Source organism: Platalea leucorodia (assembly GCF_965183815.1).
Source record: "Platalea leucorodia genome assembly, chromosome: 7".
In the NCBI taxonomy this organism is placed as follows: domain Eukaryota; kingdom Metazoa; phylum Chordata; class Aves; order Pelecaniformes; family Threskiornithidae; genus Platalea; species Platalea leucorodia.
This window is the reverse complement of record NC_138829.1, coordinates 39,554,331-39,669,864: the sequence shown is the minus strand read 5'-3', so window position 1 is coordinate 39,669,864 and position 115,534 is coordinate 39,554,331. Positions and strand designations below refer to the sequence as shown.

Here is a 115,534-nt window from a genome sequence, read left to right as displayed (position 1 = left end):
GTTGGAGGCCTGCCGGAACGCTGCGGGCCCTCGCCGCGCGGCGCGGCGCGCTCCTGCGCGGACACGTGGCGCTCGCTGTCGGCCCAGCGCCTGGGAACAGCGGCCGCGAAGGGAGCTGGAGCCCTCTCCCGCCTTCTGCTGCTCTTCCCCCGGAGCAGGAACAGCTCTGCGGCAGCAGGGGAGAACGCTGCTGCAAAATCCAAGCCGTTTCCTTGCGTTTTCCCCCCTTCATTCCCAGGCGGAGGGGTTTCTCTCACAGTGGGATGCCCATGGCCTTTGCTGTGGCTGTGAATCGTACCAGAACTCGGGCAGGGAAGGGGCTCTGCCGTTGGCATGTCGCTGTGAGTGTACCACAGCAGTGGCACAGAAGCCGTCCTGACGCCCCTCAGCAGCTGCTATTGCAGAAGGCGTCCATCTGTCAGCCTGTCCCTTGCCCGGTCTCCTCCGCATACCTGCTGGCAGCCCCTTCGGCTCCCCTCCCAGCCGGGCCCCGCTGGTGGCAGGCCTGTGGAAACACAAGCCACACCTGGCTGCGTCCTGCTGTGCGGCACCAGCAGGGACGGGTTGTTGGCTGGAAGGTCCGAGGCCGAGCCGTTGCTGGAGGAGGAGAGCGCGCCCACGGGGGTTTGGTGCATGCAGGTGTAGGGGGGAGTTCTACACCTTCTTGCCGCCTCTTCCCTCTTCAGCTCCTATTTACGGCCTCTCCCAAGACAACGCTTCTGTATCCAACAGTGCACACAGGGAATCAAAAAGGATCTCTTTCTTTGGTTTCCTTTCTCTTCCTTGAATTAACACTTACCTTCTATAGATCTGTTACATTATTCGTATTTTGCTATGGAGAGTAAGCTGTTCTCCCTCTTATATGGGGGGGCGAAGCATACGTAGCTCTACTGGAAAGGTGGAGGGAAGTTTACTTTTCCTATTTTTCTGCAATAGCACAGTGATCGTTCATAGTAAAAGCCCATAATAGGCTATAGAAATGGCTTACCATCACTTGATCGGATGTAGATGAATACAGTACATGACAAAACATTCCCTATAAATACTCCCCCTGTAAGCACTTCAAAACCAAAAAGCAGGAAAAAACTACATGGTCATCCGGAACACGTGCCTGAAGGCAGGAAGGAAGAGAGCGGGAGCTAGAGCTGCACACAAACCTGCCGATTCACACAGCTGCTCTTTTTGTGAAATCTTGGACGTGGGCCAGTATTTTCACTCTGTCCCTTCCACCTTTGCATTTGCTCTGGTTTGACCTGTTGGTGCAGCTCTCCTGGACCTGGAGGAAGAGTTCAGAAACCCACACACCTCTGAAAAAAAAGCGGTGAGGAGGCTGCCACGCTGCTCCCTCTGCTCAGGGCATTAGCGCACACAGAAAGGTGCAATTCCTGGCAAATCCACACTAAAATGGCCTCTCACTGGAGGCTGGTTCACATTTTCAGGTTCAACCAGTTAACATTTTTAAATATTTAGAGGTACTTTTTCATTTCTGTGCTAGACTTTGTTTCCTTAATTCTCATTCATACCTATTTCTCTTTATAACTGTATCAAGCCATAATAAAAAACACTACACTCTTCCTTTGGGGCCTCAGATACACTATTGGGACTGTACTTGGTTTTTTGTTTATCATGGAACCACAGAAGTCAGCATTTACAGACTATCTTATATGTCCAAAGTATTGCACAGACATTAACTAATGCCTTTTACATTGGATTTGCCATACTGCATCAGACCACTGATCTATCTAATCCAATACCCTGTTTCCAGCATTAGCCAACAGCCGATGCTTCAGAGGAAGTAAACGCCACCAGCTGCCCCCGAAACAGGTACTTCCCTCTTCACAGCCCAGTGCCTGTGACCTACTGGTTCCATTCTTTTCAGGCTCCAGGTTCTGAACAGGGAGGTGAAATATTTTCCCTTTATTACACATGTGTCAATAAAGGAAGATCGGGAGCTGCCACCACCAGAGCGCCTCTCCCACAGGCAAAAAGCTTATGGTCTCAACCCAGGTATTTTGGCACAATTTTCCTGATGTTCAAAGGCTTTCAGGTGGCTTGAATAGAAATGAAAAGAAATAATTCATTGAAACATTTAATTTTGTGTAGCAGAAATTTTAAAGCATGAAAGCTGCCAAACTTCACCGTAAGGTCGAAGCACGCTTATTTTGTGCAGCCCCATCTGACTGAGCAATTAATTTCTTATCCGGTGGTTATGGATGTTGCTTTTATTCCACAGAAGGAGCATTACTATCACACAAGTCTTAGCCCATCAATACGCTCCTTCCTGGCAGAGGCACCGGCAGGCATTTGGTCAGGCTGCAACTTGCTGGCAGGGGACCAGGAGAAGAGGGCTGCCCAAACATGGGGGCAGCAGGGCACCCCATGCCGCGCTTTGCCCCGGTCCCCTTGGCAAACCCACAGCAGGTGGGAGGGGCGGGAAGCCGGGCTGGAGAAGCCCCGTGTTACAGCAATACAAAGCATCTCTCCTAGTGCAGCGAGCGCATGCTGTTCTGCACACCTTGATATCCCCCCGCCCCCAGGGACAGTTGCTGCTCTCCAGATCCAGACCTGCTGCTGGAGTACTCAGATAAAAGAAACATCTTTTTAATCCCAGCCATGAAATTCTTATCCTCTCTTTCAAACTGCTGAAAGCCCTTCACATCCTCGTGATAACAAATGGTACCTTTCACCCTCATGCCCATCCCTTCCATCCCATGATGGACTTCACAGGTTATCGATGTCTGTCCAGGCACCACATATCTAACATGACCCCAATTTCAAGTTCATTTCCCTTCTGAGAGAGAAGCCACAGATAAAATACGATTCCTGATGGTGGTGCTTAGTTGGAAAAGGTCTCATGACAGTCTAAGCACTATCAGAGGAGAAAAAATAGCCTAAGAGATAACATTACCTCAGGCTGTGATACAACCTATCCTTGCTTATGAGCCCCTGGCAATGTTACCATCCGATGTCCAAATCCCCAGCGCTACGTGCTCCTGCAGACAAGGAGGGAGTGCTGTACCTGATCCGTGCTATTTGCTCTCTCCTCCACAGAGCTGCCCAGCCAGCAAGCTGAAAGACTGAGACAGTTTCACTCCAAGAGCAAGCTGCCACAGAGACCCTTCAGCACCCAGCTCAGTCACCAAAGACCTTTTGGCTTCAAGGGCTCCCTCACAAACCTTTTCTCCTTAGTGAGACAGCTCCAAAACTCTTTCTTAGTAGTAAGATGCAGGAGAGCTACTCACCTTTGGTTGCTTCCATCAATCCACCGTGTCCAGATTCCAGTGGGAAAGCAGGTAGCTGTCATCACACCAGAGGTGCCTTTTTTTTCCTTGGAGCCGGCAGCATGCCAGGCATGATTCTAGCAAACAGCATCTCCCACTTGGGCATACATGACAGCCACACATGCTCTCGCTCCTTTGCCTTCTTGCTGATAACACCTATGTGACCTATTCATTGGCAACTTTTTTGAAGTGGGATTTGTGCAGCAGTAAATCAGTTTTTAAGTGCTCCTGAAATCCCCACAGCCCATTAGCTTCCTGTACAGTTTACCTCTCCTGTTTTGCTTTGTTTTCTCCCACCTCCTTCTGCACACATCTCCTGTTCTGCCAGCCCTTGGTTACACTTCCAGGATCCTACGCTGGAACCCACGCACATTTTTCATGTTTAGCAGGGCATTGCTCATTTATTAATATTCAGAGTAGATGTAAATAGAGAAACTCATCTCCAAAAGGCTACTGAAGCAACACGGGAAAAACAAGAGTAAAGCAGAAATCTTGGCACATCGTCCACCTTCCTACCTTGCTGAAGCACTCCAGAAGCAGAGGGGATGATGCTGAGCCCCTCATCTCCAAACCTCTTTAGCCCTCTCTCTTTAGCCCTCATAGCCTGCTGATAAAAGCCAGGTGAAGCTAAACCAGGCTACGAGCATCATCCCTGCCACGACGTTTTCCTTCTCGGAATACCACCAATATTGACGGCACTGAGATAATTTCCCTTCCTGTGACTTGAAATGCAGGGCGCAGTTGTGGAGCAGCCGCTGGGGCTGTCACGCTGTCGCGGGAGCCAGAAGGCCCAGCTCGCAGCCTGGGAGCTTACAGGGATTTGGGGTTTGAGGCTGAACAACATTTGTTCTGTACATGTAGGCCCGTACCAAAGGAGCTCAGGAGAAAAAAAAAAAAAAAATCATCTCCTGGAAATTACCCAGAGCTTTTCTCTCTGAGGGAAACAAACAAGGCCTTAATTAATTTTCTTTCAAATACAGCAAATTGACTTCTGCTCCAGTTGTGCTAGATTGAAGCCACACAGCACAATGGTATTAATTCCATTTCACTTAAGGGCTAAATGTTCAGAGCAAGGAAAAGGGAGTTTCCTGTAGGTCTTGCTCATGTTGAAGTCAACAACTAAACCACCTTGGTTTTCACAGGAGCGGCTTCTTCAGAGCCTGCATTTCTGAGGTTGACTGTGACATGCCTCTGGTTTAGGACAGCAAAATGCAGGATACATTGAAGGCACCGGCTGAGCAAGTTGTCTGGTCCCTTGCAAATTTTAAAGGTCTGCCACATCCTGCCTCAAATTTCATTTTACAGGCTCAAAGATCAAAGCTCTTTTAGTCTCCTGTCCTAAGGCTAGCTTACTGGTTCACTGATCGTCCTGACTAGCTCCACTGCCTCAAACTTCATTTAATCTTTCTTAACAGCAAAGTCCTGCCTGCAGGATTTCCTAACACTGGAATAACACGCAGCAATCTGGACAGCGGCTCCTCAGTACCTCGCAAACCAGTGGTGTACTCCCTCATCTCTACCAGAGACACTTTGCCCAATAAACCAGAAGATCACATTGGCCTTCTTAGCATTTGCTTCATATGGGTAGCTCAGAGCCACCCTGCAACTGGCACCTAACCCTTGCGATGCACCCAAATCCCAGCAGAATGGTTCGCCTGGGCACAGAGCCGCTGTACAGCAGCCACCCTGCACAGACATCGCGGTGTGGTGGTCTACAGTGCTGTGGACCTGTACCAGCTTGTCCAGCACCATCTCATGAATCCCATCCCTACGCCGTGCTAAAAAGCCTGAGAGATGGAGGGAAAAAAGGTACAACAAAACCCAAATTACTGAGGCCAGTGAAACTGCTGGTGTAAGCAGAGAAACTGCAGAATCTGACTTATATACACATATATATGAAACAGCAATTCTACAAAACTGTTACAGGAAAATATCCATCCTGCCCCCTTTAGTATCTGTTCAATGATACAGCAGCTGTGTCATTGCTCGTGTGCTGCAGTAAAGTGGTACAGGGGACCCCCTCTTGCTTGTCTGAGGGATTATGTTTAAAAGAGGCCGAAGGACAAGATCTCCTTCACAGTAAAATCCTGTGATTAATTTAAATTACCTTCCAACCATCTTGAGATCCTCACGCTGCCAAAGTTATCTAATATATTTAATATACGGCTTCATTATCACATTGGCTATGCACTGCTTAGGGAAGGTGCTATTATTCCTCTTCACAGATGGAAAAGGGAGGCCCAGATCCCCCAAGATACCCAGTCATAGCGTTTATTTAGGTAAAAAAACCGACAAAGCAAAGAACTGAACCTGTTCCTATATAACACCCATTGTCCTCAACCCTTCTTTCTTTCCAATGAGAACTTTATGTTCCCTGTTCTCCTGTGAAAAGCAGCCCGATTTACTCTCAGCTTCTCCTTTCAATGTCAATTTTGAAAATGAAATTAAGAAAGTCAGGCATATCTTGACTTATTCTTCAAAATGAAGGGTAGCTGTAAAAATCTTTCTATTACACAGTGGGTTTTTGTTACGGGACATTTATTAACTTCTTGGCTTCCCATCTGTTCTTTCCACATGATGCTGCATTGTTTGGCTACGTATAGTGACACTGTACACCTCAAGGAAGCAGTAAATCTTCATTTTATTTCCTTTCTATCAAAACACAGCCCTTTTCAAGTTGCAGAGCTGCATATTAAAACTACTGTCTGCTGACTTTCATATTTTCTGAAGCAACATCTGGCATAAAAACTGATTGCAAATATGATCAGAGTTAGGAAGATTTCCTTCCAGCAGCCTTCCAGCTGGCTTTATTCCCAGATATCAGCCCAATGGAAAAGAAAAATCTATTTGGCACTGTCTCCAGCTGCAGTCTCTCACTCTTCAGGTAGAACTGTTTCCCTTCCCGGGGAGGTTTTGATGACATGGGATTCAGATGATGGGGTCTGAACTGCACTGGAACTGGTATGGCCTCCGGGGTTCAGGATGGATGCTCTCTGATGCCTAAGGAATTAGGAATCCCAGCTCTTGCTGTGGAAGAATAATAGAGTGTATCTCCTCACAATTGTAAACATACAGATATAGATATAATTTTGAGGAATTTAAATGCAATCCTATCATTACGAGTAGTAAGCTTCAGCTGCAGACATTTGCCTGTAATTAAGCAGAATTATTCATAAGGGGGTTTGGCTGTAGTCAAGGCAGCCTCGGTAGCTCAGGTTATTGTTAAACAGTGTTAAAACAGCATGGGCAACACAGCCCTGGGCGACCGCCTCGCTGGCCTCATGTGGGTGCGTGATGCGACTCTGCCCGTGTGTGAGTGCTCTGCCTCCGCCAGTGTGATATTTGTCTTTCAGTTCTCCTGAATTCTGGAGGCAGGCATCATGGGCTTATGCTTCTTTGCCTTTCTCCTCAGGTGGTAACGTACATCAATGCAGGCTGAGTGCAAAGCCCCCATATACCTCTTTGACACTCCATACACATGGCTATACAGCTAACGAAGCAAGGAAGGGTCCAGCTCCCAGCTCCTGACCCCTCTGTCACACTCCCTGCTGCACTTCCCTCCCAGATGACAGCAGAAACAAACAGCGAATCTCTTCCTTCTGTCTACGAGCTCCTTGGCAGTGTAACATGAGGCAAGAGCAAGTACAATCTAGGAATCCAAAAGCTGCTCATATTTAGATGGGAACATTAAATACTATACCCTGGAAAATTATGTCTTGGTGCGGCTTCTGATAGGGGAAGGAGGAGTGATGTGAGAATTCTGCAGTTCCCCTAAAAATAGCTAACTGATAAAATCCATGTCATGGTCAAGGTAGAAATCATACAGGAAGAGATAGAATCTCTTACTATTCAGCTAATAAACACCTCAGATTAGTTAAAACTAAAATAATTTAAAATCTTCAGTCTTAATCTAACAGTTTATTCCGTTTGATTACACTTTGCATTTTACTCCCCCTGAAGAGCATCACCAGCAATGTCATATTTCCCACTGTTCTTCAATAGCTTCACATTGTGATTTCCAGGCTGCGCTAGAATAAATAGCGCAGCTTGGAAACTGAAGCGGCATGCAAGACTGATCGTTTGCTCAAAACCAACAGTTTTCAAGTAAATGAATGCAAAGTAATTGCTTCTCAGCTTCAGCTTGAAAATGTAACTAGTGTTAGCATGGAATCTTCCTGTTGAGTTTACACTCAGTGGCACTTGGTTATTAGAGATGATTCTGGGTCAATGCTTACTACTAATCTTAGTAATAATGGGGTGATGGTTGGGGGTCCTGATCAGGGATCAGAACCCCCTTGTGCTAGGTGCTGTACACAGCTATCACAAAGGCACTCCCTGTCCAAAACAAACTGCCGGGCTATGGCCTGGTCTAGATCAAGGATATTTCTGCACACAGGACAATGAGATCTGTCCAAGCTGGATTTTGGTGAATGCTGAAAATAGTAAAACGCAATGGAAAAGTTTGCTTTTTCTTTGATGAAAAAAGCAAGCCACGGTATTTCTAGATGGATAGTAGCTCATGGAGATGTAGTTTGTAGTCCTGCACAGACCATTCCACTGGTTTATTCTGACCTCTCATGTAAAAAAGACTTCCTCATACCAATTTCTGAGTGATTGGTGTATTTGTTTACTCCATCTTAAGCATGCTCTATGACCCTGGGGCCAAATCTATCCTCCATAATTCCCCATGTGCAAGGGCTCCACAATGCCCTCACGACCCATGAGCTCTCTATTAGAAGCAAGGCCTGACCAGGAGGACTGAGTGAATGGGGTTCAGCAGCAGCATCTTGGATTTGGTTTGGGCCAAAATATGCCAGTATTCTAATTTCTCCAAAAATAACCACTGACAATGGAATATCCCCAAAAGCAAATAAAATCTACTCTCACGTCTGTCCTTGTTTCCATGGAAATAGGCAGTGACAAGGTTTTTTTCCTTATTTTCAAAATTTTCTCTGCCAGCCTACCGTATTTTTTCAGACAGCCCTGGTAACAGGTTTTACCTACTGCAGGTGTGCCAAACTTGCACAAAGCGAAGGAGAGAGCTGTTCATCGTGACCTGAAGAAGGCATCAGTGCAGCAACACTGCTACCAGTCCTTAATACATAGAGAGCCAACTGTATGGACATCCGTCAGCCAGGGACCAACGTAACCTTTCATTATGGAGGACCAAGTGTTGGTGAGGCACCAAACAGCACGCACCATAGTGTTACCCAGCAAGCTGAACACTAATAACTCACTGGTAGCATAGTTCATGTGCTGGCCTTAGACTCCAGCTTTATATTAGGCTGAAGGACATCATATTTGTAGTGCAAGTCTGTCCCCAGCGGCTGCCAAACATTTTGCTTCTGGCAGTGGCAGCCCTTTGCATTGTCCCTCGCCATATGTCGCCATCTCCAGCTACCTCCTCACGCCCCATCTCTTCTCTGCTTCCCCGCTCTGAGCATCTGCCCCAGCAAGAAGCTCCATTTCTCTAGAGACTCATCTGAAGTGGCTGAGGCCCAGCCACAGATGACAGCATTAAGCAGAGCCTCTGGGCTGTGAGCGGTGGGGACGGATCCTCGGCTTTGGGCAGGGACTGGAGCAGCCTGGCAGGGGGCTGCAGAACAGCGCCTGCGGCCCAGGGGAGGAGGGAGGCTTTGCCTGCATCTCCCGGGCAGGCAGCTTGTGGCAGCAGGAGGAGGAAAGCAAACACCCATCCTGCTGCCTGCAGAGGGAAGAAAGGAAAGGCAGGCTGTGGCAGGGCTGCGGGCAGAGCAGAAGCAGGGACTGACAAAAGCCAAAGGCAAAGCACAGGAGTGGATAAAAGGAGCCAAGACTGAAATCTCCCCGTGGAGGACTTTGGCTTTTATCAGGTTGCTACGCTGACATTGTGGCGTGCTGGGTTTCAGTCCTTGGCTACCAGGCAATCCCAGCCTGTAAAGTCTCACGGGACTTCATGTTCAGCATTAGCTCAGAGCGGGCTGCAAAATCAGTCGGGTGGAGGGGCTGCAGGACTGTAAACAAAGGATTACGGCATGTGGCAAGGGGCTGTTTAGAGGGAAGGGACCAAGGGTATCATGGGGATGGGGATCAGGAAGACCTTGGACTGAGTGCCTCATTAAAGTTTTAAACTAGTACTTAAACTGTCCAGCTGACAGAGGAAGGGTGTGCGGGAGAGGCTCTGGTGTGTCTGGGAGGGGTGCGGGAGCTGCCTCCAGGCAGGGGAGGGACACACTCACCCCCCTGCCCCTCAGGAAGGCACTGGGTGCCTGTGCTCCATCTCCAGCTAGAAAGAGAAGGACACTGTTCCTAGGAGAATCCAGCAGCCTGTAGCCTAGAAACTGTGTCAGAGGGCTCCTTACTCTCCTCTCCCCAAGGCTGTCACCTTCCCCCTATCCCCAGGGCTCAGGAAGGAGCAGGAGTATTCTGGTGCAAAACCAGGAGGAGTCTAAACAGCAGTGAGTAGGCTGAGAGCTGGAGTAGCTACACAATAGCTATGTCAGGGTCCTCCCAACAACGGTGTAAACACAGCCTGAGAAAGAGAGAGTAGAAACTGCAGACTAGATGGAGACAGGATTTAACATGGAAAACAAAAGCTATTTAGCAAGGAGGAAATAATTCACCAACTAACATTCCCCATAGCAGAGGGGGGAACAGTCCTGGAAAGTCAAACTGTGTTGCGCAAACCTTAGGAGACCTAGCAAATTAGAGTAGGGGACATGAGATGTTAGAGAGGAGGCAACGCGCGAGCACCAGGACTGTGCACACAGCTACCCTGTGCCAGGCAGCACGGAGGTAAGTGCTGGGCAGGAGCCCACTGCTCAGTTCAGGCAGCAGCTACTGGGAGAGCCTGACACACTGGGAGGAGGTCAGAAGAAAGGCGACAGCTCATTGTGCAACTACAGGGGATTGATTTGCAATGACAGTAAGTTTTCCTTCGCTCTGGGGGGATATGGAAACAGTTTGCAAACATTTGTAAGGCACAGACCCAAGCAGGCGGGAGGGCAAATTACTTACTAGAGAAGATAAAACAGAGAAAGGAAAAACAGAAGCTGAAAGTAACTAATATTTTACCAATGAGCTCTAGCAGGTTGTGAAATAGCTCTCATGAGGAGAGCAGAGAAAAACCCAGGTATGGGCAGTTTTAAATTTGATGGGAAGAAAGTAATTAATACATGCGCAGTGAAGAGCATACAGAAAAATTTGTTGAAGCAATACAAATATTTCCACCCCCACAATCAGCAGTCCCAATTTTCCACTGCCCTGCATCTCTTGCTATCATTAACAGCAATGCAAAGAAGGACATCGTTTATTAAACCAGGAGCGTAACCTTATAGCACAGCTCCACCTAAGCGTGTAGATTTCTAGACATTTCTAGCCAACAATTACTGTTTACAATTGTGTGTGGGAAAATGACTCACTAGCAGTGATCCTCTTCAGCTCCTCCAGAGACCTCCTCCTGCCCCATCCCAAATCTCCTTTAGTCTCGATGAGGTAGGGATATGACTCCATGTTTGGACAGTGTGTGTTAATGTCTCCTAAAGTCATATCCAGCTGCTTCTAAAATCTCCCGATAAATCCCCTTCCAGTTGCATTTGGGAGACCGCTTATGGGACTCCTAAAGATCCACAAGGAAACCTGAAAGATCAAGGCCCAAATACAGCCCCACTGCAGGCTGAAACAGCAACCTGCCAAGAGCCCCGAGAAGCCCACACCTTACCTGGCATATACACTTACCAGCTTTATATTTTCCACAAGGAGGGAACACAGCCATGGCTTGACAGCTACGTTGCTGCAGCTAGTATTAATGTTTAGCCCCATCGGCCAGTGAGCTGGGCTCTTTAGACAGCAGAGAGCTGTTCCCTGGCCTGAGGAATTTTCACATAACTAATTACCAAGTTTTATAACCGCCCCCGGCAGACTATGCTGACGATGAATGAATGAGATCAGATTAGTCAATATGGTTTATTGGTGGAGTTTGCCCACTCACTGTGGATGCATCATTACTGTGTGCATTCATCAGCACAGGGATGAGCACAATTCGAAGTCTCTGCCCGTACAATTTGAAACCACAACCAACTTGCAGCTCTTCAGCTTTCTCCCAAGGACTCCCTAGGCCTTTCTGGGGTCCCTCTGTTGCTCTGTATCCTTGTCCTGGGCCATCCTGGAAGTCCTTTGGTGAGTGCCATGTCCTTCCTTATTAAAGCAGATTAAGCTGCGCCTGTAGAGGTTAAACAAGAAATTGCTGAAAAGCACTGAAGTTGTAACGCAGTGGCTAATGGTGGATTTGCTGCTACTGTCCTCTGCCTGACAAGATCAGAGTTGCTCCGCTGTGTGGCACAGATGCTCTGCAGCTCCACAGCCAGCAACAGTCCCCTTTTTGCTGAAAAGTATTTCTAGAGCAGGGCATTCCTCAACCACACTGGGGCTGTTGAGCCCAGGATCCCTGTAGAAACAGGGGAATCTATCAAAGTCACTGCAACCAGCATGTTCAAAGTGGGTACCTGCAAAGGCGTTCTGTGTTACCTACAACATCGCTCTAGTTCCCCCCTTGTCAGTCCTGACACATCCCTGCAGCAAGCAATAGCTTGCATTAGCACTAAAGGGAATAAGGTTTCATGGCTGGAAACTGCTTTGCACTGAAATTTGAGAGCTGTGCCTTTCCTTTCCATCTCTGGCACGAACTCCCTAGGCGGCCCAAGGCAGGCACCTTCATCTCCCTGTGGCTCAGTCTGCCATCTGTAAAACTGGGTTAGCATCCCCTCCTCCCTCTTACACCCCTTTTATCCTTGCGTATATTAACGGTAAATACGGATGGGCTGGTTTGCGTGCAGGCACAGTGCAAAACAGGGGGCACGACCCTGGAAGCGTGGGGAAGGTCTGCAGGGAAGGATGCGTGCACGGAGGGGCAGGTGCACGGAGGCGGCCGGGATGCAGGGATGCGCAGGCAGGGAGGGAGGATGCCCGCAGGGAAGGGCACACCCGGCGGGCCGGCCGTTTGCCCACCGCCCGAGCCGCCCCCGCCGCAGCAGCGCCCGGCCCGGCCCCTGGCGGTGGGGGGGAGAGGGGGCGGGCCCCCGCCCGGCAGCGGCGCTGCCCCGGCCCGGCCCGGCCCGGCCCCGCCGCGGGGCCGCGGGGCGGGATCCCCCCGCGCCCGCCCCCGCCCGCCCCCCGCGCGGGGCCTGCAGCGGGCAGCGCGGGGCTCCGCAGCGCCCGCCGCCCCGGGCCCGGGCTGCCATGGAGGAGCCGCCGCCGCCCGCCTGATCCCCGAGGCTGCCAGCACCGAGACAAAGCGCGGGGCTGCCCGCCGCGCCCGCCCGGTGAGTGCCGCGGGGGCGGGCGGGGGGGCTCCGTCCTGCGCCGGGGGCACCGGCCCCGGGGGTGGGGGGCAGGTCCCGGTCCCGGTCCCGCACCCAGCCCTGCCTGACACCCCCGCGCATCCCCATCCTCATTCACAGCCCAGACGGCCCCGTCCGCCGCTCTCCCGGGCCCGGTGCACCGCGAGCATCCTCCTTCACAGCCCGGCCACCCCCCACCTGCGGCCCAGACCCTCGCCGTGCGCCCCCGGCGCCCCCATTCATTGCCGAACAAGCCTGCGCCCACCGCCCAAACACGCCGCAGGGGCTCTGAACGCACCCGCCGTCACCCCAAACGCCCCCGTCACCCCAAACGCCCCCACGCACAACCCACGCGCCCTGAAGACTCCCCCATCGCCCCCCGGGGCCCGAGCACGCGCTCCCAACACCCCCGCTGACCGCGCAGACACACCTCCGCGCCCCAACACCACCCGCCCCAGGCACCCCCTCCACCCAACGCCGCCCCCCCAGCGCCCCCCGCAGCCCGCCCCCCTCCCTCTGCAAACCCGCCCCGGCGGCTCTCCCCCGCCGCCCCTCTCCAGCTCCGCCTGCCCGCCCTGCCCCTGCGCCTTCCCGGGGAAGGGGAACAGGCGGGGGCCGTGCGCGCCCCGCGCCCGCCGTCCCGCTCACCCGCCGCCGCTCTCTCCCTTGCAGGCTGAGCCATGGTGGAGCCGCCGGCTGAGCCCCCCCCGCAGCCCTGCCCGGCGGCGCCCGGGGGGGCAGCGGCGGCGGCGGGGGGAGAGCCGGCCCGGCCCGGGGAGCAGTCGCCGCTGCTGCACCTGGACCTGTACAACTTCGACTGCGCGGCGGCGGAGGGCAGCCGGTACGTGCTGACCAGCCCGCGCTCGCTGGAGGCCTGCGCCCGCTGCGCCGTGCGGCCGGTCGAGCTGCTGCCGCGGGCGCTGGGGGAGCTGCTGCGGGAGGCCCCCGGGCGCTCCATGCGGGTGGCCGCCGGCCTCTACGAGGCCTACGAGCGGGAGCGCCGCCGCAAGCTGCAGCAGTGCCGGGAGGAGCGGGAGAGGATTATCCGGGAGGAGAAGAGGCGGATCCTCGCCCCCCTCGGCAGCCTGCCGCCCTCGCCCGCCTCCCGCGTCGCGCCCCGGGCCGCCGCCGCCGCTGCCGCCGCTGCCGCCGCCGCCGGCCCGCCCCAGCCCCGCGGCGGGGGGAAGGCCGGGGCGCCGGGGGGCGGCAAGGCCAAGAGCCACTCCCTGGACTCGCTGCAGAAGCGCCGTGAGGGCAGCTGGGGCAAGACCTCCTCCGAGTCGGGGGCCTCCTCCTCCTACAGCGGGGAGAGCCTGCGGGAGCGCGGGGGCAAGAGGGGCGGCCGGGGCCGGGGGGCAGCCGCCGCCGCCAGCGGCTCCCTGCTGGGGCGCAGCTTCAGCCTGGGCGACCTCAGCCACTCGCCGCAGACCGCCCAGAGGGTGGAGAGGATCGTCAGGGAGGTGAAGAAGAAGAAGGGGCTGTCGGAGGTGCCCGAGAGGGACAAGAAGATCGCGGCGCTGATGATCGCCAAGCACCAGGAGGCCAGCCTCCTGCGGGAGCAGCGGCAGGCGGCCCACCTGCAGTGGGACAGCCAGCGGCGCCTGGCGGAGCAGCGGAAGGAGCAGGAGGAGAAGGAGAAGCAGAGGGCCCTCCTGCAGGGCCAGCGGATGTGGGAGAGCCAGGTGGAGAAGCGGCGGGGGAGGCTGAGCCAGGAGCAGGAGGAGGCCGCCCTGCTGAAGCGGAGGCAGCGCCTGGTGTGCGAGGAGAGGTGGCGGGAGCAAGCGGAGAAGCAGGAGCGGCTGCGGAGGGAGAGGCTGGAGAGGGCCGTCCAGGAGGACAAGCAGAAGAAGCTTCATCAAGAGCAGAACCTGAAGGCGAAGGAGGAGGGCAAGAAGGAGCACCGGGAGCGAGAGGAGCAGCTCCTGCAGGAGAAGCTGTCCACGGCCGCGCAGAAGAGGCTGAAGAAGGAGGTGCAGCTGCAGAAGGAGAAGAAACTGCTCAACCAAGCAGAGAAGCTGAAGCACGAGGCCTTGCTCAAGGAACTGGCCAAGCAAGAGGCAGAAGAGAAGGAAATGCTGAAGGCCTCCCTGGAGATGAGCTTGACCAAGGCTCAGGAGAACTATGAGCAGCTAGTGGAGAAGAGGAACCAGGAGCTGAGGGAGAAGGCCAGGCGAGAGGACATGCAGATCCAGAGAGCCAAACTGGCAGCAGAGAAGAAGGAAAGAGAGCAGAAGGAGCACTTGGAGGCCCTGGCTCGCGAGACAGAGAGAAGGCTCCAGCATGCTGCCCAGGTGGCTGAAGAGGTCGTCCAAGAAAAAGCCCGCAAGGTGGTCTTGAGCCGTCTGGAGAAAGAGAAAGTGCAGAAGATGAACAAGCAAAAGGTGGAACAGTACGAGGACTTACGGCGCAGGGAGATCCTCCTCTCTATCGAGAGGAAGCTGGAGAGGAGCGAGCAGATCTTCAAGGAGAAGAAGACTGTCTTAGAAAATGCCAGGTCTGTCGCTCGGGCGTCCTTCCACGTCCGGGAAAGGGTACGGGAGGAGACGAACACGCGCACCTTTGACAAGATGGCCTTGGAAGCAGAACTGCATGCCCACCTGAATAAGAAGTGACAGATCTTGTCATGGATGAGTGGGGCTACATCACCGGTTGTCCATCATAATGCATCAGAAAGCTCCTCCGCGTTAACATTTAACATTTGAAAAGCAACAACAACCAACAACCACCCTAATTTATTATTTTGGGGGAGCAGGGTACCGCACAAAAACGTGGCAGCTATTTCACATCCTTTTTAAAATATGTTTTTGTTCTGGGTGTGTTTTAAGGACTGACCTCAGTCATCTTTACAGAGGGGAAGTGAGTTTTTGTGTCCTCCACCCCACGAGCACACGCATTTTCTCAGAGAGGGCTGCAGAAGAAGTCTGCTTGAAGCCTGGGAGTTACTGGTTGATACTGGTTGATTATTTACACCGGAGCTGGCTATAGCTGCGCTCTTTTCAGTTGGAAATGCAGACAACAGAGACTACTGACTACTAGAGCCTGCTGACTAAGAACCAAAACCACCCCAGCTGATTCTGGCTTGGGTGACGGGCAGCTTGGTTTAAGTTACGGGACTGCACTTTCAAAGCTGCTGCAGTCCCACGCCGAAGGTGGGGAGGGCTGGAGTACAGAATGCCGTACGCCGCTGGGTGCCCCCCGCCCGCTGCTGGTACCGAGCAAGAGAAAGCACAGATCAAGACTTCATAACACCATGTAAGTAGACGTTATGATCAGAGCTGGGCAGAAGCTGTTAGAAGCGCTCACAAACACAGTTTCACTTTTGCTGTTTGCAAGTGTTGTCCCTCCCAGGTATCCTCACCTCTCCTTCTCTTTCCAAAGTTTCTCTTACAAACATCTGTACAATTTCTTCTTTCCTTTCAGAGGAGAGGGAGAGAAGTTTGTGGGAATCCACAAGCTGATGGGCACCCACACAACCCACTTGTTCATTAAGATATAAAAATGAATGAACCTGTGGCACCTGGCCTTTGTGGCAAACGTGGATCACTTGTAAATGGAAATCTGCCAACAGATTGCATAGAGAAATCACCACCCTGGGGAATTCTCAAGACTCGAGGAGACCCTCAGCAACCTTATCCAACTTGGCCTGCCTTGAGCAGGAGGTTGGACCAGGCGTCCTCCAGAGGTCCCTTCCAACCTAATGGTTTTATGAGCTGCATACAATGAGATGTTCACCCAGCTCTTATCATCGTCTACTGACCAGGGCAGCATTTATCTGTCCACTGGTGCTAACTGTTGTATTCTTACATAGGGCACAAGAAAGAGTAGATGCACAAAATAAGGTACATTACAGATTCTCTTAAATGAGGATCATGGCTTTTTTGTAACACTAACTCAATACTGTTTAGAGGGAACTGAGTCCTGCAGTTAATGCACTCAAAATGTGAAAAGCCTACCTACGCCCCATGCACAGCGTTCAAGTAAGACAGTGTTCTACTCCAGGTTTCCACATTTACTCTCTGCTGGGTTGCAGTTAGGAGCACACATCCAAACCAAGCACTGTTTTTTTCTGGTTCCGGGCAGCACCAGCTCTCTGTGCCGACACCGTGCTGGGTTGCTGTGGTGATGGCATCGGACCTGGAGCATGGGGGAGAAGCAGCAAGAACAGCCAGGATCTTGTTTCCTTGCAGATGTCTCTGGCATACAACACAGTAGAAGAGAAAACCAGAAGAGCGTTGACATATGGCGCGGACATGCAGTCCTGCATGCATAGATTGCTTACCAGAATTTCCCAGGAGGTGACAGCAGGTCAAAAACCTATTGGAAGGCTTTAAGGAAGGTGTTAAATGAACAGCAACAACAGTAGGCCAAGCACACCCTGGTGCCCCGCAAGGCTGGAGACATTATACAAACAGTGTTGAAAATGAAGCAAGTAGGGATTTGCTTTTATTCTGATGGAACTTGCTCTTCTTTGAATCACGCTACAATTGGTGCTGTTGAGGGCAGGCAGCATGAAAGTAGGAATTAGGGCACCTGAGTGATGTTTGCTCCATCAGTCATTGGCTCGCTGTGTAACACCAGGCGAGTCCGCAGGGGCTGGGCTTGCTGCTACTGATATAAATGGAAGCAGAGTCAGGCTTTTGGGACTCGCAGGAAATAGTAACACTTGGCTTGGCAAAATGCTTCAAAGACTTTGGACAAATGATGCTAACAAAGCACAAAGTACTATTTATTTATTTGTTTGTTTATTTATTTATTTATTTGAGTGGTCTGTTGATGAAAAGCACTAATTAACACCAAAATCTAAAAATATCGGTAGCTGTGGGAAGGACAGCTGTGTTACTGTTTCCATCTAGGAGTCTTGTCTCCTCACCCTCGTCCTCAAAACAGCAATTGGTTTGAACAGTGAAACCAATCCTGCTGTAACACCGGACAAGGTCCTTGGTAAAAAACAGTCGTCTTCATGTGTTGTTCATACTGCAGTGGTCCATGTGTGCCCTTGTAGCTGCAAAGACCTAGGAAAGAGATGCCCAGTGGCCCTAATCCAGCCTGCACAAAACTTCCCTTGCTCCCTTGGCAGCACTGGAGTTGGGATAAAACCTGCAGTGACTCCAGCATGGCCAACATTTCATCTTGTTTGTAGCCTTTGGGGCTGCAGACAAAGCCTGCCAGCACGGATGTGAGGGCTCTTGCTCCCCGCAGCATCGCACTGTGGTTGAAGTTCACTGCTTGGTCCATTTAGCAGAGGGCAAATGGGGAGAGCTGGGAAACAGCGGAAAGAAGGCAAAATGTGGTGAGCAAATGAGCAGACACAGTCTCTAACTGGAACAGCAGTTTTTCCTTCAACGTCTACTGCAATCTACCTGAAGGCTTTGTCCAAACCTCCCTCTGATGGGACATTTCCAGTGTAGACTGAGAACATTTTACAGCCCAGGACACGTCTTGACCACTGACTGTAATTACACCTGGGGTCCATCTCCTGGTGCTGACTGAGTTTGACACCTTGGGGCTACAGCTGAACTAATCAAAACACACCTGCATGGTGGCAATTGGATTGGCAAACTACTGTTCCTATACTGTGCAGTGTGCAGCTCAAGTTTTGAATGTGCAATCTAAGAAAAAAATATTTTTTTTCAAAAGACATTAATCTGTGTATGGATATTTTTTATTTCTGTAGTGGTTCTAGTCCAAAGGCTGTGAAAGTCAATGGAGTTTATAAGTAAGTTGTGTAAAATTGCGGCATGGAAAACTAAGTCAGCGAGTTGGGTGGAGGCATGAGAGGTATTTCCTGGGTCTGCTTATGCTTCTGTTTATTTGAGAAGGAGTTTTACTGCTGGATTTCTGTGGGAACAGAAATTAAACCCTGGGACACATGTAAAAAATATGGCCTTTTTAGATGAGGCTTATTTGGTGTTTTTGATACTGAACTGCAGGCCAGGGAGAACGAAAAATCAAAGCAAGCAACATGTTACTTCAGAGCTCAGAAGTAGATCACGGCTTATTTAGAGCAGAGGAGCAGCTGATGACGTTTGGTTAGGCCCTGCAGAAAGATAACTTAGGTTGGTCCTCTCCTGGGATTAGAAAACACATTTTAGGCTATTGCTGTATTATAATCATAAGGTTATAATAAAGACTTTGCTTCTAGGCCATTTGCATGCATGCTGCAGAATGACCACTACACCTTGAAATACCTGCACTTTAAAAGCGACGGCAACAAAAGGACAATTACCAGGAAACTTATGTGACTGATAACACATCTTGGATCCAGCTAGCATCAAATTCCCAGGTTTCAATTCCTAAACACTTGGAGTTTAGCTCCAGGTTTCACATTGGGTCCTATAGATCTAATGGGACAACCCAAAATCTGGATCCAATGCCACGAAACATTCAGATCTAAAGCCAAACACTGACATGTGGACACACCTCTAATCCCACTTGAAAACCACTGCATTGCTTACCACTGCCCATTGACTAGGACTACTGCTAGAAGTTGACCTGCTAGAAATGACTCTGAATGTTTACAGGGTTTCTGAAGTTGAGATATTGAAAGATTAGGGAGAAAGACTCCAATATCATTTAAAGGTTCTAAAAAGAATCACAGGACCAAGTCCTGGGATTAATTTTCAGGTAAAACTCCCATCATTATCTACTAATGTTTTGCATAGTGAGACAACATGATCAAGCACACAGTATGGGAAAAGAAGAGTCTGTCACACTGTTGGCTATGGCAGGGTAAGACAAGTAATTTCAGAGGCCCCAGAACTGTGCAGCCTGGTTTCCTTGGGCGGCTGCCCTGTGATTCTCACTGCAGTGAAACCAAGGCTGCAGGATGAGTTCATCTTGTATTAGGCATCAGAGAACTCACCTGGGGGAGAACCATTGATTAAAGAGCAGTTTCTTTTGCCTGAGCTCTGGATGAATCTTTCACACATTTTCAGTGTTCACAGACTATCTTGTTCATGTAGATTGTCTAGTTTTTAACTAGACGTCTGGGCTAAAGCTGGAGCCCTTCAGTGCCAGTGAAAGTGCCAACAATCTCTTCTGCATGCTGCCTCTTCACACAAAATTTGTCACTAAAACATGATCCCTCTGTCAAGGTTGAATTTGGCAGACATGTTCAAAAGCTATTAGGAGAAGCAGCTGCACCACCACTAGTTAATATTTTACAAGGTATTTTTTAACCCAATTTATCATAAATTCTTTCACCACATGGATAAGAGAGATGTGAGGATTGGATTTCTCGCCTTGGTTACCTACTGCGTTTCTCTTGTGATGCTTATGGGGCTTCAGGCTCATTCTGTGCTAAAACTTGTCCTGATGCCAGGGGAATTCTGTTCACTAAACAAATGCTGTATATGCAGTGCACACAGGTCTGAGAGGCGGCTTATTTTGGTGTGCATGTCTTTACTAAGTCGAGCCTGGGCAGGGAGACATGGGAAACACAATTTGCAATACAAAGTCCATCAACCACTAGTTTTCCAGCAGTTCTGCTGAGAACAGCCCCAGAGCCACCTCTGCTAGCTGTCATCAGGGAAGTGACTGCTTCAGGGGAGTGACGTTTTCGGCTCCCTTGCTGTCCTCAGAGAGAGGCAGGCTGATCACAACCTACCTGAGGACGGCTTCTCATCGCCACCACTTGTTACACCAAAACAAGAGATTTTCTTTCAGCTGCGGGTGTTCTTCCTCTGGTGGTGAAGACAAAAATGTAGTAAGAATGACATTTTGCAAGTCTTTTGGGTTTTTTGTATCTTTTTTTTTGTTTTTCTTCTTAAATCAGATGCAGGGAGGTATAAGGATGAGACACAAACCTTACTTAGATGCAGCACACTACGGGCAATGGCTGTGGCTGTCTTCACACACAGTTCTGCTTTGCAGACCTGAGACTGTGCTGTTGTCTAGTAGAGCAGCCACCACATCCAGGGGAGCGGAGTTGCTCTGGGAGGGATCTGCCTGCTCTCAGATCACACAGGCTCCCTTCAACGCGTGCAAGTTTAAGCTCATTTAATGCTTTGCTGAGTCAAGGTCCTAGGGAATTAAGTTTGTTAGAATTGGACTTAGCTGTCATAGTTGTAAAAGAAGGCTGTCATAGGCAAAGAAGAGGAAGACACTGGCTTAGCCCAGTCCCTCTGGAAATGAGCCCCGTGACTTTTACTTTGCAGCACAGTACAGGCATGTTCTAACGTGAGCTGATGGAGCCCCAATACAACTCCTTGTGGGCGTGCAGCCCCACAAGCCCTTGGCAAGCAAGTAGCACCCACTGTAAAGAGCCAGTCCTGAGACACGGTAAGAAAATCATAATGCTTCTGTTTCTAGGCATGAGGCAGCTCTGCCCTTCTTTTTGGTAAAATGTTACTAGATGGTACTTTGAAGGGAAAACACTAGGAAGAGGAAAAAAAGCAAAACACTTCTGTACAAGATACCTGGAAACACGTTCTCCATTTATGCAGAGCAACCAGCACTCTGGGGAAGACCAGTGTTCAGAGCCTTCCTAATGGGATATGCCCCACATCCTGTATGCCTCTCAATGCTAGGGCATAAAAAATTCAGTTCTAGGTCTGACTTCTTTGTCCTTAGCCCATTCTTTGAGCACGGCTCTTTGCTGTGAAACACAACCTTGTTATTGTAAGATTCTAGTCTAAAAAGACCCAAATAATTCTCTGGCAAGTTTGCACTCATCTCCTACATCCCTGCCATTTAGCAAGAAATCCCCTGCATTACAAAACCACTCTGGCAGTAAGAAATATCCTGTATTACAAAACCAAACTGCCAGTGCTATTTTGTTCTTACGTGCTTTACACAGCTCCCTGCATCCAATCTCAGGGCCTGGCTGTGAGGTAAACGAGTTATCGCCCCCAGCCTAAGTACAGGAAAACTGAAGCAGAAAGAACTGATGTGACTTGCCCCAGGCCATGCTGGCACTCTGTGATCTAGCTGGAGCTCTCACTCGTGTCCTCCCTGTTCCCCAAGCAGCCCTCTAATGAACCGCTCCTGGTTGCGCCGGAAGGATGTCCCTGTGCCCCTGCTGTGGCAGCTCCTCAGGTCCCTGCTCTGCAGCTGGCGCTTCATGGAGGATGAAGGTTTTAAGGTGCCAGCCTCCATTTCTGGGCATTGCCCCCAAACCCTGAAGCACTTGAAGGGTCCGTGAAATTTCTCTTTAGGCTTTCAAATGGAGGGCCTGAAGGTGAGTGGCACAGATAAGGCTCTGCTGGGAGCCCAGGACAGAGGCAGGGCAGGAGGAAGGTGCATTATCAGAAATGGGCAGGAGCTACAGATACAAACGTTAAATGAAAGAGCAGGCATGGACTGAGAAGCCTTATACCATCCTGGCTGGCTAGAATCACTTCAATCTATGTGTATGACAGCATACAATAACACTTTCTTTCAGCACATTAAAGCTACAGGGCCCAGTTCATCCCATTAGTTACCTCCCTAGAGCCAGCAGAGTTACTCCAGGAATGAATACAGCCTAGATATATTAACCTTTTTATTATTTATGTAAATCACAGTGCCTTGGGACAGGTTATGCTTCCAAGAGCCTGGTGGAAATTTCCCCCTGCCTGCACTGTACCCTGGCAACGGGATGGGAGGGTCACATATCGGTTGGTATTTTTAGGCACGGCGACGAGTTTGTCAATACCCCGTACCGCACGCTGTGTTCCCGGGTGTTTGCAAAGCAATGTCTGCTTAAACAGCACAGCGCAGCCGAGGGGAAGAGCAGCTGGCACAGAGGCACCTTGTCAGACAGCAAGCTAAACAGTGGGGAGTAAGAGACTTGGCTCTGTGTCTGTCAGATGCTATTGGGAATGTTTTGGTTTGTAAGAGGGTGATGGGATAATTTCTTCTCATTTTTAATCACCTCCAAAGTAAGCTGTGCTATTTTTGACAATTATTTAATGATTTATAAGAGATGGGAAAATAAATGAGGAAGGGAGCTCAAAACACAGATGTGTAGGTAAAGCAGAAAGACGCTTTCCTTTCCCTCCTGAAAGAGGCCCTGAGCATTATGCCAGCAGTTGAGAGTTTTGTTAAGTGCCAAGTTGCATGCATTTTGTTAGACCCTAGGAGGGGGCCCGCTCGGTTCACAAGCTTTGCAACCTGTGCACCTGTCTCTGGTCCACACCGAACGAGACAGGCTTCACATTTACCTCCCCATGACAGCTATTTCCTCAGACTTGAAGGAAAAAGTGAAATCAAAGAAACACAAGGTGAGATCCGTGAACAGAAAGGCAGTATTTTCACTGTAGAGGGACCACTACACAGCCATCCTGCGTGGACTCAGCCCACGTCTGACACGAAGCCCGACAGAGGAGCAACACTTTGCTCTCATCAGAGGATTTCTGCAGCCCTCACCCAGACACTAAGACCCTCTGCACCATTTTCTGCTCCCACCAGATTCAAGTTGTCCTTATTTCCTAGCCAGTTTGTCCCTGAGGCTGCTGCTCCCATTGCCTACACCCGCAGCTTGGTACCTGGTGAACCAGTCACAGGCTGCAGCCAAGTCTCCACTTGTCTGTAGAGGCTTCAAGCTAACTAATTTGCCCTGCTCTTCCTTAAACTGAGGCATGCCTGTGCACGAGCAACTACAGGAACTGTCTGAATCCAAGCTTTCTGCCTTTGGGTAGTGTAGATTGAAGGCCTACAGATGAACTAGGAAGTTGCGGCATAGCAAAGGGATGCTACTGTTTGATTTTTAAATAGCAGCACCACTGCTGATTTTCTTCCCTTGCATTGCTCTCCCAGACAGTGTAACATGAATGAGGTGAGCACTAGCAGCACCAGAAGTGATTAGGTGTTTGCCCTCCATGCTTAGACCAGTGCTTGGCGTGGGAAGTGGTGCCCCTTCTTGCATGAGAGGGAAGCTTTCCTTTCTGCAGTCATCATCGCCTGTGCTTTGGGGTGGGGTTGGCAGCCTGTCTAAGATACGTCCACACTACCACCACTGCGATGACCACCAGCGAGGTGTAGATAACCAAGTCAGCGTTAAAATGACTAGCTCAGTCACCGCTACCAGTTTAACAGTGCAGTGCCTAGGATGGGCTAACTGGTCCAGTATTCTCCAGCTTCTCCTTATGGGCTTTTCAACCCATCCTGAGCTCTACCAGTAAATTCATAATTAGCTTATCTAGGCCTGCAGGATCTGTCATGACAGGAATTTTAGAGATATCTTAACAGCTCCGAGTCACGGCATTGCTTTTTCTGCTAGCAGTTTCACCTACTGCCGCACAGGAGGAAGCAAAGCCAGGGAGGATTGTGTCAGTAAACCAGAGCTGACCTGCCTGCTCTCAGAAAACTCTAGGCAGGTAGGCAGGCTGAGGGATCCTTCAGGGCTTTATGCAACACTAGTTAGAGCACCTGACATCTTAGGTTTGCTGTGGATACACTCCATATCACTTTGCATGGTAGCTGTCACTCCAACTCACATCTCTTGGGTACTGCAAGTCCTAATATTTTCCAGGCAGAAGGCACTCTGTCTTATAACAGAAGTTTTCTGCGATTCCTACATTTCAAAGAACCTGCACATACCCCTTTGCACAGTCAGGTATTTCAATGCATTTTATTTACGGTTCCATCAAAAAATTGTGGAAGTAGAGATTCCTGAAGGCAGTGATGTTCACACCCAGAGCTACTGTGCTCTCTAAGTGTCTCTGATCAGACTACACTGGGCTACTCTATAGATTCTTGCAGCTCCTGCAGTCTCTGGGAACATGCACATCCATCCCTGCAAAGACACTCTACTATAATGCAGATGCCACGTGATTCAGTCACAGCCTGTGAGTCCCCAGATGCACAGAAAATTTACTGTAAGCTACCAGGGGAATTTCTGCAGAGTCTCCTGGAATCCGCAGGGGCCCTTTCGGTCCGTCCTGATGCCAGCGCTGTATAAACTCGCATGCTGTATGGTACCCGCTGACCTAGCAATACTGTCTGAACGCTCTCCATGACAACACACTGCAACGTCCTCAGGTACAGGGAGGCATCCTGCAAGCAGGCAAGGCTGGCCAAGGAGTCAGTGTATCAGATGTATAGAGTATAATTTTAGCAGAAGTCCTTTCTGTGTGGAAGTTGGAGGCACAAATGCAAAGGGACAAAGTGTCTCCCCACTGGAAAGGAAAGAGTTGCTGAATGTGAGAGAGAAGAAAGAAATAGCAAAATGGGAGATTTAAATAACCTTCAAATCATAGGAGACACAGTTTATAGGTCTCTTGCAACAGATGTGCATGGCCAAACAGCTCCTTTCACATAATATTTTGGGTATCCTCAGGGAATGAAGACTGGTGGAAGGTACTTAGGACCACAGGTAAGAAAGGAGAGGTGTTTTCCAGCAAGGGTTGGGGGTGGCTGGAAAGCTGAGTGAGTGAGTGGAGAAATGTAGAAAAGAAGTTCTAGACATCTCCAACAACAATGGCTCTCATACCAGTACAGCAAAGAAACATGTCCTGAATGCATGGTGGAAGTAAGGAGGGAAAAGAGAAGCCACCTTCATGGAGCTGGCTGGGATAAGCACATCGAGGACTTAAACCAGTGGACAATATAATGAAAATAGAACTGGAACCCTACATGAAAGTCATGATGAATTGTTTATTTTCTAAGGTCTCCTTCTTGTTGAAGGCTCCTCCCTTGCAGTAGCAGAGGAATGCCTTCTGGAGCACCCCAGCCCGGTGGCTTCCTCCACCTCAGGCTTGCACAGGTGCTGCTCCGGGGGGCTGGCAGGCAGCACCCCATGATGTTAGGAGGGAGCCTGAGCTAACCCACCACCCTTTGGGCTCTGGGGCAGCAGCCAAGTGTGCCCAGGGTGCTCCTGCAAAGCAGAGTGATGAGGAGCATTTCTCTTAGTGTTTGAATGTGAGCTGGCACTAAAAGGATTTTACTGTGTGTCAGTGCTAGGATCAGGAGGATGAGCTGCAGGAGAGGTGTCTAGCTCAAGAGCACAGGATGAGGAAGCACATTTTTGCTGAAGCTTGTTTTAATTCTGCTTTTGCTTTTTTTTTTTTTTTTTTTTTTTTGGTTTTCTTAAAGACCAACTTCAATGTCAAACTGCCAGGGGTTGGTAGAGACCCACAGGATGCCCATAGCCCAGTTCTCATTAGGAAAGTGGGGAGCTGGCTAGCAGTTTCGCACAAAGGCCAGATCCATGCACGGCTTTGTTTGTGAGCAACCATTTCGATTCAGTCACCAGACCACGGGGCTGGGTTCGTGCCCAGTAAGGTCAATTGCCCAAAGGCAAGCACATGGTGACAACTAGCACATTCCTGTGCCGGAGTGGAAGTGACACCACAGCCAAATGAAACCTGAGGCTGGGGTTGTTTCCAAGGAGGGCAGGAACCTTCTGAAAGGGAAAAGCCAGATTAAAGGGGAATCATGATCCTCAAATACGCAGTGACAGCACAGGAAGAGAGGATTGCTCAGAAAAATGAGTCTCCCTCAAGAAACATAGTGTCTCGCTGCTGGCGGGCTGGATGTGGGCTCATGTCCCCACATCTTCTCCTTCTCTGGCAGGGGCAAGAAGCAGACTCTCAGCAGAAAGGGGGGACAGACAGCTGGCTGGGAGGATGAAACCTCCTTGGTCAGACCTTGTCAGTCAAAGCTTTTACTCTGATTTCACTTGCAGGCAGGACCCTAAATATCACCAGGGGGACTGGGCTTCAACCCTTGATGACTTGTACAACCCTGAAACCTGGTCATGCATCCATGCTCTGGTGCATTTGCTGCACTTGCTTGGACATTAAGGCAGGCTTCTGGGGCTTTCCAGCCTGCCAGCCAGATGCTTCACAGCCATATCCCAGCCACAACTTTGAAGCAGCAGCAAAGGCTGTATCTCATCCTTCCCCAGCTCGAGTCAGCAGGATTAATTGGTTGTTCAGGAGTCCCTTCCCCCATCGACAGAGTGGAGGAAAAATAATTATAAACCTTCTTTTTATATGTGCCAGCTAGCAGACAGGACCAATACACAAAGGGACTCCCTGATTTCTGACACACCTAAGCCCTCAGATGACTGTGGGGTTTTGCACCATATGGCTCTATCACTTGATAAAATAGTGCCCTAGATATGCTGGTTGTTCCAGTCTGCCACCAAATTAACTTAGGAGGATGGGCTTATACAGCCACAGTTTCTGCAATGTTGCCACCGTTTCTGAGGTCTCCAGACCTACTGCAAGCCGCTGTATTTTTGCAGCACCTCCTGCCCCGCCTCCCCAGGACCAGCTACCAAAGGGATTAAACATGGCATGTTATCTACTGCAGTGGCTTAATCACTAAGCAGAGCACTCATCCCCTGACCACAAGGTCAAGGAATTATCTTCCTGACAGATAACACAGCCAAGGCTTGGAACGAAATGAGGAGCTGAACTGTGATTGCAAGCCCACAGACCACGGCTTTAGTGCTGTTTCTAGGAGACTAATGCCACTAAGATGCTATGAAAGTGCAGTGTGACTTTTCCCACCTGCCCTGAGATGCCTCTTGGTGGCAGGGGAAGATAAACACAGAAAAAATGGTATTCAGCTTTGTGCACACATGTCCCCCTCCCATAAACACCCCCCTATGCCAAGCCTGTCCCTCTGAGAGCAAAAGATTTTGGTGGTTGGATATATTTGGCACCATGTACTAAAGAGAGAACATTATGCAGGAAGAGCTTTTAATAGACTGTGAAGAACTAACCAAGCACTGAGTCTCGGTCAGAAAAGAAGTGACCTCGGGGGAAACACGTATATCTAGAAATATGTTTTCAGAGGGCATAGGTCCTATGCATTAGTTTCAGCGTAAGGTGGGAAGTCCCATTCCACATAAACTAGCCTGTCAGGGCAGAGCTGCAGGGCCTGCCAGCCCCACGGCTCAGCGCGCACAGGGGCAGCCCCACTGGCCTGTGAGAGGGCAACTGAAGGTATCGGTGATAAAGCTCTTCATTCAAGATTTAAATATAAAGAATCCAGATTCTGCTGCCACTAGAAAAGAGGAAGGAGTACTCCTACGAACCAGGTTCTTACAGGGGACTAACACAGGCCATCAGCCCCCGCAGCTTTGCTGTGAGCGCCTTGGGACCTTCTCTGCACATCCAGGCAGGATGAGCCACGGTCCCCTGCCTGGTGGCTGCCTGAGATCGACCCATTTCATAGGTGGGGAAGGCGTAAGCTGAGAGTACAGAAAAAGGCTGAGAAGATGAGGTTCTCTACCCAAAGCTGGGTGATACAAATAGCTCTCAGCTCCCCAAGTGACTCCTTCAAGGTCATGTGTATGACAGTAACTGCAGAGGAGGAACCCCTATCTCTCCGCTTTAGCCAAGAGTTCCAGCCCCTAAGACTCTTGGTTGAGATTACACACGGGCTAAATCTTCCTTGTTGCCCCTTTCAAAAGCAGATACGCACTCAAAGGGTGTTTTCCCACCTCCCTCAGTACGTCTCACCTTTGGCAGTCCAGCTGCTCCCTAAAGACCATGGTTATTATCATTTGTCTGTGAAATACCCACACCCTGCAAAGTCCATGTGCCTCACCTGTGAAGAGCAAGGGCCACCCTGCAGCCAGAGGCACTGCTCTCCTCCATCTTCCCACCAAGAGATGCTTCCTGCAGCACTGGCATGGGACACGAGAGAAGCAGCTGTCCACCTCAAGGCACAGGATTAGCCCATAGCCTGCTTGGCAAACTCCACTGTTCTTCAGCTATAAGTAAAAACAAAAATGTTTTTATTACTTTCAGCTCTGAAACATGAAGGGTCAGATCATCTTTGAGATCTCTGTGTCTCTATTAAGCTTGGTGGACAGAGATCACAACTTGCGGGGAGGTGGGAGAGACAGAGCAACTGCCACCACTTCATTTTCTTAGGAAAGCAAGCTAGATGGGCAGGTTGGTAAGCTGAAGCCTTTTGAGCTTAATGCATTGCGTCCAAAGAGCGCGTGTCCCCCAAAGAGGAGCTCACTGAGGTTACATGCGTGCTGTTCATCCTCTTGGGGCAGGGCACAGACATCGCTGCCCTTTCCACATACGCACCTCCAACAGCACAGCAGAGACACAGAGATATTTAAACAAACTACAAGCAGGATTAGCAAGTGCAATAAGTAACCTGCCTGCCCTGCAAGGGGCCTGGATGAGATAGCTGCAAATAAAGGTCCTTTTTCCCATCTCTTATCTTGGGCAAAGATGACAAAACCCCACGGTGCTCCATGTGGCAAATGGAGTGCTAATAAAGCCGCGGATTTTCCACTCATCTGCTGCTCCTTGGCTCCCCTCCCTTTCCCACCTGCATTTCTCTGTGGCTTTGTGGAAATCTGACATTACATGTATTTCTATATTGTTCTTAATTAGGAAAAAAAATCCCCCTGTCCATTAAGTGTATCTCAAGAGCAGAGACAGGGGGCACTTGGGTTTTGAGAGCTGTCTGGCTTGCAGCCTGCCAGGAGCCCAGTCTCCTCAGCATCCCTCCCACAGCCGCTGTTCCTGCAGCCCCAGGATCTGCAGCCATCACAACCCAAGCCTCAAAGTCACATTAGGCATAGCAAAAAGCTGGACAACCCCTTCACAAAACCACATCTCAGCTCTGGAGCACAGATGTGCAAGGGACCCTTTTAACCACATGGAAATCAAGCGCTGCTTTACCAGTCCTTTGTGTGCTTCTCTCCACAGGGATGCTGCTGCAGGCTGTGGCTGGGTACGTACCCCAGAACTGGTTCTGTCCAAGTTAAAAACTGCTCCCCAGGAAGGACAATAACTACACAAGTTTACCAGGTCAGCTGGGGGATGGCACGAGCTGCCTTCTCCTCCCACAAAACTCCAGCCTGGCACCTCTGCTTGGACTATTTTTCCCATTTCATTGAGCTTCACCTCTTCCCTACAAGTAGACTTTACTCATGACTTCTCTACATCTCCAGCATGCCCCAGCTGACAGCATGGCCACCAAGAACAGGATCATCTCTTCCACTGGATTTACTGGCCCCCAGCCTCCGAAGGCTACACCAACTAGCCTGGATAACAATACATCCTCCCCCAAAAAATGGTCGGTATATGTTTAGATACAAACAGCCCTTGGCAAATGTACGTAGTTAAATACAACCCCTCCAGCAGTGAGTGTGAGGAGCCTGGGCCAGTCACTGCTTTCCTTCTTTTCCCTATTAGTGGTGCCAGCTCCATGAAAAATGGTGTGGCCTGAAGATCCTTCCTGCTGTGTGAGATGGGCTCCCCCACCAAGCACCTTGGTTCCTCTCCTGCCACTTGCTCTGGCACTGCCAGTTGGGTTTGCCAGGTTTCCCCTGCGGACCCCTCTGCCTTCCAGCTCTCTGTGCACAGCCAAGCCGCGGAGGCCTGCCAGCCCACGCGCTCCCCAGCTGGCCGCTGCTCCCAAACACCTCCTGGAGGGTCCGTGCTGGGGCATGTTTAGGTGTGTGTTGGTCCAGGAAGCATTAACGCAGGTGGGGAAATCCCCAGTAAGTGCCGGAGACAGTGTGCCACAGATCTCCTTCCCAAGCCTTTCTTGCCATAGGTTAGAATAAGAGTAAAATTCACCCAGTGGTAAGTAGGTGAAATGTACTCATCTGTAGCAGACAGGAGAAGAGATTAGAGACTGTAGTGGTCTTTCCTAACCTTAAGCTTTTCAATAAATCTCTGAAGATTAAGGAGAGAGGAGATTCCATAAAATAAAATCTGATTTGTCTTTGGTGCAGCTGTCCATCCAAAGATGAGTACCCACATGCCGCTTCTGTATAATTCACATTTCTCTACACACAGCCTCCAGAACCTGAGCTGAAGTCATGGCCTTACTACTGTATTAGCATCCATAACATGGCAGGCTGTGGTATCAGGGCTGTAGGGATGGCAAATACCAATTCATTTCTCCTTAGAAAGGAGACAGGATTCATTTCATGTTACCTTGGGAACTCACACCCTACCACAGCAAACATCACCTGGACAGGCAGAGAAAAAGCAGAATATAGTCCTGTCTGTGCTACTGTCTGCTGACCTTATACAGCACGTCCTCCTTCCTCCATAATTGATGTCTCCTGCTGCAGAAGCAGCCACGGCTTCTGCTTCTCTGGCTATTCCATTACAGCAGTAATAAGTGCAAGCCAATTATTCTGCAAAACAATTCAAATGTATTCAGTGCCTTAAATCAGGAAATCTTTATAACACCACCTCTTCCTTGCTGCACTGCAGCTACAGAAACTCAGCAGCTCCCTCCCTTCACCTTCCCCACGAGCCCCCTGTCTGGGACACACACACCACCCTCCTCCAAGGGCAAACAGTTACTTGTCTCCTTTTCCGTGACATTCGGAGATATTTAAAACATCCCTGATGCATGTAAGAGTGATTGCGTTTCCAGGGCTCTTAGGATATAGGTATATTTTGTTAAATCATGTGGATAGCAAAATGTTGAGGAAATTTCTGGCATGCCAGCTGTCTGACCTGGCTTATTTACATGATGCTAGCGCTAGGAAATGTGCTAGTTTTATAGCCCTCGTGATTTGAGCCTATTTATTCAGAGAAAGGCAGCAGCAAGGAAAAGGTCACATCAGGCTTCCTATACATTAACTTCAAAACCCACGTTAGCCCCGAACCTCACGCCTCAGCCCCTGCCCTGGAACAGCCTGCTTGCCCCCTTCACTGGCACCGCTCCGCACACAGGAGCTGCGCGCCCGGCCGTGCTGGCAGGGAGCTGCCACCACCGACCCTCGTCCAGGGGAGCGGGAAGGATGCTCGGCTGCATGTCTTGAGCAGGTCACTGAAAGACTCAGAAAAACTGAGGCCATGGTTAACCTGGCTGCTGTATGGTGGAGGAGCAGATATGTCCCTACATGCAGGATTACCATGCTGTTGTCCTTGCCAGGGCTATTTGCCCGCATGCTGCTTTCTCTGTGGGTCTGGCAATGGCAGCTACAGTAGAGACACGGCCTCCAGGGTGACCTTCAGTTATAGAGCGCATCACATTTCACCTGAAGGTAAAACTTTCCACTCTGCTTTCTGCCCATGAGGAAAGAAAATCAGAGGAAAAATCAGAAATTCTTTTGGGTAAATTATTTTCAAGCAAAACAAGAAAAATAAAAAAAGACCTCACTATGAAATATTTCTTTTGATAGATGACATATATTTGAGATATGCATGTCATCTTTTTATGTATATGTGTGTGTATATATATATGCATGTGTGTGCACATATGTATGTATATATGTGTGAATACGTGGTGGAGAAAAGGTGAGTCGGATTCAGCGCTCGTTAGCAGCTTGCAAGGGACACATGACGCTGGCCGACTCGCTAAAGCACTGGCCCCCTGAGCCTCCCAGCGAAGGCTCAGACTGGTTTGGCGGAGGCACCGGTTCCTCAGCCTGCCCCCACCCCTGTGAAACACACTGGGACAGGACCTGGCACGCAGACCCCGAAAGGGCCCACGCTGCAGGGTGCGAGGTGAGGGGGGACCAGGCACCTCCCTGTCCACCTCTGCACCTGCAGGGCTTGGCCCAAAGCCGTGTGTGAGGTGGGCTGTGAAACAGGGAAGGAAGGTGCCTGGTTAACAGCCCGGGGTGCTCACTGCCCATCTCTACGCATTTTCTGCATGAAGCACTCAAGTCTGAAAGACTTTGTGAGTAGGATGAATAATATTTTCTAGACAGAAAGCCAGCATTATGAAAAAGGCATGAGCAGCTACTATCGTCTGCAGGCCACGTGTCACCTCCTTTGCACTCTCCAAGCGGAGCGGCTCCCCAGCTCCACCATGGCAGGGTGGGCTCCCCCTCTGCCCGGGACAGCGGTGGGGTGGGCTTCCCCTCTGCCTGGGGCAGTACCATCCTCCCACGGCTCCCGCCAAGCGTGCCGGGGGTGATGCTAATTTCCACCTCGGAAAGATAGCCACAATTAGCCAAAGAGCAAACGGAAAGCTGAGGGAGAGGGCTGGAGGGGAAGGTGGGAAGAAGTTGGCTTGCCCATCGTGCTCGGAGCTGGGGAGAGCAGGGAGGGAGAGGGAGAGGATATTCCTCATGTAAAGCAATTTGTTTGCTAACTTTGCAACCCTCTTCAAGTACAGACAGGACCAAAATGCCTGGTACAGGGAACACACCAGAACCAAGGCCCAGAAACATCTTTCAAGCCTCCTCCCTCCTGCCTGGACAAAAGATTATCAGGACACTTTATTCCTTTGCAGGGCACTATCCACGACAGCTATTCTTTGCTTCCCTGTGAAGTCTGCTCATTCCTTCCAATTCACCTGGAAAGCAACTGTTCTCCCTTCCCCTTCTCCCCTGTCCTGGTCTGGGAATGAAGCAGAGGCCACGTGCAGCTCCTCTGACAGCCAGCCTCTGGATCCTCCCTGCGCTGCACTTAGGAGCTCAACAGGGTGCCTGCAGCAGAGCGCTGCCGGGGCAGGGACAGGGAGATGCTCTTCTCCCTTCAGGAAGGGAATGGGATGGCTCCCACGCCTGCTTCCAATGCCCTTTCCTAAGGCTGGCTCATTAAATCCCCTCCTTCCACACTGCCGCTGCTGGATGAAAGCTTAATGGCAGAAGTCTGCCCTGGCATGCTGGAATCCAACAGTTCAGAGGCAGTGGGGAGGCTGGGCTGCAGGAGCAGCTCAAGAAGTGGGCGTGGGGCTCTCCACTCCTGGGTGCCAGCATGGAGCTGCAAGCTGGGCTTATGCCTGCTTGCAAGGGGAAGCCAAAGGCTCCCGTGACATTGGGCCCCTGTGAGTTTAGGTGGGAGGGGTGTCATGCTTATCCTTTGCTGCTTACAGGTCCCTGGAGCTACAACCACCACCACTGCTTTTGAAGGAGGCTGTTACTCAGCAGCAGTCGGTCACAGCTGGAAGGATTTTCGGTGTAGTGAGCAGTCACTAAACCCAGCCCCTTGCCAGCACCAGGAGCCAGTCACAAGCTAAAAGGAGAACATGGGCTTAGTGGACATGTTCTCTCCTAGCTCCTTCAGCATCAGCCAAAGCAGGGGGCTAAAACATCTCCCTCGCCAAACAAACTCGTTCTTCCCTTACTGCAGGCTGGCTTCAAACTCTGAATACAGTGTGTCCTGCTACTCCTCCTCATCCAAGCTTGGCACATATGATAAGCACACTTATTTTACCCATCCAAGACACCTTTGAATGGCTGGGAATTTTCTGTCCTCATTTTGGAGCCCACATTCCCCCTACACAAGGAAGAAAGCCAGCTCTGCCTGCACAGGAAGCCTGCCTTGTTTCTCTTACTCTAAAATAAGTTCCACATTAAACCACAGCTGCTCTGTGTTTGTGTTCAGGGAGAAACTACAACATGAGAAATTTAGGAGCAGGAGCAGAACCAGAAAGAGAGTCACTGGCTTCCTTGCTATTCCCCTCATCCCTTCATGGGTCGGAGCATCTGTCTGAAGTACTGTGCACTTGACCAGAGAGGGATCTAGAGGGCTGCTGCTCCAGGCTAGAGGAATTTCTGAACATCCAAGTCCATTAAGAGTTGCAGGGATTTCCAACCTCTTCCAGTCAACGTTTAGATACCCAAAACCTTTCCAGCACCCAAAGGCTGACTTCTGACCCCCTGAGCAGCCGCTGCATACACACAGCTACCCACAAAGGAGAACAACTGTAAGCCATGTCCATGCAACCCAGCTGGGCCATGCCAGTGCAAGCTTGGCTGTGTTTTCTCACAGTGTCTTGCTCAGCAGCAGCTGGGGAGAGGAAAAGAGGGCCTTGGCTGCAGACCCCTTTTCTCTGAGCACCTGGGACTGGACTCCAGTTGGGACTCAAGGTGGTTTTCGCTTACTGAGAAATAGGACAGCTTCTGCTGCTTGTTGAGATGCACTTGCCACAGCACACATTTTTGTTTGGTTGGTTTTTAAACACACCAACCCACTATCAGCAGTGCTCTAGTTTTTAGTCACATCTGCTGCACTCTTACCTTTCAACCTCATTCCTGGTGAAGCCTCCTCACCTTCTCGCCTGCAGCAAGCACGAGTGTTGTGCCTCTGGCAGAATCAGGAAAGGAAAGGAGAAATTAAAGCAGTGGTTATTCCCAAGTGAGTTACAATCCCTCCTCTCTGGCAATCTTTCCAGTAAGGCTGCTCCTCTGTATTGCTACAAAAGCCACAGCATTCCCACCTTCTTACCATGTGGTTTTAATTCTTCTTACAGCCTCGCATGCCACTGAGATGACTGCACCTAAGAGCACAGCCTTCTTCTGACACCCAGGGTCCTTAAGCGCTTGTCAGCCCTCCCAAAGACAGAACTGCTGTACGTGCTGTTGCCCTGTTCGCGGCCGTGCTTTCAGCAGTGACTCTAACACAAGCCTCCAGCCACACTTCCGTCAGGGCTGACAGAGCCAGCACCTTTTCTGAACAGGGCCTAATCCCATTGCAGCAAGTCAATTTTCTCACACCCACCATAAACAGCTCGTTTCCAAGACCCCTTATTAAAATGGAGATGCTAAAAATATTTACTCCTATTTTGCAGAGCTTAGAACAAAAAAAAAAACCAACAAAAACCAGAACCTGTTTTCCTGATGCCAGAGGAGCAAGGGCTGGCATCGCCTGCAGGTAGCCGCTGACATATGGAGGAAAATGGAGATCTCTATGGAGCTCTCTCCTGCCCTCAGAATTAACGATGAAGAAACTGATGGGAGCAGCAGTTCTAAGAGAAGACCTGTTCCTCTGCTATTGGGTGGTTTCCACAGAGAGGTTCGAAGCAGGGGTGCAGTCAAGAAGAACTCAAGAGTAAGCGAGTTCACTTATTATTTTAAGCAATGCAAAGTTTGCACTTTTTATAATACAGCAAAATGAGAGCACATGGCCCTGCTGAGTTATTTATTGCAACACCTCTGAGTTCGCAAAAGGTGCCTTTGCTACTCCCACAAAATGGCCTTATAATTTTTCCTTTTGCTGAAGTGCCAGATCTGCCGACACTGAAAAAAAGAGATGGCATGTCCTGCACTTAGTACTGGTGACAAAAAGGAGCAGAAAGGACCCACAGACCTGACTAAGCACTCAGTTGGATCTTTCTCCATTTCAGATTTAGAGTTAAGCCTGCACTAAGAAGTAAACGAGTGAATATAGAAGAAGGGATGTTATCTCAGTGGGAAGAAAGGCACTGCAGGTTGTTCAACAAACCACACGTGGTTGCCGAGCTCGTGGTCCCACCTGGCCCCGGTCATGGTGACTGTCACCCTGACAGGCCACCTCAGACCCAGCTCTCAGGTGACTGACTACAGCCGATTCCTCTGGCTCAGTCATTTCTCCCATTCATGGCCACACTCAGACTAGATGGATAACAAATTTTGTGTGGACTAGGTGAAAAACTGCAGAATTATCCTTGTGCTAAGTGTATTAGGTGGATGATGCTGAAAATAATAGCATCCTTTGCAGTCACACCAGCACAATGAAGCACTGAGTCTCCAGGCAAGACCCAGGACCTGCCTGAAGCTAAGCCTTGGACAAAACTTTCAGAGCATGGCCACCTTCTTGAGAGCAAACTTCTTACTAGACACAACATGAGCCATCCTCTGTCCTTCCACTAACCACAGAAAGTGACTGCATGAAAAAGCATTCAAAACAGACTATTTCTGTGAAAAACTATCATCTTATCTCCAACGAAGTACACTAATGTCACACTAATGTCCTAAACAGAAAGCCTGCCTACCATCTTGAGCTAAAAAAAAAAAAAGCCATGCTCTGTAGCTGAAAATTGCTACCAGCCTGTGTCCCTTGTATGCCGTGCACAGCAATGCCTAACACGCACCAGCAACTGTTTATCCTTTATTAATGACTTCTGACCCCGAGGGCAGTTTCCATTTCTTGTCCACTTTCTCTGCTTTAGAAGCAGCACATGTTGGAGGCAGCGGGGCTGGCGCTGCCTTCCTTTCTCTGCCGTTTACTTCTGTGCAAGTGCAAAGCCTTGGGCAGCAAGCACCAGGGGAGCCACCAAAGCCCTGTCCTTCAGCAGGAACCACTCTTCTACAGCAGGGAGTGAAACAGCCTGGAGGCTTCGTGCATCTTATGTAGAGGATGAAATTAACCCTTAAATTGACCTTAGCGGGAGCCACCATTCACACTGTGAAAAGCAGGCAATATGACGCAGAAGAGGATCAGCAGGCTTTATGTTTGGCAGTATCTGCAAGTGAAACCATATTTTTAAAGTGTCTCTGAAGGGGACAACAAGAAAAGTCTTCAGAGGGAAGAGAAGTTCCCAGATGACAGCCAGAAGGTGGAGGTGGTGGAAGAATGGCCACAGGCTTCTGAGACCCAGTCTAGCTGTTCTGCAACTTCTGAAGAGAAATCTTAGAGGTGCAAACAATCCTATATCTTCTCCTATCCTCGGACACAAGGGGACAGTTTAGGGAACTCTCCTCAGTGGAGGGAGTTCTCATCTCGTTCCCAGTTTTCCCAGTAAGAGAAAGCACTCTGACCCAGGATTACTAGTGAAGGTTATTTGAACAGAGGTGGGCTGCTCCCTAAGCCATCTTCCTGTTACTCCGTTGCATTAAAAATACACAGACAACATTGAAATCAGTAATTCTGTGTCCTTTCAAACAGAATAAGGAGATGGTCACTTAATCAAGATGCTGTGGTGCATAGACCCAGCTCCATGCTGACTCTGCCAGGGAGCTTACAGGGTAGTAGATCCCTCTGCAGGACTAGTATCTGCAGCAAGGAAGGACTGATGGCAAGCACCTTGCCGCAGGTGGCTTAGGGCATGCCTTGCTGGTCACACAGAGTGCTGCTCATTGGCTTCAGGTAAGCAAGTGGGTGATTTCCTCTTTAGATTTGATACACTGGCTTTAACTTTATACACATTTTAAAAGTGGAAGGGGGTAGCAAGGGTGAAAGCATTTTACATACAGCCAGTCCTTTTGAGAGGTGATGTTAAGTACGTAACACAACAACTCAGTGAAGCAGAGGAAGTGCACTGGCAGTAAATGAGCTTGTCACAACGATTCGTCTCAATTCCTGCAGAGGCAATTTAACATCATTTCAGTGACAGTGTATCAAGAACACACAGGAATTCACTCTAGTGTCAGCATAACTTTTATTTATTTATTGCTGTCAATATGCACAGTAAAGGAAGACCCGATGTGGCTACCTCCTGAGTACAATACTTCTGTAAAGTCTGATATTGTGGCTTTTGATGGTAGATAGATCAAAGGTGCTGCATTCACAAGCCACAGGGTGATTTTCCTAACTGCCTGAATTACAGATACGCTCCCTGGCTGTCCTTTTTTCTGTCCCTTCCAGCATCACATAATATAGACCTTGTAACTGGAAAATAGCCAGAGATGATGTGAGGACAGTGTAAAGGGGAAAACCAACTCTGTATTGCTTTCTCACAGCCCTTCAGCCTTGTAGGAGCAAGAATTCATTTGTGGCTTTCTAGCACACAAGCACAAGTAGAAAAAAAACACAGAAGGATCAGGTATGCTAAGAAAGAATGCAAATACTCTTTTCCTATCACATCACCTGTCATCACAAAAATGTCAGCCTTCAGTGCCGGACCCTCTGATTGTATAAAACCTCCCCTTGCCTGGCAGAAAGATACTGGTCAGTGCCATCAATGCTTTTCCTCTGGTCACACCAGAGTGACTCCCTCCAGGAGCATCACACTCTCCCAGTACGCTCCTCCACCCAGCATCAATGCCTCTCCTCTGGCTGGAAAGCCAGGGCACCCTTCCCAGCCTCATCCCTGATTTCTCCCTAGAAACAGCACTGAATTGGTAGGGAACGACTTAGGTGGCCAGAAGCCAAAGCCTGGGACTGGGCAGTGTCACAGTCTGCATGGGACAGGTAAGCAGCTACCCCAGTGTCACTGGACCGATGTAATACGCAGGGGTACAGCCCTGAAAACCTCAGTAAACCTGCACTTCAGCCCTGACTACCTCTGCTGCTAACTTCATTCCCCTTTGTATTGTTTATTCCTTTGTTTCCCCATTTGTACCAGGGGGATAACAGCGTCACTCTGAGCGCGCTTGCCGTGTGCTCTGTGAGCACCAGGCAGTGCTGATACTGTAGCACGGGTAACAATTAGCCACCTGCTTGCTTAAAATAGGCTGCAAGGTTTCCGCAACAGAGTCATTCCTCTCCCCTAACATACAAGATGACAACATGCAGGGCAAATCCTCCCCTGCAATAACCACAGGGTGAGCACTTGGGAGGGGACAGAGGCCAGCCAGAAGCCCACCTCGAAATAGGCTGTCCACAGCGCCTCTCCCAATCCAGCCTTGACTTGCCAGAGGTCCCAGTTTGGCCAAGATAGCCTGGATTGCAATTAAGACTGATAGAGAGCAGTACAAAGCCTTGGACACAGGCTGTTCACTGTAGCACATACAGAAATGACTTTCCCCACCTCCACAGCCCTGACAGCTTGTTGCTGGCAATGTTTAATTCTCCACGTGGTAGTGGGTTTTGTTGCCGGACACTCCTCACTCCCCTGTCCTCCAGCTTGTTTTACAGAGGTGATGAGGAAGCCATCAGAGCTGAGTCAAAGGCTCCTCCACACTGAATCTGACTATAGATAACACCTCCTGCAGCACATAGCTCTGCTCCTCCTTCTGGCAGTGACACAGCCAGATGTCCCAAAGCAAAAAAAGTGCAAAGGTGGCCCCAGGATGTTCTGCCCACAGTCAACGCAATGCAACCCTCCCTCCAGCTTGCGTCAATGGTTACCTATAAGCTCTTGGCTGCACACGCCAAGGAGCCAAATCCACACCATCCTCAGGTTGTCTTCACCTTGTGTTGCTACTGCTTGCTTGAAATGATGTAGCAACAAGAGGTTGCCCTGTGTTTGATATTACTACCTGTGCTTGGGAGGCTGGGACTGCTGCGGTCTTCAGGAAATGTGCCCCACTGAAGTGCTGATTGACTGGGGGTGTGCAGCGAGCCAGTTCCTAGAGGGGATCAGGCAGAGCAGGGTGAGTGGTGTCCGATGGGGGAGGTTACGCTAGCTGGAGCATGGGCTGATAAAGGGCTTTCTCAGAAGCACTTGTGTTTGGCAGACAGACTAGACAGGAAAGGAAAGAAGAGGCACTTCCTAAGCTACATCTGTGGTTCACTTTAACACCGACTGTGGTATCTTGGCAAAACGTGGCTTAACGTAAGCAGCTGAAGCAAACACATCTGGAGTGATCAGCAGAGAAGTTCTGCCAGGCTACAGGGAGCATTCAAACTAAAGCAAAGCCACTAACTGAGGGAATTGCCTACACGCAACTTTCCTCCACTTTCCCCACCAAAGGGCAAATCTCCCTTCTGACTCTAGCACCTGATGGCGTAACTTTTGCAGAGCTGAATGGCAAGTTGAGATCAGAAGCCCCCTCCCAACAAGAGTCACTTTTGGTCCCCTGAAGCAGAATCCTTTTGGGACCTCATGATTTGATAGACAGTTTCCCTGAAGTGCTGGTTCCGGCTCAGTCTTTTGGCTGCTTCTTTCAGCTCCTCAATGCTTTCAGCTTCTGCATGAGAGAAGATGAAGGACTGGGACTGCTTCACTGAAACAAGAGTAGCACAGAAAGGTCAGCACTCTCCGTCAGGGACACAAACTGAAGACAAAGCTTCACTAGAGCACAAGAGCCATGCGATCAACATGACTGAGAGCCTGGCAAGGGATGAGCTAACCATTGCACTCTAACAGCTTCACCATACTGTTTTCAGAGGATGAAAATGCAGACAGCACGGAAACACTTTTCTTCTTTACAGCTGCCTCTGATCTAGGGTTCTACGTAGAACCTGATCTAACCTTGCAGGTAGCCACTCTGAGCACTCAATGGGATTGGACAATGTCCAGGTGTCCCTTCCAACCTAACTCAGTCTATGATTAAGCATTCAGATTAAGTCAACTTTGAGCATGTTTTTTTAGGGGCCCAGAACCATCTCAGCCATTACCTTTCAACACATGTGAAGGGACAGGCAACCAGTACGCAGACTCAGTACCTGCTCTCTGGGTAAGGAAGCTCCAAGTTTCTCTGCAGCTCCATTCTACTACTAGGGAATATGAAATATGAACCACATTTGCAGACTGCACTGCTGTCCTGGTTTCAGCTGGGATAGAGTTAATTTTCGTCTTGGTAGCCGGTATGGGGCTGTGTTTTGGGTTTAGGATGAGAACAATGTCGATGATACACTGATGCTTTGGTTCTTGCTAAGTAGTGCTAAGCTGTCTCTAAATAGGTGCTAAGTGGCGCTCACACTGGTCAAGGACTTTTCAACTGCCCATGCTCTGCCGGGTGCACAAGAAGCTGGGAGGGGGCACAGCCAGGACAGCTGGCCCAGACTGGCCCAAGGGCTATTCCATACCATATGACATCATGCTCAGTATATAAGCTGGGGGAAGAAGGAGGAAGGAGGGGGACATTAGGCGCGATGGCGTTTGTCTTCCCAAGTAACCATTACGCGTGATGGAGCCCTGCTTTCCTGGAGATGGCTGAACACCTGCCTGCCGATGGGAAGTAGTGAATGAATTCCTTGTTTTGTTTTGTTTGCGTGCACGGTTTTTGCTTTGCCTATTTAACTGTTCTAATTTATTTTACTTCAATTATTAAACTGTTCTTATCTCAACCCACGAGTTTTCTCCCTTTTGCCCTTCTGATTCTCTCCCCCATCCCACTGGGGGGGAGTGAGCGAGCGGCTGCGTGGTGCTTAGTTGCTGGCTGGGGTTAAACCACGACAACTGCTCTGTCAGCTGCATCTGCATACATCTGCTCCTGCAGAATATGGAGTAAGAAGCTGCCCAATACCTACAGTCATTCCATGAAGCACTGGCTCTCCGTCGGTGGAAGCGGCAGCTCTTTATGCGACGAGTGGCAGCCTTGTGGATGTATACAGAGTTCTTCATGATCACAGGCATCTTGGCCTCCAGCTCAGCATTGCGGATGCACTCTTCAAAGAACTCTGAGGAGAAGACACCACTGTGAGCAGTGACGGGAGAGACACTCCAAGCAGTGAACCAGTTGCAAGGGACTGCACTCCCTGATGGGCTGAGCCAGGTAACAACGTTCAACACCTCCCTAGATCTTCACGAACAACAATCCATGAAGCTCCAGAATACCATCAGAATGAACAAGTTCAAGGTGCCAAAAACCTCCAGTCCCCAACAAATGCATACTCTAATTATAGAAAGAACTGCAACCATCCATTCCCCATCAATCATTCCCACAACTGCTCATGATTCAGCTGCCAAAAGCCTCTGATATTATGATAAAACTTCTCAACTCTCTTGCAACGGAGAGGTCCGAAGCCTTGCTTGTCACACTTTCTTTGAAGGACTTCTAAAACCAATCAAGTGTAACTGCAGAAAGGGAGGTGTTGGCAACACCAGCATGGGCACACACACCCAGGCCATACATGGCCAGAGATTTCTTAATAAGCATAGCAAATACTACAACATACACATATACATAACAGGCTCCATGCAAAGCCCCATGTCCAAACTCTGACAATGTTATTTTGTCCCAATCTGCCACACAAACTGCTTTTCCTGGCCCATTTCACCTCTTATGGTCTGGCATATCTTCTGCCATTCAGTCTTGCTGTCCTCCTGCCTGTCACTGGTCCCTTGCTGTTAAGAGGGCTCACATGCTAATGCACCCCAACTCTTACATGAAAGGGCAGGGCAGAGCTGCAGGAATCGCTTGGAAGGACTGAGGCAATCTGTGCTGGGACTGACATTAAAGAAAACATTCCTGGTCCCTCACTTTCTCTAGCGTTTTACTCATCAGTACATTTTTACTCTTTTGAAGAAAATATCGCCCAAAATCTAAGATTGGAAATGAGTGTCAGGAGACATTCAGTGCCAGAGGTTACTTAGGCCCTGTGCAGATAGCTCAGCTCTAGTTGAATGCTGAGCTCAACACATCCACTTTAGCTCTGTTTTCTTACTATGGCTCTGAGCCAGTGGGATTAAGTTCAAACTCATGCCCTTTTGTTTCAGTTTAGAAATCTCATGTAGAAACTACTGAGTAATACTTATTTTATTTACATATATTTTTATATATAAATTATAAATATGTGTGTGTATATATATATAAACTATTTATACACGTATTTATACTTATATACGTAAGAGTGCTCAGAATGCCACAGGAGTGTTTGACTTTTCTGTATTGGCCCAATGTATTCACCTTTCACTGAAAGGAAGCCTTAACTGTACAGATACAGCATCTTCATAACAGCTTCCCCCTGCACTATACCTGAGGATGGAAAACAAGGAAGACTTCACCTAAAATTGAAGCTGCTAATGTCAATTCCCAAACCTGACTCAAGCCAGATGCTAGGGTAATGCCCCATCTTACACACACACACACACAAAAAAAAAAAAAAAAAAAAAAAAACACAAAAAAAAACCAAAAAACAAAAAACAAAAAACAAAAAAAAAGTAAGGCTGTGAGGAACCTGAGTCTTACACCTGACCTGTGGACTGCAATCATCTCAGCACAGCAGTGCTGGGCTGATGCAGTGATTCAGCTCTGAGTAAGGATCCAAACTTCACCTGCTGGGTCACCTACCAGCATGTTGCTACAGCAACCACGGTCCTCCTTAAACTGCTGATGTTCTCGTAACCAAGGCTGGAAAAAGATTATCTTGAGAGAAATCAGAGGAAACTCTATAACCCAGACCTAGTCAGTCTTTACAGCTCTGCCACAGCTTCCCTGTTTGACATTTTGGAAAGCATTTGCTCATTGCTGCCCCTAGGTTTGTCTTCCACCCAACAGCGAAGGCTGGGATAATTTTGCCCTCCTTTGAGGGCAAAACACTAAGTGCCCGCATAGCATGTTCTGGCTCCTCAAAAGGGAGGTGTGGTTGAGGTACAAGGAGTTGGGAGAGCACATTATGTGCAGCTGTGCTAATTTGGGAACTTCTTTTTCCATCTAGGAAGATGGGTAGAAATATTTCCTCTCTCAGAGCTTGCTGATTAGTAAGAGGATGGATGACTGACTGACTTCTTAAGTTACTGACATCTGCTTTCATCTTCTCCTCCTTCTCCTTGTTGCAATCCAGAGAATTTAAGCCTTGCTCCAAGCTCTGCAACGCTTCCTCGGCTTCTCTCAGTCTCTTCTCCAGATCCATGCGCACCTTCACCTCAGCCTAAGGAAGAGAATAAGCATTGCTGAAAAACAGCTTGCATCTCAGTAACCATCCTGCTAACTCACAAGGTCTGTGAGGGATCCACAAAGCAGATGAAAATGAAAAGACAACAGTAAGGAAAACCAATAGAAATATTGTAAGACAACATAAAAGTTGTTCCTCATGTCTTCAGACAGAACTGAATTTGAAGTCCAGATTATTTTAGTAATTCTCCTTTACTCTGACTTTCATTTTCACCGCTTCCCTCTCATTGTACGAACCACGTGGAATCAGAGATGGTATTTCAGCACGTAAATTTGTGCTTATGCAAGTACTTGCAGGTGAGCAGGAATGGAAGGACTTCTTTCCAGCTAAGACAGACTTGAGATAAAGGCAGTCAGTTCCCACAAAGGGGTGTACAGTACTTAGTTTCAGAAACAAAACACAGGAAAAGTTAGAAATAAAAGATAATATCAGTAGTAGCTTAGGAAATGAGAATAACTAATACAGCTTAGTTCAACTTATCTTTAGTTTGGCCAGGTGGAAGGTTACAGAATAAGAAAATCTTGGAGGTGCAGGAAAAAGAAGAATTGGGGGTTTTTTGGACAAAATACTTGTAGAAGGAGGTTGAGTGTCAAACAGCCAATAATAAGCATAAACTTTACATTATTTAGATTAAAATAAAATATCACACTTTGTCCAATTACCTTTGTGTAGATTAAGGTATCTTCCATTACTGGGATGATGAAGGAGGGCTGGTACCTCACCTGCATTCCTCTGCTTTTGAACCCAAGTTCATGCAGAGGTTCCTGAAGATTTACAAATCTTAAGATTGATTCTCTGAGCACAAGTGAGGAGGGGAGATTTCTGCTCAGTTCTGCAATGTCCATATTAGCATTTCTTTGATATAACCTTTATTCTTGATTGTGTCTACTTTCCTCTTTTACTTTTTTTCCTCCCTGCGTCTTTAGATGATGCTTCCACAGTAGCAAATGAAAAGACTTTTACTGAATGGGTTAATCTGGCCTCAGAATGAGAAAATAAATACTAGTGCTACATAGATAAAACATGGCAACTTCAGGTGTTACCATGATATGAAGCATAGCAAATGAAGATTTGCAACCACAAAATGAAAACAAAATAAAATCAAGGCTCCCACTTGATAGGGGATGAACTGAAAGGGAAAATGAGAGAACTCTGGCCCAGGGACAGCAATATGCAACACGTGCAGGGGATACCTTGAGGTCTCTCTCCGTCTGCTGCTTCTCCGCGGTCAGCTCCGAGAGCGAGTTCTGCAGCGCTTGCGACTGGGAAGAGTAGAACTCCCGCTCCTCCTCCAGCGCTCGGGACCGCTCCTCATTCTCCTTCATCCTGGCGCACGGCACAGCAAAGGAAGACGACCATTCCCACCCCACCACAACTCAGAGGAAGGAAGGGGCTCAGGATCGTGGTGGGGCATGCTTAACTACCTGGCTGCCCTGAGCAAAGAGGTGCTAACAGGAGCGCTGTCTGTGTTTCAGTTCAATAACACAGGCCTCGCTGGAGAAAGCCAGGTGGACAGTTCTTGAATGGAACATTTTCAACCCCCAGACGAGGTCCAGGAGCACCAAACACTTCTTATGGACAAGTCCATAAACACCAAATGGATTCATGTGCCTAAGTCCTGATTGGAAAGGAGCAGGCCCAAGCAGCAGGAAGGAGTTCAGCTGCCCTGCCTCACTCTGTCCCCTCTGAAGCATTTATAACCTGAACTCCTGCCATGGGAACTAGACAAGCTTCCAGACTTGTGTTGGCAAACAAAAAGCAAGTCAGCAGATAGTCAATGTCATTTGGCACCACTAAGCCTGAGCAGGGCAGAAGCGTCCTCTTCCCTTTACCGCACCCAAGAATGGAAACTATAAAGGATCTTGCATCTCTGCAGGTCTCAGGATAAACAGGGGAACAGTTTTAAAGTGATCCTAATTTTAAACCTGGAAATATTTAGCCATACCCTTTCTGATTGCCTCCCACCTGCAAGGGGGAAAGCTACCTCTTTTCCCACCACCCTCTTCACACTGGATTGCATCTTGTCCCACATCCCTGTCTCTGGCACCACTGTAAGAGCCCCTGCCCCCACTTCACCTCTTCTCTGCCAGGAGTTTCTCCTCCAGAAGTTGCTGCATCTTCTCTTCAATCTGTCGCAGGCTGCAGTGCAGTCCCCAGATGGGGCTTTGCTCCTTGCTGGGGCTGGTTGGAGGTGGGAGTTGGCTCTCATTTTCTTCCAGCATCTCCAGCATTTGCTGCTTTTCCAGGGAGAGCTCCTTGAAGAAAGGCAGAGATTGTGAGTATCAGCCAAGTCTAACATTTCTGCTCCTGTTCCTGCCTGGTTCCTCCCTATTGAGTCCCTCCATCCTTACATCCACATGCCTCATTCAGGTTAAAAACAGGAATAACAAAATCTGATTTTCATGTCGTACCTGCCTCATGAGGAGCAAGCCTCCACCAGAGCCTTCGGTATGCAAGGGGGCAAGAACCTGCAGGCTCCTTTGACATGATATGCTAGTAAGGACCCAGCTCAGGGGCTGGAGCCTCGTGCTTCCCTAGTGCATCACTGATGCAGGCAGCTTCCATGCCTTCCCTCCTCACCTTGCTCCTCAGTGTGAACTAGAGGCATCCCTTCTGTGGTACTTCTAACTGCGGGCTAATAGGATGTATCATGCTGTTTTCCTGTGAAATGTTTGACCAGTGTGCAACTAGGGCATGAACGGTCCTTCCCTAGCTTTCTAGCTTTTTTCATACCCATAACTGTGGGGAAGAAGAGCTCAAAGGAACATCAGCAACAGATTTTTGGACGAACTTGCAGGATCTGACTCGAACATTAAGGATGACATTGAGGCTTCAGAAGGCCAGCTGTGTGGAAATTTCACAAACAATATACATTTAGAAAAGCCACTTTCCACCAATCCACCAGAGTGATACCAAGTAAGGAAAGGGTTTAATACATCAGCACTCCATTTCCTAAATTCTCATGTGGTACATGATTCCCTGGGAACCATGCTCCCTTCTGTGAACAAGGAATGCTTCTCTGCTCCAATTTCCACCAGGACTTATGGAGTTGCAGTTAAAAAAAAAAAACATCAGAAAGTTATCACAGACTTATAGCCATGTTGGCTGGAAGGGACCCTCTGGTAGGCTCTAGTCCAGCCTCCTGTTCAGAGCTGGTCTGTCAGCACAGCAAGATATGGTCAGCTGTGGCTTTCTACAGTCGAGTTGTGAAAACCTTCCGAGATGGAGGTTCCTCAGCCGCTCCCACTGCCTGCCTACCTGTCTGGTGAAAAGTCTCTCCCTAGTGTTCAACCTGAGCTTCCCAAACTGCAACTTATGGTTATTGTCCTACATCACATCACCTGGTATTGCTGAGAAGAAGTTTGGTTCTGCTGGGCTCCGTGTCACTTCTAGTTCTTTTCTGCAGGGGATTTTGGCAGTCATATCAGCTACCGAATGAACCTGTTCATCCGCACAGGACTTAACTCCGGCACTAGTGGATGTTAGATTCATTCCACGGGACAGCATTGGTTTCAGCCCTGGTCAGTTCTCATGGGTTGTTCCCAAAACGCTGTCACTCAGAGGGGAGAAGTGGTCACTCACCTCTAGGGTTTTCTGTAAGGACTGTGTCAGGCTTCGCAACTCTTTCTTTTCTTCCTCCACTCCTTTAAGGGAGCGGGCTGTGAGCTCTAGCTCCCTAAAGAAGCAAAAAGGGTGATAGCTATTGCAGGGGAACACTAGCCCCACAGACCGCGCTCAGGCTGCGCAGGCTGTGGATCTCTTAGTGCAGGACCTGCGACCGGTGGTTGGTACAGGCAGCCCTGGAGAGTCAGGAGCTTGCCAGGAAGCATCACGCCTCAGACACACTATGGGGGCCAGGAATTTTACTGTGCCTCCTGATTGTCAAACCAAAACCAACTGTTAGTGTGCTTCTCTAGCAAGGGCAGGGCCACGGTTGCAACTGGAAGAGCTCAGACAGGGCAGTCATGTCTAAGCAGATGTAGATCTATGAAAACAAAAATGGTTTGCAAAATCACACTGGCTTTTCTGAGATGTTATTTAGGGAGAGAAAAGGAAAAAAAAAAAAGAGGGCAATGGCAAAACATGCCCTTTCAACACTCAGGGCAAAGCACTTGGATCCTTCCCTTTCTAAATAGATTTGCTGTTCATATTTTGCATAGTGTAACTCTTAAAATGACAAAATTATTCTCAGTGAGGCAACTTCATCATCCACCCATGTCATTCAGCTAATGGTGGAAAACCAGATTCAGATGTCTGGAACCCACATGGCTGGTCAGTCAATCAAACTAATTGCCTCTCTGAAATCCTCTAGCACTTTCCGTTGCCATGCTACCCCAACTAATCTGAGGTTTGCTCATGTCACAGCCATTTGAAAATGAAGTTGCTGAAGCCCTGAACGCAAAATGAAACTAAGCTGTATTCTATTGGTTACACAAGTGGTAGCAAGTGCAGGTAAACAGATCTCAACTGTTCCTGTTTCGGTCCATATAGCATTTATCTCTTTCCTACATGCACAAAATAGGTGGATTTTATGAACTGTTCTGATTCACCACCACAGCAGCACTTCTGCCCAGTGCAGGAATTCGTGTCCTTTTCCTGCCCTGCGCAGTTTGCCGCCTTACCGTCTGATCTGTTCCTGCTCCAGCCGCAGCTCCCGTACCACCTCTTCAAACCGGTGCTTCTCTGCTTCCAGGACCTGGTTCAGACGCTCGAGTTCCTGGACCGAAAGAGAAGACAAGAATGTACTCTGCTGACACACTGACAGTTAGGAAAAGCTTCCATGTTAGCAATGCCTGGGACTTTTAACCTGAGCTATGTAGAGCCACGGAGCATCCGATTCCACCACACTTTTGTCCAGGGGCAATTAGAAGGGATTGAAGGTTGGCTGAGGATTTCCAGACATCCAGAAGTCCCAGCCAGGTTACCAGGCACCTGGAAATCCCAGACATGCTCCCTGCACAGATCAGCTCTGCTGCACGTATAGAGAAGGTCCAAAGCTCCCTGGGAAAGCTGGACTCAACATGCATGTACCACTTCCAGGCACCCACATGTGCAGGTACAGAAAGCCCAGACAAGAACGTGACAGCCCAAGCACCGCTACGCCTGAAGTGTGATATTTCTGCTAGCTCAGCCCTGCTTCCCATCCCCACTGGGACAGGAAAACACGAACTGCACAGTTACAGCTTTGCACAGTTTAATCAGCCTGTCACTATCTTTGTACTAATAAAACCATGCTTAAAGAGCACTGAATACCACAAGCTATCCTCGAGCAGTGAAACAGTCTCTTCCCCTAGTCTAGAGGAAGCAGTTGTACCGAGACCTACTGCAGATGGAGACAGGGACAAAGTACAGCGAGGGTCCTGCTGCCGGTCAGGTAGCAGCCTTAACTGCTAGGCAGAACTCCTGCTGCAGGCCCAGGCAGGTCACAGAACAGCACTGACACCAGATAAATTCGTAGTAAGACTCTTGCTCCATGGTGCAGGTACATGGTTCAAGCTGCTTTCCCAACATATTGCTCTGAAGCCTTCAGGCTCACAGCAGGTCAGACCGCCACAGCTCAGTGAGCTATATTCCTTCATCAGTAACAAACTCCTTCAAACTAACCTGGCCCCATCTGCTCTTTGTGGACAATGGAGATACTGCGCATGGCTCTGTAAGAGCAGAGATTTGTTCCAGAGTCTTTAGACAAGGGCGTTTCCCTCCCTATGGCTGTGGGTTGTGCAGCAGGCTACCGCACCAGAAAGGGATGTCTCCCTGCAAAGGCCGAAGTGGCTTAGCCCTAAAGGAGTGTCCAAGCCACCTTTGGACTTCAGCTCTGCAGAAACGTACACAGGAAAAACACAGGCCTGAGAAGCCTAGGTCAGCATTGCTGTCTTTTGCTAAAGAGGAGCGACAGTCATTTTGGATTAACTGGAAAAGAGAGCATGCGGCAGTTTGCAAGATTGCAATGTGGTGGTCTACATCCATGCAGGATTTCCTACCGTGTAGTAGGACAACCCATTTGCAAAGCTATCTTGCAATAACTTTATGATGGTGCTATAAAAAATGGTATAGATTTGGTGTAAATATGAGAATGAGCTACTTTTATTATATTAAGCAAATGTAATTCAGGAATAGTTTGGAAAACAATAATAAACTTGATAAATTAAGGTATAATAGTCACATCTAAGGGAGTGGTCTCTTGGGCTTTTCCTAGTGCAACATTTATTATTTTCCCCATCTCTGGTGTGTCCAAAGAATAAACCACGTTGCTTTTTGCTGCTCCTTGTTTCTTACAATGGTATCTCTACACTAGAACAATGTCAGGTCTGTTTATTTGCTTTCTAACCGGGGAGACAGACAAGTTGATTGCCAGAGTCCTCTTGAATGTACCAAATAACAAGTGTTTAATTCAACCCAGTGAATATGAATTTAATCTGATCTTCCTCCCTGATCCTCCTGGAGACACAATGAAAAGCACGCTGCATGGAAAGGGCCTGGGAAGGGGAGCAGGGATACACCTCCAGGACCCATCCCATGGCACGGCTCTTATTCCTCTCTTCATGCACAGGGCCCAGAGGTTGGCTGGAGACTCTTGTGGCTCCGCAGCCTCCCTTCCTGAAACCTGGTGTGCTCTCAAACCAACAACTCCCGACTTCTCAGTCCTGCCACACGGAAGATGAAGAGAATTGGCTTGTGGTGAACACTCACCTCTTTTTGCTCCCTCTGCAGGCACAGCTCTTCCGTTTCTTCCATTAGCTTATCTGCAAACAAGACCATATACAAAGGCCAAATGCAGAGAAAAACAATTTATATCCTGGGGATATTTATGAGTATGAAACACTGACTGTTTGGAGCTTGAAAACGCAGTGCTCCTTATTGCTCTGTGTGTATCTGTCTGGGAGGCTCCAAAGGCTGAGATGATACTGATGGGATGTTCTGTAATTTCCCTCCTGCCAAATAGCTTAATAAAACTAACAACCATATTGCTGTGTACTCCTTCTAAAGTTTCCTCTCAATGTTCTTAAAGAGCATTAATGAACTAACCTTCCCCATTCTCTAGCTGAATCAGGAAAATACCCTTATCTCTGCTTCACACATAAGGAAGCAAAGGCACAGAAAGGTTAAGTGGTGCCCAGGGTCGCACACTGCGTAGCAGCAGTCAGTTCTCCTCCGGCAGTTCAGTGCCCCATCCCTACCCACCCAGCACATCACCCTCTCCTTCAACCACCTGGGTGTCACTGCCAGCTTCCTACTGTCACCTTGGGTTGTCCCAGCCAAGCCCACAAATCAGTCCCTGAACTTAGCCACAAAACTTCTTGCTGTTAAGAATAGCTCCCCTCAACATCAGTTGCTCTTGTCCTACTGAGAAGGACACATGCCCACCAGAGACCCTGCTCCGATCTTACACTGTGACCTGAGGTAGCTATGTTGTGCTACGCTCTAACCTTAAACAGAGGCTCTGCCTTAGGCAGCTCTTAGTCATACTTACAGGAAACTAGACAGAAACACATTCCTCATAGTTAAGCCTAGGGTTTAGCTCTCAGCTTTGCCACCCGGCTGCCATGTGAGCAGGGGCAGATTCACTGTAGCACCTTATGATTAAATCTTCCCCATATCAGGTGAGGAGGATGCTACCGGTTTCCTTTGTACTGGGCATCTGAAGAGATTACTCCTGCTGGCAGAATTACTAATGCTAGAAGTAATGCAGATCTCTACTACCTCCTGCCCGCAGCAGGGCTCCTGTTATGTTCGTAAAGCTCTGCTGACCACCACTGCTGCCCTTCCTTCCCTGTCTCACCCGCTTCCTCCTTGCCAGGACCCAGCACAGCGGCACTGTAATTACACAGAGGCTCTCCCACCTTCCCTCTTCTGCCCCTCCCGGCGACGGCAAGCCCAGGGCTTGAGAGGCTTCTGCAAAGTCCCACCCTGAGAGAGAAACCTGGAGCCCGGATGGGTGGGGGACAGGTGGAAGGTAACTCTGGGGAGATTCAGGGAATTCCCCAGAGCAGTGTTTGCTTCCTCCAGAGAGCCTTGACCTGCTGCCAGAAGCAGTGCCCGACCTCAAAACTTAACTACAGGATGGACACAGATCATTGAAGGTAAGGCTAATGAGGTAGAAGCCTCAGCAGTTATGGAGGAATAAATAGACAATCACTGTTCAAAGAAAGTAACCAACTGTGACAATTGACCAGCTCTGAATGTTCTTGTCATGGACTAAAGAACCCACTGGAATGTATATTTTATATTCCAAATATCTCCTGTTTGCCACAGAACGCATATTTCTCTATTCCTCCGTCACCTTGTCTTCTATCGTACTGTGGCCATCTTTAGTCTCTTACGCTCTTTAGTCTGCTCTGGTGTTTGCAAAAATAATGTTTTGACAAAACTTTCCTGTTTCTAACTTTCCTGCTGTCTCTGCAGGTCCTCCTCTCAGCACTCCCTGTTACCCCTTTGTCAGGTGTGGAACCACTCCTCCCTGCCTGCCTCACATACGAGCCCTTCCACCAGCTCACATGTGTGAATGGCTCCTAGATGGCCTGAACGAACATGCCTTGATACTTGAATTATGATCACTGTTACATCTGAGACCATATACCGAGATCACCGTTGATCAGCATGGATGCAAAAATGCAAAAGGCTCTTCAAGATTCCTCCAGTGGCTTGATGCTTAGGAGTAGAGACCAGGAGCCCCTGCCCAAGGCGTCACCAACCTGAAAGCACACAAAGGTGCCACTAGCTTGTTTAGAGTAGATGACTGTCCAGGCAAATCGCTGGGCTCACACACGTGGCCAGCAGCTCCCAGGCCAGAAGGGCTGTTACTCCTGTCTTGGGGAATGCTCCGACTTAGGAGGCATCTGGGTTAAAGACGCTGCTCTCCCTTGGCTCTTGCTATAGGCAATGTGGGGAGAGACAGCTGGACCCCCGAGGCAGTCAGGAGCGTACTGCCATCCAGAGGCTGTTTTCTGAGTAGGTGATGGGACTAGCTAACCTCCAGAAGTCTCTTCCAGCCTTCTATGTTCGTCTGGAGCAACTGCTCTCTCTCCATTGCCCACAGAGAGAAAAATGACAAATTAGCCACTGCTATTAGACACCTTAAACAAGCCCATGTAAATGCTCCCACTTTCAACATGAACAGTGTGGGCAAATGCAGACAAAGACCAAGTAGAATAAGGCCAAAAAAGCCAGCTAGAGGAGGAAAACTCATGCATGAAAAGCAGTGATCAGCCTGAGAAATGCCAGTCCTGTGTGATTCAAGGGAGACAAGGGTGTTGGCCGTTTGCCTGGTGAGCAGCTGAAATCAGCACATCCCAACTTCTCAGGGGCAGCAAACATTTGTACAGTCCAGCCATCCAGAGCTGCAGGACCACAGCGTGCTGGCCAAGGCACGTTCTTCCTTTCACACTCCACACAGATATCCAGATCCTACCTTAACATTTTCATGTTTTGACTCCCTTCAAAATGTGAATTTCAGCTGCTGCCTACTGAAAGGCTTCATCCAGTAAAAGTCAACAGTAAAAACCTGTAGCTGCTTGGCTTGACCACAGTGACAACTCCAGGAAAGCAAAGTGGCTATTTTGGGGTTTATGGCTTTTGGAAGTAAGAGTTTCCTACCTAAATACTCCTGTTTCTCCTTGGCCAGCTGCAGTCCTTGGGCTTCCAGGCTCTCGATCATGGCTTCTCCCAGCTGGGCATTCTTCCAGGTCCTAGGGAGAGCAGACACAAAGCAGACATGTAAGAGAGCTAAGGGTCCCACAGATTGAGGCAGGGGACTCAGCCTAGCAATCTACCAAGCAATTCAAACACACATACTCTCATCAGCTGGGACAGTGATTCTCTAAATTTTTTTCCACAAATGAACTGGAGAAATTTCCCTGACATTCAGTATGGTTGTTTTTTTTTTTTTTTAATACAGGAGCTGTACGTCAACACCACACAGCTATTCAAATGTTTTTTCCAGTGTTTTGGAGATTTCTACACTGAGCTTAGTCTTCAGGGCTCTCCAGACCAAGGCAGCACATGCACAGCCTCCAACTGCAACAGGATGTACCTGGAACCCATTAAATGGATACCAACAGACTTTAGAACCAGATTTTAGCTTTTAACCCAACTAACTTCCCATCTGCCAGTGACATTGTCTTCTGCAGCCTTTCCGGTATTTTGCTGCTATTGCCACTCTTCCCCTTCAAACATTAACCATTTATTGACTCCTTCCCATAGCCTTCTATCTTCAGCCTTTCTGGTATCCATCCTCCATCCATCCATCCTGGAACCAATCAATCCCTCCTCTGCTAGACTTGTAAGCCACTAGGATTTGGTGTCTGGCCCTACACTGTGAGTTAAGTGCCTCTCCCTGTAAAAACAACAAAGAACCAGAGAGAAAAGCCAGACAAGATGCCGGCAAGTGGGGAGAATTAAAGGAAGCAGGCATATTCAAAGAGTACCTTGTGTTGTTGTAGGACCATTGGCCAGAGGAGCTCAAGGTCTCTTGAACACATTATGAAACTAAGCTGTAAAAAAGGCCTGTGGAGCATATGCCCATTACTGATTGAGTTGATGGACAGAGTAGGCTTTAACACAGATATTAAATACCAAGGACAAGGGCATACAAACCAAAAACAGAACCAGAAATGGAGTTTGCTGCTCACTTCTATTCATGTTCCATTAGAAAAAATTATCTACATGCAGAAAATACATAAAATGCATACATAAAATTCATCCCAATCTATTTATATAGATGCACATACAGGAACAGCAATTGCTGCCCAGAAATTCTTCCATCTTTGTTAAATCTTAAGGGAGCTTATTAATATTAAATATCCGTAAGCTTTCCTGTATCAGGTGTCTTTGTGAGCCATTTGAAATTGTAGCTTTTCGGAAACCGTTAAGTTGGCAACCTCTTATAAAACAATTTCAAGGCAACCTGTACTTTGTCTCTTACAAAAGCCAGACAAATATATTAAACACACATCACCCCAGGGACCAGGCAGCTCACAGCTCCAGCAGCCCAAGCACTGCCTTGTGCTCTTTGCAGACAGCTGGGTTTCTTTTCAGCTACCAAGCATCTAGGATATTTCTAAAGTGCAGAGGAAATTAGAATGCTAATTAAAAAGGTGGTGTTTTGCCCACAGGTAGACATCTTCATCTTGAGTGAGAACATGTGGGTGTGAATGTGTTTTTCCACTAACGTTCTCTGATACAGGATGAATCTGATCCCAGAGAAAGCAACAGCAAACAGCTCAAGGGAGCATGGGGGACGGGGGCAACGACAGAGTTTATCATATGATTACTTGGAGGGTTTCAAAACGGCTGTAGCCTTTAAGGTGTCTGTTTATTAGATTCACTTTTTCAGCGCTGCCTCCCTTCCCCAGCCTAACAAGATGTTTCCCTGTCTGTAACTCAAAGGTTACTACACCCACTGCTGTATAACTTAGAAGATGCATCCATGTCACTGGGTAGTATTTAAGCTTTTATTCCTTTTATCTGCTGGAACCAGTGCCAGTGTGTAACCGCAGCAGCGGGGAGGTACAGGCTATGACTTCAGCTGAGGGGCCAGCAAGTGCTTTTTTTATTTTGGACTTCTTACCAAGTGAGCTTTCATCAGAAAAACCCACATTGCTTAAAGTACTGGAAAGCACAGGGTCAGGAAGGCTCTTGGGACAAGTAGAAAGCACCCTTATAATATACTTCTGGGGAAAAAAAAAAACAACAAAAAAACCCCAACCAAAACCAAAACAACAAAGCTGTATAGTATCTCCATTTGCTATACAGCTCAAACATAGGCTATTCCAGTCCTTTTGCAGCATTCTAGCTTTGCCCGCATTTTACCTTTCTCGGGAGCATCCACAACCAATTTTTGGAGACACTTAGCACTTCATGGCCCACCAGACATATGTACTATGTTACCTAGTTCTCTATAGGTAACAGCCCAGGATGGATAATCATCTGTGTATTTATGGGGATGAGGAAAGAGGGGACACAAAGGTATGGCCACGCAAGGAGACAGGCTATATGAAGGTAGGGCTGCCTAAGTAGAGGGTGTGAGGGTTGGGTAAGGAAGGAGCATAGTTTTGCCAAGGGCCTGAAGGAGTAGAGATAGAGAATTGGTTCTTATCCAGCAGCAGCCACAAATACCTTCCAGAAAACAAGAGAGAACCAGGACAACCCAATTTTTTCTCCTTCCCCAAATGCCAGGTTATTTTTTTATGCCAATCACCAAATGGCCCCAGCGGAGTGTCACAGGTACGCACACGGCATGGCGGCTGTTAGCACGTTCCTCAAAACAAGCACTCAGCGTTATTCTCAGCTGGGTTCAACCATGTCCTAGTTCATGCCTTTCTCCTGACAAAAGAGTTGGTGATCTGTTTTGTTTTGGTTTTTTTTTTCCCATTGCCCACCAAGTCTACTTTTAACCAGTACAGGGAAAGCCACTATGGACACAGAGAGTGTATGTGTGCCCCTCTCCCCCACTAGCAGCAGCAAAAGCCTCTCTGTGTGGGAAGAGAGCCTGGGCGGCTGGGAATCAGGGCTTTGTGCATTTCTGAAAAGCTTTCAAGATCTGGCAAGTGTGAGAAGTCCAAGCCACAGCACTTTAGAAGCATGGAGAGACCATCAGCTCCCCTCCACACTGAATAAGTGGTTTCCCTATCAAACCAGGAGGCTTGGAAAGAAGTGAAGAGCTGAAGGCATCACTGAGCACACTCTGATGGTGGAGGTAATAAGCAGTTGTGCAGGCACCCCCCATGCCCCCCGCCCAGTCCCAGGTGTAAAGAGGCAGTAGACAAAATTGAAACAGAGGAGAGGATAGAGGACACTTCCCATCCAGGGTTCATTTTTTTCTCTTTCCCCTATTTAACAAAATCTCAGTCTATGAAGTTGGGTTTTTTTGAGTTTTGGTTTTTTTTTTCCTTTGGTTGATTCTAAATAATGAGGGATAATATAGAATGATCACAATAAACTGTAAGTGCTGCAGTGCCATCAGCAGTACAATCTCCATCTAGGAATAACAGGGCACTAAAGCAGGTTGCCTAGAAGATTTCAGCTGTGTCCTTTTAGCTTTCCCATTCATTGGAGATCAATTTACTGGCCCACGCTGTGCCTTTCTGGCTGCTGCTTGGCACCCAACCTGACCCCACTAACATAAATCACATAATCTGTGCTTTTCCTCACATGCAGGCTATCATCAGCACTGATTAAGCCGGCGCTGGAGCTGCATCGCTTCTGCTCCTCTGATGCAAGAACAGAAGCAGAGAGGGGAGGGAAAGGGGTGTCACAGGCAGATTTTTAGCTAGGTGCAGGTTGTCTGCTGTATGATAGCAGCCACCTCTCTAGCTCCTGTTTTAAACACTAGTGCTGGAATATTGGAGCAAGGACTAGAGAAAAGGCAGGCTCTGTGAAATGAGCAGCCGCACAGGGCTTGCCTGAGAGAACCCCTCCCGAGCTGTGCAGCCACACTCCTCCCCTCCCATACATGCCTGAAAGATTAATTTGGCCCCCAAATTATTGCCCTTGGCAATAGTTAACTCTAACATTGGTGAAGGCAGGTGCAGACCTGTGCTATCAAAGGAAAACCTCTGAGTTACTCCAGGGCTGATTCGGGGTCCCTGCTCCTCTGCAGTGGCCAAGTCTGCTCATGCTGAGTGGGTGACAGACCTCTGCCTTGGGTCTTGTGTCCCATGGGCTCATGCTCCCATGAAGCTCTAATGGGCAGCTTTGTGTTGCAGTTCGTACAGTACTATGGAGGTAACCGAGCTTGCTCCAGCACCAAAACCAGGCTCACTGCAGCAGCGCAGATCTTGGCTTGGGCTGATCCACTGTAACACTGTGTTCCCCATTAATTACAAATGAACATTTTCAGCCTCATAGTGTTGGAATTGACTGAGATACCTCCTTTACCATGCATACCTGTATGCACACACTGGTATTACAAATTAAACTTCCCTGAAAGAGCAGCTTTTGTCCCTACAGTCATGAGAGATCACATATACGCATTGTAATGCAGCCAGGGAGGGCAGAGCAAAGTGCTTGTTGCTTTAAGTCTCATAGCTGAATAGTAGGCTCTGCTCTACAGCTCTGGAAGTTTATACCTGTCTTAGGAAAGTCAAATCCCTTTTTAAGCGTTACATTTTACTGCGTCTGCTGAGATTTAGAAAGCGTGCTCTAGCAGGCAAGTAAAGCTCTCACTAGCCTTGGGGAGCTTCTCTGCCTCCCCATAGTCCTCCTAGTCAGGCTTTTTCCACTTTGTCCTTTACACATCTACAGAGCAGATCAAAGAGAATAAGGAATAGAAAGAAGCTTACACTTTTCCAGACTCCTGTAGCATCTCCAGCCACTGAGCCTGCTCAAACTCTGATTCGGCTGCTAGAACAATGTTACCCTAGAAGAGGGGAGGGGAGGGGGAAAAAACACCCGGATTAGAGAGGCTGGTGCCTTATGCACCTCTGTGCATGAACTGGACACAACTAGCACAGCTGTGGCAGGAGGAGAGCCCACCGCAGGCTTCCACCTCTGCAGGAGACATTACATGGGAGCAATTATGACGCAGGCCTGCCACACGTTCTTGCTTGGAAAGAGGTGCACACAGCAAGCGGTCATGGTAGGAATAAAATGATAGAGTGACATGAGCTCTAGGGCTCCTGAATATCTGTCTACTGGTCTGCTGGTATTGTAAGACCTGTCGTCAGAAAGAGCAAATTTCCTTGTTGGTTATCAAAGCAGGAGCAGCAGCAAAGCCTTGAGGGGACTTAGGATGCTAACCCACCCTCTTTCTCAGGACAGTCTGCCCAGAGAGGGTAGGCACACATTGGTGGGGTGGGAAGGATTGCCAGTCTAGCTCCGCTCATCAGCAATAAAGTGTTTTGTGGTGTTTGGGTTGGTTGGTGTTTTTTGGGGTTTTTTTTTTGAGAAGAAAATAATTCTACTTACATGGAAGTCTTCATGAGAGATCTTTATGGCATAAGGCATGTTGGACTCCTCTTTGGGCTCCACGATGCAGCCTCCCAGGGGTATGACACCCTGGAGATGAACCAGAGCACTCCAATCAGTCAGCAAAACCAAGTGTAACTATTAACTAACCAGGAGCTGAACTTTCACCCTTGGTCACTTGTGGGCCCCTGCCCTGCCTTGGCTATCCTAGGAGGGGCAATACACGCAGTTCCTGAAAAGCAGAGGGACTCCGCCACCACCAGGAGACCTCCAAGTGGTATCTGAAAGGGGGTAAAGATGGCTCCCCTGCATTCAGCTTGGAGGGAAGGCTGCTAGCTAGAACATGGAAGTGGGAGCCTTTTTATCAAGCAGGAGGTGATCTTCCAACAGGGGCAGATGTTGCAGAGTCACAGTGTGGTAGCATGAGAGAGGCTGTACATCCATTACAGTCACCGCTAGTAGGTCAACAACCCACACGTGCTGTGTGGGCACAGATGGGTGGCCTGCTGCCCCTAACCAGGCTGGATGAAATCAGCACCTTTGGAAGCACATGTGCTCCATCAGCCTCCAGTCTTGCTTTTTTTGAGGCTTCCCTGGATCTATGAGAAGTTTGTGACTTACCTCTTCTTCCCTTGCTGGGAGGGATGGGGCAGGGGAGGGAAGCTAGAAAGAGCATAACCCCCTCTCCCATGCAAACACCACTCACCTTGGGGTGGATGTTGAAGTATTTATTACTTTCAAAGCTTTTCTTCTCACTCTCAGCATAGTAGAGCAGGAAGCTTTCTTTAATGATGAAGAACCTTTAAGACAGAGAAAGGAAATAAATTCTGCTAGAACAGAGGTTGTGATTCACAGCACAATAACATCTCCACCTAAGTAAAGCTGCTTTCTGAGCAGAAGAGTTTACTAGTCCCATCCAAGCCTAAGGTGAGGTGCCTCACTCCTGTTCATAGCCAAGTGCTAGTGCTTAACATTAAGCGCTGAGTTCAAGTGCGTTGTGCTTGTGGTTTACCACAGCATGCACACATCAGTGTTGAAGGCAAACCGTAGCATCATTTACTCACAGGGGAATGGGACGGTGGTCTGCGTCCAAGACAGAAGCACGGCCAAAGCCTTTTGGCACCTTGACCTCTGCGGGCTTTGTCTAGCCCACGTGTTGGATTCAAACTATTGGAAGAGAGCGGCTCCTTTTTTTAAGGATCTCTCTCACATGGGCTAGGAGCAACTAAAAACTTATTTTTGCAATTTAGTCCCTAACGCCCTCTTTTCTGTCATCTTGGCATAAGCCAGAAGTGTTCCCACCATAACAGTAAGTCATATGTCAGGGAGTCACAGGCTAGCATCCCCAAGCAACTCTCAAGGCAAAAGATTGGCCATGAGAGCACTCAGGAGCAGAAATAAATTTTAGAGATATTTTTAAGCAGAGCTTCTGGCAAAGCTTCCTGTCATTGACCTTTGTAAATGCAAAGGAAATTGAATTTTTTCTCATATGCATCACATTAAAATGTGCCTTGTTCTGCTCAGTTAGCCTTAGGTATGCTCTGATGAACGCCGTATAGTAGCCACAAAATATCACAGTTTCTGTAAACCAAGCCTCTAATTTACTGGAACATGTCCTCAAAGTTGTGATTAAAGGAGTGCCACTTTTAGCTTATTTGGATGTTCAAAATGCCTCGAGGAGAATCCCTCTTCTCTTCAAAAACTGAGGTTGCATTCATCCTGCAGGCAGTGGTACAGGGGAAAGATATCTAACTTATCTTAAATTCGGTCTAAATCTCTGCAGCACTCAAAAATGCTGAAGAGCAGCTGAAAAGATGGGGACTAGTTTAGTAGGAAGGTTTCAAAAGAGTAAATGACAAAGGAAATGTGTTGCACTGTTCTGTACATATTTTCTGATATGAGAATAGAGGGATTTAGAAAGAAAGTGAAAGGCAATAAGCTCCAAATTAATAAAGAATGCCTTTTTTACACTGTACAAAACACTGCTGTGTAAATCACTTTCATGTGGCCCCAAGGACAAGAGCTCATGAGGAGTCTGGAAAGGATAAGGCATTTCTGTGAATAATGAGAACATCCCCAGGAAAGCCTCCTGCTTCTGGGCAGAAAGCCTCCACTGAGAGGGATCAGGAAGGGACTTCTCCGGGCAGAGCTTTCCAGGTGTGCAGCCCGGGGATTCCTGCACCTTCCTCTGAAGCCAGCGTTAGAGATAGGCCCCGGGACGAGAGGTCTGATCCATAAGAGCAATTCTAATACCTCCATGTGCCCATCCCACCCTAGTCCTCTCCTAAAGTAGAGGGCCCGTCAGATGGATGCTGCCTCCAGTACAGATGAGCACAGCAATTTGTTACCAGTTTAGTTCCTAAAGCTAAAGAAAGAAGCTGAAGCTGGCACAGTTATCATTATAAGATATTATGATAATATAATACATTATTAATAAGCATCATCATCATTATTATACTCGGGAGAAAACTTTAGCACTTCCACCACCTCTTGATGGTCTGCCATGGCTCTGGCAACATAGATGAAATGGCCACATGCTGTGAAAACATGAGCCGTGGGCTCACAGAGGGACCAAAAAACACAGAACAAAGCTAAACTGCTGAATGCCTGCAGCAAGCTCAAGCTCTGGACCTACTGTGTGACTGCTCCAAAATGTTTAAAAGTGACAGTCATTGAACATGTGCATATTTACACCCAGAAATCTTCAGAACGTACAAACACCGGCAGCAATTATTGTGCCCCAAATTTTTTCTTCTCCTTGCCCACTCATCTATACCTGTTTGTGTTGACATCAGAGGTGAGAAGCAGCAGCCAGCTTGCTTCCTCAGCAGGACACTGTCTTCTCATTTGATACTCCAGGAACATCATGGTTCACTGCCTAACCTCACCCCTTGTTCCTGACCACAGCCTGGCAAAATCTGTCTAAGCAGAACAGCATGACTCAGTGCAAAAATCACTCTTCTGCACTGAGCTCATTTAGTCAGGAGAGGACTGAAAAGGTGCTCATTCACAGTACAGCCTGTCCAGCAAGTTATCTGAGTAGGAGCAATTACTATTCGCCTTCCAGCCCGAGCTCGTGTCCCAGTGCACCTCCCAGAGGAGCTGCAGCTAACATCCCTTCAGCTGGGAAAGCAATGTGTGACCCCACCTGTGGCGGCTGTCCATACTCTCTCTGTATGATTGTAAGAGATGCCTAAGATGGACACAGAGATGGACTGTCCATGTGGCACAACTTGCTTTCCCTGTGATGGGAATCTCCATCCTAAATCTCTTGCCAGCATCACAAATCAGGGACCAGAATGGATTCCTCATGTCAGTAGGCAGGGATGGGAAGGAGCATCCCAGAGAAGGTGAGGGGCTGGACTGCTCACAGAACTTTGAGACACCAGTCCATTTAGCAGATGCATTAGGCACATCTCTATGGGACACGTTACTGATACAGCGGATTCATGAAGGTCTCACCTCTGTGCTCAGTGTGAAACAAGGATTGGTATTTTCAGATACATTTGCATTAATGGCAAAGGCAGCCACGACCCCTGCAGCAGGCTCAGAGCTGACCCTGGCCAAGGCAGATACCAGAGAGACCTCCACAGAGCAGACAGGGCTTGTTTCTGGTTCCTCCTGTCCACATCACTTCTGTGAGCAGCAGCCGTGTACCTTCCTCTTTCATTTTTCCTCCCATCTCTTGTCATTAACTCTATAAGAAAGTTTTTGTATGAGTAGCTGCATCTTCACTTCATGTCTCTAATGCTTAGTTCAATGAGGACTTGATTTTTTAGAGGGACATGTTACCTCATCTGCTCAAGAAATACAGAAATAACATCTTTAAAGAACAATCCTCCTGGCCAATGGCCTGTGCTTGGTCCAGTGGGTCAGAGCAAACCAGATACTATGCACACAAATAGGAAACTAAGGAATGAAAAACAATACACCACACGAAATGGAGAAAGTCTATTCATCACTTTCAACAGTCTTTTCAGTCTGAACAACCTTGAGAAGCATTTGCAAGACAGGTAAAGATACTAATCTTTAACTATGTGTGATTTTTTAATCTAAATATTAACCCCCAGTTAAAGACAGGCTTTAGTTAGTTACATAGTTTTTTTCTGCTCAGTGCTCCTCATAATCCCCATAATATAGATTATGCTCCAGTGGAAAACAAAACCAAACCAAAAACAAGAACAAAGGATAGCACAGATCTCTGAGAACTGATGTGCCTCTGGCAGATTAATGAACTTTTAAATCCCTGACCTCACAGATGTGGAGAGAATCAGTGGGGATTTGGAATAAAAATGTACAAAATAGGAGTTTAAAAAATAATAACAACAAAACCCCACAGCAAATAATAAAGGAAAAACATTGAAAATCTGGTTAGTTGATGGACATAATGTATTTATGCTCAGATCATATTTCCTCATCTATCCTTACCAGGGAGGCAACACCTAAGCAGGCAAGCTCACCACTTCAACTTTGACCTTCAGGACAAAGTCTCCATACAACAATACAAGGATAATTGATGCAGCCAATGGAAAGAGGGATGAAGTGAAGTAGTAGAGGAGAAAGAGTTACAAGACTTAAGAGCAAGTTGAAGACTGAAGCGGCAGCCAGGTGAGTAAGAGCAGAAGGGGAAAAGATGGCCAAGGGAGAATGGGAGAGACACCCAGTTAGGGCTGGGGGGCTGGAGACACTGAATTAGGCACAGATGTGCCAGCAGAAGAAAAGGGAGTGCTGGAAAGACAGGGGAAGATTTTGAATACAAACAAGAAACAGAAAAGACGAGATTTAAAAACAGAGCGGCATTCAAAAAGCCTGGAGAGCAGCAGCAAAGGTGAGAAGACCTGGTACAACCATGCACACTCCACATGCAGCACAAGCAATACAAGAGCCATTCATGCATGGTCAACTGCTTTGGGTCACCCATCCCCTGCCGCTAGATCCTGCACCAAGAAACCACTGAAACCGCAGTGTAATTAAACTGGAATAGCAGAGGAAGAGTAACAATCCAAGTGACTTGGATGTAAAGCCAGAGACGTGATCTGTGAGGATTAGACACAGCAACTCTATACTGGAAGAGTAGAGATACCTGATCTCTGGGATAGTGCTTTCTTTGTGTCAGAGGGCTAACAAGATTAATTCACTACTCTTTGTAAAAGTTTTTGAAGTGACAATGGCCCATGTTAAATATTTACATTATAAAACTGCAGCAGCCTCACTGGTCCTTCCTTCCAATGCTGGTATTCTGGGCACCAGTCCAGGAGCACAGGCAGCGAATCCCAGTTACTAGATCAGCCTAGTTCTCTCTCCATGGGGACAGCTCAGGAAAACGACAGGCAAATGATTTTTACCAGCACGTCAGTTCAGAGACCACCGTACCGGTCCCTCACTCTTCCTCTCCTGACAGCTCCAGGCTTTCCTGCCTGCCTCCTGCCCTGATGCCTGGAGCTGGAACGGCGCCCAGCCGGGCAGGGAGCGGGAAGAGGTGGATGCTTCCTGACAGCAACCAGCCAAGTGGGAAGTTTACAAGGATGAGAGGGAAGCAGACGGTCTGCTTGACTCACAGCCCCACTGCCTCGGCAGCTCCTGCTGCCCCTGTGCTGCACGCACACACACTGCTCTGCAGCCACGTGCTTCCTAGGTTTTTAGAGCAGAAAAGAGTCCCAAACAATTATCCTTTCCATCTGTCCTGTGACCACAGCCAGTGACTGTTGGTAGCCATTCTGCTGGAAAACAAGGTTACGTGCATGCTTTGCAGTGCCACAGCCAGGACTGGTCCAAGAGAGGAGAAAATTTCTCTCTTACCTGTGCTGTGTTTCCCTCCTTCCAGCAGCAACCTGGCATCTCTGATGGATTTACTCAGAGGTATAAGCATAGTTTGTGTTTTGTTCTCTACTCTTTTCAATTCCTCATGTTCCACCTTGCTTTTCTGACTCTGGTCGACCACCTGGAACTGTCCCTGTTAGCCCAAACTCTCACACCTGAATGGTGGCAGTCAGTTTAGAGCCTGACATTTCTATATGGGGCTGGGATTATTCACAGTAGAGAAGGATGCGTCATTTCCTACCTGCAAAGCTACAGCGCCCCATTCATGCCACATCCAGGGCAGGTACGTACCTTGTGCATTTCATTCCAGACTCTGCGCCAGGCTGATGCCGTTACCAGCACAACTTTTGTAGTAGGGAAGAGACTAAACTGCTTGTTGTTAATTGGAAGGAAGAATGGGGTGCAGTTTGATGGGAAGAGGAGGACCATAAGTCAAGGGCGGGCTGAGAATATGACTTTCCAAAGCCACACCAGCAGTGACCCAAGCTTAGACTGGTCAAAAGCACCAGTAAACTCAGAAGATGGTTGCGGCTCTCTTGGAAGGGTATTACTTTACAAGGAAAGAAAATTCACATTAGGAATAGAACTGCTTCTTTTGGAGAGATAGGAGCTAGGATGCTGCTCATGGCATTTCAAAATACAGCTCTGAAAGGCAGCATGCTCAGACATCAGCCCTGGCAGATAAACACAGCCACGTTGGTCCGGTGCCAGAAGCACCCAGCCCCTCTCGGTCAGTACTCGAGGCAGCGCACACATGCTTAGGCTGCAGGACAGACCATTGTGTGGGCAAGGGAAAGGACTGAAAGTGCTCCAGAAAACTGCCTCATGTCAAGCCTTGCTGCCCTCCCAGGTGCCATCAGATGCCAGCCCTGACTAAAACAAGGCTCTGCTATCCCTCCCTGCTCCCTGCATAACCTCTACTGCTGTGAAATCCCCAAACCTGGGATTTCAATCGCCAAAGCACTGGACACCATGCCTTGACTTTTTTCCTTGATCCATTATCCAGTGAGCCTCCATCCTTCCCTTAAATACTTGCTTTTCTTCCCAGTGTCTCCAGCAGCACTGTTGCTCCAGCCAAATGAAGGGGATCAAGCCAGTAGGTATCACGCATCTCTTAACAGCCACACAGACCCATCTGCACGGCTGATGGCCTGCTGCGATCAATCCTCCTGTTACATCCTGGTTTATCTCCCGTAGCTTGGAAAAACTTTCCTCGAGACAGGGAGTAGTACTATTGTCCAGTGCAAAATTACTTCATAGCAAAGGTACTACCTGTAAGTACCAAATAGATAAAAAGTAGTAATCCAAGACTTCAGGACAAAATCTACATTGCTTAGAGATCAGATCCTCAACTGTATCTAGCAATAGTCAATTTTTTTCTTTTAATTTAACTGGAGTGGGAAACATCTCTTCTCCTTTTCATAAAATAATGCACTTGACCAGCTCTGCCTTGCTGGGCATGGGAGGTAGGTAGGGAGAATGGATTAATTGCTCCTTATCTCCCCCATATTGACTGACTTAAAAAATCTTGCATGTTATTGCAAATCTCTGCTATGATAAAAAAAAAACTTATTGTTCCTCCTGTTCCAGTCTTTTTACTCCAGAAACCCCTTCCTTCCAAACCCTATGGATTCCCTGTGTTCATCTCCCACTGACCTGTCTCTAGTCATTAGGACCCTCAGCTGCCGTGCTCGCAGCTAACCTTCCACTTCACCCCTGCCCCACAGTCACCTCCCCATCTCTTCCCACCTGCTATCACTAAAATATTTACCACTTGCTAAAGATGGGGATGACTTCTAGGAGTAGAACAGCACTAAATAAATAATGACAGAGAGAGCAGAGATAAGCCATTTGCCTGCAAGAAATTTTGATTAGGAAGAAGAAAGCCTTTTAAGAATGTCTCCTCCATGGCAAATTACCCTCCCCTCCGTTATTCTGTCCACTTCTTTTCCGTAACACAGTCACATTAGTTTCCAGACATCATAATTCATTTAAATATCAATGTTTGGGAGCTGAGTAGGGAGCATCAGCACAAATTCTCTCCTGGGTGAAAAAAGGGCATTGCTTTCAGGGGTGGGGGGTGGAGTAGAGAATAAAACCTGCACGCAGGTCAAAGATGGCTACAAACACAAAACTGCTTCCCAAGCAACATTTAGCTATTTTTTGGGCCACGCCATCTTCACAGGTTTAGACTGGACAGCACTGTGGTTACTACACAAAGCAAAACCAGGAAAGCTGGGGTTAGAAATGGATTTGATGTGTTGTGTCTACACTGCGGACTGCAGAAAAAGGCACCCACAAAAGGTAAGTACCAGAGGTAGCCGACAGACATCGCTCATATGCAAGTTAATTTATTCTTCTGAAAACCCTTAGGACACACTGCTACAAAGGCTACGCAATGGCCTTTCTGCTCCAGAGGCAGCTCAGGCTTCCTGTGCTGCCTTTTGTTAATGACTCATTTGTGCCTTTCCTCAGTGGAAAGGTGAGGGGGGCGAAGAAAACAACATTACTTTGCTTTTCTGGCAGACTTTTTCATCTGCAGATATAAAGCTACTAAAGGCAGGCAAGTACTACTATCCTGCTTCAATAGATCATGACAACAAATCCTGGGTCACAAAACGTATCTCTGGCAGCGACAGGGTGAAAACGCAAGTTTCTCGGCTGCTAGTCTTCTAACTGAATCATTTGCCAATGACGTCTATCAGCAGTGACATTAATCTGCCATCCAGGAATGCTGGAAGGCTTAATCCATTGGATCATGTACCCCCAGTGAGCAATGAGAAAGAGCTGTACCATGTTTCTGTGCAAGTACCCATCCATACACAGTTGTGTCTCATCATTTGACAACCAGCGGAAAACTCCTGTGAGATTCAGCGATTCGCATAGAGAATCTACACCAACTTTAAACCTCAAACTGACCCATCACATCAGTATTATAGAACATACTTCCATCCTTGGGAAAAGGTTATAGCAAATGCTTTCCAGCTCCAAACTTCCTGGCTGCTGATACACAACACAGAGCAGCTTCCAACTCCCTAGCACCAGATGGGAGAGAATTCAGAGCCACCTTCCCCCCCAGGGAAGAGAGTCTGCATTTGCTGTTCCAAGCATGCCATCACCATCACGCGGCACAGCGGTACTGATGCTGGTCCACAAACCCCTGCAGACCATACACACACACACACGGTCCCACATGCACAGTCAGTTCAGCCTAGCCATCTCACACCCAAAGGACTCAAAGAGCTTTAACAAGTGCTAATGAACAAAGTCAAGCAGTTTGGGGGCAAAAATATGTGAGCTGACTCTTCCTCTTTCATGAAATGGTCATCGGATATTAATCCAGAGGAGGCAGCTAGTCCCTACTCCCACCCTGAAGTGCACATAGCACAGGGTCTGGGCAGATAAAGAAGAAAGCACAACGGGGTGCCACATGTGTAAGGCAGACTCAGAAGAGCAGGGAAGCTATGCCCAAAGTTTCACCCCTAGTCTCTGCCTGGCTAGGTGCTCTTGAAGAGCCAAGTGTGCAGGCTCTAACTTACCCCAGCACCCTTAGGCTTTGTATTTCACCTGAGCATCCCCCAGCGCCTGTGGCTTACCTCCTGGACCATTTGGCCGACTGCCTCCCGAAGGGTCTCTTCCAGAGCACGCCGTACAGCTGCACTTTAGTGCTGATGTCCAGAGCATCTGAATCTGCCTGCTCCATGGACGGAGAAGGGGATACGGAACTGGATTTTGAAGCAAACATTATAGATGGATCTGGTTCTAACTCTCCCCCTCTGCGCGGCGGCTCGGGGAATCTGATTAAATGCAATGAACCAGAAGGACGTAACCAGCCACTCCAAGCGGCAGACAGAGAGACTGGGCTATGGTTTGAATCAATAACTTGACTGCTCAGCACTCAGTCAATAATTCTCTCCCTGAGGCACAGATGATGAGAGTTTCCTCATTGCATATTACTTCCTGATGCATTACAGACAGCACACATCCCAGCCCAAGGAAAAAAAAGAGTGACGAGAGCCAGAGATCAGGAACACAGAGAGGCAGAAAGAGCTCATCAGAGAGAAAGCTCCCAGCAATAACATAAGCCAAAATACCTCTGCACCAGAGCCAGCTTGGAAGGTTATTTCACTCGGCATTGCAGCACTCCAGGCTGAAATCAGGGCGAGACAGATATTTTACTGTCAGGCATCTCTTACTCTGACACATACCCCCAAAATCTTGCGCTTGGAGACAGGTTCTTCTCATTTGTCCTGAGGAAAAGGGGAGCAGAGTGGGTGGGAGCCAGCAAGTTCAATCAGATTCCCTCTGTCATCGGGAGGCTTTTTCTGTGCCAGCCTGGCGCTGCCCACCCGGGTACAGTTCACGTGGCTGCGGGTCTGGACTGGGCAGTGTCCACGCTGCACGCCTTGCTCAGCCTTAAAGGGCCATTGCTGATCAAAGTTAGAGGATCAAAATTCTGCCTGCCTCCGTGCCTTGCTACTTCTTGATATGGCAAGCACAGCCTCCACCCTGCCTCTTAGGTACCAGCTCCTTCTTGGCCACAGCACAGAGACAGAGGAATAGTCACACAGCTCAGGTGAGTCTCCATTTATCTCCTATTTAGTACTCCTGAAACAAGCTTTTTATTCTAGTTCCCTAAATCCTTGTTCCTCTCTGGAAACCCTTCCTCCCTGCACAGATACAAACAGTCCTCCGAAAGATCCCGTCTTTTGTAACAGCCACAGGAAAGCACATTAGCATCATATTGTTTTTTCCTGTATCCTGCCTTCCCTCTAGGATTAGGATTCAGGGAAGAACTGCCTGCATTGTGCCTGTTAAAGCATCTGGAGTTCTGGGGTATCATATAACCAATGCAGACATATACATGCTGTGAGGCATCTGCTCCTGTTTTGACCTATGCCATCCTATGCGTATTGATGTTGATGCTATAATTGCCAAATGTCAGCCCTTCCCAATGCAGTTATTCAGAAGTGACACACTGCAGACACACAGAACTTTCTCCTTCCCAGAGATTAGAAAACGGGGATGTGCCATAGGCTAGATCACAGCTCTGGACGCAGGCCCACTGAGCTTTATATGGTCACAGGCGCTTGCAAAGCATCTTAAGTAGAGGAAACGCAGACTGCTTGCCTTAAGCTCACAGGCTGCGTTTGGTACTAGGAAAATTAGAGATGCAGGTCCCTGATAAAAGCCACTATTGATCACTAAATAGAGGGAGTCAGCAACCTCAATGCTTTGTTACTTTCTCTCACCCTGGCTTTGACTGGCCTTTTGGTCCCAGACAAGACGTGTCCCAAGGAGCAGCAAATCCCATCTTAGAGTGACATTAAGGGAGAGGGTGGGGAACAGGGGAGAGCAGCAGAGATGCCTCCATCTCACCTGAGCCCCAGCTCTTGAATACAACCCTGCATTGCAGAAGAGAAGTATTAATGCTGTAGTGACCATTCCACACACTGCACTGAAAAGAAAATACTACTCATAACCAGGGTTGCAGGAGAGGAAAAAGTTTCCCTGGAATTATGTTGCACAAAGGGCCCAGCAACATCACCTTAATTTATAAATACATAATGAAAAGCCACAGAGCTCCCATGTAAGGACAACCCAGTGCCCCTGCCATCGCACTGCATCAGCGATGCAAGGATCTGATAGCAGTGACCTGCAGCGAGGAAAAGCAGGTTTTCATCCTTTGCTTCTTTAATTTTATCTCACAGAGACCAAAAGAGAGAAGAGGTCTCCAGCTTCAAACATAAAATATGCAGATATTCTCTCCTCTAGAAACTTGTAGGACAAGCAAGGGAATGAGTAATCACAGCAAATTCTTTAGAGTGGGAAGGTCCAGGGGGGGGAGAAAGCAACTTGCTTTTGTAAAGTCACCAAGAGTTAAACATGGGCAGGAGCCAGCAATGCTAGGGCAGTAAACAGCAGTGGGGTGAGTTCTCTAACTGCTGGTGTCAGGACAAAGTAATTTATAACAGTGGTTATGTTAACATTTCCTTTATATGTGTGCTAATCTAAATAAATCAGGGGCCTGTGTGAAGGAAAGAGCAAGAGAGCAACACAACAGCCTAAGCAACTTGCCTCTCACAAACAGAAGGTAACGGTGTGAGGGCTGGCTTAAAGGTTCTTCAGTGTTATTTCTGTCAGATGCAAAACTTACTTCAACTGGCCAGGAACTTCAGGATCAAAACAACAGTGTCATAAAGCCCAGCCAAAAGAAAAGGGTCAACCACAGGGTAAGCAGGGAGAGTTGGGTCCTGCAGAAGTGCCTTCTCCAAATTCCAGGGGACAGAAATCCTTAGGGAAGCACAAGCAGACTTGGTTTTGCTCCAAGATCTTGGTGAAACTGAACAGCCCAAAAGCACATAGACATTCATACAGAGATAATCCATTTGTATTTAATCTGGGAGCTCATCATTTACTAAGAGCAGAGGACGGAGACCCAAGTACATGAGACCTTAGCAGGACAATTGTGTGACACCAGTGCAAAAAGAAAAATGCAGTCATGGTCTGCATTACAAGGGAAGGCAGACATAAGCCCTGGTACCAGACCCACACGAGATCCCTTCTGTACAGCTCTGGCCAAACAGACTCCCCAGCCCTGAAGAGATCCAGAAAAGGACTTGAGGGATGATCACAGGTATAGTTAACCCATAGTATGACAGGAAACTAAAAGGACTTCACTTCTTTAAATGAGAACAAAGGGGAAAATTTGACTGCTGTCTAGTTTCAGGCATTCTTTCCCCTCTTAATGTATTAATAAAGGTTGATGCTTACAATAACTAATCATAGAATCACAGAATGGTTTGGGTTGGAAGGGACCTTAAAGATTATCCAGTTCCAACCCCCCTGCCATCGGCACGGACACCTTCCACTAGACCTTCCTTCAAAGCCCCATCCAACCTGGCCTTGAAAACTTCCAGGGAAAGGACATCCACAACTTCTCTGGGCAGCCTGTTCCAGTGCCTCACCACCCTCATAGTGAAGACTTTCTTCCTTATATCGAATCTAAATCTGCCCTCTTCCACTTTAAAGCCTTTACCCCTTGTTCTATCACTACACGCCCTTGCAAAAAGTCCCTCTCCATCTTTCTTGTAGACCCCCTTTAAGCACTGGAAGGCTGCTCTAAGGTCTCCCTGGAGCCTTCTCTTCTCCAGGCTGAACAACCCCAACTCTCTCAGCCTGTCCTCATAGGAGAGGAGCTCCAGCCCTCTGATCATCTTCGTGGCCCTCCTCTGGGCTCACTGCAAGAAGTCCATGTCCTTCTTATGTTGGGGGCCCAGACCTGGACGCAATACTCCATGTCGGGTCTCACGAGAGTGCAGTAGAGGGGGAGCATCACCTCCCTTGACCTGCTGGTCACGCTTCTTCTGATGCAGCCTGGGGTACGGTTGGCTTTCTGGGCTGCAGGCGCACATTGCCAGGTCACGTTGAGTTTCTCATCAACCAGCACCCCCAAGTCCTTCTCTTCAGGGCTGCTCTCAATCCATTCTCCGCGCAGCCTGTATTTGTGCTTGGGATTGCCCTGACCCATGTGCAGGACCTTGCACTTGGCCTTGTTGAACTTCATGAGGTTCGCATGGGCCCACCTCTTAAGCCTGTCAAGGTCCCAAATGGGCCTAAATTGGCCATTAATAAATGAGGTGTGTACCCATCACAGCAAGGGAGTTGTGGAATTGCCTTGCAAGGAGAGCAGCAGAGGTGAAAAGCCATTACTTGGCTGGATCCGTTACATGCACAGCAACCTGCGGTGGCCGTACCTTCCAGGGATACAGATTAGGCTCACCCTCTTTCTCCGAAACATTTTTGTTCCAGAATAATAATTTAAAGATTTTAGATGGATGTTTCATTCTTGATGGCTCGTAGGGGAAACACAGCTGTACATCCTGGAGAGAAAGCACCCGAGCTTTACTCAGAAAACCTTCCTGTGGAGAGACAGGTTGTACTGATACAGGAATTGTTTTGTTAATATGTTGCCCCTATTTTTCCTACACATCAAGCCAATAAAATTTTGCTCAAAAAAAACCTTTGAAGCAGACAGCAGTGCAAGCTAGCACAGAAGTAACACTCCATCATCACAGGCCACCCTCCAGCTGGAAGATGCTCCCTTTCAGTTTAAGGATACACATACTGGCTAACTGCAGCCGATAAGGAGGCTTGTATTTTTTTTTTTATTTTTTTTTTTTTAAGTAAAAAGTTATACCTTTATGTTCTGGGCACCCTTACAATAGTACTTTATGCAGAAAAGAACAAACTATTCCTTGGGCTGGGGGCAGGAAATTGAGATTTGGATCAGAGCTGCTGCAGAGTTGGAAAGATTCAGATTTTGCCTTCCAGTATGGATTCCCTTTCTTCTCACAGCTTCTGATAGGTTCTGTAGCTGTTTTCAACCCAGAGAACTGTTAGCAATTATGGGAGGTATCAGCAGGCACCTGGAACAATGCGGAGAAATAAAAAGAAAGTCCAGCTCAAGCTTAATTTATGATATAACATTCTTGCAAAGATAAAACGTCACATGTATCTATCAAAATGAGGCTTCAGCAGCTTCCCAGACATACAGTTGTGCACAGAGGCTATTTTAAATAGAACAAAAGCAACCACCATCAATCCATTTCTTTAGTGTGAGGCATTGACACTTTATGTTTCTTTTGCACGTGATCAATTTTTAGTGTCCCATGGGGAGTCAGAGCTGTCCTGCAGAGCTCAAAGAAAAGTTATTCCAGCAAATGGGCATTAAAGTGAAGAGCCTTTGTAGATGTACAACGCCATCTGACATCATCCTTGTAGATGTATAACCCCATCTGACATCATCCCTTGGTAAGAATCACGTGGTCTCAGTGACCTGCTCCAGACAAAGCCCTCCATCAGTCCCAGCCCTTCAAACCCACCCAGACCCATGTTGGATGGCCCATGAATCATATTAATCAAACTGTTAACTGTGGATATAGCACCACTTCAGGAGACTTACAGGAAGACAGAAAACAAGATGCCAGTTTACTGAAGCAAAGAGATTTGATAGCAAGCAGCCAGCCCAATAGCCCTGTGGACAGTAAGCACTCACAGCCTGGCTTTTGGGGGACTTGCTCAGGGACTGACACCACAGTCAATGACTATTTCTCTCAGCATCTAAAGAAGATAATTTCTTCTTTTTTTTTTTTTTAATCCTGCTAAGAGATCTCTTCTAGAAGACGACTCATTCACTCTGGTGCTCTAAAAAAGAAAAAAAAAAAAAGAGGTTTCTGCTAAACAGGCATTTTTTTTAGGGACTTTAGAATACATAAGAATGGTCAGCTACATTTGAAAAATCTTCCTCCAGAAGATAGCCTGTAGGCTTCCTGCAATATACCAGTTTTTCCCCCATCAAGCCTGAACACCACAACGTGATCACATGGCTTACATAAACAGAAAATGCTTAGTACTGGAATAGTTAAACAGGCTGCTTCCAGGCAGCAGCTTGTTCAACAGCATTAAACAAATATAGCTTTGCTTTCTTTCTTTTCTCATATTATGAGCCCACCAGCACACTCTCCCTTCCCTTGCGCCCCGGGGAAGGGCCATGCTGCCTGTCCGCGGTGACGGCTGCCTAGCCAGCCGCAGTGCTCGGGCCGCCCCAGCTGGCCAAATCCCCGTCCCATTGCCCAAGCTGTGGGAGGGCGCAGCGGCCATGGGAGCGGTCCTCCTCACGGGGGGCGGCTGAACCTCCACGCACATGGAGAGGCAACAACAAACCTTTCCCCAAGAGGGTTTTATAACAATGTTCAGAGCTGGAAAGCTTGCAGCTTAGCATGCATGCCACCTGCACGTCTATTTACCTTTCCTAGAGCATTTTGCTTTATCCATGTCTTACCTGCTTGCAATCAACATTATTCAACCCAGTCCCAAACATGACAGTAGCAACAGTAGAGAGTTACCCAGGACATGGTTTGACCAGGTGACACAGCTTTTCTGCACAGAAAACATCCAAGTCAAGTCGAGGACTACCTATGACATGCACGTACATGCCACGGGAGTAGCACAGACTGCATAAAGGCCAGCTCAGCAATTTTAAAAGACTTTCTTGCCCTTTGCACCCTGTGGTGCCAGGACACTCAGAGATCTAACAAACAGATCAGAGGCAAGGTTTAGAGCAGTTTTTCTGGGAGCCAGCAGAGAATTTCAAAGGTGCAATTGCTCACTCAGTCCTGCTTTGGAGCACAGAGAAAGCGTTGCCTTGGTAGCGAGGGCACCAAAGCAGGGTTCAGTACACCGGGGCTTAGCTTCCAGCCCTGGCAATGTCCCTACCTGACTTGACCATGTACCTTGACTTCTCTCAGGCACAGTTCCTCACCTATGACACTGGTACTAAATCCAGAACATCACAAGAATACATATACCCATGCAGTAGTTTGGATATAATGGCCAGCCAAAAGAATTCTGGAAAAGAGAAGGATTTGGTAGAGTTTCCTTGGAAGAAAAATGGAGGGAAAAAATGTAATACCTTGACATAGTAACACAGGCAAACAACTGGAGCACCGTCAACATTTTTAAGATCTGAGAAAACAGCCCAGCAAGAAGTAGGACAGTAAATGAGATCCAGGGCTGATGGCTGCCCACTGTGGAGAAGCCCACTCCTTAGCTGTTTCAACACCAGTCAGCAGATCTGAACTCTCCAAGTTTCTAAAGTAGGGTTAGGTGCAGGACTACTTTCTACAAGGTGTTTCTCAACTGCAACAGTTTAGATATTGATTGCAGTCCACTAATTTCTACCCACTTTGTTCCCTCTGGTCAAAAGAGGAAAAGAAGTCATAGGCTTAACTTCTAAACAATAAATACATATCCAGAAAACAGGATTGGCTAAACCATGTTTTTATTTAATCTGAAGTCCATAAAATGCCCAGCACGTGCACACAGAGACCATAATTGCTCTTGCGTACACATTCAGTGTTCCCTTTACCCCCACCACTATTACGACCATTGAAGGCAATGCCTTAAAAAGCTAAGGACGCTACAATTAGGACTTCATTCAGGAGCGGAAACTGCAGGGACCACACCACCGATGTTCTTCACACCCTTCACCTATATATTCTGCTATACCCCTCCGCTGTCATCTGCAGCAGCCTCCACTCCAAGTTTCTCTCTTTCCTGGTCCTGCTCGCAGCCAGGCACTGCAAGGTCAGGGCTCATGCTGTGTGCATAAGCAGGACAGGAACAGGACATACTTCTTGCCTCCTTCCTACCCGCATTCTCAAGTGGTTATCTACATAGAGAGGCACAAAGATCTACTGGTGCCATCTATCACAGCAGGAGACCATGACAGCTCTACTGCAAACCCTGTATGTTGAGGAGAGCCATCAGCCAAATGAAAGATAAACAGCCTGCCAAGGAAGTACACCAAAAACATTGCTTTCCACAAAATACAGCAGGCTAAGGGGGCCATCTCCTCCCTCACCCATCTCCGTTTACCCTCCTGTGAGCCATGCTGCCACACAGCTTTTGTAGATGAGGCCTCTTTCATACTGCTGAAGTCCAGGCTGCAGGGATAAGCACGGAAAAACTCGCAGACAGACCCATGGCTTAGCCCTTCACGTGCACCAAAGCACATTCACGCGAAGCACCCGCACAGAGCAGTACCAGGAGCACAAAGTTTTGTTCAAGACCAGCCATCCCTCAGTTCCTCTGTCAAAGAGAGGAAACAGAACATGGGAAATCCGTTGCAGTCCTAAAACGCGACTCATTCTCCTTATAGCTTCGCTCTCTGGAGGCAAGCAAGGAGAGCTTGACTAAGAGGTGTTAGAGCAAGAGTCATTCAGATTAGTACTGAGGCTTGTGAGCAGGGTTTTTAGCAAACCTCTCAGCCCAGTGCAACAACGAGTATCTCGGTTAAAGTGTTTCTTCAGACAGCAGAAGCCCATTAACTTCCGCAGACCCCAACATAACTATGATCATATATCATAAAGTAATTACCACTTCAGACACTGCATGGGCTTACAGATACAGAACAAGCATTTTCCCCCTTTCTAATAATTTCACCTTGCCTTTTAGATTTTCTAACTACTATATAGGTTTGGTGTCAGTCATCACGATACAGCTTACTTTTAATTACTGCTACAAGTTTTCTGCATGAGGCATTTTCCTTAACCCCCTTCCACCATAAGGGTTTGTTAATCTTTAGACATCTCAGACAAGAGGGAGAAGTGCTGTGATAAGGAGGGTGGAATGTTGTGCAATTCCGCCTGCAGGGATATTTGGATAAGGCTTGCACGTATCAGTAGAAGAATGGCTTAATTTGTAAGCTGGAACAATAGATGACAGCTCATCTTCTTGCTGCTGTGCTCATCCCTAATGAGTTTCTGATAAAAATGCTGATGAAAAATTTTTTTTCCTTAACAAATGAAGGAACACTCTACAGCCATCATCAGGAAGCCTACAACACCACAGCTCCTCAATATTTAAGTTTTTAGTGGTAGCTCTTGTAACATAAATGCACCCAAAGCACTTCCTCACATCTCCAAAAGGATTTACAACAGACTGCAGTGGTTAAGTCCAAAAAACCAAGAGCCTCTCTGGCAAAGTACTGGCTTCCCATCCTCACTGCCTTGCACCTGCCTGTACTAGCTACAACAGCAACACTGCCATTTGTTTCAGTTCTCCTACTGACTTTACATTAATCAGTCTTTTGTGATTAAGCCAATATAGAGATTACACTTTTTCCTAAACGCACAAGTCCTATGAGCTACCAGAAAAATCAAAAGTAAGCAATTAGCTGAGAAGATTGCTTATTGCTTGAGTGCAATAGCTAAAACGCTAACTGCTAAAGTGACAGAATCCTAGATAAGTCTGCAGATAGCAACTGCAGGAAAAAAAAAAATCCTTTTTTTAATGAATTGCTTATAAATCATCTCCATCAAGGGTATCTCTTAAATGGATGCATGAAGATTTTGGGAATGCATACACCACCCATCCTTTAACAGCAGCATTCCCCTTTCTTTTCTCTGAAAATACATGTCCAAAACCCAATCCTGCTTACAGGGCAGCTGCAGAGTACGGAGAGCAAGAGTATCTATAAAGTGTGTTAATTCAGGAGCTATAGGAGGGATCTCATCAATGTATACAAGTACCTGAAGGGAGGATGCAAGGAGGATGGAGCCAGGCTCTTTTCAGCGCTGCCCAGGGACAGGACTGGAGGCAATGGGCACACACTGAAACACAGGAGGTTTCCTCTGAACATAAGGGAAAAAGCTTCTCGCTCTTACGGTGACTGAGCACTGGCGCAGGTTGCCCAGGGAGGTTGTGGAGTCTCCCACCTTGGAGTCATTCAAAAGCCACCTGGACGCGGTCCTGGGCAACTGGCTCTAGGTAGCCCTGCCTGAGCAGGGGGTTGAACCAGATGACCCCCACAGGTCCCTCTGTAATTACTGCTCTAGAATGCATTCAATTAGTGCCTTCCCACCGTGTGCTAAAGAACTTGGCACACCACCAGGTACCATCCCCCATATCAGGGAGGCAAAGGCAAGTCCTTAATTACCTCTCCGCAAGCTGCTTAAGGGGTTGCCTCACTGCTTTAAACCATTAACTTTTCCTGAATTGCTCCAGCTGATGGTTTGATCACATAAGGTCAAGTGACAGAGTTTCAGACCGCTTACTTGCAAAACCCACAGATCTACATACAGATCTGCAAAGCCTACGCTGGTGTTTCCTTAGGGGCTGCCTCCTGACAGGGAGTCAACTCCCCAGTCATTCCTTAGTTATTGCAAGGATCCCAACTCCAGTTCTCATCCTTGCACTAAATCCTGGCAGCAGCCATAGGATGCTGCAGTGGTAGCGACAACTTTCTTCTACAAACCCCTAAAAGCATACACACACCAGGACAGAAACCACAACTTACTATGCTTTGGCAAGAGACAAGCACAAGCACCCTGCTGTTTTTTACACAGCATTCACTCCGGCAATTTATTCATTTATTTGTGCCCTGCATGTGTATTAAAACATTAAATCTAGTCCCAACCAAGTTTGGTAAAGTAACATTTTTAGTCAGAGGTGTCTAGCTGTGGCCATTCCTTTTAAAGTTGCATCTTTAAAAAAAAAAAGTCAGTGTTTTATATGAAAAGTTTGCCCCTTCTACAACCACAGCACACAGCGTGCAGCTCACTGCATTTTTTGAGAATCTTTTAATAAAACCTGCAAACCCTAAAAATACGGCCTAAAATGTCCTGCAGGAAAAAACCCGACTGTCCTGCAAGTTTTTGCTCAGAAAACAAAACGGAATTCATTTTCAAAGCTCTCCTCAAATCCCCTGCCTGAGAGCCTCTTAGAGACCACTACTAAAATTTAATTTCCAACTATTCTTTGCAACTCCAAATTATGTCAGAGGCAAATAAAACCCTTCCAGAGCAATTCAGGAGCCCGAGAAGCTGATTTTTCTTCACAGCACGAACATAATCCACTCTCAGTTACAATGACCACCACAACTAGCATCAGAGAGAAAACGTAGGTAGCCATGGCTTAACGCAGGCTTTCATTTTGTCGCACGCTGCAGGAAGTAGTCAGGCACTGGCACAGGCTGCCCAGGGCAGTGGTTGAGTCCCCAACCCTGGGGGTATTTAAAGGACGTGTAGACGTGGTGCTCGAGGACATGGTTTAGTGGTGGGCTTGGCAGTGCTAGGTTAACGGTTGGACTCGATCTTAAGGGTCTTTTCCAACCTTAACGATTCTATGATTCTATGAAGAAGGTAAGCTGCCTTTGAGAAAAACTGTGTCAGTAGCGAAGCCTGAGCGCAATATGGAAGAGCTGCGAACCGGTAAGCAGCAGGACCACGGGGCAGTCACAAGGAAAGCTGAGCTGTGACTCGGTGCCTGAAAACAGCAAGAAGATGAGGGGCAGGGAACAAACACCACCCAAACCACACAACAGGGGCAAGAAAGATTTCACCAGCAGCTTTCCCCCATAAGACAAGAACAAAAAGCAGGCTAGGGTTTTCTTCACATCTTTGTATGCATAAAGTTGACTTTTCACCCAAATCAGAGATGCACATATATATATATATATGCGAAAGGCTACTTTGTCACGAAGTCTCCAAAAAGAATGAAGGGACTTCGTGTTTGCATTTTGGGTTTGGGGCTGACGAGATTGTTTTCATTCCATCCAGTGCTCTCAATTTTCTTTTGCCCCAACGTCTCCTCCAGCCTTTTAACAGTGGCCTGGAGCCATCCTGAGCCAATCATCTCCCCGTGGCCCTCCAAAGAGGTCTCTGCCTTGTAAGCATCAGATATGTCCTTGGGGGTGGGGGAAGAGAGAGCTGCAAGGCAACACCAACTCCTAAACACTCTGTGGGAGACAGAAGTTGTCAAATGCCCCACTCAGGCAGAGCTGTCAAATCCTTTCTGTATTTGTACCTCTAAACCCATTCATACCCATCTCCAAATCGACCTGCTAGACTGCCTCCCAACACGCAGTTTCACACTTCAGGTTTCCAGGAGGCGCTCAGACATTATGAAGAAAAGCAGCAAATGCACTTACACAAAAAGAAAACATACTGTCTGCACCGCTTGCATCCTACTTAAGGCTGTCATTTCTCTTTGTCGGACCTGCCACAAACCCCCATGCAGTAAATGACAAGCCAACTCCAAAGCACTGCACCTAGTAAAAATTTAATATAATAAAACAAATTGAAAACGGCAACATTATTTTAACCATTCACAATTAAAGTGGAAAAATTATAAGGCAGCCATTCATGGAATGATTTTGTGTACAAATGGTGTGGAAAAAAGAGACATTAAAATTACAGTTCCATACATGGAGTCAGGTAAACAGCAATGACCACGCAATGTTTTTCCCTGGAAAGCCAAGGCTGCTAAGAGATGTAATAAAAGGACAGTAAGAAAAAAAAAAAAAAAAGATTTTATTTTCAAAAGAAGTTTGAGGTGAACAGGAATCGGAAATTCATCATAAACTTTCCCACCATATCGCAACCACTCCTCCTCCTTCCACCCCTAAAAGGATACCAGTACACTTCCCTCCTCTTCTTCCCAAGCCCCAGCACAGAACGGGAAGGGAGCAGCAGCAGCGTCTATTCCACAGCATCTCTCTCTCAGTCGGCATGGAGCCGATACCACGCAGACACATCTGCTACTGTCAAAAGTTCCTTGAAGGCTCTGAACTAGTTCCTGAATAAACAGAGTAGTTTTCCCAGGTCTCTCGGCTAACATTAGCCTTTTACACAATCCACCTGGAACTGGTTCTTTGAAGTCAGCAGTGGGTTCCTGTGTTTAACACCCAGCCATCTGACATGCCACAGATCAAAAATTCCTGTCTTGGCGTGACAGCTCAGCCATCCTCTCTCAATTTAATGTCAGTGCATCTTCTGCATCTGTCAGCAAGTGACGAAGAAGAAATATTTCCCTTTTTTTATACAAGAATTAGAACAGTAGGGAAAGTACCTGAACACACCGGGATCAATGGAAACTGCTTTCGTCCAATTCCTATCGCCAATTAAGAAATCATTAACTAAAAAAAAAAAACTAAACCAACAAACCAGCTGATGAGGACCTTATAGATTTCCTAGAGGGATTTAGAGAAGCAAAGGGGGACGTGCCTGGCACCTGGTTAACCTGCTGCCACCTACCTCACAGCAGAAAACACAGGCAGGGATGGCTATTACAGAGAGAGTAAGAGGAATTTGCTTGCACCAAGGTCCCCTGAGGAGTAGAAAATGATACCAGATGGCCCTAACTACATGCAATGCTTGGATTTTCAGTGACAGATGGGGAGCTAGGTAAAAAAAGGGGAAATGATAAAATGGACCGTTTTATTTAACTCATTAAGATACTCTGCCTCAAGAAAATAATTCTCCATGTGGAACTAACAACTTGGAAAGGTTTGATCATTTAACATTTTATATTATTCTTATCATATAACCAAAAGCTTCTTTAGTCACTGCAGTTTCAGCTACAGAATTTAATAGTTCAAAACAGAGATAACAGACACAGCCAAAAGAAAATGCTATTTCTACTTCTAAATGGGTAGGAAAAAAAAAAAATCACTTAAGTCTTCTATCACTTAACTGAGTGCCAACATGAAAAGTATGTGTTATTAGAATTTTTGTGCCAATTTTAAGTTGCCAATGTTTTCATTTAAAATCCCTCACCTGCTGCTATACCTTGGCCTCTATAGTTCATGAATCATTAAACCGAGTATTACCATTTCTGGTGGCTGCCGCAGAAATCAGAAACACAATCTGAGGGACAGGAGAAAAGAAAGACAAGCCCTCTCAGCAGCGGCACCTCTTACGATTAATACACCAGAGGGTATGTCAGCAGCGAAAAGGCTGGCTGTCACATCCTCCTCAATACAGACCCGTCCGTCCATGTAAGAAGGTGCTATCCACATGCTCCAACATGGGAGAAAAAGGCCTGAAATGGGACCTTACCTACGCACCTCCCTGAACCCTTGCTATCGGTATACACAAAATGAGGCTGAAGCAGAACACAGTCAGGAAGCCAGCTTAACGGTGGGGTGGGCTGCAAGGGGCAGACGACAGTTTAAAGAAAAAAAAACCTACCCTTTTACAAAATGTAAGCATCTGATGCTGCACTAAGCTATCTCCTGCTTCTGCTGCAGATCTTGCAAACTCTCCTGCTTTTGGAAACAGTTCAGTTAGGTGGAAAGATTAAGCAAGGTAAAATAGTGAAATTAAGGAAGAGGGGGCAATCAGGAGGAACACTGGGAGCTTTGCTGGAAACATCCCTGTGTATCATTCACATGTGTCGGTAACCTGTATCACTGAACTTTTTAAACAGGTAACTTACTAGTTACAGATGTATGTTGTTAAAGGTTTCAGAACATGCAGGAGAGGATCTCATCCATGTCACTAATTTTGCAGTGGGTTTTCAGAACAGAATTAACTTTTGAAGGTCTAATGTCAAAAATGCTTGTTTAGGCGTGATACACTAATTCTATCTGAAAATACTGTCTTGTAGGAAAAGATGATTTCTAATAATTTTGCATTGATTTTATACAGTAAAACACACAAATGAACAAGCACTCCTGGGGGTCAGCACTAGGTTCAATCCTGGGATACACCTGTATTGTTACAAAGCCAACAAAGCAATCACTAGTCCAAGAGCCAGGCCATAACCGTTATTGAACTAGTAGACAAACAGGACAATGACAAAAATGTAAAGAAGTTAAGAGGCACAATGGCCTGTGTAGTATAAGTTGTAAGTGAAACGAAAAACAGACACACTCATTCAAATGGAAACAAGAAGCACTTCAGTTAAGAAGGTATTTCAAGCCCTGAAAATCCATTTCAAACAAAAAAAAAATCAAAAGAAATATATTTGGCAATGTTATCTTTAAAAAGTGCAGACAGAGTATAGCTTAAAAAGGGTACGGCATTAAAAAGTTTTCCCCTAAAGAAAGGATTTTATGTTGAGTCTGTGCACATCAAGCATTCCTGGCTTTTCAGTGCACTACAGTTTAATCAGAGTATAATATATTTTGCATAAGAGAAATGGTGCCTGACAAGGGAAGGCTGTGCCTTGGAAAGGGAGAGATCTTCTATTACTCTTCCGCAGTGAGAGGCATCAGCAGTTGGCAATAAGTCCTCCAGTAGATTCACCAAAACTAAAGCTTACCGGTAAGAGGCAAATGCACAATTCCCAAAGGAAAAGCAAAATGCCTAACAGGTCCACTGAGAACCCACCAGTTTGATTTTTGTTTGTTGGGGTTTTTTGTTTAGAATTGCTTTAGAAACACTTTGTACTCTACCTGCAGCATAGATATTTAACTAAACATCTGTTTTGTTAGCCTTAATACCTTTTATTTAATGGAAAAAAAACCACCACCCCCCTCCCTGATTTCAGCAGTTCACTTTTGAAAATGAGCTAGTAAAGTTCCCTGGTCCCTCAACAGCTGTCTCCATCAGATTTCTACTCCTCAGAGCCCAGAACAGCTGGATTTCAAAGGACACTATGGATATCTCTCTCAACAGTAGCAGTAGTGTAGTCACGGTACCCAATACCTAATTCCTGCTAACATTTTTGGTGCCTACGCTTTACTGACTTGGCAGAAGACCATCTCCCAAGAAATACTGCCTTTTTAAAATTTATTAACAATTGCATAAACAATCAAAACAATATTCTCCTTGCTTCTATCCTTTGTCTTAAATAATGAAATACACTGCAAAATTTGTTTGCACTTTCTTAACCAGCTGGTTTCCTACTCTAATCCTACACTTTGTCTACATCATTTCTTTCCTATCAGTGACACTTCTGTGACAAGAGCAGTGTTGTCCAGAATTCCAAGTGTAGCCCATTTTTGCAATACAATTAGTGACAGACATTACAAGGACCAGCCGCATTGTCAGGACAACATAGAACCGGTGGGGGAGAGCCCCCTTCTTCATTAGTAAGACTTCAAGCTCTCACAAGGCAGCCATCCTTTGTTTTTGCTCTCAGCTGTGAAAGCTGAATTGCAGGATACTTTGGTGATTGCAATTTCATGATGAGTCGCTATGTTCTTCCCCGCTCACCCTTCTTCAACTCCAAATTCCATCTTCCCTGAGAATAGGGCCAGAAGTAACAATTAAAATAGCAAATGTCTTCAGAAAAGAAAGTTACATAGAATTTATGTCCGGCTGCCAAAGTACATTTTGCTACACTAAAAACTTTCCCAGTATTCCTCATTTTGCAATCAACGTTCCCTCTGAACTCCATAAAGTAGATGGGATGGATGATGGGTAAGAGACAATGATAAAGGGAGCAGCCGACATTTACTGCTCATGTCAGATCGAGGAGGAGAACGGCGAAATTTGAGCGTTTAGTGATGGTGTCCAATGGACAAAACTAGAGGAATAAGGCATCCTAATACCAGGGCTGCCACCTCCAGACGACTGAGTCCTTTTCCTCCAGTTGATTCAGGTTTGTGGCTATGAGCAATTCCTCCTACTTCTGGGAGGACATGAACTGTGGCAACGTAAAGAAAAGTCCCAGCAGAAAACAGCATAGCAACTCCGGTGGCATTGACTTCTGAAAGGGCTTCTTTGCTGCTCTGCAATGGGGGGGGGGGAGAAGGGAAAGAGCAAAAAAAATTAGAATAAGCAGAAGTTTTTCAATCAATAATAAAAAATTTCTCTAAGTGTCCAGACACACCAGGATTTTTATCAACTCTTGTTCTCTCACAATGACAACGGTTTAATGTGTTGGTTTGTGTCTTGCACCTTACGTGTAGCAACTGGCATTCTAAAGTTAATGTGGGGGGCAGAAAGACACCCCTCATCCTAGTTAGTTCACTTCAGACTTCTAGGAACCCTTACAGAAGAAAAAAAGTCACAATCTGTGCAGAAGCATCTTGTTTGACCATCTCACAGCAACATACAAAATGACAAGTGTGCTTTGAAAAAAAATAAAATTCAGATTGCAAAGACGCAAATTTTAGGAAGGACGCTCAGGACTGACTTTTTTATTTTTCCTTTTTCTAAACAAAGAGTTCAAATAAGATGACAGCCTTTAAATATCTGGTGCCCTGATGGTCAGAGCAAGATTTGCTAGACTTAAGTCCCAAATCATCACCCTTTCAATATCTCATTTGTATTTACAAGTAAACACCCAAAACTTTTTCAGAATTTCCATGCAAACTTCATTAAGAAATGCATCTTCGGGATCAAAACTGGGCACCTCTTCACATTCATACTAGGATCATACTAAGATCATGCTACACATCATTAAATGTAATGAAATGCAAACGCACTGATATCAGTTCCAAAATGCTTCTTAAACAATTTCCAACTCAAGCGCGATTTTAGTTCTCTGGTATATTCTCAGGTTATTTTTCCAAAGAGCAGAGAGACATCTGCTCTGGAACTATACAACCACTGTGACAGCCCTTAGGCCGTATCAATTCTCTGCTCTTTCTGAAGTGCAAAATGCAAAACCAATTCTCAGTGAGCCTACAGCAAAAGAATGCTCAAACAGCATTCTCATTTCTATTTACAAACCCAACCCTTCCTGCTGTGTCCTGTACTGCAATATGAAATATAACTCCTTTCCAGCAAGTAAAGGGATTAGCCCAGGTGATTTATTTAATCTTTTCTCTCATGCCTTGAGTTTCATGAGATCACGTTAGATTCCTTAGGACACACCACCATAGTGTGTCACCAGCATTGCCCACAGCAGTTAGAAGTACAGGGGTGTCATAGGAAACGCTGCAAGAAGCAGAAACATTTGATTTGGACAGAGATGATAAATTCATGTGCAGCGGCCCATTTCACAGGCCACTTGTACAGAGCCAAGACATGACTATGCTTTCAGAAGTATGAGAGGCAAAAAGGCTGTTCTAGCTGAGGATTCAACTTCTAACACAGCCTGAAAAAGATGTTGAACATATAGGACCAATTCTGGGATTATGGGGGAAACTAGCAAAGATTATTTTCTGCCTGCATATTAAAATAGGAATGCATGCAGCAACACTGAAAATTACTCAGTTACATAGTCACCAGATAAAATCTGGTATATGAGTAAATTGTTAAGTTCTCAGTGGGGAGCAGTAGAAAGGAGAAAAGACAGAAGTCAGCCTTCTAAATAAAAGCTATACAAAACTCTATAAAGGAGTTATATCATTGGTTCTGATGGAAAGCATGGGTTATTTTTTGTTTCACACATTCACATTGCTACCTTTTTATCAATTTTTTTTTTTTTTACATCTCCATTCTGCTAAATTTTTCAAGCAGTTTGGAATTATGTTCTATGAAACTCATATGGTATTCCTTTCCCCAGACTTCATCACTAAGCTACATTTTGGGCAGAACAAAATCCCAGACCTACCTTGCTTAGCCCTAAGTATGTCACCATCGACATAACAGGTGCTGCTAATGCAAAGACCAGCAAGTGTTTTCTAATTCGATTCCGTTCCAGCCCAGCGTGCATCAGGAAGGAAACCAGGCCAAAGGCAGCTGGTGCCTGCAAAAAAACAATATTCACTGGTAATACCACACCTTCTAAAATCCCCTGAAATCTGAGATAAAGTTGAAGTGTGACTTACTACATTGAAATGCACTGAATTGGAAGAAGTTCAGGGAGGGCACTAGTATGTTGCAGTTAACCCAAATCAATAGAATTCTGCAGACTGCCCTACCTTAATAACAATACCTAATGGAAACCCATGTTCTGGCTATCAGAATACGCATATTTGTGTAGTCATAAATATTACAATGTTCATTCTGACTTGATTCATTGCTACAATCCCCAAGTCGCCATTAACTCATGTAATTTCTGTTTTCATCCTGATACTACTATGCATCCTTAGATGGACAGTTTATCTACAGCAGAAAAATTCTACAATTAACATGGAGGGGGGAAAAATTCCCAAAGAAAGATAACTGTCAGCCTCCACATGAACAAAGACTTAAGAGCTTTTTTGATTAGTTCATCATTCAGTTTCATTTCTGTTCCCACTGGGAAGCAAAGAAATACTGCCTCCTTCCCCCTCTGCTGGGATCCAGTTTCTTATCCACATGGCATAGCTGTCCTACTACTTGAAATTTGCTACATTTTTACTCCTATAAAGGCAATAGCAGTTCACCCTGACATTTCTGAGAAAAGACAAACTAAAATATATTGAGTATTTTTTTAATACATGGAATCTTTTTTTTTTTTTTTAAAACCTAGAAGGAGGAAACCATGAGTGAAGGAAAAAAGACGAGAAAGACAAAAGCATCAATCAGGTTCAGAAGACTAGAAAAATAAAAAGACACCAGAGAAGAAATAAATTTCTCTTTCAATACCAAATATTTCTTGATATTTCATAGGAGAAATTTTTGTCTTCTGAAATTGTACAATTGTACAATTAATTTGTCAGTTAATTTGAACATTAAGAATAAAAAAAGCAAGTTTCACTAGGCAATAGACATAAACTAAGCTTCACAGCAAGATGCGACATTGATGTTGCCACCTTTGAAGGGGGTTATGTAAACCACAATTTTATGAACAGTGAAGAAAAGACATACTAGATCTGGATTTCCTAACATTTTGAACATGCAATTATGCAAGCAAGATTTTGGACGAATGTATGACTAATAAATGCATGTTCTACAATAAGTCCAATATGCATCTGCACACTTATGTTTAGAACCTATATAGCTAATAGATATCTTTGCACAAACATTAAGGAAAAAAGATCTTCCCCTCTTCAAGTGCCACTGTTTGCTTGTTACCATCAGAAAAACGTTTAAAACTTTTTCCTGCAGAAATGGCATATGACTGATGTCGAAGCTACTACACTAACAGAGGTAACCAGAAGTTGTAATTTAGTACTCTGATATTAAGTGGTTTCAAAAGACTAACCCTTTAAACACTAAAACCCTTTATAACAAATACCCTTCCCATTTTCTTAAGAACATCACAGAACCAAAAAGCTGTTGTAATCAGCATAAAACTGCTTTTCCTCCTTGAATACACCAGCATATGCTTCTGTGCTTCACCCTCTAGAACTTCTCTGAATACATTTCTTACAGCAGTAAGAATCTTGTTCGTTTTTTTCTGTTTTTTGGGGTTTTTTTTGTTTGGTTGTTTTTTGTTTGTTTGTTTGTTTTTAAAAAAAAACAAAACCAGAACATACCACCACACTAGCTTCAGAAAAAGTCAGTGTGAAGCTGCCACATTTCTTTATGACCTGTTCTTCTCTCCCAAAAGTTGGGAGACTTTTCCAAACCACTGCAACCAAGGTAGGCAGCAGGCAGTCTGAATTCTCTCTCAGTCGTACCTCATTCAGACTTAGCATCCATCATTTGCTATTCTGTCATACACCATACCAGTGTTTTTTGGTCCTTGAAGCTGTACTACTAACCTGTTGATTTCAACAGCATTACAAGTTTCCAGATTACATCACTAAGGAAACTTAAGATCTTTAGTAATTTCTGTATGCTTTAACAGTCTTTTAAAGAACAAACAAGATTTTTTGGATGATGACTTACCTTGTGCAACATAATCGCAACAAACACTATCAACTGGACGCTAGTCTGAGAAGTAGAAGCTGCTGCACCCAATGCCACACCATCAGCTGAAACAGGAGTGCAAATTCATGGATTATTCCTCCACATCAGTTTCAGCCTTCCCACTCCCTCAATGGCTGACAGTACAAAACACCTTGATTTGAGAAGTCCTGCTACTCAAAATGGCATTAACAAACCCAACCCAACACGTGATTCACTCCCCTTTGTTTCTTAAGCCACAACAATTTCAGGATTTCAGACAACCTTCAACAGGAGCTGTCTCGTATTTCCCAAGACCATAAAAACTATACTGAGAATCTATTAACTATTGATACATTCTGACAAATCAGAATCAGGTAAGAAGTTTAGTTATTTTAGTCTTCTGTAGTAGAAGTGGCTTCCTGTCTAAATTAAAAAATCTGCTTTAGATTCTAAGCATTAAAAGAATTTTAATTATTACCCTTTAAATGAATTTTCAAATATAAATACTATTGTAAATATTTTTTTTACCATTTAACATAAATATATTGTCTAAATAGGAAATGGATACTATATTAATCCTTAATATATATAGACACTTCATTTAGTGAAGAAATATCGTTTTGACCAACATCTTCTGACTTATCTAGACAATAACTTTCAGTAGGAGAGATTAAAAAGCATCATATTTATACTACACATATATACTGAATAATTACAACATGAACGTGGGTTCACTGCAACACATGCATAACTTTTTCAGTCCTTACAAGTCAGCCCAAATGTGTTTCAGTCAAATCTTTGCCCTCCACCATATAATGTCCTTTTTTCCACAAGGTATTTTTTTTTAACTTAATATTTAAAAAAAAAAAAAAAAAAAACCCACACGGGTCAACTGACAAGCAAACCCAAAGGTGCTTCATACTACTTATCAAATGTGTTAGCATGTATTGAAATTTAGCAGCTAAAGCGCCAGCAGAAGAACTGAAGAGGCAGAGAGTAAGCATCACACAACTTCTCAGATGGGAAAAAAGAATGAAAATACTGTACCCAAATAAAACTCCATGGAACCTTCTGAGCACTGGAGTATATTTTCCCAGTAAGTTTTGGGGAAGATCCTTAGTTCTCCCCACCCTGCTTTTTTTTTTTTTTTTCCTTCAATAAAAAGCCACCTTCAAAAACAAAACCGAAGTGTTTCTATCACATCTAAAGATGAGCCCCACAGCAACAGAAGTCCTTGCCAAGTGCTAACAATAGGTCCCACATTACCTGCAGCGTGGACTACTAGTCCCAGTGTTGTGGTGATTTTGGAGTTGCCTGATCTTGCAGCTTCTGGATCTGAAACAGTCATGAGGAAAGTTAGGATAAAGAAAACAAATACATAAATCATGCAGGAAGAAAAATTTTTAAGTATCACTACACACACCTCTACCAGCTGCTTAGGCAGTTATATTCAAATCACCGGAGGTTCTCCCAACAAACAAGTGACAGAATCATAGACAACTCTTTGCAATTTACAGGGTCATTGATACAGGCAGAAGCATTTGTTTTTTTTCACCTCCTGAAACCAAATGTTAAAGTTCTGCGCTACCACGGGGAAGAAAAGCTCGTTTCACATCCCCAGAATCCAGAGCTGCTCCAGGAGTCAGGATGATTTTTCCCCACATAGCCCAATGTTGACATTTTCCTTCAGGTGACAGTCTGGGGCAGTCTCTGGTGCACTGATTCTCTGGCAATTCCTAGTAAGCAATAAAGATTTCCCTCCAACGTTATACAACAGAGAGGAGAAATGCAGCCAGTGCTGCTTGAGACGCAGTGTTTTCACTGCAATTGTTCGACAACTACTCTGAGGACATTTGCAGGTTAGCTCATCATACAGCACAACAGGGCAACATTCACCACTATGCAATCAGCAGTGAAACCGTTATGAAGAACCATTGCAATGAACAGGGCAGATAAGTCCTACACAAGTATAGAAACATCTTATTATTCAACTGTTTCATTCCAAACAGTTGAACAGCCGTTATCTAATTATACCAGTGGTCAGTAAGCTGACTGCAAGCACACTTACACAGCTACTTCAATAAGTCTGCACTGCTGCCAAAACTGCAAGTCCCGTCCTGTTGCTTTCCTCCTGCCTGTCCCCCGCCCTCCAGTCTCTCTCTTCGTGCCCAGGCAGCCACGTAGCTGCCCAGTGAGTCAGATCAGGGAAGCGAGCTGGCTAAAAAGTTACGTATTCTCTTCGGTCAGATTGATCGACTGAATCAAAGGGAGCCTATTTGAGCAATTAATTGCATAAGCTGCAACTGGATGACTGCGATGGTATACTCATGTCAGGAGGAGATATTCACAAAGAACATTTCCTTTAAATTTGTTTTGGATTGACCAGAACTAAACACAATCAAAGACAGAATCCACATTTGATTTTGTACCTCCATTCTGGCCTACCTACAGAATTTTTCTAGTTTAGACAAAGTAAAATCCAGTCACTTGGGACATAACAAAACTACCAGACATTGGTTCAAATGAGAAAAATGTTTTTCTTCGGTAGCTTTAAAAAGCATTACAAAAACACTACTACATTTGCTATGACAGAGGTACAGACTAGATAAAACTTTACTTAATATCCTATTTTATAGTGTGTATCTTTAACAACATGACTGATCATAGTCAATTTTCTCCTGGTATTTGCTCTGATCAGAGACATAGGAAAGGGTCACAACCAAAGATTCTCCTGGCAGTTGCTCACGTGCGTCCCCTTGTCATCCTCACTGCCACTGTTTCCTTTGAAAAGCTCTGAAAAATCCGCTGGCCGTGGCTCCATTTACGCTTCTCCAGGAGCACAAAGGTGACACAGCCCGTGCACTGGCCTCCCATCACACTAACCCCATAAAAGCATTTGTGCAGCTGCACTGTCAACTGCCAAGGATCCAACCAAAACATATCCCCCCCTCCTTTGAGTGTGTGTTTTACTTTTCCTTCAACATCAATTCCTTAATTTTCGAGGGACAAATTCCACCATTAGAGGAGATTATGTGGGAGAAAATGAGCATCCAAAGGCAATAAAATACCTTTTCAGATGACAAAACAATTTTGGTGCATTTCAAACTATGGTCTGAGTGTGAAGCCACAGGCAGAAAACAGGCAACTGTAGGCACTTTAAGAGTCCTGCAATGAAGTTGAGAAATCTTTGGACTAAGCAGGACATATTTTGAAGTAAGTGAGGCTCTAGACTAGTGTGGGAGTCCAACTGTGCAGTTACAGTAAAGGACCAGAGCTTACACCTAGTCATTTCTGCAGTCTCACTTAAAATAACTTTTTGTTCTTTGCAAGTTTTACCTACACGTATGACAATTCAGTAGGAAAACCAAATGAAGAGAAGATTAACCTGAAGTTTTTTGGAAAGCCAAAGAAATCCCCTATGGGTGATACTGTAAAACAGACAATAACTCAAGTGTCAAGTCACCCTCCACCCCCACACCATACATGCTTGTACAGTTATTTCATGTTAGTGAAGCAGGCTCTCAAATTATGCTGAATTCCAGGATAGATTTCCAGCACAAACATTTCACACAGACCTTGCTTTATGTTTGTAAAGTGCCTACTGAAACTCTGGACGTGACTGGTCAAATTAAATCCCACTAGCATTCAAAAAAAATTGCAGCTTGCTAATTAAGACTCATTAGCAAGTCTAATGGAAGTGAATCTTTACTTACCATCTGTAGAGTGCACATGAGAACTGCCTATCTGGTCCACCAACAGCATGAAGACAAAGCCGAGGACAAGGGATACACCAATGTAGGCATGCAACCTGGAATGGTCGTGGCCATACTCATGTACAACCGGGATTTCCGCTACCTTCTCAGACTCCATCACACGCTGCATCTCGCTTGCCGGGTGATGCTTCCCTGTGGCAGGCAAGCAAACAGATTAGGAGACAGAGGACTAAACACAGCATGGGCATTTTTCTTCTCCTTTGCCGAAAGCGTTCCTCACGCTTTCTTGGACAAGACGCAAAAGTCCTCATTTAAGGTCAGTCTTAGACCATGTACTTAGGGAAGCACACATTTGTCTGGTTGGCCCCTCCCCATACATCTTCAGCATGGAAAAGCAAAGAAAGCATTTATACTTGATAAGCCAGGCTACTTTGTTTAAATGCTTCATTTTAAATCCAAATTGATTGATAAAAACTGCTGAATAATTCATTTTTTAATTGAAGTTGCCAGTTTTGTCAGTATTTAGAGATACTGTCAAGCAGTTAAGTCATAGCCTTCATTTAAGTGAGAAAGTACAGGATGAAGAGATAAACCAGGTTCCATCCACTAAGAGATCTAAGGCAATCTTTGAGATGAACTTTCTGTCTCAAAGCACCAGTCTCTAAACAAGTTAGTACTGATACACTCCATTGATACAGACTAGAACAACAGTTAAGTCAGCACAGTGTCCTAGAAATGTCAGTACCATCCTAGAAACCTAAAGTCCAAGCCCTGGGGTTGGATGTTGTGTGGTTGTGTTTCCTTTCCCTACACAGGCTTTAATTCCATGCCCACCCCAAGACATTTACTTTGTCTCACTGAGCTACCCTGAAATTAGGTGAGCTCAGAATGACTCTAAAATCTAAGAAGGGGAAAGAAGACGGCTGACCAGGTTTTTAGTTAAGTTTCCATGGTATAAAATGCTTTACTTGGTCCACAGCTCAGAATTTTTCAAATATTTTATAGGTTAGTAAGTGACAAATGTGTCTACCTACAATGACTTAGAAAGTAGAGACGTAACTTTACCAACTTTTACAGATTGCCATTTGCTCAGCACGCATGACCTTTGTCACAAGCAAATACTCACCACACAAAATTCCCACCAATTTCAACAGAAATTACATCAGTCTCACTCTGAATTTACACAGGCCTAAGGAGAAAGGAGAAGGCTTTTCTGGCGTGTGCATTTAACATTTCCAGTAGTCTTTGGCCTAGTGGCTCCCAAGAGAGATCCGAGATCCTCTAACCTTGCTCATGACCACAGGAAATTACTGCTTCTGCAATCCCACCTGACACAGAGGGCAAACAATGTCCAGAAGTACATAGCTTTTTCAGTACTGACCACCAAAGATTGGCAGGAGTTGCCTTAGTATGTTTATGTGAAAGAGATTTAATAAAGCTATTTTTTAGCAAAATTCTAAGCATTGTTTCCAGCTAATACAAGCAAAGAATCATGTCTAAGCTGCCTTCTGCCAACAGTCTACAGAAATACCCTGTTAGAAGGGTACAAGCAAAGATGAGGAATAGGGAATTTTGAATTAAGTTCCCAACTACCATACAGAGCACAGTAAATGTTTGACCTCTTCATTTCAGACTCTGTGCTCACCTGAATCGTACATTCTTTCTTTTTTTATATTTCCCCCATGGCCCCTGGCAGAGACAAGACGTCAGGCTAGCAAGCCCTTTGGGCGATGCAGAAGAGGCATTTAATGCTCCTTGGCATACTTGTTATTATAAATTGTTGTACTTCCACAGCAGGTAAGGTGCTTTACACACAATAAGTATTACTCAAATGTTTCCAATGGGACAATTGACACAGTAATTCTACTTCCACATCCGATACCTCAAGCTAAGTCAGATGTTTGAGTTGCATGCTATACTCCAAGGCCCTGAACTACCTACCATTCAGTACAAGTTACCTCCATTCCAGAACAGGGCCAATGCTTATAACCACATTTGGCAGATTCAATTAATATTTGTAAATGTCTTTAATGTTCTCCTAAGAAAATATTTATTCTTCTATGTTTCTCTGCTAGACCAAATGATGGTATCACTATCTCTAACTGTAATTATTTTTGTAAAGTGTCCTATCCTTCCCCTACACTTAGAGAACATACTCACACAAGGAACCTTCCTGAATCTACATGGGAACTCACAGAAATTTGTTTTTTGAATACGAAATAAAAACCAAAGAACTCATTTGCAAAGGTCCAGTGCCTTAGAGAACATATGCATCACAGTCCAATATAAGGAAGCAGGTGACACATTAATTTCTACTCTCCCACAAAGCAACCATTAGCACTATAATATAATCTATGAACATGGAGAGGCCTCTGTCATGTTCAAATGCTTGATTAGGAACTATATTTTCTCTTGAGATCTGACTTGATCTTAAGATCTGCACCTGGGGAGGAATAACCCCAGGCACCAGTACATGCTGGGGGCCAACAATCAGAAAAGCAGCTTTGCAGAAAAGGACCTCAGGGTTCTTGTGGACACAGTTTACAACGAGCCAGCAGTGTGCCCTGCGGCAAAAAAAAAGGCTAACCGAGTCCTGGGCTGCATTAGGAAGAGTGTGGCCAGCAGGTTGAGGGAGGTGATTCTCGCACTCCACTCAGCACCGGTGAGGCCGCACCTGGAGCACTGGGTCCAGTTCTGGAGTCCCCAGTACAAGAGACACATGGACATACTGGAGAGGCACAAAGATAACTACAGGACCGGAGCACCTCTCCTATGAGAAAAGGCTGAGGGAGCTGGGGCTGTTCAGCCTGGAGAAGAGAAGGCTCAGAGGGATCTTACCAATGTATATAAATACCTGATGGGAGGGTGTACAGACAACAGAGCTTTATGTATTAATCAATTGTTCCTATCTATCCCTTTTAATTCTTCCTGAAGTTTGGAATGACCTACTTGACCTTGTCCATCAGCTGAACTCTCTCTTTTCTGAAAAACACGTCTTCCAAAGTGACTTGAAACAATAACATGCACAAACCCCTTCTTGGCTTCACTTTGTATTTCTTGCTATTTCACAGGACAGCAATGCTTTGATGACAATACTATATAGAACAACATTGATTAAGCAAAAAGTTACCATCAGAAATTGTAAAAATCTTTACTAGACAGAGTGTTACTGATTTTAGCTTATTTTTTTATCACATTTAATGGTAGGAGGACTAGCAGGACTAGTGTACAGCACTTAAAAGAAACTAGGATATTAACTAGATTGTTTCATTGGTCTAACAGCAAGCAATGTTTTCTCAGTATGAGAATATACAAGGCTTTTGGAGGAGTCATCATTCAGCTTTGGAAAGCTTTTTGACTTCAAAACAACTGATTTGTTCTGCTTGAATCAAGGTAAGGATATTCATGTCTGAACTGATTATAATAATTACAATTCAACACAGAATCTCTCTCCTGTTTCAACCTTGCATTTTTAAAGTTCACTCTAGATTTTTTTTTTTTTTTAAAGTGAGTGACAGTGCAACTTTCATGCACCTAATTTTATTAAAAAGAACGGCAACAAAATGGAGCAGAGCATACATTACGGCTTTCCCAACACCTGTGGTTTAAGTGACAGAAGTAAAACTTCTGTCATTTTAGGGAGGTTTTTTTGGTTTGCAACTACTCTTCAGAAGTTTTAGACATTAACAGCAAAAACTTGAGTTATTCTAGCAAGTAATCTTCTTGCTGGAGTATTCATACATCTTCTTGGATGAGACACAATTGTACATCCATCTCACTGTATAAAATGTTGGCACAATGCCATTACTACAGACAAAGCACATCAGAATAGGCTTGATAGCCCTTGAAAGATTTTACAAACACATCTTTGCTGAACAAGATCAGTCAATAAAGTAATTGTAGACCACACAAGACTCTTGCCATCTATATTAAAAAGTTAACTTGGCTTCAGATCATTTCAAGGCATAAAACATAGTGGGTAAGTCAGGGCAATCTTTCTGACAGCGGTTATGCTGTTTCACCAGTTAAAACAAAGGACTGAAGTCGCTAAAGAAATTTTATTTGCTGGTAATACTCAAATCAAGGTTTCACTATGCACATACATAGGTTTACGATCAAATAATAACTGAATCATTATATGCTATTTGCTCTCTGCCTACAAGGTCAAAAGTTAGAAGTTATTTATTCTGTGGCCTGTGGGAAAATACAAAAGTAATAATAAATGACTTTTGTATCAATGACAAATACCTGTTTTGATAACAGGCAACCAGTCTCCAAGTTAAATTACACTTGGAACTGGACAGACACCTCTCTCTCCCTCTCTTATTTTTTTTTTCCAGTTTTACGAATATACCTCAATGTTCCCTTAGGCACTTTTCTAGGTTTAATTACATAAATGGGTGGAGTTGCAAAAAAAAAAAGTACTGAAAGCTGTTAAGTTCTCAGAATCTTTAAGTTCAACTTGGAATATGCTAAATATTAGAAATTTTTTGCAGTGAAACCTGTAATACCCATGATTTTTACCTCTCTGCAATATAAAAACCAAAATCTTTACAGACAGACTGGCTTTAGTCACAATACTGTGAGTTAAGAATTGAGTCTGAATTCATTCACAGAACAAATTCTCTTTTTCTAGGTAAATACTTCTGATATTACTACTGCAGTAATGGGAAGTGCCTTTTTTCTCCACACATTAAACTAAGTTATATAGCATATAGCTCTGAACAGCAGGCTGTAGATTTCATACATGAACAGTACACTCCATTTAGTGGGAAAAAAAAAGCAAATGTTCACAGCAATTGTATTTACTGCTAGCCATATCATTACAGGAAAAATTTAGACTACTTGGAATTAAAATTGGAGAGCAAACCCACAACTACAGCTCATTAGAGACATCCTACATTAGAGTGCACAAATTACAGTACAGAAGCATAATCAGAGGTTCTTTCACTTCTTAATAAAGGATGATTTTATATATTATCTTCTGTTGGCTTTAGATCTAAGTAGAACAACATAAATTTAGTTAAAACTAAACCAGGATAAATTAAAGTGTATTACTAAATAGAAATTCAAACCAGTGTAGAAACAAGGAAATAAAAAACGGTAGTACAAGAAAAGCAGAGTATTACAATTATCTCTCAATCCCAGATTAGCAACAACAGTACATTACACACTTGCAAAGTTCTCTACAGCCTCAACCTTATAGTCCTTTCTCCTGTGACTACTAAGTTGTTGCTGTTTACCTTCAGACAAATTTCTGATTCCGAGCATATTAGAAAAATCTCAGACATGCAACGGTAATGTAATAGCACAAGACTCCAAGCTAAAGCAAGATTTAAAGTGCACTCCAAACAGAGGTAATGAGCTCTATTTAAAATAATATCATAACCACAAATTGAGGTTTACCAAGACTTTTGGGTAAGACTTTAGGGTCTAGAGAACAAGTCTTATGAGGACCAGCTGAGGGAGCTGGGGTGGTTTAGTTTGGAGAAGAGGTGGCTCAGGGGAGACCATATCACTCTCTACAACTGCCTGAAAGGAGGTTGTAGTGAGGTGGGGGTTGGTCTCTTCTCCCAGGTAGCAAGCAACAGGACAAGAGGAAATGGCCTCAAGTTGTGCCAGGGGAGATATAGATTAGATATTAGGAAAAATTTCTTCACAGAGAGAGTGGTTAGGCATTGGAACAGACTGCCCAGGGAAACGGTGCAATCACAGTCCCTGGAAGTGTTCAAAAAACGTGTGGCTGTAGCGCTCAGGGACGTGGTTTAGAGGTAGACCAGGCAGTTAGGTTAACGGGTTGGACTCAATGATCTCAGAGATCTTTTCCAACCGTAATGATTCTATGATGTGTTCCACACTCATGTCCCTAACAAGACACATAACCACTGTTAGCTTTGAGCTATTCATTAGAGGCTATGAGGTCTTGAAGGCCAGCAACAGCAGACTAGAACTGGATGCTTGAACTTGGAACCATGTACCACCCAAGAAAGAAATGCCTCCTACTCTGTGAATTAGCCCTATATAACCATAATTTTCAGCCAAGTGTATCAAGGAAACTTAATTACAAGATGCTCTTCAGCTTCAAAGGAGGAAATTCTTATGAAGGCAAGTATGTATAGATCTATAAAACACTTCCTGAGATTGCTGTAATGAGAAGTGATCTAAACTACAAAAGGCAACAGCAAATAGTCCACAGTTTCATTCTCTGCCAAAGGCATCCTTACACCTCCTTTGAAGTTCCAGTGAAAGTTAAACTTTAACTCTCCTCAGAACAAGGAACACTACACATGACCTGACATAAAAGGCTGTGGTTCCATGAACAGTACAGTACCTGGACCCACAAATGACTGGATCACACAGCAAGAGTCATCTGATCCATAGCCTGATCACATTTCTCTGTCAAATCACCATAAACATACAATATCATGATTATGTCAGTTTTGTGAGTCTATGCTGGCTTTGCGTCACACTGCCATGAAACCCTCTCACTAATCTTGCGTTAAAAGCCCTAGAAACAAGCCCCAGTATATTACAGCACCATGATCTAAGTTATCTTGAACAAGGCCATCTACAGACATGGGTTTGGTTCTTACCCTCCAAAATGTCTTCATAAAGTGCATGTACTCCTTCTGGCACAATGACAGCCAAGGCAGTTCCACACAGCAGCCCAGCACCCAGAACAGTCACCAACTTTAATCTCTCCTGCAAGCAAGTACAAAACAAGTATCATCTTTAAGAATGAAAATGCTTTCTTTACTCTCCCTCATTAACAGATGTTAGGGCAGGGGAAAGGGGGCGGGGGGGGGGAGTGAATGATCCACAAAGCCTCTTGCTGATTTTTATTCAAGAGCCCCAGTTGCATAGTCCTATATTTCTAACAATTAACTTTCTGAAAAGTTAACATATCCAGTGTCCGATGCAATCAACTAAAGTAGGAAATGAAAGTTAAAGATGACTCACTTGATTTAACATCAGACAAGAAATAAAACATAACATACTTGAGAATAGCAAGAATTGCTATATTTGGCACTAATAGTTATTGGGGCCTAATTCACCCTCTAGGGCCTCAAACTGTAAGGCCTGCAGAGACAAAGAAAGATTGAAAGTGCCTGAATTTTGACATGTTTGCAACTCTACATGTTATCTCCGTTCTGGGTTTGTTTTCAAATATATCCTTCCTACTAGAAATCATACTTAAAGTTCCCTAAAATCTCTGCTAAGCATGGCACAGTGCAAAACAAATTGCCTGTTCCCCTAAAAAGCCAATCCAAATAACAAATGAAGATATGAGAAAGAAAACTAAATTACCAACGCAAAACCAGAAAGACAAGAGAATCAATAATGTAAATGCATCTACAAATACATTGGATGAGTAGGAGTATAAACAGCTAAGTCAGCTATATTTATATAACACAGAAAAGGGCTAAGAAAAGTTTTAGGACTACAGAAAGAGGAAAGGAAGATTTTAGAGAAAAAAGCAGCAGGAGCTGTACTTTCACCTACAGGTTTAGAGACACAAGGAATGAAGTTAAGCTGTTATAAAACTGTTACATGATAGATGAACTATATTTCAGTCTCTAAAACAAATAACCACTCTTGTGCAGAAGCTTGTCCTTAAAACTGCCATACTTTAATGGCCTTCTATTTAACAGAGTACCATTGAAGAACAGACTTTCTTTAAAAATGGTGGCTAAAAAAGCAATTTAAGAGAAAGATACTTCTTTGGTATTTGAAAGATCTGATGATGTGTTCCATGTATTAAAAAAAAGTGCCAGGTGAAGTTTTAGAACTACAGTATCACATCACTTGCAGAGTGTCAGGTAGCTACAAAATATGCCAGAAGGGACTGAATCCCCAAAATAGGTCCAAAACCAGAACTATAAAAAACCAGTTTTAAAAGGCTTCAAATTAGAGTTTGAATGAGGGAACTGCACCAGTCAAACTGATAATGGTGCTAATATATATTTTATGTCAATCTCTTTTTAATCTGATTAGGAGATGCACAAATGCAGAACAGTGCATATTGTTTTTACAACCATTTCTAAGCCTTCTAATAAAATTTTACAAGGAGTTAAATACTGAAAAGGCATTTAGGGCTATATAAAATGTTATTCCACTCTCCAGATAATTACAGACCATGACACTCCCCTTTCTCCTCTGCAAAGTTAGGGTTTAAAATAGATTTGTTGGGTAAGTATCACAAATTTGCAATTAAACTTTAACAAAAAAAATACATAAATGTAATGATTTTTTAGTACAGTAAAGAAAAATACTTTAGTTCACATTCCAGGAAGAGTTTCTACAACAAGACTAAAAACCATACACATAAAGAGTTTATAAGTAGTTGCTACTATTAGTAAGGGTTATCTTCCTAGTTATATTCTAATTTGGGGCAAAAAGCTGAGAGAGATATCATCCCTCCCAAACTGACTAAATTCTGTTTTACCAATATAAGAACAGTTTACTACTACTTTTTGCCTCCTTGTGACTAGAACATTGACAGCCTAAAGTCAAAGCCATGTACTGAAAATCCAGTTATATAAACATCTAATAGATTCTAAAACACCACAACTTGCAGAGGCTGTTTCTCATCATCTCTGTAACAGCCCTTATCATATCGCATGTAGCGACCATGGGAGTTTAGGTCCTCATAACTATGTAGCATATATTTTGTGGCAGAACCATCATCACCTTCCCTGCACAAAGAGATGTCTAGCTGCCACCAACATACTAATGCTAACTACCGAGGACCTGGAGACAGAGGTCAGTGTTTGACTAACAGGAAAACACGTGCCACGTATCCTTATTATGCCAGCCATTCTTCATGCACCATAGTCACACAACTTGTCTAATCTCACCAAAATAGGCAACACTTGCATAGAAGAACAGGAGGCTCTAGAGAGATGCACAGCTAGCTTTCTGAAAACAAGCCAATGTGACCGCAAGGAAACAATTAGAGCATTACTGAGGAAAATTCAAATAGTAATATGCAAGAGATTAAAACACCTGTAAAGTTTCCACAAACATGCACTGTACACTGGCATATATAACAATTACACTTGGTAAATTGTTATACAGTGGCAATTACATGAAAAGATAATCAACACCCGCTGTTCATAAAGTTGTTCTGAAAAAATATAGTCTCCTACAAGGAAAAACAAGATTATTTTTATACTGCAGCACTATAATCTCTTTTACATACTTACATATATAAACACAGGGAAAAAAGTGGGAGAAGTAATAAGGTTTTATTACAACTGCAAATACAGAGTACTGCTTGCTTTCATTTGGGCATCTGTGAATTTTAAAAATCCATGAAAATAAGACACACTAACAAGTTACTGTTTCAAGAGAAGTCTCCATCTCCTTTTCACGACAAAATACTTAGACACAGTGAATACAGCAATCTAATAATTGCAGCCTACCCAGACAGGCAAAGTCATCTAGTTTGATCCAAGAAATCAAACCATTTCAGTTACAAAAACACCTGTGTGTCTCTTGTTAAAAACCAGGAGCAACACAGTAAATAGCATTAAAAAAAATGCATGGGAAAAATAATAAATTCCTCAAATTAGCAAGCTGTTCTACAGCTCAGTATTTGGCTTAAATCTGCATGCCACTGAAACTCTTACTTGGACCTAGCAAAAACTCACACCTACTTTCAGGAGCGAGCAGTCCCAGCCCAGTCAACACTGCCTGCCTCTGTTACACCAGCAAAAGATGCAAACTGCTAGAACTCAATTTTATTTTATTTTTTGCATTTAGGCTACAACTTAAGAGACAGCCTCAAGAACTGGTATACCACTGTTTCCAGGCCAAAGTTAGCCCAACAGAGTACTATAAATTAGGATTAAACTGAAAGGGTACATCTGCATACAGAAATAAAGCAAAGCCCTGATCAGTCTGTACCTTTTTACCACCAATGTTCAGTCGTACCTGGCTTTGCTGGAGTTTTATACTTTCAAGGATATCCAAATCTAACTAAAAGAATAGAAACCAGAACACAACCAATAAGTTCCATGGCAAAAAACTCATCTGAGGAAATGTATTAACACTAATGAATAATTTTATTGTTCTCCAGCATCTAGGGTATGTTATGCAAAGCATTCATTTTTGTTTTCTAACCATTATAAGTGGCTAGTGGGAGGAGGCATTTTTCCTCACTAAGGCCATCTGCAAAACTTTCTGCAAACCATAGAATGAACAGTCCAGTCATTTCAGTTTCAAGTTGTCCATGTTGCACAGGCCTAAGCAATTATTTTAAACAAAACAATTCTAATCAGACATTTCCAGGATTATTTAGTATTTGCAGATAATTTGCAGAGAGATTCAGCTCCTCTTTTAAACCAGCATAGCATGTGGATCTTTAAAATATCCTATTTAAGACAAGTGTAAACCTAAATCAAGAATTTCTGAGAGTTTAAGATACCACAATAAACTTGATTGCACACGTGTGTGCCATTGGTAAAATACTGCACACACAAAAGGCTAATAAATATGCAATTACTGCTTATGCAGAGTGCTATGGTTTTGGATCCACAACAGAACTGTATTCCTGCAGCTGTTGGGAGCCCCAGAAGATTTAGGAGCCCCGATTCAACGATATAAATAAGCCACATAAACACAGATCAAGAACTCTACCTCCAAACAACATACACATGAATAGATGTCATGAATATAAAGTCAGAGACAACAGGTAACTATCAAGCACATACATGAGGAAACGCAGAATTAAATACCAAAAGAGACAATATTAGCATGCTAGGCAGTGTTCTCGGTGAATTTGCAAGAACATCTTTTGTAGACTTCAGGGCAGAAGTGTGCTGTGAAGAGCGAGACAGTGGAAGCAACAGCCTTGGAAGTCATGCAAGGGAAGGTCCATCAAAGCATCAGACAAAGCACTGGCAAAACAGAACTATGCTAATGTTTATGTAAAGACTTCAGAATATATTCTCATGTTTCAATCCATTTAGCTGAACTGTAGTGTTACCAAAATCAACAGCCTTTCCTTCCATGCTGTTCAGAGTCTACTGCTCCCAAAGCCTCCTAGTAGTGATGGGACCAAAGGACAGGTGCAACCAGCTCTGTGACTTGATGGAAGAACAAGTCACATCTCTCTTCCCGAGCTTCACTTTCCAAAAGCAGCACTGCTCCCAGTAGAAACGGGAAACCTCTCTTAAGAGAGCTCTTAGTACCTCAGAACAACTGAACTCTCACTACCCCACACCTGTATACAACAATCATCACTGAGAAAGATAAAACCCCCCCGGGCATCAGAGGATATTAGAAGATTTTCAGAGACTGTAACAATCATAATCCCCTCAACAATCATCTCTTAGAAACACCCAAATACATTCACTTCTGAACTCCTGTACTGCTTGGAAACTCATTCAATCCATAAAAGTTTCCCTTTCCTTTAACAACACCTTATGTATCAGAGATATTTTTCCAAAATAATGCCTTGAGTTCCTTGGGATAGAAGCGCAACTTGAAGTTGTGTTGTAATCAAAGAGTTAGAGTTTAACTTTTCAGCAGCACAAGTTGTGAACAAAATTGTGAACCAAACCAAAGTTTTCTGAGAACGGTCTCTGAATTGTTTTTAGAAGCCCTAGTTTGAGACATAATAAAAGTTTAGAGACATAATAAAAGTTAATCTCTGACTTCAGAAGTTTCTGACGCAAGCTTCTAAGAATAACTATGTCCAGCTGCTGTCATGTCCTTCCACTACATGCCAATACTTTGCTTCATCTGTAGCTGAGATGCTTGGATCAAATTTGGCATGCTTAAATGGCTTTTATGCACACTGTAGAATAAGCATAATTTTCACTACAATTTTGAATGAAAGCTAACATCGCATTCACAACTTCCTTAAAAACCTTGTACAGTTGCAACGTCACGCGTATCAGCCCTGCCGTAGTTGAAAGGGGACAGCACTAACTCCTGCAGGTAGGTCTCTCCATCTAGATTCTGCTATTCTCCCTTAGCAACCGACGAGCAGTTTGGCGAAGCTGTCTTACCTCGGAAAAATTAACTGCCAAGGGGATAATTCCTGCCACATAGCAGGCGACCAGCATGGCCAGAGACAGCAGGCAGATGGAGCGGAAGTCATCCATTTCGCTGCTTTCTGTCCGGTCCCTTAAAGTGAAATTCAACAGCAACTTTTCCACCTCGCCCCGCACTCCTTAACCCGTGCAGACACTGAGCTCCCAGGAAAGGCTTCCAGCCATGTCTGTCTTGCCCGGCGGCTCCAGCCGGCTCGGCCCCCAGCGGCGGCCCCTCCGTGCCCGGCGTGCGGCAGCCGCTATCCCGCCCGACACCGCTGCAGAGGGCGGGCAGGGAGCCCCGGCGCGGCCGGGGAGGCACCTGCGCGGCCGGGGGAAGCGAGGGAGGGGAGCGGCCCAGCCCCGGGGCGGGCAGGCCCGGCCCTCACCTGAGGCAGCGGGACCTTCCCCTGCACCCCACTGCCCTCAGGGGAGGCGGCGGGGAAACAGCGGGCGCTGAGGCGGCTCCTCGCGGAGGGGCGGCCTGAGGAGGGCCACGGCTGTAAGGAGAAGCCGCGGGGAACCTGCGAGGCCGGTACCGCCTCCACCCGCCCCCACCGCTGCCTCGGAGGCCAAGTGGCACCTCCGCCGACCCGGCGCTTCCCCTTCCGGGGCACGCCCCGCCCCGCCCCGCCCTCACGCGTTTCCCGGCTTCAAGATGGCGGGCGAGACCGCGGCCACCCAACGCCCCGCGCGAGCCGCGGCGGGAAGGCGCGGCTCCCTCATCAAAGATGGCCGCGCGCCCCGCCCCGCCCCGCCCCTCCAGCCTGGCGCGGCCGGCCGCTCCCGGCATCCTCAGCGCCCCGCCCTGGCGCCGCCACCTCCACGGCCGGCCGTTAGCGCAGCGCTTCCGGCGGGCGCGGGGGGTTGTGGGGGATCGTCGCGCGCCTCTTGTCCGCGGCGGTGCTGAGGAGCGGGAGCCGTGATGGTGAGCGGGGCGGGCGGCGGGCCGGGCCCGGCGGCTCCTCGCACCCCGCGCCGGCCTGGGGGGGCGGCCCGTGCGGCTTTCCCGTCCCCCCAGAGCAGGGGGCGGTCGCCGGCACCGCGGGCGGGAAGGCGCGGCGGGTAGCGGGGAAGGCCGCGGCCGCCGCTGCGGGCCCGGGCGGGCGGCAGCACGTGCTGGCGGGGAAGCGGCCTCGCGAAGCGCCGCCGGGGCCTCCCCGGCACGGAGGCCGGTGGCCCTGAGGCGGGGGGGAGGCTTCCGGCCCTGGCGTGGAGCGGGCTTCCCCGGGAGCTTCAGCCCCTTCCCGGGGCGCTTCTGGAAGCGCAGCTCTTCCTCGGCGGCGCTCGCCTCGCGGCCCCGTGGCGTGTGCCTGCCTTAAATGGCTGGCTTGCGTTAGTTGACGCTGCCTCTGCCCATGCTGCTTTCCCTGCTCCTCCCCGGGGCTTGGAGGAGGGAAAGGCGGTAGCTTGCATTGGTGGGCTGTTTGAATGGCGTGCTGAAGCACAAAGGCCTGCCAGTCGCAATCGTTTGTTGCGCTCATTTAATAAATTCGAATATGCTGAAGCAAGTTGTTGCTCTGCGGTGGAGGGACAACTGTTCCTGGGCTTGCAGCGAAGTTCTACATCTGTCTGGCACTCGCTCAAAAGCAGTTAGCTTCTGCTAGGATGAGCAGCTACAAGCCCTGTCCCTGTTGTCCAAAGGGAAAGAAGACACTTAAACCACTTTTTCTGCCCAGCAGGAATAACTGAAATGCATTTAAGTGTGTGGTATACTACCTGTATTTGCATCATTGCACATCTTATTCTTACAATACTTGTTTCTCTTCCTTTTAAATTATTTTTTACTTTACTGTTGAATAACTACAACTGGTAGAAGCCTCTTTGGGCAGATGCTGCCTAGCACCTAAGCCCTGCTGATTTGGCTGTCAGTGCTGCCTTAGCCATTTTTACAGGGTTGTGTCTCCAATAATTGGAGCGCTTTCCAAAGTGCTCTCCAGAAGTTCAAAATCGGTGTAATATAAACCATGTGGTATCTTTTTCAGTGTCCTGCTTAACAGCAGTTAGTACAACTGTGCTTTAAAAGAAAATGCAAGAAAACCCAATTATGCATCAGAATAACGCGAGTCCATATTGGGCTCTTTCAGATAACCTGGTCCTAGTGCATGAAGGTTTATGGTTCTTCACTTGTTGTGGTTTTCTTTTTCCTAACAATAAGATTTATACCTATAGGAAAACATAATAGTTATTAATCACACTCATTTTTGCCCTGTCACCTAGGCACATATTCAGTAGGGCAGGTAATAGCTGGAGGAAACTTCTCTCAGGCTTCTGAACTTGTTACTTTTTTGTGCTTCTGCGGTGGGAGAGGAGGAGCAATTTTATCAAATGAAGCCATTTTTTTTCCCCTTAAAGGTAAAATGATGGGAAGTTCCCAAGGAAATGCTTGAGATATGATGTATTAGTTCTACAATACAGATGGTCCCGGTGGTATTAATCTTAATAAATTCCAGGCCAGTATCTGATATGGATACTGTAAAGTGTCTGAAGTGATAAATGGTTTAAAGTCAGGAGCCCAAATAATTTCTACCTTAAAGTTCTAAAAGAACTGGCTTACATGTCTGGCTCACTAATATTTTTTTCTCTAATCTGATTATTGGGATAATTTCAGAATATATATGATTCCTCAGCAAGATTCTGAGAGACCAAATACAGAATTCACTCAATTATGATACAGTTCTGTAACTCCTAGTCAGTTCTGTTTTATCTGTGCTCTCTTAGGTTTTGTCAAAGAAACACAACTTTTTTTAAATACTGAGTTTAGTTGAAAGAGGTGAAGATGTGTATGTAATCAGACACCACAAATGTAGTTTGCAAGACACTCTGATGCTAAAATAACAGCTGTTTTTTAGAACACACTGACTGAACTTGCTGATGCACCTCATCCATTGGTGTTAATAAGGGATCCTTAGTCAAATGCTCCCAGGAAATCAGTTGCAAATCCTGGAACCAAGCCTTGTCATCAGTGACCAGCAAATAAAAATGGTAGTGCTGGAAAAAGTACTTATAATAAAGTTTGGCAGAGTCTCTTTGGACTCCCTAGTAAGACATGCCTGTTCAAGCACGCTGTGCTTAGGAACAGCCAGATGCCAGCCCCGCTTGGGGAATTTCTTTCAAATCTAGTATCCTCTGGCATACATGAAAGTGGACTTAAATGGTCTAGTCTCCTTTGTATGATTTTTGTTACAGTGTATAGCTCTGAATTCCCCTCTTTTTTCATTTCTGATTGGGAAAAGTCTTGCTTCTTGTGTAGCTTTTTTCTGGGCTTCTCCGAATCTCCTTCTACCATGTAATTGGAGACAGAATTTAAAGAACTGAAAACTGCATTCCAGGCATGGGAATACTATCAGTCATGGTATAAAAATCTGTACCCTTTTCTAATATGTTCCTTCTAAATCCTAATATTTGCCATTTCTCTTTTCTGTCACTGCATTTGAACACTGAACTGGTATCTTCACTGATCTGTCCAAAGTCTGGGTCAGGATTTTTCTATCAGCAGCTGATTAATTTAAGCCCAATAACATGCTTTGGTATCAGTTTCCAGTGTGTCTTACTCTGCAGTTGCCTCCATGAATATTACATGTTGTATGCTCACCTTAGCATTGGAAATGTTGGATCCAATTAGCAGCACTGGAAATGGTGTTTTGTAGCGTGCTTGCGAACTTTCTGTGCTGTGTAACCTGTTAGATCACAGGTTCTGTACACTTCAAAAATCTTGCTTGTTTGCTCAAATTACTTGCTGTAGCCATGTGAAAAATATTACAGAAATAATGCAAGCCACAGACTGTACAATCATCTAAGTCTTTCCTGCAGAAGAACAATCTTACAGCCTCTGACGTTTGGAACAGTTATCTGTGCCATAATTACTGTTTCAGTAGACTCACTGAAGCATGAAAAACCAGTGCATCTGTTTTGCAGGAAATAATCTTGAATAGTAAGTGCAGATTTGTTGTATAATTTGTGTTCCCTTGAAGTTGAACATATAACTCAAAATAGCTATTTGTCTTAAAATCTTTAAGGTGAGACTGATAGTGAAGTTAATTTGGACTCCCTCTTTGCTCTTTAATTGGAGTATTTAAACTCATACTAACAGCTTGTGTTTGGAATAAAATAAGGATTGATGGGACTGATTGGAAACAAAAATTAACAACACAGCTTATATGAACAGTAAATGCTATTTGGAAAATGTCTGTGCCCTTGATTGCTAGTTCAGTGTTTCAATATTGTGCTTCTTTTTAGTGCTTAATTCAGATGAATAACTTAAACAAACAAACAAAAAAATCAAATTCTGCAAGTAATTTGTTTTCTTGGTGTTTGTTTTGTTTTTCAGTCTCACACAATTCTACTTGTCCAGCCTACCAAGAGGCCAGAAGGCAGAACATATGCTGATTATGAATCGGTGAATGAGTGCATGGAAGGTGGGTGCAGACATGGTAGTCAAAAATTGTGGTTAAAACGCCGTTTTTGACACGTTCCCAAACTTACTCAGTAAGAAAATAAGTTGCTGTTCATGTTTTCCCAAGGTAATTCACAAAAAAATGCAAAAATCTCATGCTTTTAATTTACTAATGTTTTAGCAAACTAAAAAACAGATATTCTTTGTTTCTAAAACTTCCTTTTTATATTAAATGTATCTTTTTGTTTTAACTAGATTGAACCACATTCAGTTCATGAGAGTAGGCAATATTCTTGGTGGGGCCATGCAGCAGACTTGCCTGAATGCATTTCATTGCGGGATCAGAACCTCTCTCACTAATTTTTGTGCTAGCCATGTAAAGGAAGGATTGCTACTGGAAATAATATATAAAATAAAAGTATGTGTGCAGTTGATACATAATTTGCAGCCTCGTGGCATGTGGGCCAGAGAAAAAGTCCTGCATGACTTTAAGAGACACATAGTGAGCTTGGAAAGAAGATTGGAATACTACAGCTGTATGATTTAAATGTGAAAATTCACTTAACATTAAAAATTCTAATTCCAGGAAGTTTTCCAAGGCAAACAAAAGCATAATAAAGACTATGTAAAGCCTCCGTGCTCACTTTGATATTATATTCTTCTCAAATGTATCTGAATTATTTATGGGCTAGCTTAAATAAAACTGATTTAAATTCATATACAGGCTTGTGCTGTCACTCTTACCTCAGTAGCCTTGTTTGACTCTCTCATCAAGAATGATCTCTCTTCTGAGATTTGAGTAGTTTTATTTTGCTTTAGTTCTTCTCTTTCTCGGGTACTTGTACCGTAGGAATATATGTTGCAATTGCTGTCTTAAAATTATTAGAAGGAATTACAGATTTCCGTTGGAGCTTACTGCATGGGAAGTTCCATCTTTGACAGAACTAAAACTTTTTCCTCTAGATGCTTCTGTCCATGCATCTTACCTGATTTTATAGTATTAGTATTATGTTTCAATGCGAATAGCTAGAACGAAAGCATTTCAACTCTGCAAAATCTGAGTATGAAGTTTATGTCTCTGTTTTCATGGTAGTCATCTCTAAACTTTACTAATATCTGTGGTTCAATAGCTGAAGAAGTTTCTGCAAATACGGTTGCTGGTTTTTTAATATTGCATTGTTAATCTTTTTTTCTCTGTAGGAGTCTGTAAAATGTACGAAGAGCATCTGAAGAGAATGAATCCCAACAGTCCATCCATTACATATGATATCAGCCAATTGTTTGACTTCATTGATGACTTGGCGGACCTCAGCTGTCTTGTGTAAGTTCAGTTGTACAAGTCCATTTCAGTGACTTAAAGAAGTCAGAAGTCTTTCATGTAAACTCTTACATGTTTTATGTTAAATCTGGTAAGGTTGGGGGGGGGGGTGTGGTGCAGTAACTGTGTTAGTAAGGCAGCAGTGTTGCAGCTGGCATGCCATGTTGCCCACTCCAACTAACTGCATTGGAATAAAGTATCTCTAAAGAAAGCTTAGAAGCTGATGGTTCCACTTGGATTTTAGTCGCATTGAAGTTCCCAGCATTTCAAATCCTGAAGTCCAACAGTTTAATACAGCTACGTATTTAATTAATGCTAGAATGTGTTTAAAGTGGGGCTGTGTCTGCCTTTGTGCAGTTGGTCTGATTCTTATGGAGGAAGAATGATTACAGAATTTTATTGAGCCGAGGGTTGCACTAGTGGTACGGTAGAAGCGTATAGAAGCACATTGCAATGGTTTGTTTTGATCAAGATACAGTGAGGTGGAAGTTTCTGTAAATCCTAATGAAGTGATTGAGGAACAGATGAATCCTCCAGAGAGCCCTAGCTAGTTGTTTGCATGTTCTTGTGAATACATTATCTCCAGTTCTCATCTGTGTGTTAAAGTTGTGGGCAAGCAAAGGTGGTCTCGCGTACTTTCCATTCTGACTGTACTGTGAAACCAAATGTTAAATTTCGCTATTTAGAACCTAACTTAACATTGTAACTAAATCACTTAGTCCAGATCATGGGTACTTTCCACACCATAAATTTCAAGGTAATGGTTTGATATGACAGTGGTATCAACTTTGCAGAAGTTCTGTAGGAATAAGGATACAAATCTCATATTCAAATAACAAGAGACATAGTATTTGGCTTTTTAAGCTCAAAATTCCAGAAACTTTTTTAAGCCGGTGAGTATCTGGTGTGGACATTCCTGCAGCTGTACTGCTCTGTCTGAAATCCCAGTGCAAGTGCTTGTGCAGCTGCACAGTGAACAACTTTTGCCAGTTAATTCCAGTTAAAAATAAAAAGCAATTTTAAAAAAACCTGAGCATTAGATTGCTTTCCTTTGCATTCTGATAGACATACAGAATCTATGTTACTGATAGTGACTTATTACAAATGAAGTAGCAACTATTGCCTAGTACAGTCTTGTGCCTGCCTTAATTAGGCTTGTAAACTCAAGTGTCGTGCCAAATTCTACTTCAGCTTATACTTTTCCAGCAGGTGGCACACGTAGCACGTACTGTACCAGACATGTCTTGTGTTCATGGAAATTCCTGGAGTACTTGCTATCTGGTCTCATAGTGTAGCACTATGAATGGATTGGGGCAGAAATCAGTAACTTTTCCCAAAACTAACATTTCCTATACTGCCCTGGAACCACTACTAACTATTACTACTAGTACATCAATATATACTGAAACTCTTTCAATGGCCTTGAACCAGTCATGCTGGGTTTTAAATAACAAGGCTTTCTTAGAAACAGTATGTTTAGGGCTTTTTTCCTTAGGTAAGAACTGTAAATTATTCTGGATTGAGTTAACTCTGGATTTTTACTTAGATTTTACCAATGATCATCTCGCCCTTCTTACCTGGTTAGAAATATGTGTACCAAGATTTAAAGACTGACCGGGACTTCAGTAGTTCTTGAAGCATTCACTGAAAGTACCATCTTCATCAAAAAACCATTCAACTTTAACAACTAAGGGAGAAAGGAGGGCATGAATCTACACAGATAAATTCACACAATTTGCTTTCATTTTCCAGTCTAATTCTGCTTCAGTTCAACAGTGTCTTGAGTAACTGAGTCCTCTGGCCCTGGCAAGAAATCTTGCTAGTGTGGACTACTTTTATCAACTATCCCTGAGTAGCAAAGAAAATGAGTCTGTGGGTTCTTGTTTTCAGTTTGCTTTTTACGAAGTGTCCTTGTTTGGTAGATGCAAGCTTGCCGTCACTGCCAACTGGCAAGAATCCTTTGTCATCCATCTATGAGTCTGCCTTTACTCCTGGAAAATTATGCGTTTATTCATTTTCTAAAAATTCCAAACAGAACTTGAAAACTCACATGAACACTTGCTTGAAGTAGCCTTGAAGAAGTGTTTGGCTCATCAGGACAACTTAGATTGTTTCCTGGTGGAACTATTCTTCATTCTGAGCTCCAGAATATTAAGGTGCTCCATTTGTTGTCTCCCATAAGTAATTATATTCATGAATTAAAATGTGAACACACTGTGATCCAGTCACTCAGTAGTCCTTGGAGCATCTCGTTTTATTTCAGGTTCTTATTGATCTGCTGGATAACTGGGTTTTAGGGAACAGGATAAATCTCTCTAATAAGTGGCAATTCCTATCTAGTTCTGATGTTATTTGTGTTCTGTACACAACTTTCTGCCTTATACACTTGAGGACGCTTAATTGTTTGTGAAGTTCTTCTGGTAGATGTACTACAGGGCAGACCGATATTACATTAATTCTTTTTTTCTCTCTAGTTACCGTGCTGATACTCAGACATACCAACCGTACAATAAAGACTGGATAAAGGAGAAGATCTACGTCCTCCTCCGCAGGCAGGCCCAGCAAGCAAGCAAATAATGGGGGCACCGTCATCACGTGGGTTTGGGGGAGGGCTTGGACAACAGGTGTGTACAGAGTGCAGTAGTGAACGTTTTGTATTATAGTCATCCTGTTGTCATCTTGTTAAACTCTTTAGCCAGGACTGAATGTATTGTTAGAGATGCAAGGATTTTGTTGGATTTGACTTTTTTTTAGTGTAAATGGAGAAGAAAGCGCAACATCTTCAGCAGATTTTTAATTTGTTTTTTCCTCTGGTTAGCTAATGGTCCTACCTTATTTGAACCCCTGGGGCTGTTCACATTGTACTTCGCCACATTCACTGTATGTGCCCTTCTGTGGGGTTTCCAGCATTTAGTTACGTCCTTGAGACAGTCTGAATGGGGAATAAAAAATTACCCTTTAGTTAAACTTGAGTGCTGAATTTTGTGTTTTCTGCCAAACAACAAATGAAATCTTTCTGGCCTGTTTGCCAAAGAACAGGGCTTGAAAGGTTACGGGGACTGAACCAACAGTTGTTTGCCGTATTACAGAATGGCTCCATTTCTGGCCTGCCGAGTTAGTTCTCTGGCCTAGTCTTGACTACTGTCTTTCCTAGGGATCTTTGGGAAACACAGCAACCCTCTTGCACTCTAAACTTGGTCTTTTTACAAGGCATTTATATGCAGGTAAGCGTGTCTGCTCTGGGGTAGGTGATGGGTAAGAGCAGGCTGAATGTATCACATCACAGACCCCATGAATTTGTCTATTTCCAGCCTTCCCCTGAGAAAGGAATAGGCAAATCAAAGTGTTTTGATGGGAATCTGCCCCAAACTGCATTTTAACTGCTTGCACACACTGTAAAATTATATCTGCCCCTGGATATCTTGAATGCTCATGTCTTTTTAATTTTGCTGTACTGAAAAAGTTTGGATTGGAGGACATGTTAGGCCAAAAAATACAGCAGGTAGGAAAGCAAGGCTGGCTTGGTACTTTGTGCCTTTGCGTTAGTCTAGAGCTTATCTACCATAAGTACAGATTTGAGTCTTAGACTGTACAGGTATACTCAACCAGGAGTAGTTCCAGGATTAACAGAGCAATGTCCTCTCCAGTGCACTTAACTTCCTAATATACATCAATAGTTTCTGATGGACCTCACAGCAAATGGATTGTCTTGAAAGAATCTGAGGTCAAATCAGCTGTCTATAGTAAAGCTTTAATGCAAATAGCTTCGCTTAAGCGCTAAGTAATAGCCGCTGAAGGCTTGGAATCAAATTACTGAAGAGATAGAAATTCTTAGGAAGATATTGGGAGGGGGTGTTAAACTTTTTTCCCAACACGAATACAAATTGGAGATTAGACCTACTAGCTCTACAATTGCAGTGACCCTGAATCGGTTCAATCTGCTAACGTAAAAACGTGCTTCCTTTATAATAAATAGTGATTTTCAAAACAGAGTAGGTCAGAAGTATATTAATCCACTTAAGGTTACTTAAATCTGTAAATACTTTTCTATGGAAGTTTCATATTCAAATGCAGCTTGACACAGTAAGTAAAACTTAAAAAATTCACTATTGCCCTATATAAGGACATTCAGGTTTAATATAAGCAGTGTTATTTAAACAGCTTGTCTAGCTTATCCTCCTGTATAGCAAGTAGTAAAATAACATGTTCTTTCCTAACATGTTTGGGTTTTACTTCTGGTAAGTGTTTACAATTTTTTTTAAAAAAATCGCAGTATTCTCATGGTGGATCATTCAAGGTGCTAAGTAGGATGCGATTTTGCAGTCTTTAAATGAAGCCAAGTAACCATCCCTTCTCGCTTCCTGTTGCATTAAAAAAACAGTGATTTAATATTTTCCTCATTCTGTGAGCTTGTTTTCAGTTTAAGGAAAACCAGCAATGGGGGCTCTTTCCCTGTTGTGAAAAGTGCGAGGAGCGTGCTGACTCTATAGCAATCAGGAACTTGGAACATAACACAGCTTTTCCCTCAAAGATAACCTAAAGTTCGGTCTGATAAAATCTTCCTTTTCTTGGTTTTGGCTCTAGTATAACTGTGCAGACTATGACCAGCAAACACGTACAAAACATCAATTTCTCATGTTAGAGCAGAAAATGGGAAGAAGGTGCTTTAAAGCAGGTGGGAATAAACGTTTCTCCTTTATGAAAGGGACTTTGTGAAGGTGTCGTTTTTGGAAAGTGAACAAGCTTTAACTTCATGATTAATTCACAGTAATTTTTTTTTTTTAAATACTTAAACTTCTGTGGTCATCTCAGTAATTGAAGTTTTCACGGAATTGGAAAATGCAAGTAAACATTCCTTTTATGCCTCTGGAGCCAGACTTGGCCTTCTGCTGATATAAAGGTATTGTCTGGAGACCACTGTAAGAGAAGGGACTTGGGCATCATCTCTTTTCCCCCTTGTCCCCCCAGCTACAAGACTTCTTTTTTTTCCCTGAAATAAACTACTAGTTAAAACTCTCTAGTGCACAGTTCGTGAGCTGCTGTTCTCCGTGTTCCTTAGAGTTGCCTTTTACTTGATTATTCATGAAACAACAGATTTGTTGCTTAACTGAGCAGCTGACTGAATACACTGGAAGGAAAAAACATACTGCAGCTTCTACCTGATGTGCAGCTGGTTAGAAAGAAGAATCTGGAAAGCTGTCTCCAGCTCATCACTGCCCTCAGAAATATAGCGAGGAGGGTTATGAGCAGGGTGGAAATACTGAATACATTTTTTTTTTAAAAAACGAGTCCATTAAGCGAGCCTAGCCTCAGCTCAATGAGATGTATGAGCCCTCATCCGTCGCCAGGAGTACTGAGCAACCGAGGTACTTGCCTGACTTCAGCTTGGCTTGTAGAACCATGAAACATGCTGCATCTTTTCTAATCATGGAATAGGCAAGTCCTCGTGCAGTCTCGGGACTGCCTGCTACCGATTTCAGGCTGAGGCATGACCAGAATGGTACAACTCATTTCTTGGCATGGCTGTTCACTAAGCGAATAGTAAGGTGAAGTTCTGCGAGATGGCCGAGCTGGTCTAACAGTTCGCTGCTGTTGAAAAGCGGGCTGCTACTGCACGCTACGTACAAGAGAGACATTGGGCGCTGTGGGGGAGGGGAGGACAGGACTGCCAGCCCGCACCAACAAGCGGAGCAGAAGCCGGTCACTTAAAAAAAAAAAAACAACCCATCTGAGGCTTTGAGAACAAGGTCAAGCATGGTAGATGCTGTTGCAGA

At 45.8% G+C, this 115,534-nt stretch overlaps 4 protein-coding genes across 8 annotated transcripts; 2 read left to right on the top strand and 2 right to left on the bottom strand.

The window, feature by feature from the left end:
• Positions 1-13,278: 13,278 nt before the first annotated feature.
• On the top strand, positions 13,279-15,210 carry CCDC177 (coiled-coil domain containing 177; the record flags this gene model as incomplete). The annotated part of the gene is made up of 1 exon (XM_082316594.1): positions 13,279-15,210. The coding sequence occupies one exon, from the start codon at positions 13,279-13,281 to the stop codon at positions 15,208-15,210; it is 1,932 nt and encodes a 643-aa protein (XP_082172720.1).
• A 22,874-nt stretch (positions 15,211-38,084) lies between these two features.
• Positions 38,085-68,095, bottom strand: PLEKHD1 (pleckstrin homology and coiled-coil domain containing D1; the record flags this gene model as incomplete). Of its 2 annotated transcripts, XM_082317592.1 has the most annotated exons (14): positions 38,085-39,413; positions 39,887-40,010; positions 41,260-41,409; positions 43,458-43,602; positions 44,820-44,952; positions 45,703-45,881; positions 47,209-47,302; positions 48,249-48,343; positions 50,317-50,369; positions 53,221-53,312; positions 57,906-57,982; positions 58,531-58,620; positions 59,237-59,330; positions 67,947-68,095. In XM_082317592.1, the coding sequence occupies 14 exons, from the start codon at positions 68,093-68,095 to the stop codon at positions 39,356-39,358; spliced, it is 1,533 nt and encodes a 510-aa protein (XP_082173718.1). In that variant the 3' UTR covers positions 38,085-39,355. The 2 variants fall into 2 exon arrangements, with proteins under 2 accessions (XP_082173718.1, XP_082173719.1); XM_082317593.1 differs by lacking the exons at positions 57,906-57,982; positions 59,237-59,330; positions 67,947-68,095 and adding an exon at positions 40,405-40,503 and having other exon boundaries at positions 58,531-58,611.
• On the bottom strand, positions 59,256-104,618 carry SLC39A9 (solute carrier family 39 member 9). 4 transcript variants are annotated; one of them, XM_082317597.1, is made up of 12 exons: positions 104,436-104,618; positions 104,023-104,140; positions 98,599-98,707; positions 92,006-92,197; positions 89,559-89,627; positions 88,293-88,378; positions 86,146-86,280; positions 84,194-84,373; positions 73,409-73,557; positions 72,551-72,779; positions 68,445-72,272; positions 59,256-59,330 (listed from the first exon to the last, which is right to left on the bottom strand). In XM_082317597.1, exons 2-9 carry the CDS (start codon positions 104,116-104,118, stop codon positions 73,474-73,476), a joined length of 951 nt encoding a protein of 316 aa, XP_082173723.1. In that variant the 5' UTR covers positions 104,119-104,140; positions 104,436-104,618; the 3' UTR covers positions 59,256-59,330; positions 68,445-72,272; positions 72,551-72,779; positions 73,409-73,473. The 4 variants fall into 4 exon arrangements, with proteins under 4 accessions (XP_082173723.1, XP_082173720.1, XP_082173722.1 ...); XM_082317594.1 differs by having other exon boundaries at positions 104,023-104,522; XM_082317596.1 differs by lacking the exon at positions 73,409-73,557 and having other exon boundaries at positions 104,023-104,521.
• Positions 104,619-104,862: 244 nt separating this feature from the next.
• ERH (ERH mRNA splicing and mitosis factor) lies at positions 104,863-113,573 on the top strand. Its single transcript, XM_082317042.1, has 4 exons — positions 104,863-104,974; positions 108,377-108,464; positions 109,643-109,763; positions 112,235-113,573. The coding sequence occupies exons 1-4, from the start codon at positions 104,972-104,974 to the stop codon at positions 112,335-112,337; spliced, it is 315 nt and encodes a 104-aa protein (XP_082173168.1). The 5' UTR covers positions 104,863-104,971; the 3' UTR covers positions 112,338-113,573.
• The last annotated feature ends 1,961 nt before the right edge of the window (positions 113,574-115,534 follow it).

Bases quoted from the DNA above. Each gene is read 5' to 3' on its own strand.
- ERH (XM_082317042.1), top strand. The intron at 108,465-109,642 runs GTGGGTGCAGAC...TTTTCTCTGTAG, and splicing joins GGTGAATGAGTGCATGGAAG to GAGTCTGTAAAATGTACGAA. The intron at 109,764-112,234 runs GTAAGTTCAGTT...TTTTCTCTCTAG, and splicing joins GCGGACCTCAGCTGTCTTGT to TTACCGTGCTGATACTCAGA.
- SLC39A9 (XM_082317597.1), bottom strand. From the start codon at position 104,118: ATGGATGACTTCCGCTCCATCTGCCTGCTGTCTCTGGCCATGCTGGTC. The intron at 92,198-98,598 runs GTAAGAACCAAA...TGCCTGCCACAG, and splicing joins TTATGAAGACATTTTGGAGG to GGAAGCATCACCCGGCAAGC. The intron at 89,628-92,005 runs GTAAGTAAAGAT...TGACTGTTTCAG, and splicing joins TCATGTGCACTCTACAGATG to ATCCAGAAGCTGCAAGATCA.